The 144,179-nt window shown below is 39.7% G+C and overlaps 2 protein-coding genes and 3 long non-coding RNA genes across 19 annotated transcripts in view; all 5 read right to left on the bottom strand.

Annotated features, from left to right (window-relative positions):
• The window catches only part of LOC135300236 (uncharacterized), a 31,244-nt gene extending 23,853 nt beyond the window's left edge, over positions 1–7,391 (bottom strand). For 4 of the 5 annotated variants that reach the window (XR_010362104.1, XR_010362103.1, XR_010362102.1 and 1 more), the window contains exons 1-3: positions 7,041–7,391; positions 4,744–6,911; positions 3,932–4,038 (exon numbers count right to left, since the gene is read on the bottom strand). This is a non-coding gene — a long non-coding RNA (uncharacterized LOC135300236). The remainder of the gene's footprint in view (positions 1–3,931; positions 4,039–4,743; positions 6,912–7,040) is intronic. The other variant, XR_010362105.1, reaches the window with a different exon arrangement.
• Positions 7,392–14,192: 6,801 nt separating this feature from the next.
• On the bottom strand, positions 14,193–38,157 carry LOC135300235 (uncharacterized). Of its 6 annotated transcripts, XR_010362097.1 has the most exons (8): positions 37,947–38,157; positions 36,023–36,197; positions 30,449–30,557; positions 28,985–29,097; positions 27,666–27,792; positions 22,419–22,609; positions 15,545–16,304; positions 14,193–15,036 (listed from the first exon to the last, which is right to left on the bottom strand). It is a non-coding gene; the product is annotated as an uncharacterized LOC135300235 (long non-coding RNA). The 6 variants fall into 6 exon arrangements; XR_010362096.1 differs by lacking the exons at positions 14,193–15,036; positions 15,545–16,304 and adding an exon at positions 20,992–22,321; XR_010362100.1 differs by lacking the exons at positions 14,193–15,036; positions 15,545–16,304 and having other exon boundaries at positions 20,992–22,609; positions 36,068–36,197.
• Positions 38,158–41,185: 3,028 nt separating this feature from the next.
• LOC135300238 (uncharacterized) lies at positions 41,186–46,216 on the bottom strand. The gene is made up of 4 exons (XR_010362110.1): positions 45,856–46,216; positions 45,073–45,208; positions 41,347–41,545; positions 41,186–41,247 (listed from the first exon to the last, which is right to left on the bottom strand). It is a non-coding gene; the product is annotated as an uncharacterized LOC135300238 (long non-coding RNA).
• A 16,264-nt stretch (positions 46,217–62,480) lies between these two features.
• Positions 62,481–104,174, bottom strand: MYRFL (myelin regulatory factor like). Of its 4 annotated transcripts, none has more exons than XM_064419480.1 (25): positions 101,759–104,174; positions 95,140–95,230; positions 92,123–92,190; positions 91,774–92,032; positions 90,870–90,961; positions 88,904–89,051; positions 85,579–85,774; positions 85,025–85,101; positions 84,290–84,400; positions 83,635–83,725; positions 80,320–80,520; positions 79,848–79,956; positions 79,272–79,381; positions 75,760–75,923; positions 75,099–75,162; positions 74,318–74,394; positions 73,482–73,553; positions 73,313–73,359; positions 73,033–73,197; positions 68,677–68,751; positions 66,360–66,447; positions 66,030–66,104; positions 64,963–65,071; positions 62,844–62,918; positions 62,481–62,750 (listed from the first exon to the last, which is right to left on the bottom strand). In XM_064419480.1, exons 1-25 carry the CDS (start codon positions 101,802–101,804, stop codon positions 62,664–62,666), a joined length of 2,697 nt encoding a protein of 898 aa, XP_064275550.1. In that variant the 5' UTR covers positions 101,805–104,174; the 3' UTR covers positions 62,481–62,663. The 4 variants fall into 4 exon arrangements, with proteins under 4 accessions (XP_064275550.1, XP_064275551.1, XP_064275552.1 ...); XM_064419481.1 differs by lacking the exon at positions 101,759–104,174 and adding an exon at positions 96,233–97,425; XM_064419482.1 differs by lacking the exon at positions 101,759–104,174 and adding an exon at positions 95,648–96,194.
• A 151-nt stretch (positions 104,175–104,325) lies between these two features.
• Positions 104,326–136,780, bottom strand: RAB3IP (RAB3A interacting protein). 3 transcript variants are annotated; one of them, XM_064419484.1, is made up of 11 exons: positions 136,672–136,780; positions 128,291–128,560; positions 127,839–128,100; positions 121,019–121,114; positions 118,489–118,566; positions 117,910–118,113; positions 113,362–113,490; positions 111,027–111,139; positions 107,556–107,655; positions 107,384–107,453; positions 104,326–104,692 (listed from the first exon to the last, which is right to left on the bottom strand). In XM_064419484.1, the coding sequence occupies exons 2-11, from the start codon at positions 128,533–128,535 to the stop codon at positions 104,610–104,612; spliced, it is 1,380 nt and encodes a 459-aa protein (XP_064275554.1). In that variant the 5' UTR covers positions 128,536–128,560; positions 136,672–136,780; the 3' UTR covers positions 104,326–104,609. The 3 variants fall into 3 exon arrangements, with proteins under 3 accessions (XP_064275554.1, XP_064275556.1, XP_064275557.1); XM_064419486.1 differs by lacking the exons at positions 121,019–121,114; positions 136,672–136,780; XM_064419487.1 differs by lacking the exons at positions 127,839–128,100; positions 128,291–128,560; positions 136,672–136,780 and adding an exon at positions 122,015–122,034.
• Between the last annotated feature and the right edge of the window lie 7,399 nt (positions 136,781–144,179).

The following is a 144,179-nucleotide window of genomic DNA, read 5'->3' as shown; positions in this document are numbered from 1 at the left end:
TATGAAGCTCCATCCTTTTAAGGCCATCTTCCCTGCCACTTTTTATTTTGCTTTGGTATTTACATTTTCAGTGCAAGAGCAGGATTTCAACTCTTGTGCTGTGAAAAATAATGCAGTGCTTATTGCATGTAAATAAGTGGCAGGAAGGAATGTGGATTTGAAATCTAAACAGAGTTCAAGCCCTCTTCCTCCAAGATGTTCCTTAACTGCAAGAATTGCCTCCAAAAGGAGAGGGATAATTCAGGCTACACATCCATTTACTACTTAGTCCTATAACTGGGATTACAGACAAGGATGTAGTTCTTGGTCATTTTTGTGATGCATCCAAATGTTCCTGGGGAATTATGCTTCCAGGACCAGAGTCACTTGCAAGCATCAATTAATAAAGACCTGGGTGAATTTCAGTCTACTGCCTGCAGAGAGCTGAATGAGTCTGTAAATATCTGAGATCATCAAGACATCCAGATTATGAGGAACCCTGTTCATATATTAATGAAAAGTTTCCAAGTGCTTAATCTTGTGGAACTTCAACTTTCTTGCTGCTGTACTTTTAATACAAACTATCATTGGTGATCTGTCTCATGGATGCTTCAGGCTCTGATACACCTTTGAGAAGACTCTTCATTTTTCTAAAAGTCAGCTCCTAGTCCTGTAATGGCAATTTCCACTATAGCAGGTGCCACTGGCTGCAGGATAACAATGTTTTTGTAGGATAGATAAATGGTCTGATTTCCTCTAGGATCACCATGCAAATGCTAAGAAGCCTCTGTGGAGTTAGAAGAAAGCTGCAAGTGCAGGACAGCTGCAAGTAAGCACAGAAGCCAAGGCACTGCAGATGAGTAATTTTTAGTGTTAATTGTGACAAATGTGAGCCTGAAAGTTGCCTCCCTGATGCCACACATCATCCAGTAGGCTCAGGTCAGGACCCTGCTGAGGTGGAAGCATGTGTTTCAGAATGGCAGCTTCACTAAATCCCAGTCTCCTTAAAGAGAAGTGATCCTTACAGAGTGAATACTGGTCTTCTCTAGACATTATATTTCTTCTTTTTTTGCCAGCTCTTCCATTTTCCCAGACCTCTCCAATCTGCAGGCTTTCTGCCTGGGGAAATGGAGAGCTTCACAGCATGAGTCAGCCTCAGGGGCAATCTTAGCTTCATGCAGTGACATGAGCAGAGTCCAAACTGAAATATTTGAAAATCACCATAAAGGGCACATGAAGGGATAATCCCTCCTTTTTTTCACATGGTCCTAAGAGACAGTTTGGCAGGGCTCCCACAAGGCTGTGGCAGCAGGCAAGCAGAGTCTGGCCAGCAAACATAACATATTAGGGAAACAATTAATCTTCATTCCAAATTATCTGCCATTACTGACTGCATACATGTGCACAATAATTAATCCCCTCTCTTGCTAAGGAACTGATTCACTGCAGTTTAACTCAAGTTTCTCCAGCCACTTTTGCTGCCCTCAGCAGCTTTGCTGGGGCTTTCTCCTGATCACACTTATCTTTTTCTCCTCCTGATGCAAGGTGCAAATGTGAGAGTGGAGGTTCAAATACTATCCCAGAATAATGCCTTATTGAATAAGGTAAATACATAATCATCCAGCTGAAAAAGATCTGTTTAGAGATGATGTAATTTGTTTCTGTATCTCATGGTATGTTGATACATTAGACAAAAATATGAACAATGCAGACACATCACCAGAGAAGCCTTTAAAAAACCTATAGAGTGATTTTCTCCCTGTTTTCATTCAGATGAGTAAATATTTCTTACATTCAATCACATGTGATGATGGAGGGTGGGTTTGGATGAAACCCTCCTCTTGAATAGCTTAAAATAATCCAGACATAAATTGATGTTGCTTATGTATTGTTGTACTCCAGGTAAGCCATCTACCCCACAGGTGTGAGATGCAAAGAGAACTTTTGCAATATTTGGGGTTCTCTATAATTACAGCTATCCTAGCAATAATGTAGGACTGGAAATTTGTTACCTTGGCATTATTTATTTGGCAGCATTTTTGTAAAATGAGGTCTAAATCTATGAAAAAATGTATTTGGTCCACGTGTTTATTTAATTTTTACTATTTTTAAGTCAAAATTTGAAGACTTGTTTCCACACATTTTAGCAGAAATCATTGTAGAACTAATGTCTGATTAGAGTAAAACATATCTATCAACTAATTATTTTATAATTCAAGGTGTGATTGCCAAAAATGGAGGAGTCTCTTCCAAAATTAGAAAAACTCAGTAATTCCTTTGCACAGAATACAGTTAGCACAAAGTAATTACTAAAATAGTCCTAAAAGTATTACAGCTTAACAGTTGGATGTATCCAGAATGTAGACAAGGATGTCCACACAATTAAAGATTCCAGCTTTTTCCTTTAATACTCTCAGTAGCATTTGCATAATTAAGCAAAGTGGTTGCAATATTAAAGAATGGCACCTGGGGAGGGGTTGCTCTGAAATTGCACTCTCCTGTTTGTGCCACTTGATACTGTTTTACACACAACAGCTTACATGTAGTCAACCCAAATAACAGTTTTGTGCTGATATCCACCACTAATACTTGGTTAATTATGAACCCAAAATAGGGGTATGCAGGTGCTGCCTTGGTGTCTGCAATGTCCTGAGGTGTATTTTTGTCATTCAGCTGTTAAGGGAAGTGCATGCTGAGGTTTTGCATTTCCTAGTCTTTTTTTTCCCAGAACATACTCTTTTTGAAATCTTCTATCTTCTTTTATCTCTAAATACTACCATCTATTTTGGCTAAATAATTATCCTAAATTAGCTGTTGTTAAGCTTTTCAGCCTAACTGTTCTGTTATTACTATGCAAGCATAAAACTAAAACTCAATTTCATCTGTCTTCAAACTGTTTTACCCAAATGCTTTCAGCTTTGTCAGAAAGGAAAAACAGTCTTAAAAACATTTTTAAAATTAACAGGGTTGGGGGGGTTCCTGTGTTTATTTGAATAGTTTTGTCAGAAAACTGAAAAACCTGTCATATCACAGTTGCCTTAAGTCATGAAAGAAGAAATAATTTTAGCTTTTGTTTAGTGCAACTTAAAGGAGGGAAAGCAAAACATCTAAAGAATTGAAAGAAAACCAGTAACCTAATCTTGCCCAACCCTTCTTCTATTTATCTGTATTCAGTCAAGTGGATTATTTGGAATTATGCTGAAGATGTTCAGATAGCTGGGGTTTAGCTGGTATGGGATTTAGCAGGAACATCCATCATGCTTCGTTTCCTGTCTGGGAGAAGCTCACTGTAAACATTCTCAAAGTACGGGTAAAATATAGCTTAGACTAAGCTGCCTTTGTAGAGCAACACAAAGCAACTGCACAAAGAAAGGCATGGTGAGAGCAGCCAAGAGTAAGTCAGCTCCTTGTTTGAAGCTTGCAGATCATGTTGTGCATGACCAAACTAGCCATCCTTGATCTCACACTGGCTTCACTGCCACTAAAAGTCTTTGGTGAAGTTACTATTGTTTGCTTCTGGCTGGAATATGGGAGAAAAACGCTTTAGTGCATGATTAAACTAGCTCCAGACAGCTAAGCTGGACTCTTGGACGAAGGTCCTGTTTGGGTTCTCATCATCTCAAAGCTGAGGTTTCATAGAAGGCTTCTTCTGTTTGGCCTGGGCAGAGCAGGGCTGCACACAGCATTCTCCTTGCTGCTCTCCTCAGCAGCACCTCTCTTTCCTCCCTCTTCTGCACCACAGGATGCTTGTCCTCTCTGGTGCAGCTTCCTAGTGCTTATTCCACTTCCCTAGCTGTACTGTTTCTCACCCCCTGTCAAATTTTCCTTTCCCCTTAGGAATCAGAAGGGGATCCTCTGTTTCCTCTTAACCTTGTCACTGATTTTCAAACCAAGTTCTTTGTGTGTGCTTTCCTGCTTGCAGGATGCTCCCTGTAACCACCCCAGGATGTACCTTGTCATCCTTTTGTGGTCCCTTCCTTCACCCTCTGCCTGGCTTTGATAGCAGTAGCAGACTTGGTGGCAGCCATGTTACAAATGTTCTGTAGCTTTTTTGCCTCTCTGCAGAAAAAAACAGAACAAACGTTCTGCAAATGAAACATTCCTCACAGAGAGGGTTCAGGGAGGGTTCATTTTTTTACCTGGAGCTCCATGGAGATTTATAGCATATTTAATAGCAATGGCTCCATTCAGAGTCAGGAATATCCTGCCTAAAGATATCAGGGGTCAGCTTATTCTCACTTCTTCTGAGGGATGGCCAGGGAATCTTTTTTCTCTCCTCTCCTCTCCTCTCCTCTCCTCTCCTCTCCTCTCCTCTCCTCTCCTCTCCTCTCCTCTCCTCTCCTCTCCTCTCCTCTCCTCTCCTCTCCTCTCCTCTCCTCTCCTCTCCTCTCCTCTCCTCTCCTCTCCTCTCCTCTCCTCTCCTGAGGTCGCTCAGACCTTCAGGAGGCTCCCAGCATATGGGCAGGCTGCCTGGGCATCACATGAGCTCCTTGAAGCAGTCACAGCCCTCTTGGACAATAACTGCCTGTGAATAATGGATCACCCCAGCCGGGCATGCTGGGGATATATTATTCAAATGGCAGCAATGCCCAAAAAAGAAAAAGCCACGCTTGGATTCTGTATAATCACAGGATAGCAATCGACCTCTGAACACATGGGTGGCTGCTTTCCTGGCACCACACGTCTGGTAAAAGAATGCCAGGCTTGCAAGCCTTAATTAGTACTTAATAAACTGAAAAGGTGTAATTTACACTGCTCATTTACCTCTAGAGACTTATTCTTCTTGTTTCCTCTGTGCCTTTCCAGATTTCAGGCCTTCCTCTTTTCCTTCTGCTCTCAACAGCAGTGGAGAGAAAATACAATGGCATCTTTAAGCTGGGCGAGACAGTTTGTTTATTATGGTTGGTGACACTGTTCTTGCAGCTAGCAAGCTAAGCCAAAATCACATGTCTTTTTATATATAACACGCAGCTGAATCGATTCAGGAGCTGTATCTCAGCAAAAGGTGCAATGCTGTGAGGGAAGTATCCTCCAGTGGCACAGACACAGAGTCCTCCCAGCAAAGTGAGTCTCCATTTGTCTGTGTTTAACCCGACGTGAACACGGTCTTTAGATACTTCATGTAATTATTTCAAATTGTTGCATCTATCCAAAGAAATATAGTCCATGGCTATGGGGCAGGTTATATTCTAGTTATTACATAAAGTCTGAGGACTCAGGACTTACAGTCTGACTCTGGCTGGGTCCTTTCCACAGCCTCACCAGAGCTGGCAACTTGTATGTCTGCTCTCCTTAAATGCAGGTTGCACATACAAAAGTAGGTCATATATGCATACACATCTCTGCAGTCCCTCCTGAATGTCAGAAAACTCAGTAATTTCCATCTGCTCTGCAAAGAAAATTCATCCTAGCTCACAATCCTTTTGTATAACAGGACACCAGTCACCAAACAAGGGGCATTGAAAAAACTATTTACTCAGCCACAGACATCAAACTGTGTCCTTATGTCCAGTGAAAGTATGAAGAGCATTGATAGGGTTTATTTTGAATGATACAAAAAAAGAGAAGCTGCTAAATGTAATTGCAAGAAAATTAATGTGGAGAGCAGATTTATAATATAAAATATGTGAAAGCTTAAAAACAACATATGAATTTTCTTTCTGTCCCAGAACAGACATTTTCTGAAAAACTATTATAAAATACAATTATTCTGATACTACAGTAATTCTACCATTTTCAAGAAATTAATTCATCAACTTATATCTCTAAATACTGACTTTTACTCAGCCTTAATAGTGCCCCTAAATTAACTATCATTAAGCTTTTCAGCCTTGTCATTCTTTTCATGTTACCATGTAAGCATAAAACTACCCAGCCCTTTCAGCTGACCTTCAAAAAATGAAGTAGTATTGCAGATAAAGACTTCAAAAATTACAGTCAAAGCTCTTGTTGACTTTAGCAGTGCCAAGGTTTCATGCAGATGTTCTCTAATACAATACCTTTGTGAAGCTATGAAGGCACTTGATGATAGGTAGCAAAGTACATGCTGATGACCTCCAGCTGAGATGCCAATCCTTACACAGTGGATTTCAGCCTGTTGGCAGCAGATTTAGCATTCCATGGTTGTCTTTTAACTCATATGTACCTGTGGACAGAAGACCTGATCCCCACTGGAACAGCACAGACCCATATCTGAACGACAGCTTCAGCAAATGGCAAGAGTTGGTCCTGTGCAGCTACAAGGCTCTGAGGGCAGTCTTTGTACACCACAGAAAGTGATGTGGAACTATCTTTTCCATTAAATTTTATTGCTGTTTCCCAGCATGACTGTGACATCTTCAGAAGCCACAACATGATTTAAGAGTCTAAGTCTCCTTAGGTTTCACTCCTGGAAGTCTTGAAACACCTCCAAGCATTGCGCAGAGGTTTTCCCAATTAGTTGCCAGAATTTAGTGCATCAAAGCAATGTTGAATTAGAGATTATTCACATATTTAAAGGTATCTGAGCTGATATCTGCCTCTCATAGGCTGATGCTGATCCTTTAGCAATGCTTCTGTGATCTGAGTGCTAACTCATGTAGACAGACTTACTTTTCTGACCTATATATATGAAAACACAGATGGTTTTGTATAAAACCATACCAAACGAAAAATTTGCAAGGCTGCCTTTCAAAGTCTTCTGTCATATCCAGATACTGCAGAATCCCTTGTGCATCCCAGTCTGCCCACAGAAACAAGTCAGCAGGGCTCCCAGTGCTCAATGCTGACTGAAGAATGTAGAGGTCTGTGCTGAGTCTTATGCTGGGTCTGGTGATGGGAAAGCTCCTCTGGTCTCCAGTGCTCATGGAGGTGTCGTGGCTAATGCAGCAGAGGAAACAAGTTTGAAAAACACAACCATCAGGTGGCCACGAAGGGAAATCTTGAATAGGGACCTTTGATGGAAGAGAAAGAAAAACTCAGCCCTGAACTTCCAAACTGAACTGAGATAAAAGAGAAAGGACTTCATGGAAGTGGCCATTAATCAATTTTCAATACATTCTATTATTTAAAACATTAATTACCTTTCTGCTAAATTAAGCTGAATCAGTAGCTCTGTTTAAATCTGCCTACTGTAGCAAAATCCATCCTCATTTTCTGATCACCCTGCAAAGGGAACCACTCTGTGAGGCGAACCTTTGATCTAACAAAAAAGTAAGTAAGCATAAATACTTTGGTTATGACCACCTCATTTAGAAACTCAGTACCTTCAGAGAAATAACAGTGTGTTTTGATCCATGATATACTTGAGGAACAGGATGATATATTCATCCTAGTAGCTTGCATCTATCGAATGACTAAGGCACGTTGATTTTTTGGTACAAGACTGTCAGAGCATTGTATTTTTTAGGTAAGTTGACTCTGGAGACATTTTCCTCTTTATTACATCTCAATTGGTTCTTTTTTGTCTCTTTTTTTCTTTATTTCTTCTTTTTTTTTTTAGCAGTAACCTTGCAGGATTTTTTCAACATGTCCTCCAGGGGTTTTTTTTGTTCCAGAGCTGCCTATTAGTTAATGGACAAAGTTTAACAACACTTGTTAACTTCACTTCAGCCCACTAAGCTTTGAAGGTAATAAAATATTAAGTTGTGATATGAATTTAAAAACATCTGAGGATTGTTTGCAGTCAATGCCAAAATATTTATTCTAAATATATGATAAGCTAAATTGATTTATATTTTTTTATGCTTTCTACTTTTTAAAAAGCCAAACAAACATTAAAAAAATCCCACACCTTCCTATTGCTCTAGTTCAGACAAGTAGTTTCTAGTTTAGAATGTAAAAAAGAATCAGTAAAAAGCTAAAAAAAATAATTTCATTAATGGAGAATAACAGAAAATGTTGGTTCTCCTATGACTGTCTTTGGAAATTATATACAAAATTAAATATTCCTAGTTTTGAATATTCATCTGTGTTTGACTGCCAACAGTGCTCACTCCCACCTGGAATATTTCACAGAGCAGCCACTTTGCAGTGTCCTGAGGAGCAGAACTGCCTTTATGGAAAACTGTACAAAACAAACAGATTTCAGCACAGATCAAAACATAGTGATGGGGGGCTCAGGTAGGAAATTATTGCAGTGGTTTTGTTATTTGGGGCAAATCAGCTGTGTTTGTGCAGATGATCCTCTTAACAACCAAGGAAAGTGGAGGTGGTGTTAGGAAGAGACCTGCCCACCTCTTCCCTTGAATCTCAAGGTTTAAAAAACAAAAGAAGTATTTTCTGATGGTTCTGTGAGCTGTAGTTATGAAAAGGCATCCAAAATTTTGTTTCTGTGGACATTTCTCACTTCTTAAGCTAGGTCTGGTGTCTGTACTAGGACAGTACCTGACCATTTTGACATCTTCCAAGACAGAGGATCACAAGGACACTCTGTGGGAGAAGATGCTGACAGGCAAGTGAAATCCATGTGCCACAGTTTTATTCCTCTGCTAATATAGCTCAAACATTTCCCTCATGCTTCAGCCTCCCACTCCTGCTCCCCATCACCTTCTCAGCTGTGCCTCCCCAGCTGGTTTTAGAAGCAATAGAAAGAAGCAAGGCAGCATGAAAAGAGGGAAGGCTTTGTTTTCCACCTAGAGCAGTCCCCTGGTAGCACTCATTGCTCAGCCCCACAAACAGTGGTGGCAGCTTGTCACCAGGACTTGTCAGGGAAAGAGAGCCTGAAGCTGACATTGTGACTGAGGAATGTGAAGGAGGAATCAAACACTGTCCTTGATATTCACATTTCTCAGACTGCACCGAGACTCTCTGGGCTGAAAGTACGATAACTTTACTTTGGTTTGTTGGAAGTCTAGTGAACATTTGTGTACCTCAGCCTGCTGTGGTTTAATGAAGTATTTTACACACTTACCTCTAGTTAATGCTGATTAATTTCCTGAGGACACACCTGTAAATGAAGTTTCTTAGCAAAGGGAACCCCTGAGCACCCCTGTGTGTGCAGTACTGCTCCCAGAGATGCCCCAAAGCCCTGCAGCAGGGCAAGGGCTGCTGGGTGTCCATTCCTCTCCTGCATGGGGTCCATGGGCAGGAGTTAGAAGGGTTCTGGGGACTGGGATTTGCACCTTCTCCACCCAGTTTGTTCTCCCTCTGGTACACCATCAGAGGACAGACTGCTTGGCTGTGACAAAAGAGAAATTCCTGGCCCAGGGACAACTTGGCCTCCTGCAATATATCATGGAGGAAATTACTTTGTTGCAACTTTGTCAGTACCAAACGAATTCACCATAATTATTGCATTCAGCGTGAATCCCAGTGGAAGCAATAATGATTTTCAGTTTATTCAAAAAGGTTGTTATTTTCCCTGACAAAAAAGTTATGACCTAAAAATATCTGATGCATTTCTCATTACTTTAGTGACTGTAATGATATGTTTGGAAGAAACACCAATTTTCCTGTCTACTGCTTTTGACACAACAACAATTAGTCATAAGCAATGAAAAAAATTAGTTAAGAAGTGGTAAGAAATACACAATGTTTCTGTATTCATAGCTATTGGATTATTATTTGGTTACATTAGTCTTACTCATTTTGTAGAATCATGGATTTAGAAAACATGCCCTGTAAAAATTTAAACCTGTTGATTGTAGAGGCAAAAGAATTGTATCTCATCAGTATAATCTTTCCAGAGGAAAAAGGCACTTTGGTAACAGCCAAGTATCACATCATGTAGTGAAAATAGCAATGTAGTTTTTAGAAAACCAAGCTAGGCTTAGGATGGTAGTGTTTGTCTAATTACAGAGAGAGAGAATATAATCATATCATGCTATCTCTGTGCCTTGTCCCTAAGTTTGGCTGCTATATCTCTAGTTATTCAAGTGAATATACAGAAAAATATATTTGTAAATGTTCTCCTTAACAATTTACTTTATCAATGTTTGTTGGCATGTTTCTTGGTCACTTCTTTTATTCATCTATTTGATAGACATAAAAAACTATTATGAAAATGTTCTATTAATATTTCAGAAACTTAAAACCTCTTCACTATGACAACTGTACTGCATCGCTTTTGGCCTCTATTTTCCCTTTTTCACTCTTCCCAAGTCCTTTTGCCTCCAGACACTGCACTTTCAACTATTCCCTTCTCACATGTTACCTTACCCTTGCTTTCCAATGTTGCAGCATTTTCTGTGAATCCGTCTTCATGAACAATGCATGGGGGAAGAACCTCCAACTTCTCTGTCAGTCTTTATCCAGAGGGCAGGTTCATTCTCCAGAGCCAGCAGGGGTGTCAGTGACACACTCACCCTTGTCATACAGACTGGTTCTCTCAGACTGAGCTGCATCTCTCTCAGCTTTTCCTAGCACCGTGTGCTCATGATATAACTATGAATTTACTGCCTGTTAAATATAAATCCAGTGTGGTTTGGAAGTCTAGATTGTCAAGGCTGCCATCTATACCCAACATATGAGGGAAGGTGGCTGAGGTCTGGGGCTCTCTGAAGGTCCAAGATGAAGGTTTTACTGCTTTGTTGGAACTTGGAGCCTTCTCAGGCAATGATGGGACATGGGTTAGGCTACACATGCTCCCTCCCTCACTCTCTCTCTCTCTGTTAAAAGAAATCCCAAATCTGGCTGCTCTCAAACAGGATATTCATCTGGGCATGAGCTACAGCTGCATGGTTAAGAAGACACATTGTCATGGGCTCAGCACAGGCAGCCCTGACAAGAACTGAGGTTTGGCTTTAAAAGTCAAAAGGAAATTTGTCTCTTTCTCAATGCAAAACCAGGTTCTACCACAGCATGAGGCTATTTCTCCATTTGTTTCCTCTTCTTTCAAAGTTAGATAATTTCCTCCCCCACTTCTTCATTTCTCACTATTTCTGGTAGAGTGGGAAATCTCATTTTGGTCATTTTTATATCGTGAACAGAGAAAAAGTTGTTTTTGTTTTGTTACTGCTCACCCTGCAAAAATTTGGTTTCTGCTGTGTTCTTTGCCTGCCAGTTTCCAATTACACAAAAAGATACACTATTAAAACATAGAATAACTTGCACTACTTGCACTTTTCTGAACCTTACTGCTTACAGGAGTGATTTAAACAGCACCTACTGCATCAGCTAAACAACTTGGTCTTATTATTTTCTACAGATAATAGGGATCATTTGTTATTAATGAAGCTTAATTTATTCACCTCACTTTCCTTGCTAAGTTCGCTCAGCAACAGACCCCAAACAACAAGCAAATGAGCATGGAAAGTTTTTTTAAATGACAGCCCAAGCTTTCAAGACAGAGGCTATGCAAACACTGCCATGGTAAGACCAGCTGTCTTTGAGGCCTCTTATTTACAAAAGTCCCTCTGAGAGTGTCTTGCCTCTGATGCAGGGTCCTACCAGAGCTGATGTCCAGCAGTGCTGCAACTTCACCCACTGACTCTCCTCCTCTGCCCCTTCTCAGAGGGTCCTGGGGCAGAGACTAGGTTTTAAATGGCACCAAAATTAGGAAAACTCACTAAAATGGAAAACTGCCCACATCTCTTTGAATTATGCTTTGAAATACTTTTAAAGTGTCACACCCAGTGACTATTAAAGAGGTGATTTATTGTTCAAAACTCATTTTGTTTTACTCACAGAATTGCTAGCTTCTCATATGGAGCAGATACATCTGACTGTAGATCATGAAATTAATGTATATGAAAGTTTCCAGGTGTCCTAAACCCCTCCCTCATTTATAAATTTCTTTGAAGTTAAAACAAAAAAAAAGCCTCTAATTATCTGGAGAAAACCCTGTGAACAAGGAGCCTTACCATCAGAAAGAATTTTTCACCCATCATCTGTTCTATGCTGGTGCAAAATCTTGATCTGCACACTTTCTAAGGCATCTTCTTTCTGCATGACTTCTGGAAGTCTTCAAGTAGAGGAGCCCAGGACAATATGATTTCTCTGAGTCCCTTGGTTTTAATGTGGTCCCTACTGAAAAGCAAAACTGTTGGGATATTCTGTAATAGCAACACCAGTCATGGCATATTTGCTCTAAGGTATGCAATGAGGAAATCTTACATTTATTAAATTCATCAACAGCTCAATTTCACACATGACACCATGGCCCCAAATCTAGATTGTACACTGAGACAGGCAAAATGTGCATTTGAGGGAGAGCTCTCTGCTGGCACTAACTAAATTTAACAAACAGTTTGCAAATCATTTATCAGGTACTAAATAAGTTCCAGCTGCTCAGAGAAACCTCCAGTCAAAGGCAGAAGAGTGATTTCTCTATCTCTGTGGCTAAACAAGTGATCTCACATCCATAAACTGCCACTCCTGTGGATACTAATGTTAATTTTCACTAATTTGGAAAATCAGGTCAGCTGTGTAAATCCTTCGTGATCAGTGAATCCAGGGTCACCAATCATGCTCAAGAAGCCCACCAGCCTTCAAAAGTAAAATAAGCTGCCTTTCTGAAGATGGAGATGGCTTGGTGGATGAGGTGAAGCTGTACCATTCTCTCATTTGTCAGAGCATATTATGGTATTTTTGAAGGTTTACACTGGCTACATCCTCTCCTGATCCTGTGGGCAGCATGACAGACCCCAGGGGCACAGATGGTGAGCGACAGGAGGTGAAGAGGTACATGGCTCCCTGTGCCACTCCCTGCTGCTGCAGAGCAGTGCTGGCCACCTCTCAGCTGCAAATGAGGAAACTTGATGGTTGCCATAAATTACAGTGCCAGCCTTGGGGGCTGTTCCAGCAGTGCTGAGGGCTGCCACCTTGGAGTGAATGCCAAAATGCCAGCCCAGGCAGCGGGGGCAAATGCAGTAGCTGTGTGCCCCCTGGGGGCTTCCTGGTGCTGGACATATCTCCAGAGAGGCAGATGAACCATATTAAGGGCTGATTTGCACGTCAGTCACCCATACCACTACTTCAGACCTAATGATCTCCTTCTTCTTCAAAAATATCAGTTGCTACTGAAGATAATAAATTGAAGTTTATGCATCCCAGACTGATAATGCCCATAAAGAGATCACATAGCATAAAAGGGGTTGCCAAGGAAAGGATGCACCCATTTGAAGCTTTTGGCAACAACCAGACTCCAGACTGATTTGCTTAAAATTAGCCTCAAGGGCAGTTGAGAGCAGTTCCATACATCTCATGTCACATGTCAAAATTTCATTGCCTAAAAAGGAAATGGTTCATAAATCACAAGGCAGTGCAAGAGCATGCCAAGCAGAGAACCATTAACTGCATATTAGAATAAATAATCTTTTTTACAAGCAAGTTTACTGGGGCTACTGTAACCAGAAGGGGAAAAAAGAAATTCTTTGTACTGTCCTTGGAACTATTTGCCTTCATATGTCCTGCCTTCAGAAGCCTCTGAGTTTCCTTCACAGTGCAATATTTCATTCTCCTTAGCAGCTGGAAGGTCAGTGTTTGATTTGTTAATGCACAAGGTACAGAATCAGTGACAGTTGCATCTGTGCCTTACCAAGGGCATGGCATAAGCAGGGATATGCTACACAGAGCATGTTTCACTTGCTAAGGCAACAGCATTTTTGTTGCACTTCAAGCCTTTCACTATTGAGCCTGAAATAACTCTTATCTGTTGGGCTTACTGTACCAAGGATGCATTGAGGATTATGTCATGTGCAGGTCAGATGTCTCTCTAGGAAAATGTGGGTTAGTTATGAATGGTGAAATGCAGTAGATTGTCCACTGCATGTGAATGTATGCTTACCTGTGCCTGTATATCGTGTGCAACACTATAAAACCTGGTTTTGCAGAGAAAGCTGTCAACTCTGAGTACTTGTGCTTCTGCATGGGAGGAGAACTGATGTGACTAACTTATATGTCAAGAAAGAGGCATGTGCACGCTTGTAAACCTGAAATACGGAATAATCATCTACACACACAATCTCAGATAGGACTGAAAGCCTGCAGACATTTCAGGATTGACAGCATGCCAGATTCTCAGGAGAGCTGGTTTGGTGGAGGTTTTGGGTTTTTTTTGAAACTTGTAAAACAAGCATTCCCAGGAGGCAGCCAGTCTGCGGGCAATTAGGAGGAGCCTGCAGTTCCTCTGCTGGGGGCTTCACTTGCACTGAGGCTCTGTACAGCTGAGCAGGCATGGTGGTGTCACACAGGCTGCTGCACATGGCACAGAAGGAGCACACCAAACTGCTGCCTGAGCTTCTTCTGCAGAGCCCACTGGAGGGTTTTCAGCATCATTTTTTTGTGCAGGCCAGCCAAGGGCTGCACACCTCCATACTGTCTGGGAGGAGCATGTTGTTACACTTGGGGAAAAAGAAATCTTTGTCTTCCAGCAGCTTTAAAATTTTCCCCCTGTCATTAAGACCCAATAAAACTGTTAGCACCTCCTCAGATATCCTATTTTCTCATGCAATCTTTCAGGTGTACTCTGTGGGCTTCCCTGTTTAGTACATGCAGGATGCATTTTAAGAGCCTCACAATTATTTTGGGTAAAGCAAAAGGAAGCAAACTCCTGCCTTTGGAGGGAGGTTAATGTGGCAACAGCTCCACAAATGGGTATCCTGGACCTCAGCCCAATTCTCTGTCCTTCTCAGCCTCCTTTCCACTTAGGGATGATTTCCAGGCAGGCAGCTGGAGCACGGGAGACAAGGGACTCGCTGGAGCTGTGTCCAGGGCCAGGGAGGTACCTGGGGTGCCTGAGGTGCCTCCAGTGCAGAGTGCTTGCCTTGAGGCTGGAGGGCATCCCTGGGGCTCCTGTCCTGCTCGGTGCAGAGCTTGGGCTCCATGGAAACACAACATGGAGAGAGCAGAGGCGATGTAGAAACGGGAGCAGGCGATGCTGGAGAAGGCGCAGCATGCCCGGAGAGGAGGGCTCTGTGAACAGCGTTTGAGGAGGCAAAGGGACTCCTGCAGCAGCAATCCCACCGCTTTGTCAGACTGCCTGCTCGTGTCCTTGGGGCTTTGTTTCACTTTTTCAAATTCTGCATTCTCTTTCAAGGTTTATTGCTCCAAAAGGATAAATACTAGAGAGTCAAGATTTTACAAAACTAATTCCAGCCATGTTCCAGTATAAGAACTTTCTCCTTTCTTTCCTTGGCACTGCAAAGACGTGCATAAATTTAATTACATCTATTTATTTTGCATTAGCATATCTCTTCTCCCTTTGTCAAATCACCATGCATTGGATTCTCAGTTTAGGATTTCTTCTATTTCAGAAATTATCACAGAAAGGATTACACTTTCAGGGGGAAAAGGGCACTAGAACTATCATAGTAAAAAAGAGCACAAAAACATTTTTGCAGATAAGTTTATATTTTGGAAATTTTTCTGGTTTTTATCACTTGAAAATTAAATGTTTTTATTAACAAGTAGGATTTGGGTAGGTTTCAGGAAAAAAATAGGGGGAGGTATATATATTTTTTTATTACCTTCTCTCAAACCTGTTAAAAACAATTGACATAATAAGCTACTTAAACATTCAGATTGCATCAATCTCAATAGGAATAAGATATCTAAGAGCTAGACATCTAAATAGCTTAACTAATTGCCTCCTGACAAAGAGACTTTATGGAACAAGCCATTCAACCCACACGGTTGTCTTCCTTACCTTCAGAGCACACCATTACAGCTGTCAAAGGGCTCCTAGACCTGAATTAAGGATTAGTTGAGGATAGAGGGATTGCTAAATATCTTGATTTTTGTCCATAGATCTAATGTGAATCTCTTCTTTCCATAAGCTTTTTTGTACAGAAAATATCAGCCTAAAGATGGAACAGCAGATGCAGTACTCGTATCTTCCACAGCTGTAGCTGTAGCAAAAAGCTTCTCTTTCCTCACTGACAGGATAACACCAGCATGTTAAAACTGCTGCAAACAGCAGCACATCTGCTGGGTATAAATGACCCCTCCCTAATGAGGCTGCCACTCCTCAGCAGCTAGCTCAAGGTGCCAGCAGTTAATCCAGTGGTCATCTTTGGAGGACACTTGGGAGATGAAGGTAGGAGCAGGCAGCGTCTTCCCAGAGACTGCAGAAGTCCTCATTGAAAGCAGGTTCCAGGGGATGGAGAGAGCAAGGTCTGGAGATACCCCATATTTACCACTGCATAAAACCCCTGCATCATCATCTCCAGGGCAGGGGGAGCTGAGAGCTGGCAGGGATCACAGGCTGGGGCTGCCAGATACTGCTGGGGAAACACATACTAGGCTGAGATCCCCAGCCTGCTGGGGAGATAGTGTTCCACCAGGTTGTTTCTGTCCTTGTAGCAAGGCTGGGCTCATGCCTGAGATCTGGAGTACCGTGCTACAGTGGCACAACCAAAACCACTGCAAAAGCTGCGCTGAATCCAGGTCTGGCCAGGAAGTCCAGGCTGGGCATTGGACAAGAGAAACAGCAAGCACACAAGAGCAGAGGACAGGTCAAGAAGATGGCCAGACATTGCAGGTAGAGAGACAAGAAGCTCATGCTGGACCAGGTGCTGGAATAAGTCAGGGGCAGAAGCAAGAACCAGGACAAAATAGGAAGAAATATAACTTCAAGTTTTGCCAGAAAGAGCTGCAGCAATGATATCTTCCAGTGGCTGTGTGGGGCCACAGGTGCATGTGAGGTTTAATTGTGCCCCCAGATAAAGCAGTAAAATGGGGGGCACTGGCAGCCTCTGCAGACAGGGGCTGAGTGGAACTGACACTGACAACTGTCAATTGAAAAAGGAAAAAATAACACCATCCTGCTAAAGGCATATTTAAAAATACAATATGGGCATGAAAACCACAGCTAAATAAAATGTTGTTTTAGTTAATTATATATTAAGAATCTTATTCTCAGAACAAGCAGAGCTTTGTTTAAATTAGCATGTTGCCTGATAATTAAGAAATTTGCTACAATAACAACACCACAACTACCCAAAACCAACATTCTAAAAATAACTTTATGAAAAAGTTTTTACTGTCTCCCAAGGTCATTAATTAGAGCAATTATGTCACAAATATTCAGTTAAGTTAGTGGCAGTGTAAACCAAGACATAGATACTGAAGGTGAGCAGAGACTGTATGTGCTATGAAAGGAGGGCATCTTAATTACAAGTAGACTATGAACACACATCGACATAATAATCAGTGTGTACCTCATGCATTTTCAGTAATCTTAAACTGCTCTGTGTATGATACAGCTAGAACTGCTATTGACTCCAATGTTTCAAATGAAAGGCATCACACAGCTAAATTCTGTATGGGTGTGGAGAGGAGGAATTAACTTTAGGAAAGCTGGTTCTATGACCACAATATTTCCTCTGGCCTCCCATCCTGGAATGTATTTACACTACTTTTTTTCAATCTATTATGCCATGGACATGACAGGCCTTGAAGGCCATTCCAGGATTGGGTTTCTCTCCTCTTTGCTTATTTCTGCATCCATTTTTGGGAGAGTGAGTGTCCCCATGGTGCTGTCTGAGAACATATCACCTGTTCTTTCTGTGTGATGCACATTTTGTTCAAATCCTGCCCTGATGCTTGCTCAGATGACTTCTTCCAGCACTGTCCACTACAGATTTCCTGTGGGAGTCTTTTTATTTCTTACAATTTTGTCATTCTTTCACATAAGCATCATTCTGTTCTTTAATTTAAAAAATACAGTTAAAAGGACTGATCTGTGCTATACTCATCATAATCAACCGAGTTCTCACTGCATTGTCTTTCTCCCCAAGATAACCATTCTCTGGTTTTGTATACTCTTTTTAAAATGTCTCACCAAATCTCTTACTCTGTTATTCTTTCTTGAATCTTTTCTAAGTTATGTGGGGTTTTTTTGAGATCAGAAACAGTATTGAAGAAAGCATTCCAGAGATTTTATAAACACACACACATATTCTGTTTGTACTACTCAGCAGAGTGGTTTCTATCGCTATTTAATGAGCTTTTATGAACATTTAATCAACGTCAATGTGTAATGTTCCCTGCTGCTGTACACGTCACTGATATCCAAAAACGCTTACAGCATTTTCCACAGACCCAGCCCAGAAACCAACAACATATGAATAGATGACTTTTTTTCTAATATTCACACATATTTAATCAGATACAAACCTGACTTCAGTTACATACATATTACCAAATATAAAAATCTGTTTAAACTTTTTTAATGAGTTTTTTAAAATTTGCCCTGCTTTTTACTAATCAAATTATTTAGAATTGAAGTTCCTCACTTCATGTAGCAGGCACAGCAGGAGGGTGTGGATCTAAGATCTGCTCAGCATGGGATTATAAGTTATTATCTGTGTGGTCATGAAGACCAATGTGCAACCATATTTCTAATTTTCTAATGCTGATTTACATCAGTGTTTTAAATGGGAGGATGTGTGAGAAGGAAAGCCTTGCACTTTTGGGAAAAAGTCCTCTCTTTCTGCTGTTTAAGCTGTGTCACCTTATTTCTTTCATGCTTTTTATGTGTGACATTTATGCCAAGTCTTTCAGATTTATCTTCTTTGAGATGGTCTTCGTGGATTTTACTACACACTTGTGGCAAGGGTTATAGGGTTTGAATATATGCACCCAGGAAGCTAATATTAAAAAATAAATTACTTTGTACTATAAGAAGTTCTGCACCTCAGGGTTGTTTGTCAGAATGGATGGAGCAGAGGATTCATTTCAGAAGACAGACATAACCCAGGTCTTTCAATACAATTCCTACAGATGCATCTCTCAAACACACGTTTGCCAAACAAACTTCCTTGGGTAAACACCAACTTCATCCTACTAATTACACTGAAAAATTCATATGCACTTGTTCAATATTTGCAAATTATCTCCTTGCAGCAGAGTCCTTTTCCTGTTTTCTTTTTCTTTCTGAACTGCACACACACGCTTTGTGGCCCATAAGAATGTGTACTCTAAAAAGAAATTTAAACACCAGCTGGCCAGAGCCTACGTACATTAGCAGAGAGCTGCAGTTTACTCAGCTGAATTCATTTCCCAGTAGTACATTTAAGGGTAGAATGCAATTTCAAGGTCTAACAGCTGATAAAGTTAATGTGCACATGGGAGAAACAAAAGGTGCTGTCATTGCTGCAGATGATTCCAGTGCAGATCTATTCCCGTACATTCCTGCCCCAAAATGATTCTCCTCAAAACCATGACATACTCAGCCATGTTCCCCAGGGAGCACAGGGGCTGCAGGGGGAGCCAGGGGGGACAGTGGTGTGTGGGGAGGAAACAAGTGGATGAAGGCACTGGCACTGGAGGGGCAAATGGGAGAAAAGAGCTTTTGGGCAGGGGGTCAGGGCGCAGGGCACCCTTTCGTACACAGCTGGAAGGAGAAAAGAGACACAGAGCAGGATCAGAGGGATGTGAAAAGACAGGGATTAACAGCTGTGTGTAGCCTGTGATCCTGTTCCTGCAGTGAGGACAACCCCCAGACGACAGACAGTTGACTCAGCCTGAAAAGCCACCATCACTTGATGGCCTCACTGCACTAAAACTGTCCTCCCTTCCAGGGGGACCAGCTGGCTTCTCATTGCCAAAACCTCTATGAGAACCGGTTTAAAAATGAAGGTCTGCTCTTTTTTTGTACTTTTCTTTCATGAGAACTCCTGTTCTCACTTTTGATTAAAGCTGGGAGCTGAGCAGATGTCAAGACAAAAGAAAGGCTTTATTAGAAGTATTCTCTTCAACAGAGCTGGAAAAGCACGTTTTGTGCAGTTCTAGCCCAAACAATCCTCATTTTACTGAGCTGAGCTGTGAGAGCTTTCAGACACAATGGCCAAAGCAAATATCTTATCTTTGTTTATTTATCAAGAATGGGAATTTAGATTATAAAGAGTGGTTCAATTTGACCATAGGAAAGAAAATAAGACCAGTACTGAAACACCTCGGAAAGCTGCACTTAAGCCACAGATGTGAAGGGCCAAACCCGTGCTGGGGTGTTGGGACAGATACTAAAGGAGATCCTGGTGCCTGAAGGGGAAAGTGGCACCTTAACCCCAAACCCTGGTCTTCTCAGCTGAACTCCACAGCGCCTTATCTGCTAGCAGAAAGCTCTCCTGCTCCTACCATTTACCCCACTGAAGCTTTTTCCCCCAGTGGAAAAAAAAAAAATGGGAGTTCATGTCCAATGGCACAGCCCATGGACAAAAAAGGCACTGTCTGGATGCCTTCTGCAGCTCAGCCTTCCAATGACCCCAGCAGACATCCCTGTTCCTCCCACAGCCCAGTGCCCACAGTGCCTGGGGGCAGCTGGTAGAGAGGCTCAGCTCCAGTCCCTTTTGGGAGCATGACCAGAGCACTGTGTCATGAGAGTAAATAAAGACGAGAAAGAAAGAAGCACAGCCATCCCTGTGTACAAAGAGGAGCCACCCCAGCGGGAGGGAGCAGCCGCTGCAAAGGCACCCCCACAGAGCCACCCTATGCTGCAAATGCCCAGTGCTGAGCCTGCACAGCCTGCTCCAGGGAGCAGGGACGTGTGAGTGGGTGCTGTGCTGCACATGCTCTGCATGACTCTTCAGGGGAGAAAGCCTCTGAGACCCAAAGGTTGTGTGTAAAGGTTGTGTCGTACGTGCCCCAAGCCAGAGCGCCGCGGCTGTGCAAAGAGCCTGTCAGAGCTGTGAACCATCACATCAAGCAAATGAATGTTAATCTCTGCTCAGGGAGGGTTTCAGATGCTGTTGCACAGGGCTGGAGGTGGCAGGGCTCCTGTTTAACCTGGGCAGAGAGCAGCTGAGGGGGGCTGCTGAGCAGAGGAAGCAGCAGATGCAGATTCAACAGCAGGTAAAATAACCGGACCAGCAAATTCACAGCAAAACCCTGAATGTTTTCTGTGCTGGGCCAGCCACAAAGAAAAGAAGCAAACAAATTAAGACATTATTAAAGAAACAAATCAGACTCAGGAAAGACAAAAAATTAAACCCAGAAAGGCAATGCTGCTGATACATGAGGGAAAGCCAGGGGCTGGAACCGAAATGTTTGCTGCACATTCATCTGAGGACCTCTCAGGTGAGGGGCCTGAGAGGTGGAGGTGAGCAGGAGTGCTGTCAGCAGGTGCCCTGCACCCAGCAGCACAGACAGGGCTGCCCCGGGCCAAATGGCCAGGATAGGGCTGAGAGAGCCCCTTTTCCCTCTCAGGGCTGCATGGGAAGATGCTGTTTCTAAGCATTTGTCTGTCCCACCAACAGCCAGAGCTTCAGCCTGGCTGCTCAACCTCTCAAAGTGTTCCCCTGCAAATCTGGGCTAGCACAGCAAGGCACCAATAGCCTGCAATGTCTGAAAACAGTACCAAAAATGGGACCTGAGGCCTCCCTCTGAGCAGAGGGATTTGGGTGGGACAGATGAAGAAAAACTGGCAAAGATTCACTTTGCACAGAATGTTGTACGTAACATGGATTTAAAACCAGTTCTCCCTCTCTGCAGAAGCATTTGTCATTCATATAAAAAGGGTTGTGATTAAAATCACATTCATAAATGAAAAACTGAACAACTTGCTAATCCTCAATCCTAAAAGGGAGGGAAAGCAATTCTGAAGGGAAAAAAAAAGAAATTAAGCAAGTTATAAAACAAGCTAGTGGCAGCTGGTGGCAGCTTAGGACAGTCTGGCAGTTCATCTGCCCAAATCCCCCTGTGCAATGGAGATGTCTGTCCAGGCACCCTGGCCTTGCTGCTGCCCTCAGAGCCACGGGGTGGGCACCTTTGCTGCCTGCCTGCCCTCATCTGCCAGGCTTCTGTCTGCCACAGAGGTGAAGCCCTCGGCACTGGGCAGAGTGTTGCCTTATTTTTTGAGCTCTCCCTTGCACTCCCTGCCTTTGTCTTCCGAGGGGTTTCTAAGCTCTGCAGCCAGGTAAGGTAAAGCACTTATTCTCTGCTACTGAGATTCACAATTAGGCACTGTAATACTACAAACAGTCGAACAGAGGAGATGTCTTATTATGCCATAAAAAAGGTCATTAAAATGTTGGATTTAAAAGAAAAACCCTTAGCTCTGAAAAAACTCATTAAAAAGTCATTATTAGGTAGAAGCGCCATAGCAGAAGGAGGTGGGTGTTTGGGTAATGGACCTTGCACACACACAGAAGGACCTCCTGGTGATGCCATTATGATGCCAGATTACAGTGGCTAATCAATTTCAGTGCCAATCTATGGAGACCCCATTGAGTTACAGAAATAAAGCAAGGTTCTGCTGTGCAGACGTCCCTTTACTTATTACAAAAGTAAGAAAAGAAATGGATATACATTGCTATGGTTTTATTCTGCACCAGAGGTAGTCTCATAAAGAGAACCTCCCACCTTTTTCATGGTTCCTGTGTGCCAGCTGTCAGAGGGTGCTGCAAAGCAGCATAGGCTATCAGTACAGAGCACACACCAGCAGCACACGCTGGGCAGGATGTCTCAGTAGGGGACAATACACCTAAATACACACAAAGGCATTTTTAGTCTGCCATCAGCAAATGGGTAGGTGCATAGAAAAGAAACATATCATATTTTGCTAATAAAAAAATTCTTACCCCCTTAAGTACTGATCTTAAGTACTGCTTCAGCAGGAGACAAATGTTTTCAGTGTTTGGTGTAGCCTCTACCCTGTCCTCATGAGGAGACAGGTACACCTGTGGACTGCAAGGAGTCTGACTGTATTTTGCTAGAGAGAAAAAACCCTGCATTTCCTTACTGATCACAGTAGCTTCCATCCAGTAGGGACCTGTAGCCAAAGAATGGGATAAAATCTGTTAATTTTTTGTTTTAAACCAAAATGTTTGTTGCCCACAAAGTCACAGTTGTATTTAATGCAAGTTAAGCCTTTTGGTTTCCCAGCTGAACCCCACTCAGCTGTGGAGGCTGATGGAGGGAATGGAGGGCCCTGGAGACCTGCAATTACAAGGTCAGAATCTGAGCCAGTGTGTGATCTCCCAGCTGTGACCCTGCTGTCTGTTCTGAAAGTGCTCTCACATATGTGAAGTAAAACATCTTTGATCAAGGTGTGCAAGTGCCTGGTCTCAAAAATTTCCAAATCAGTAAAAGATAAGGTAACATAGAACCCCTTTCTTTCCTGCCCTGCAACTGAGGTTGCTCTGCTCCATACAGATGTGGCAGCCCTGGCACAGCAGCAGGAAGCCCAGTGTTGCAGGCTGTGTGCACCTGGAATTTTTTTCAGGACAACATCTGTTTCCCATTAGCCTGTAAGAGAGAGTTCACATCTATTTTACAGAAAACCAGTAACCATAGCATCATGGTAGCTGGAATAGAGTCTACTAAAAATATCCACTTTTGGGACAAAAAGACTGAATCTTCTTTTGTTTTCTATTTCCATCCAGCTGCAGTCATCAGGATAAAAACTGTGCAAAAGCTCAGGCAGGTTTACTGTTGTACACAGAAAAACTCGTTAATCCTCCAGTTCACAGGGATATTTTTCTACCCATTTTCAAACCTTCTGGCATATTCACAGGAAAGGTCACCACAAACAGGCTGCTCAGTCACCTGTGTTGCAGTGACCCAAAGCCTTATGCCCACTGGCAGCCACATTGCTGAACTTCTTTAGCAAGAATTTAGGGTAAAGGACCTCACTTCTTGCTGGGTTTCTCTGGGAGAAGCTTCCTCTGGGCTCACAGAAATAAACATTGTCCAAGGTAGGAGCTACCAAACTGGACACAAAGTACAGGCTGTTGTTCTGCTTTTAACATATTTCTAATATTCCAATAACAGTGTAACTAAACATGTAATTAGAGTGGAGCCAAGCTTCTCAGAGCATAACTTTCCAATTTAGCTTTGACCATAGCCCAAAATAGCCACATGCAGGCAAAGGACCATTTGAGGAGAAAACCTCCCATAAGAGCACTTGCCTGAGAACAGCCCCAGCTCAGGTGGCTCAAAGGGAGGGCTGGCCTTTTGCCAGGATTTGTCCTGTTCTTGGATGAATTCCCAGAGTAACTTCAGGAAACTTCCTGGACCTTCTGCATTAAAAAACACCTTTTGCTATGAAAGGTTAAGCCTTAAAATACCACTGGGGAACAGATCTTGGAAGCAATTGGCATTACAGGCCAGTAATTGTTGGCCCAAGGAGGAAGAAGACCGAATGGCCCTAGGACATAACACCTCTCCTTGCATTTCCTTGGGCCCCTTTCTCTTCACTTACAATAAAGGAACTCATAGTGCTAAGTTAAGACAGATCACTTGAGTTTTCTCTGCAATATACAGGCTATTTAGCGAACTGGTGAGCAAAAGTGTGACTTCAGCCACGGTTATCAATGTGGACAAGCTGTGCTTGGATTTGCAGGGAATTCTACTCATCTACCACATCTGCAGTGTGAAGCTGGTTGTGTGGACCTGACTGCTGCGTTCAGGCCAGAAGTACCACCAGCTTAAGCTTTCCACCCTGATTTCTTCAGGGAGGAGAGCATCACTGCAGGAAGACTTGCTAGGTTTGTTGAGACCAATCTGTCCAAGGATTCCTCACCAAAGGGTGTAATAACACAACACCTCAGTTATGGCTTCAGATCCCACTGTAATATTTACCTGCATTAGCTTTGGTTGCTGTTAAATATTAAGAAAAGAATGGAATAAATGGAAACTGCCTTCATGCCCTTAGGGGTGCAGGTGTGGAATGAACATGATTAGCACATAAAGGGGACTCTAGATGCAAATGCAGACCTGTATTTATTTACTATTATTGTGGCACCCTATACGCCATATCTATACTTAAAATTTTAAGAATTTAGAAAATCACCCTAGGCATAAAAATACCAGGACAGTCTGTTAGAATTAATTACATTATTGACCAAACTAATTGGTTACATTCTAGTTTGAAGGTTTTGGTTAATCTCAGCTCAGGCTTTTAGGGCTTTTTGTGCTATCAAGGAAGAAATCTGGATACAGTAATATAAACATAGACCATAGAGCTAGGGCTGAAAGACATGTCAAGGATCATGTAGCTGACCCTTGGCTCTGATGGCTGGATTCTGTGCTCCCTAAATCACTTCTGCCAGATGTTGGCTTGGCCAGTTCTTAAATATCTGCAGACATCTTTGCAGAGATGCCATAATTGCAATTTATTCGCATTTGACAGAAATACTAAGTCTGAATGAAGAATGGATGGGATAGTCCAGGAGAAACAGCAGAAGAATGGCAGGGGTTAGTAGCACCTGTCTTAGCAGGTCATCAGGGTCCCGTGTGCAAGGAGCTTCTCCAGACATCAGGAAGAGGAAGACAAGAAGATCCCTAACATGGGGGACAGCCTATGAGCAGACTCAGAAAAGTCATCCAGAGGTGATCCTCTTAATGCAATCCAGGGTGATGGCTGAAAAGGATGGCTCATGCAGAGACATCCCAGTTACCAGGGAAGAGAAAAAAAACAGATGACACAGTGGGCTAGGCTTGTGTGCTGAGCACCTCCCACCCAGCATCACTCACATGCTCAGGGCAAGATGTGGGGGTTTGTAGTTGTCATCACAGCAGAAAAAAGAAGGCACATTAACATGTATGACAACTAATGACGGCAAATGTATTCACAATAAATTCAGCACTTAAGCCGCTTTCCTGTGTCCACACAATCAGGTCTCTGTGATGCCAAGTAGATATACCTGCTGTGAAATGAAACTCCAGTGACACAGAGCAAATATATTAGTGGCAACTGAATCTCTGGAATGTGAATATTTGCCATCAGACACTACCCAGGAAATGGGCAGTTTAAGCAAGCTTAATTTATAAAAAAAACCATAACCTGAGGACTGATATTTTCTTTATCTACTATTCACATAATAAGATTATATAAGGAATAGGCATGATCTTCATTCACACACATTCTATGACTTTGCAAGCAGGGGCTCCTGCAGCGCTCTCAACCTCCTTCTCTCAACATCTTCCTTTGCAAAGGCACCTTTTCTAGTTTGGAGGAATTTCACTAACCTGAAGTAGAAGATGTAGAAGATGGAACTGTGGTGCTGTAAAATATCCTTGCTCCTTAGCATCAGGCACTGATCCAAAGTGAGTGCCAAAATCACAGTGATGGGCACTTAATTTTCTACTGCTGTGAGTAAATCTAGATGTTCAGAAAAATGTTCTTAATTGCTGATTGGTCTTGCAGGATTTATGGGTTTTGTACCTCTGCTGAAAATTAAAGTCCAGCCTCTCAAATACAGGCAACTCCATTTTCACCCATATCAAGCTTGATGCCTGCAAGTTTACAAACTAGGGTAACAACAGACTGGAGCATAATACCTTACCTCATTTACTATCACTTGGTTCCTTTAGGCCACAAATGCCTCCATTATTAGTCCAACAGTTTTATGGGTTTACGACATCCTTTATGAGCTGCTAATTACTGGATTGTGCTGAGCTGTAATAGGCTGTGATATTTTGTATAACACTGCCTGGCAGTGCATTGCTGTGAGCTTTGCAGCACAGCCCAGCTCCCAGCCCCAGCTTAGCAAAGCTACTTGTCCAGGTGCCTGGAGCACAAGGTCACCCCTGGATGCATCTATCATGGCCAGGGTGGGCAGGAGAAGGGATCCCTGGGGAAAGGTGGGTGGGAGATGCCACAGCCTTCGAGTGAGGCTGTCCAGCCTGCCGCTGTGTACTTGCCCAGCACTGCATTGCTTTGTGAGGTACTTCTTTTTGACAGGTTGCATCAATACTGGCATGAGCCCAAGGCTATTTTGTATGTGTGTAGGGCTGATCACTCCAGAAGGGTTACACACAGAGCCCAACGTGCCAACTCAGCACTGCTTCCATGACTGCCAATACTTTACCTCCACCTGGAGAGGGCAGTGAGCCCTCTGCCCCCCTCTGCCAAGAGCCCAGCCCCTGAAGTGGTATAAAAGCTGCATGGAAAGTTACAATTTTTGAGCATTGTTTGCGTTAACCACAGAGACTACTAATAAATGTTACTAATAAGTGTTAGTGTTATTACCACTTTCTGGGAAGTGGAAGGCACAGGTGTGTTAGACACACTAAACTCAGGATTGCTGCTGTGTTCCAGAGACAGGGATAACACCAAGGAGCTTTGTGCCACCAAGCAAAGCACAGTCAGGGAGACCATCCCATAGGATGTGGAATAGATTGAGTGACAGCCCTGTCACTTGCTGGAAGCTTGCACACAGCCCAATTGCACACAATTATCAGGTGATAATTTTCAACTCTACCCTGCACCATCTTTCTGATGGTGCTCAGCACGAAGAAATAAGGCTTGGCATGGCTCCAGCATCAGCAGACACCTGGAAACTTTGCCTGGCATGGCTTCTAGCAGGGGAGAAACTCCAGCCTCAGGAAGAGTAGCAAGAAGTCACTCCTGCACCCCACAGAGTTGGGACCCTCCTGAGTATGGGAAAACTCCTTAGGAAATCCTAACAAAGAGCCCAGGGAAATTGTTGTGTTTGCTGTTTCTCATTTCCAGCTTGGGTACATCAGAGGCTGTACCAGACTGTACTGAAACAGCATGCTGTTGCAAAAAAAAAAGCATAAAACCACACCAAACATTTCACTCAAAGGCCGTGTCATGGTTTGTCAGCTGCCAACCAAGCATTGCCCAGCCCTCACTCAGTCCTGTCCAGTGGCATGGAGGAGTGAAGAGTAAAAATTAGAAAACTGATTGTTTGAGATAAGAAAGTTTAACAGGACAGAAAAGGAAGAAAATAAGAATAATAATAATAGTAATAAAATAATTGTAATAATAGTAACATTATAAGAGTACATAAAACATTTTCTCATCACCTGCTGACTGATGCCCAGCCAGTCCCCACACAGTAGCCCCTGGCCCACTTTACCTCCAGTTTACATATTAAGCATGATGTCTCATGGTCTGGAATATCCCTTTGGCCAGTGTGGGTCAGCTGTCCTGTGTGTCTCTTCCCACTTTCTTGTGCCTCTCCAGCCTTCTCAGGGCATAAGAACCTGAAAAGTGCTTGTATAAGCACTGCTTGGCAACAACTAGAAGCATCAGTGTGTTATCAACATTATTCTCATATTATATCCTAAACACAGCGCTCTACCAGCTACTGAAGGAAAATTAAGCCTATCCCACCCAAAACCACATCAGGCCTCAGTATTCATAATATTCTCCTGGAGACAGACAGCTGTTTTCTCATTATTTAAATAGGACCTAAACTCTGTAAGAGAAGCTGCAAGTAATGGTCTCCTTATGTCTCTACACAGGAGGCTTCTCCCAGCTCTGGCACTAAACTATCTCTTATTAGACAGCCAAGATATAATTACATCTGGGTCAGAAGGCATAAACTGACAAGTTTTACTTGGAAACAATAATTGGGAAAAGAAGCAATAACTTAGCTGAGATAATAATTTGAGATCCATTTTGCCCTCCTGAGAAGGTTTTTCACAGATTCTTATTACCACAGGAATTAATATAAAACCCACATCACGAAGGGTATGCAAAAGAAATTGTTCAAAGAAAATAGGCATAACCAGAAAAATACGTAATAAATTCTGAATTCTCAGACAAACACACTGGAGTGGGAATGTGAAGCAGTGGTCTAAGGGGTTGCTGTAACATCTGGGGAATTTGGCTATTCTGGTAGGAGAGAAAATGTTCCCTTTTCCAGATCTTTGGGAGACAAGACACCAATTTGATAGTCCTTTTTTTTTTATTGCATTCAATGCTATTTCTGAAGTCTTGCTAATTACATTGGCTAGTTATCATACCCTTAATGAAGCCCATGGTGAAATGCAGCCAGGTGTCTTAGCACTGGCTGTCACACACTAGACCACAGGATACTTGAGGAAGGCAGTTCTTGTTCCATATTTTTGGAATTTCTTGTAGTTCAAGAAGATGCCTAACTGAATTAGATCATCAGTGACTGAGCTGCAGCCGTGACACATTTACAAAAGCAGTGCCAAGAGGCCAGCAAGAGGGAAAGAGGGTCATAATGGGATTACTGACTGTTTGGCCTGACTTCCTGTGTGATGGATACCAGTCAGTCATTCCTGTGTGCAGACCATTTCTGATATTTGTGCTACAAGACATAAATTTGGCCTAATGAGTAACAGACATGGAAATGAGACCTTCCAGGGAAAAGCTTCAGACTGCCAAGCTTTCCACTCATGGCAGCTGTCTGAGCTCTGCACATACCTGCTGCAGACCACGTGCTCCTCTGGGCATTTCAGCACACCTGCCTTGGCTTCAGAGACACCAAGTGGGGAGAGTGGGTGGTCACACCAGGTGTGTGTCACTCTTGTGTGACCCTGTGCAAGGAAATGAGTCCCAAATAAATGGTGCCATCCTGAGGGTGCCACAGAGATCAAGTGCTTCAGTAGACTGTACCGAGGAGAAGCCCTTCGATATTTGATACATGGCAGGAAGCTCATGGTGAGCACATCCCTGGCCCTGGCCTGGGAACAAAGTGGAGAAGTCCTTCAAATTCCAGGCTAAGGAGAGAACACTTAGGGAAAACTATGAGCTCTACCATTTCTGAGACAGGTTATCTTCAGATGTGTTTTCAGAAGTTTCCCTTTATCGAGGGAACTTATAATGCCAGGCATAAGATGCTCTCCCTGCTTTGTTAGGGAGGTAAACAAAACACCAGCAGATCAAGAGCAAGGTGGCTGGTCTGTCTCCTTTTGCTGTGGCTGTGAAACAAGGCAGTACAGGTTGTGTCTGTGAGCTGCAGAGCTGCAGAGAGGGGTAGCAGCTGCTCAGCTGTGGTGGCTCCTGGCCTGGAAATAGGTCAAGCACGACAGGGGATCAGACAGCAAAGAGCAGAGGAGACTCTTTTCCTTCATGCTTTCATAAACCCAAGGATCAGTCTTGGTCTAGGGAAAGGCTGTCTGGGGAAAGAGTAACAGGAGAAGGAGGATGGGGTGAGGGCCAGAGATGAATTTTTCTAGGAATGGGGAAAAAGCCATGGATGTATAAAATGTGGAAGGTCACGAAAAGGAAAGTAGAAAGCAGGAAAAGCCTGGGCATGGGTGGTCCTAGGGAAGTCCAGGGAGAAGGAGCATTTAAGAGCACAAAACAAGTTCTATTCTTAGTACAGTCTATTACAAACATGTACATTCTCTTTAATGGATTTTAGGTTAAGCAAGGTATACCTAAAACATGTTGAGCACATTGCATGAGGTGAGCAAACTCCTTTGATGCTCCACCAAGGATGTAACATCTTTCTAGTATCTGATTTTGTGCCTTTGTCTCCTCATGAGCAGCTCCTTGGACAGGGCAGGACAGGGCAGGAAAAGCTCACATGAGACTGTGACCACTGCACTAACCCTGCTGATGGTCTTGGGATGCAATTGCCTATGAAATGAGGTAAGGATCTGAATACATGCATACCTAACAGCCCAGGTCAAGGCATGTGGTGTCCTGCAAAACTCCTCCCAGGTCGAGAGGACTGTGCTGCAAATCATTCATGTTCACAATAAAAATAAAAGGTGAATTAATCACCAACTTAGTTGGGATTATGAAGCAATCAACAGATAACATTATTTAAGACCACTAAGCTAGGTTTGGCATACTTCTCCCATTTTTAAATAGAGGTTCACAGAGTTCTGTCTTTCTAGCAAAGCTCTGACAGAGGCAAAACACCCAAATATTCCTTACATGAGAAGGAAACTTCTTGTAGTCACTAGCATGAGGTCAGATTCTGGTACAGTGTGGCCTCTTTCACTCTTCCTAATGTTCCTTTCAAAATACTGATACCACTGTGTTCCTAGAAAATATCAAAAGATCAACACATAAATGGCTGCAACAAACAATACTTCTTGTCCTCACAGGGTTACAGATAATTTAATGGGAGAACTGGTTATTTCAAAATGAACTGTTCATTACGGTATTTTTATTGACAGTTCAGTGAAACTGTCAGCTCTTCTTGCTCTAATTGCTTTTGATCAACAAAAGAAAAACATGCACCCTTAAAAGAAAATTATTTTGATGCAGCTGGAACAGCTCCCTCTTTAAAGAGACTGATGTGGCAAAGAGCAAGCAATAGACAATGATGATAAAATAAAGGAGGAAAAAACTGACACATTTTCCCAAACAATCACTTGTTATTTCAGTGTTTCTGCAGTCAAATGCAGTCATTCCAGAGAAAAATATTCCATGTCCTTCAGCAACCTCTTCCAGAAGAAGAATTTATTTGGATTCGTTTCTGCAGGTACTCAAGAAAAAGTCATTTCTCAAGTATTTATAGGGGAGCAAGTGGTTAGCTTGTGTTGCCTGAGTCAGGTTTCTCACTGGTGCCATTCAATCAAGCTACAGAGATTACCTTGGGTATACAGTCTAGTAAAACCTGCCAGAGAATACCCATAATTGAATATAACCTACAACACTAGTCATAGCAGAAGTAGCAGCAATGTAATCTTAAACTCTAGTGGAAAGTATGATCTATCAACACTCAGGGGTTAATGGATTTCTGTAAAACACCTTGTATAAAAAAAACTTGGTTGCTCATTGCCTGCCCTTGGTAACTCATTAAGCGTTACTACATCACACAGAAAACTGACCAAAGCCACAGTCCTTTAAAAACTAAACAGAAATTTGCCTCTATTTGGTTCACTTTCCCAAATACCAAAGTATGTAAGAGAGAAAATAAAATCTTGAATTCCAGTCAGATTTGGGATCAGATTACAAGGAAGGCCTTGCACATTCAGAAAAGGCACAGGAAAACCCCCAAACTCTGAACAACCACAGCTCACACTTTTATGGGACTCTGGGGTGGTCAGAGCACTGTTCCCCCACAGAGTGCTCCCCTACATGAGGCAGGATGGGGATTCAAGGCCAGGTGTCCCCTCCCCTGCTCATCTGTGCCATTCACTGCCCAGACATGGTCAGCCCTTCCTGCCTCCCCTGCTGGTGCTGCACCCCCACTCAGGGCACTGCTGTGGGGGACCCCCCCTCAGCCCTGTCCCCCTCCTGGCTCTGGGCACCAGCTCCCTCTCTGGGGCCAGGGGCACTGTCGGAACCCAGGACACCCCTCTGGGTGCCCTGTGTGGCTTCAGATCCTGGCAGGGGCTCAGAGATCCTGGCAGGAAGCCAAAGACACTTGGGATTTCAATCTTAACCCACGGAGCAAATTACCAACTTTGTATGAAGAATTACAAGTCACAAAAGTTTAACTGGCATAATAGTAGCTGTCACAGGGTGAAAAGTGGAATTTTGGGATTTTTAGAACGGGGGTTTGGAGTCGCAAGATGGAAGAATTTGGGCATTCCCTGTCCTTCTTTCTCCTTCCTAACCTCCATGTTCTGGGTGATGCTGGCACATTCACATTGGTTTAGAGTAGGTGATAGGTGATAGGTATTGGAAAATAACTGTAATAACTGTAAATAAAGCACAGGTAGTTCTTAGTACAAAGAGATAGCACCGCCTCAGGGCAGTGCAGTGTGCCCTTGACAGACCTGCTGATCAGACTTCTGTGGGTCTGAGAGAAAATATTTTAGATAACAGATAATAAACAACCTTGTGAACCAGAGCCAAAGAATCCTGACTCTTTCTTTGGCCGTGGGGCTGGGAAAACGGGACTCTGGGGTCATCCCGACAGCAGGGAACCCGAGAGAGCACCAGGCTTTGTCTCCAGGAAAAGCCCCTGACAGAGACCTGGAGGGAGATTTCCAAGAGGGTGATGCTGATGAGAGTCCCCATTTGATTCCTAGCCAACTTTTCTATTCCTAGAAAAGTTAGATCTGGTGTATGAGTTCAAGAAGAATAAAGCACAAGCCAACTGCTGACCACCTCTGGGACAGGAGTCAGCATGCTCTCTGAGAAGGACCTGGCTGCACACCAGGCAGATAACTCATCCTCGTGCTCCTTTCTTCTAGCAAGGGCCTTGATTTCTAAACATGTAAGATTAGAACTGATTTAGTTTGTTTTAAAAACCTCTGCAGCATATATTCTCTCCTAGCCAAAATGGTCACCCTTGGGATTTCAGCAGCATACGTGCTGAAATCACTCAGCTCTCCCAGGAACTGAATCATTCTTATTTGTGTACCTAATCATGGCTTTAAAAGCTTAACTTGTAACCTGCTGGTTTGAAAAATGCAGTCACCTCCTTCCTGATTGTACACAGCAGACATGGGAAAATGAAAATTATTTTTAAATGTCCCTTAACCTGAAAGAGCTTGTTTTAAAAGCCAAACCAGCACCTCCTGGGAGCACAAGGAGGATACCTGTGTTTAGATGCAAGAGATAACCTGACCAGCTGTGAGACAGGGAGGATGGGAGAGACCTTGATTTATCATGTCAAATCCAAGCTTCATGTGGAATTTCAGTCCCAACATAATCCTCTGTTTTGAATAGCTGAGTCCTCAGGCACACAAAAACTGCAGTTTTGAACAGCAGACTCCAAACTAGCAGAGGGAAAGCAAGAGTACCCATCACCTCCCTGGTAGCCTCTGCCAGCTCCATCTACCCAGTTTTGTGAAACATGTTCACCTTGCACATGCAGTGCAATTTAGAAAATCACAGTGGGCTTCATGTGATCACATTTCCCTCATGACCCTGATGAAGACAAGATGAAAAACCAGGGGTTTCACTATGCCTTTGCAGCCCTGCCCTTGCCCAGCCTGTAATGTTCAAACCAGGGGATATTAGCAAAATATTGGATATTAGATTGGATATTAGCAAAAATCCACTGAAAGGGTTGTCAAGCATTGGAACAGGCTGCCCAGGGCAGTGGTTGACTCCCCATTCCTGGAGGCTTGTAAAGATGTGTGGATGTGGCACTTGGTGACATTGTCTAGTGGTGAACTCAGCAGTTCTGGGTTTATTGTTGGACATTATGACCTTAAAGGTCTTTTCCAGCCTAAATAATTCTGTGATTCTGCAAGAGCAGCACCTGCAGGAGGCTGCAGAGCCCACATACTGTATGTAATCCTGCAACAATATCAAACTTCTTTTGCTTTCTGACATTTTTTTTCCTCCTTGCTCTGTATTTCCCTAGAAACCTCACAGTCAAGTTTATTCTAATTTTGCCCTTTCTTCTGTCAGGTTATTTTTACTCCTGCATCCCTAATGTAGCTTGAAATTAATGCAGCTTTTTATTTATATATCAGCCTCCTCAATGATGTATGCACAGTTTGAGGAGAGATATAATTACAGGCTGCTGTGGAAGAGCACAACAGGCTGGTGTCATTACATCCCAGGCAAACTTCAGCTTTGTTTGGAATTCATGGCATATTGGATTCTTTTGAAAATGTTTGATCTGAATGTCATTCCCCTAGACCTGATAATAATCTAAATCAGATCAGGACACAGGCAGTTTCCCTGTGCAGCATCAGAAATCACAGGAAAAGGGGCTGAGAGAGCACATCCCTGCTGCCTGACTGACAGGGCAGTCCTTCATCCAGGGACTTTTGAGCCCAAATAAGGAATGAGGCAGTTTTGATTAATACTTTAATTAAAGCACTCCAGACAAACACATCTAAAACTAAGAAATGGAGATACAAAATTAATGAGAAAAACCAAAGTCCTCTTTGCAATGACCCCATCCTTGAATTTGCAATGTGTTGTCAAACTGTGGATAAATCACTTCTTACTAAAAAAAAAAAAAAAAAAGGTAAACCTTGCATTGCTATTTGAGAGAAGAGGTTCATCTGTGACCCACTGGGGCCAGCCATGGCTGTGTATTTCTCATGGTGAGGATTGCAAATGAGGAGAAAACCAAGGGACATTTCACCTGGAAACTCTGACCTGAAGCAGCTGCTAAACAGCAATAAGAAGAGGAAAAAAAGAGAAGAAGGATTAAAACTTTCTAATGTCTTTCTAATGGCTTTTGCTGGGGTATCTTGCTGTGGCCTATGAATTTTTAGATAGAAAAAGTAGTAATAAAAATAACATGGTTTTATTTTTTTAAATAAAGCTCACCTCACCTTATCAATTCCCCCAAGGGTGCTGTGATTGAGCTTAACTCTGGCTGGAAAATGGCTTTCTCATGCTAGGAAAACCCCAGAGTTTCTTAATCTCAGGGTCTTTCACCAAAAAAGAGGAGGTGAAGGGGAGCCTACAGAAAGTACCAGAGGACAAGGCAGAAGAGGAAAAAAAAAATCTCAAACTTTTAGAACCTTCTTTATATATTAAATAGAGCCCCATCCATGGATGCTTTATATCTTTACTGTATAGGACGGACTGGGTTTTAAACAACTGAGATTTAGCCTTTGGATCTGTAATTTCTATTGTCGGCTACATTCAATTTCCAGTGAAGATTTCCAGTGAAGAATATTTGTTGAATCTCCTTAATGTTTTCTTTGTATAAATGGCATATATAATAGGGATGAAAGCAGAAAAAAAATCAAACAGTGGCTTATGAAAATGAGACATTTTAATTAAATTTAAACATCATGGTACTTCGTGTTACTTAAGTAAGCCAACACTTTTTGTTTAACATTGCTATGAGATGCTTTTTCCCTTAAATAAATTGTGCATTCCAATCCGGGTATCAAACCAGGATTATTCTGAGTACTCTGAATGAACACTGGCCAGTGGGACATTGCACAACCTCGTGGTCTAAAGACCTTTGTAAGTGTGTCAGTAAGTTGATAAATTGGGATGGCACTTGTTTTACCAAGGTGTAGGCTAGATTGGTCTAATCTAATCATGGAGGCTCCCTCCTCTGGCAAAGAGAGCATCTCCAAAGATCATCTCTTTTAGAGGCAGATCATCTCCTTAAGAGTTTCAGATGTGCAGGTAAAATAGCCTTCTGTGGGTGCCTCTTTGCCTGCTCTGAGCATGGAGCAGGAAATAGAAGAGTGCTTTTGGCATCTGTACTTACTAGTAGATGAATAAAAATAGAGAGATGACCTCATACTTTAGATCAAGCCTTTAATTTTCTAGCTTTGGCACAAACTGTTACACTAATTACTAGGAATTACTCACACATTTCAAGGGGGAAAGCCCAACATAACAAAAATGGAAACAGTAAAATGTGTGGCACTGCAAAAATTCCGGTCCCAGGTAAGCAGTTTTATATAAAATGGAAAATCAGAAACCAAAATGAAAGGGGAGTAGGGGTGAAATTATCTCTGCAGCCTGTACAGTTTCCATCTCATACGAAACAAACTATAGTTGGTTTAGTTCTATTTTGAAAGGTATATAAAAACATCCCAAAGGGAAATCTCATTACACTATGAAAACAATAAAAATACTTTTTAGTTGACCAGTGGAGCAATTCTAGAGACATACCTTTGAAAGTACTGAGCAGAAAAACAAGTGGATGGATTTGCTTACGTTTCTGCAAAAGCCTCACTGGACAGGTTTGGTTGGAAACAGGGGGAGGCTCAGCTCTGCAGACCTCTCCATTTAGCAGGAGGGAGGACCCGTGTCACACTTTGTGCACTCCCACATAGTCATCAGTCACCTAGGGACAAAAAAGAGATTGGAGATGGACTTTGCTGGATGGCACTGGAAACCCCCAAATAACCAAGGGGGGACACTGAAATGCTTGAGACTAAAACCAAGGAGTGAGTGACCTCTGGTTTGATCCATTCTTCTGATGATGTAAGTAAGTGCTCCTCGGGTCTGAAACAAGATTCAGCCTTTCCACATCACTGCAAAGGCCCGAGTGATTTCTCCAGTGAATATCAAGAAGAAGGAGCTTATTGGCTTATTGGCGACAGGCACAAGAGGGCTGTAACCCTGCCCTGCCTTGGCAGATCAGTCATGTACCCCATGGCCCCTCACCAAAGCCCCTTTGTTTCTCGAGGGCTGAGTGTTGGATTTCACCAGCACCTCAACCCAAAACTCAACTCTCTGACATGTTTTATTTCTTTTCTCTTAGAAGGCAGGACAAAAAAATTCAGCAATGTTAGTCTCTCATTAGCTATCAAACAAATGCACAATTACATATTTGAAGTGGAAATGGGGAACATTAAGGCTATTCTAATTATAAAACCACCATACTCTTTACTGAAAACTGCCATCACAAAAAACAAAACAAAACAAAGAGCCATATTTCAATGTGATATTTTGTAAAATGGCAATACTGTGATAGAGATACAATTACTGCAAAGGCTGTATAATTGGATGATTTAGGGTATGCAGGGTTTTTGAAATACATTGGGCTTGTTCCTTTCCCTGACATTGCTAACATTTTCTTTTAAGTCTTTCATTTTACATTAATGAATTCATTTTACAAAATCCCCTCTTATGCTGGTGCTAGAAGGAAAGTCAGTTGGGCCAATTTGCTTTCTGTGTACTGTTTGTTAATGCACATCCTTCCACATGTCCCTGCATTCATCTCCACTCTAGCTGAAAAAATCTATTTTTTCTGTTGTATTTCCTGGGGATCTGTTCCTGCTCTCATTAATTTTTATTGCCTGGTCCAGACCACTCTCTGCTCTGCTAAACAACAGGCAAACAGAACAGAAATCATGTTCCTAGTAGAGTGGACAGCAAATTCCTCGAAAGGAAAAATAATAACCCCATGTAATTTTTTTCCACTCAGTCCCTTACACGGTCTGGCACTTGAGTTGTTTTTTTTTTAAATCCCTAACTACATCAGCTGGGGGTTTTCTGTGTTCTGTCATCAGTCACATCTAGCTTTTCCCCTCCATCCCATCTGCAAATTAATCCAGCATCCCCTGGGGTAAATTCATTGTTCAAACCATTCCTGTCAGCAGCTTGTGAAGGTCTTGGCTGGCTCGCCAGGGCAAACACTGATCCCAGACCTTGTCACCTCAGCTGGGACACAGCTGCTTAGTGCCATGCCAGCCTGAGTCCTGTCCCATGGTGAGGGCCAGGCCACCCATGGCACAAATATACAGCAAATTTTGTCTCTCAGCAAGAGGCAGGGTTAGGGCTTGCTCTCATTCATCATCCAGGAGGGACAGAAATACTTTTTTACTCCACTGCGTGCTGTAACCTGAAAGGGTTGTGCTCCCCCCTAATACACACACAAAAAAAGACCTTAGTTAATTGCTTTTCCCAGTCTTCCTGCTCTAAGGGGACATAGCTGGTGCCAATGAATAATAAATTGAGTATTTGCATATTTTCTTTTTTTTTCTTTTCTAAGTTAAATACTTGGTGCCATTTGCCAACTATAGATCTATTGTCTTATCGCCCCTTTTTGAGGTGATTTATACTCTGAGCAAATAGCTCCATGGCTCACCTACAGAAGGTGGAAGTGCTGGCCTGCTGAACAGTGCCAATTTCCAAACCAATTATTTCCTTTCTCTTTTGATTAGAAGAAAAAGGTGGCAAAACCAGTTTGCTTTGCCTATTGTCTACCTCCTTTCTTTGAGCCAAGTTATTTCCACAATCCATTCCAGGCATCAGAGCTGGTCAGTGTAATGGAAACCCTTCTCTGAGCTCACAGAGAGGACAGCCTCAGCTCCTGAGGAGCTCATCCCCTTGGAGATGTGCAAACAGGGTGACCACTGAGAGACTGGACTCACTTCAAGGCTCCAAGCATTGGCTCTGTGTGACAGAGCCTCAGCAGCCTCATGGGAAAAAAAATCCTGCCCAGCTGGCTGAGGGCAAAGCTGACAGAAAAAACACTCCGATCAATTCTTTGGTTTTAATCTGAATACCACTGAGGTGAAGCTCAACTAAACAACATAGAGCATGGGCCTCAAGTAACTATGTAGAATAAGAAAAATTGTTCTCACTGGAATTTTTAGGTTACAGGAGCTGTTTCAGTGCTTTCACAAGATTGTAAGGATAGTGTTTGAGAGTAATTAATTTTCTAGTTTATCCACAGAATGCTTGAGTAGAGATAATTGCGTTTTACGGTGCTTGAGAGAATCCAGAAAGCAGTTCAATGTCAACTTTTCTGCTGAGGCAATCCAGTCTTGCAGATTAAATACTGATAAACATACCAAAGATACATAGCTCTTGGTAAATGCTAAAGCTCATCATACTGCAAGTGTAATTTTGATGATGACTACTTTGCCACTAATTCAAAACAACACCTGTCATTGTGTTTGAAGCAGGCAAAGTGCTGAAATGACAGTGCTGGAAGCTGTGCTCCGTTATTCAAACACGCCTCACAGAGACACAAGTGCAGCATCAGCTCCTGCAAACCGACTCATCTTCATGTTTCCACATCTTATGGGAAAGGCTGTGACTTTCAGAACATGAAAAAAATCTCTTTGCTCATTCCTGATCTCTCTACCAAAATAGGGAACATCTACAATACCAGCTTTTGCAAGAGGCTTCCTTGGCTCTGTTGAATAACACAGAATAACATCCATGATACCCTGTCCCTTTGTGACAGCTGTGGGGGAAAACTAAGAGGCAGTGACCTTTGCTCCTAACCTATGCAGAGGATGGTTCATTCACTGCCTTTCATGCTCTACCTCTCCAAAATCCTGCTTGCTGGGCATCCCTGTATCACCTGAAACCCTCCTTAATGATACAACTAATTTCTCTGTTCCTGTTTTTAATGTATCAGCCACTATGTTCCTTTCATATTCTTCTTGGTCAATGAAAACCTAAAAGTTAACTTGCCCAAGAAGACCTGTTGAAGGACATGTACCAAGAACCAGTGGGGTACAGCATCCAATTCCACTGCTTTTGCACCCACATTGGATCAGCCATGGGTTTGCCATGCTCCTCAGTGCTGAGCACACCCTGGTCACAGCCCTGGAAGAAGAGCAGGGCACCCTGGCAGGGTGGGCACAGGAGGGCTCCCATCTCACACTCACAGCCCAAGGATCTGCCCCGGGCAGGGCTGGTGGAGCCCTGCACATCCTCTGCCCTCAGCTTGGGGCCGTGTCACTGCTCACACCAGCCAAGAGCTCCAGAGTTTTCATTGTTCACGTGACAAATGCTAATTTACTGCTTTATTACATCTCAGTGAGAAGCTTCTTTCTCCCTACAGAAAATATTATTGACGTCAGATGGGGCTAGCACTGGCAGGGGTGCAGAAATCTATGCTTGAAGTAAGACATTATCAGAGCAGACTGTCTTCCCTTCTTCTATCTAAAATAACATATTGTTATTTAACAAGAATTTAGCAATCACAATACAAGTTTAAATACAAAGCAATTAATTAATTGCTTTGTAGATTAATTAAAAGATGCATGATTAAAACAAATAATTTTGAAGATTGAAAATTTTGCAACTAATTTTATGTTTCATAATTTCTGTTCTCCAATATTGTTTGCAAAAGTCAATGGCAATTAATTAACATTATACCATTCAGTCAAAACTAAAAGAACTTTGGACATTTGATTCTATCTGTTAACAACTCTGTTAAACAAAATAGCCAAAGCCCAAACTACATTTTCATAACAACATTTATTGATGAGTTTCTGTCCCCAGCTTCTTGCAAAATGAGAATGAGTTAGAAGAAGCCAGATTTATCCTCAGGGGCAAAGGAGGCTACCTCTGTCACATCAAACTGCTCCAGGATAGTGTGAAAAGGTGCTGGTCATGTCTACTGGCCTTCACCCAGCCACAGCCTCTCCAGAGGTGAACAATGATCTCCCAGCCTCTGCGGCAGAAAAATAATTCCCAATGGGCCATTATACTCTATACACTGAGGGGCAAAGTCAAAAAGCTCCATTAAAAAAAAATTCTGAAATCAAAGGGAAGAGGAGAAATAAGATGTCATGGCCAGGAAAAGGATATGGCAACTAAAACTGTCATTTACGGGACTTTGAAACAGCAAATTAAAATACTTCTGGAACAGAAGCAGGCAAATGTCATACCAGCTAACAATAAGAAATGCAACACCTGAGCCATAAATCCAACAGTCAAGATCTGGAAACCATCTGACCTCGTACTTACCTTTGCAGCTAAAGCACCTGATGGACAATTAGAGGTGGCTGGGGGGGCTCATGGCTGAGCTGCTGGGCTGGAGATCTCCAGGCTCACCTCACACCCCTCCCATTCACAGGGCTGGAGCTGCAGTCTCACCAGGAGCTCCTGAAGATGAGGGTGCAAAGACTCCCTGCCCACCCAGTCAGAAATTGGAGAGACCCCCCCTGCCCACACGTGAAAATCCCAGTACTGGGAGTACTGGGGACCATGTAGCAGACAATAATCCTAGTAATAGATGCATGCAGGAAAACAACTTTAAAAAGCACTGTAGGATTGAAAGTCTTCCCTAACAAAATGCTGGATGTCAGCCTCAGTTGGTTAGCATTACAACTGAAATGTGCTTATAAATATGTCATATTTTTGTAGCACTCAGAAACCTCAGGAGCATTAGACAGTCCTCAGGACAGTTTCCCTCAAATGCGGCCTACAACAATGTTCTCATTTTCCTCAACACTGGAGAAAAAGATAAAAGGTTTATTGGTAATCAGGTTTATTGGTACACACATAGGCCAAGGGGCACACATAGGCATATGGGCAACATGTTATTACAATGTTTATGGGCATTTTTCCCAGCAACATTGCCCAGTATGGAACATAGGACACTGACCTAGGTGTGGGCCTGGGATTATCCTGGAAGGCAGCTCCTACATCCACAAAACAGTGACAACAACCCATTACTGAGAATCTCTCACAGACATCTGTTAATTATTTTATGACACACAAAGCCAAGAGAGAAAAAATACCAGGGAAAATGCTTCTCCAGTGGCAATTTATGATTCCACCTTGGTACCTGCAGGCAGAGGCAACCTCTTTGCACTGCCAACAGCCAGAACCTCCAGCTAATGAGTCTTCAGAACTGCCGTGAGCTAAGATGTGGTACATCCTCCCTGGTTTCCAAAGGTGGTGGAATCTGGGGTGTCCTTTCTTGGTGCTGCTTTCTGCCTAAGAGGAAAGTGTGGACTTTCAGTGTGGGCTTGGCACCCCAGTCATGCCCATGCCATGTTCCCATAGTCTCTCGCAGGCAGGGCTGGGGGTGCTGCTGCCACACAGGGTGTCAGATCAGCTTATGGGTCTGGCCAGGCATTAGCCTCAGCCCACTCATTTGATGTGTCAGGTCTCAGAGTGTTCTCAGCCTGCACCCAATGTGTCTCTCAGTGCCATAGTGCAGCTACTGACACCCACACAGAGGGGAGTGCCAGGTGGAAAGGGCAGAGCCAGCACTCTAAACTCAGCTTAAGTACATCTAGGTGGACTTGGTGAAGATGAGTATTGGAGAAGGTGGTTATACTGCCCCTTGGGATGTCTCAGTAGCATTCTCTACACTGATCTGAGCAAGCAGTTGAACATGACCTCATTGCTTCTGTGATGGAAATCAACATTTTATGAATTTGAAACAAAAGAAATAGCACTAAATCACTAAGAACAAGCACCACACAAGTGCAGTTGGCTGAAAGTCAGATGCATTGCCTGCCAGTTTAGTTTGTGCCTGTGAATACATATTTTTTGTGCTTTTGTTTATAAAGTATACAAGAATATCTGGAGGCAATATTTTAAGCAGAGGGCACAAGACAAGATCAACAGTCAGACTTGAAAATAGGATTTAATTGTATTTTTTAAGTTATTTGATTATGTCATCATCAAAAGTCAAGGTTGGGATTGTTTCGATTAACTGACCTAAACCATTTCTCTTCCATGTGTATTTTAAGAACATATTAAGGAATAACCATCATTAGCCAAAGCTTGGGCAATACATATGATCTAATTATTAATTGAGTCAAAATACAGATTAAATAACATTGATTAAGACATCTTTTTCAAGCCTTATTTTCTCTCACCCCTGAAGTGAGTATAAACACATAGTTGTCTGTCTTGTCTCTGGAGGGAGATTTAATTTTTTTAATTTAATATTTATCATGTGATTTTACTTTTTGGAAATTGTTTTTGGAAAATGTCTATGTCCCTATTTATTGGAAAATGTCGATGTCCCTATTTATATTATGATTTCTCACCTGATTATTCCTTATTATTTCAGAGTTATCATACTCTTCCTGGATGCATGTTTGATGGTCTCCCTTTTCAAGGGTATACAAATGATTAAAAGTTTATTTTCACAAAGTATGTGGAGTGGTTTTCTCTAGTAAATACCAAAACAATATTCAATTGGGAGAATTAAGCTTGTGAAAGAGATGTTAAGGCAATGTCAAAGATCTTTCAGGAAGACGGAACTTCTATGCAATAACAACATGGTTGGATTAACTTTACAACAAAAGGAAATTAGACTGGATTTCTACAGAGTCAGTTTTGTTATTCTAGCTAACAATATGATTAACATTGAATGAATAGTAAAGGCCTCATTCATGCTTCACTTAGCCCAAATTAATGTGACTGATTACCCAGCCTCTCTGTACTGGCAGAAATTCCTGTGTCTCCTAGGCTCATTTATCTAGGAAGTCTCACTTCTAAGGGAATTGACCCCAGGTAGGAAAAAATAACAACAGCTGAAGCCTTTGAAACTTTTGCACATCATTGCCTTTTCCTCTGGATAACCAACTCCACCTGCATGTGGGGGTAAAAGTCTACAGCCCTAAAGATCCAGCTGGGCTCCCTTGTAGACATGCAGTTTGACAGTAACTTCAGGAACTGTTCCTTTCTCAGGGAGGTAAATTTATTTCTTAAATTATTCCCATGCTCCACATTGCCAATAACCAGACCATCCTAGACAGAGGTTAGTACTAGGCTTGGGATTAGCTGCTTGCCCTTATTGAGGACCATCCCTGACTCCCCAAGGTGTCATGAATTAAAGCTGCTGCTGAATAGCTCCTTTCTCCCAAACACCTGAGGAACCTGAGAGGATCTTATGGGCTCTGAAAATGACAATATGCACATCAAGTGCTGTTTGGTTCACAGTGAAAAAACAAGTCAGCACAGACTGACATCAATGTCAGCATGACAAAGGCTGCAGAAAAAGCTAAGCTGTAGATTTATCCTAAGAGGCAGGAAACCAGGCAGGAGCAGTTAACTCCCATCCCTCCTGCTGCCACTGCCCCATCGCATCAGTAATGCTGGAGCAATCACTGCCTTGGCATAATCAACATGAAGAGCCTTGATTTTGCCTTCTCCTCATCCTCACCTAAGTACAACACGGATGAAAGCTGGAGGCAGTGAAAACAGTACACGTGCATAAGCAGGCAATTGTCTCTTCACAAGCTCACATACTCCTTACATCATCCCTCAAAATACCTTCCACATTCCACCACAGGAGCCTGACTTTCACAAATGCACAGAAGGTACCTGCAAGACTGAGCACCTTTTGTGGTTTCAAGACCTGCTGGTGCTTGAATCCAACATCTACCCCCCACCAAGAAAGCCTTCAGCTGCATTTCTAGAGCTGGACTGAATGGGGAACCGAATCCTGGCTTTATCCTTATGCATTCATGGCTGACTCGAAGGGAATCCACTAAGGATGTAATGGCATTACCAGGGGTCTCACTGGGGTATTGGCACCGACCAGTGGGGATCTTACTGGCCACCCTTCAACTTCTGTCTCTTTAATCACCAGAAAAAGGACCACACTCTCTTAAATGTCACTAATTAATGGCACTGAACAGAGTGCAAGGCAACGCAGTGCTTCATTAGGGGCAGAGCCTGAGTGCAGCCTGGAGGACACAAAAGGGGAGCAAAAACATTGAGCCAAACCAGCTGCAGCTTCCTCGGCTTCTGCTACTGGCAAGGTGCTGGGTGGGCAGCAGGTGGAGATGGCTTTGGGGAGCCAGAAGAAGACAGGGAAACGTGGGAAGAGGAAGACTGAAGAATGCTCTGATGGTCTGTGGGTGGGAGAGGAGGAAAGCAGGTTGCTCAGAGTGAAAATCCAGAGGAAACTCTGACACACCTAGGGGTGTCACAGTATATTGTCACAATACTTCCATTTTTAAAGGCACTCAAAGTTGAATGCCCTACATAGGATAAGGAAGTTTATCCAAGCTAGACAATAGGGTATGGATCCTACCACTGGTGAAGTGAAGACAGCACCTCCTTTTTCAGTGCAACAAGAGTGCCTGAAGGAAACTAATTCTGGTACTAGTCATTCAGTAAATTACTTTGAATGAAATTCTTAACGCTATAAGCTAGGTAAATCTTCATTTCTGTGTTACTTCAGATAGACAAAATACAAACCCAATCTCATACCAAGGCTTGACATTAAACCAATTACTCTGAAACACTTGCACATCTTGAAGTCTTTTGATCTTTCTGAATGGGTGACAGAAACTTCTCCTTGCAACACACTCCATACTGAAATGATCTGGCTGTGATGCCATGATTCTAAGCACTAGCATGTGCTGCAGACAATTTGACTCACAGAAAAAAAGCTTTACCCCTTTACATTGGTCACTGGTTGGAGCAGTGGAAACCAACATTTTGGTCCATTTTCACAAACTCACGTGAGAAGAACAGGAGAAATTACTGAATACCTTCTCTAAATCCCATGCAGTTGTCACTACTGGTAGCTCCTGCATGACAGTGTTTGTGTCTCTTGAACGTCTTTCTGGCATCTGCTATGCACATGTCACTGGCAACCAGAACCAAACCAAATCTTCCTCGAGTCCTCTAAGACGAACAAGAGAAGAATGGGAAAGTATCTCAATATTCTTGCTGGGAAAACTCTACAGAGGCTTAATTTTTATCACCATCATGGAGACTATGTCTGTGAAAGCAAACAAAACAAAGAAAGGGAAACCAAAGGTTTGTCCAAGAATATGCATGTAATTTTCATAGCAGAATAAGTCCTTGAGTCATGCAAAGGACAAAGCTGTGATAAAGCTGGGTGATATAAACCCATTTTTCAGCCCTACATGCTCTAAATATTTCACATCTAGCAACACTTATGTGTACTCCCAAAAGTAAAATGAGTATTATGATACATATACATATTTGTTTGACTCCTGCCTGGACACAAAAAAAAATATTTGTACATTAAATTGGAAAGCCCCATAGTCCAGAATATAGTTCCAGAATGAAAACAATGTAAAGAAAATTGCATTCCAATAGATTGTATTGTCATACTTAGTCCTTAGCTAAAAGCAAATCCATGTTTAATTTTAAAGATTTGTCATTAGGACATATATATGAAGTAGTCTGAGCAAGAGTCAGGAAAGATGATCAGATTGTGTTACTTTTTCTGGTGTTGCTTTTTTCGTTACAGTTAATTCATCTACAAACTTAACTCTTTGTACAAAATATTTTGTAGAACTTACTGACTTCATGCTTTTGAAGATTATCCTGACACAGTAATACAGAGCATTGTTTTGATGATGGCAATGATGTTGAAAACCAGTAAGATAACCATTCCCCTTCCTGAAAGAACACATGGCTTTTATGAGCATTTCTAGAAACAAAATAATAATAGTAATATGGCATTTGAGAAGAATGCAGAATTCTTTCAGAATAACACTAAAGGACATTTAAAGCATGTTGAGATGCTGGAGCATGTCCAAAGGACAACAAGGCTGGTGAAACAAGCCTTGAGGCTCCAAGGCTGGAGCACATGTCCTGTGAGGAGCCTCTGAGGGAGCTGGGGTTGTTTAGCCTGAAGAACAGGAGGGTCAGGGGAGATCTTACCACTCTCTACAACCACCTGACTTGAGGTTGTGTCCAGGTGGGAGTTGGTCTCTTCTCCCAGGCAACCAACAACAGAACAAGAGGACACAGTCTTAAGCCACACCAGAAGAAGTTTAGATTGGACATCAGGAAGAAATTCTTCACAGAAAGGGTGACTGGGCATTGGAATGTGCTGTCCAGGGCGGTGGTGGAGTCATCATGCCTGGAGGTGTTTAAGGGAAGACTGGATGTGGCACTCAGTGCCGTGGTCTGGTTGAGAAGGTGGTTATGTCATAGGTTGGACTTGATGATCTCAAAGGTCTTTTCTAACCTAGTTAATTCTGTGATTCTGTGGATTTGGAGAGAACAAAGAAAGGACTCAAGCCCTGGAAAGACAAATATGATACCAGAATCCGGAGTAGGATACATATGGGATTAATTACACAACAGGACAATATACACAAATACATCTGCACACTGCATTACATACTAACTTTTTCTAAATCTAGCAAGTTTCCCTGCAAGTTTCTGTCACACACGTACAGTTTTCCAGGCTGGCTATTACAGGACAGCAGTAATTTACTCAAGGTAACTCCGCCAGGAAATCCCTAGGGAAGGATGAAAAGCAGGAGCTCTCTCCCCAGGGCCTCCTGCCTGGAGCCCTTTGATGTCAGCCGCATGTCCCCGCTTGGCAGCAGGTGGGTACTGCACACGATGGCCCTGTGCCAGTCACACTGTGCATCCCAGGCTCCTGGCAGAGAAAGCGTGTCATTCCCGGGAAGGAAAACCTCCTCTGGATGCCAGGGGCGCAAAACAAAACAACTCCTGGCAGGATGCAGCACAGGGATTGTTCCAGCACAGCGGATCCAGGTATCAGTTTGCACAGTCAGAGATTGAAAAACTGACACGGCAAATGTGAGTGGGAGGAGGAGGAGGAGGGACAGACAGATACAGAGGGATCTCCCCCCCTTGCAAGCCAAATATACTGCTTTTGGCAAAAACGTGATTAAAATTTAATTAATTACTAGGTAAGAACAATCTTAGAATCCCTAAAGGAAAACACTGAGTTGTTCAGCAGGAATAAACCATCAAATTAGTTTTTGTCAGCACTTGCATAATCCAGGCTAAGGCAGAACTAACATTAGACTTAAAATTCCCTGTACAGCAAATCTCTGCCTTATCCTGGATGGGATTAAATATCCATGAACATGCTCAGTTGTGGTATCACAAACAAATAGGTTTTCTGGTAAAATAAACATATAGAATAGGTTTTATTGAACTTATTTTATAAACCAGAATAGGCAAAAAGCTCAGAAAGGCTGCCACTGAATACAGCCTTGCAGCTTTACTCTGAGATGGACAGGGAGACACACTGAATGACAAGTGAGAATATCTGGCTTCCAGGATCAGCAAACTCTTTTCCCCACAGCGTCAATTTCTTCTCCAGAAAGACTCAAGGTACTGTGCTTTCCATGTTTGCAGAGGAGACAGAACAACAGAGTAAGGCAAGTCTCAGCTAAACATCTGCTTGGCTAGAGTCATATAACATTCAAACCAAAAACTTTCAACATTCTTAAGAGACAGAGGGACTCCCTATTGAGCTGCATGTGCCTTCCAAACTTGGGCAACAGAGACTGTTCTAGTTTCATCACCCTTATCATAAAGACCTTCTTCAGGTTAAAAGCATTACATCTTGTCTTACAGGTCCTACCAAACAGTTTGTCCCCATCCTGCTTATAAGCCCTCTATAGGTATTGCAGAGCTGCAGTAAGGTCTCCCTGGACTTTGAAGGCTTCTTTTGTCCCAGATGAACAACTCCAGCTCTCTCAGCTGTTCCTCATAGCAGAGCTGCTCAGGCTCTCTGATGATTTTCATGTCTGTAATCTGGACTTCCTCTAACAGGTCCATGTATTTTCTGTGCTGGGGACCCCAGAGCTGGATGCAGTGTTCCAGGTGGGGTGTCACCAGAGCAGAGGGGCAGAATCCCCTCCCTGGCTCTGCTGGCTATGCTGCCTTGGATGTATTTGCCTTTTGGGGCTTCAGGCACACGCTGTTGGCACATACCCTGCCTCTCATGAACAGCCCCCATAAGCCCTTCTCCACAGGGCTGCTCTCAATCCCTTCATCCATCAGCTTCTGTTGGTACCAGGGTAATCATGGCAGTCAAATAAATACAAGCAGCAAAGGGTAAAGAAGTTTTACAAGAAGCTGCACACACATGTAAGCAGTAAAGGACCGTGAAACCTGGGACACCTCATACTACAAACTTGTAAATACTTCACCCGATGATGCAAGTGAAGCTGTTTTGGCTTGCAAAAGAGCAAAACTGGCTGCCACTGCTTCAGGCATGACATAGTGCTTGTGGATCCAAGCCCGTGTCTGTCAGATCAGTTGATACAGCTGGAAAACACAGACAATACCTGCTCTGACCCCCAAGCCTCACCTTGCTCACATTCACTGTGGCGAAGCTCAGTGAAATTCCAAGAACCAGGCACATAGTCCTGCCAGGGAAGCCATGGGACCCTGGCAATTCTAGTGCCCCACAGTCCTGTGTCGCAGATGACACCCCTCTCCGGAGACAAAATAGCCCTGCCAGCCTCAGGCCTGCTCTGGCCCAAAGCACTGCTGGTATTTGTGAGGACCAGGCTTGGACAGAGATGTTGACATTCCCTCCCCAGGGACACACCAGGCTGCTCAGCAGCAGCTTGTCTAGCTCAAGCCTGCCATCTGCACCCTGTGTGTGTAAATATGCCCTTTGCAGCTGTGCAGCCCCCCTGGAAGTTTCACTGACCTATATTCCCATGTGTGCAGCTCACAGAGCAGCACCAGTGCTCTGCCACCGACATTTCTTCCACACATCACAGCAGCTTCACTCTGTGCCCACCCATCACCTCAAACACTGCAAAAGGACCGCTTCCAGCACCACCTCAAGCCTCAGACAAAAGCACAGCTCTTTGGCTGAGAACTTAGGCATCACCTCAGCTCTGACACACTCACTAAAGGGGTTCGAGAGATGAAGCAGCACAGCTGAGTTCACCAGATGTACAACTGTGTCTGAACAGCAGTGGGCCAGTATGTCAGGCACTGCAGGAGCTCACTAAACAGGCCCATTAGCCAGAAAAATAGGGCACTCTGCCAATTAAATTATTAACCTCCGGGCGTATTTGCATGCATTGAACATACTCAGCCTTTCCAGTTTTACTCCTTTTCCTACACTCAGTGACCCATGCATGTCACAGCACTCTATGTGGCTACGAAAACATTTTTATAACGCTTTGTAAGTGAAGAATAGCAGGGACGAAGTCCTGCAGAATATCTTATGGCAAGTCAAGGGAAGAGCCTGGAGAAATGCCTCCTGACTCACCATACAGTGCTTTGTTCATCACGTCACATCACATCACAATTCAGTGTAGGGACATTGCTGTGTCTGCCACATGCTGATAAAGTTGTACAACTACAAAAAAATGTAGTAAGTATGAAATCTTAAATCACATGGGATTTTTACCTAAGTGAATGGTTTCTTTGTTTTCTGTTCAGCTTCTTACATGGATGAAGTTATATGCACCTTAAACCCTTCATAGACTGTGCTTTAAAAGGTGCAAAGATCTTGTACTTCAAAATCTGTAAAATAATAATAATAATAATAACAACAAAAAATATATATAATTGTTCAACTTGCATGGTACTTTTTCCCTCTCCTTTCTGCTCTGAAGCAAATGCATGCTTCCAATCAATGGCACTCTGGGCTCTGTTGCATGGGGTAAATAACCCTGAAGTGCTATCAAAATGCACAGCAGCAGCACAGGCCCCAGAGGCATTATTAGATCCTCTGACTACATTTATGGTCACAAATTTTTGACTGTAGTTACAGCTGAAAGAGTGACATTCTTTCATTCCTCAGGTCAAACTAATTCATATTGTGAGCATGTCAAAACTTCTAAAAATCACTTATTCATTTAAATCACAGCCATGGGGTTTTTTTCCCCTGAGTTTGAGCAGGGGAAGTACAGGCATAAGCATGCGGGTGAAGCACTGCAGCATAGGAAACTCCTAAGTACAGCTCCCAGTGGTTTTCAATGGGAATTATGCCCTTCAGTCCCACAAATGCTCTTGAACACTTACTCCACAATGCACATCTTTCTTTGTAAGCTCCATGCCGAGCAGCACTGCCCTTTGGCAGAATGTCTGACTGCTCTCCTAATGTAATGCAAAGAGAGAAGTGAAAGAGAGAGACAAAACCAACCTTAATTCAAATCACAGAGAAGGGTTGTCTGTATTAATCAGTTCAAAATAAGAATATCAAAGAGTGTTTTCCATAAGTTAATATATTTGACAGGGCATTTTGAGAGGCTCAGGGATGCAGAAACAACTTTTGTATAGTCAGAACAAAAACAGCAGACAAAACCAGGTGTTAAAAAGCCTTTAACACTGCAGAGATTCCCTTAGTAAAGTCTGTTTTGATTATCATATTTTAATTTCACACAGCCGTTAGATGAAGAGCATCTTAGCCATATGCTCTAGCACCATCTAGCTTGTGCCTAAGGTACTTCCTCCTCAAGTAGGAAAGTGGTTAATTTGTCATAAATGTGTCATTTCCTTCAAGTATGACTGTCTGTGCTTCAGGTATTTTAGTTATTTTGACATTATAATCCAAATGAAAGCAAAGGTAGTGAGTACAAAGCAGCCTCACATGTTAAAAGAGGCCCCTTCATGGATAAATTCCCTCAGCTGTACCCTTTTCCATCTGCCAGTTTAGCTGTTCCCTCTTTTCTGTGCTTCAATCCTGCCAAAAATACATGTGTGTTAGATATTTCTAAAGTTTACACTTCAAATTTTGTTTGCTTAAACAAGGTTCTTTAGGGGAGCTCATTAAGAAAAGCAACAAAGAATGGGCCAAAATAACACCAATTCTAATTAACAAAGAAAAAAGCACCAAAAATATGGAAAGCAGAGAAGGCTGCTGTTCCTTGCAGGCGAGGCTAATGGTCAGTATTGGGAATGGCTTTTCTCATGGAGGATTGAGGTGGCTCCCAGGGGCCCTTGTGCCCCACAGAAGTCACCTTGATGCACTCTCTGGCTCAGAGCTCAGATGCAGGCAATGCAAGTGAGAAGAAAACTTCCAGTGAACCACTCAGTGGTGTGGGAACTGATGTTTGACTTGGTTCACCCAGGAAATGATGCATGATTCCATTCAATACTTGGGCTGACATGAGCTGCCCTGCCCAGATTCCCAAAAGTGAAGTTCATACTAATGGAAACTGTGATAAGGACCACCATTAACCTGCAGCAGACATCAGAAGACCTCTCCTAAGGAGCCAAGAGGGCTGTTCTTCTTTCCCTAATCCTTGATGGAAATGTTAGGAGAGTTTTTACACGTTGTGAGGGCTCACTAGTTACACTGCTGCAGATCTCATCAGCAATATTTGTAGAGACCTCACTAATATTTTTGGAGAGGCTTCTAGCCTGCTTGCCCACTTACTTCTGCCTGGAAAGCACCTCGTAGCTGAACACTCATCCTTACGGCACAGGTTTACACTGCAGCAGAGTGTACCAGAGGATGAGGCTTGCAGACAACTGTGTGCAATGCCATTGGGGAGGTCACATTGAACTGGCGCTCATGCTATTTCCCTCCTGAAGGAGAGCAGACAGGTCCTAATGCACGGTGTCTGCTCTGGCAGCCCCAGAGAGCAGTCGCAGCTCCTCCACTGCAAAGGAATCATTAGGCAAAAAGCAGCTGGGGCAGGCATTGATTTGGGTATTGTTTCCATTTTTGCTGAGCCAAAGCTTTAGGGAGGAACTCAGCTGGTTTGTTTTCCTGTCAGCAGCTTCATGACTAAATCAGCTAGTGAGTTACAAAGTGGTGATGCCAAAAGTGCAGCAATGCAGGGAGCCTGGTCACAAGCAGGTGTATCTGGAGACCAAACAAAACCCTGCTCTTCTGCCAAAGCTGCACATAGCTTTATGTGTTTATGTGAAAAGCCCTTAAGGCTGTCACTCAGCTTTCAACTTCATTTTGCAGACATGATAAGCCTCCAAGACTTGAGACTTTCTAATACAAGGCAATGCAAAAAACACAGGGACCAGGCTCAGCAGGGACATTGCCCTTCAGAGGGATTTAGAGACTCCCAGCTCAGCACTACGCCAGGACAAACCATTTTCAAGCACCGCATTTTCCTGCCTGCAGGTTACAATATGCTCACAGAGGCAGAAAGCTCATTACCGGCCCTAATCTAAAGGCCATCTCCCTGGCTCGGTGTCCCCACGCCACGCCCGTGTCCCAGTGTCCCTGCAGGCGGGCAGGGTGCAGGCACTGGCGCAGCGCCGCGCGTCTCGCCGCGGCCTTTGGCAGCACGCAGCGATGGCACAGAGGATGCTCCATCTGTCACCGTGCTCTGCAGCAGAGCTTGACCTCGCTAGCACTAAGGAAGCCCCAGCAGATTAACATTTAATGATGTTTTCAGTTTCAGCCCGTGTAGTTTTTCATCTCTCAGAGGGCAGACATGGAAGAGAAAGAAAATCGTATACTATGTACAGCATATGGGTCTTCTTTCAGCCATCTGCTTTAATATGCTTGACTTTGACAGATTCTGATTTTTTTTAATTATTTCTACTTTGAAAAAAAATTCTACATATATCTTACTCCAGAAACAGAACATTATTGCTTCTTCTATACCCGGACCATTTTTGTTTAAATTTGTGTAACCATCATACCTAATTCAGTTTAAATAAGTAAACACAGGGGATGTGGTTCTTGGTAGCTGTCTGAACAGAAGCAAGGAAACTAAACCTTGCCAAGACAGATGGGTTAAATGAGATCCTTCATGTCACTCTTTGTTGTCTTGAAAAACACACATAACCACATGACTTAATGCAAAAATAAATCCTTAAGGGACAGTAAAGTGAACCAGAAACACAGATTTTCCATTCCTTTTGTTAAACACTTCTATTTTTTTTTTCTTGTATTTTCTGCTTGTGAAGCATCCAGTTTGTGCTCTGTGCCCAGGATCAGGTGCAGATAAAGCACCTGGAGGTCTGCTCTATATTCCCAGAGGCCCATCAGCACTGCCTGGAGCACCTGCTGAAGTCAGTAAGATCACCACAAGCACAGATGTCAAAAACCCAAAACTGTGGTATGAAAGTTCACAAAGTATATATTTGGTGGCATGGCTGAGCATTTGATGACTTAAGTTAGTATTTGTAGGAAACAATGACCTGAATGAGGGATTTACCTGAGAAAGTATGGGGACAAAACTGATGGCACAGAAGGAAGGAGAAACACAAAACCCAGCAGAGAGATCCCAAGCCCACTGAACATTTCTGGAAGTTAAAGGTAAGAATTTTAATTTTGGGACTATAGTTACCAAGAGACAAGGCAATAGTCAGATCCTTAAAGCAAGTAGATCACCTAGAAAAGTGATAAAACAACTGGCAAGAGGATAATTGGTACTGCTTCAGCCATGATACTGTAGGGGGGAAGCTAGATGGGAACACAGGAGCCTACAGGGGGAGAGAAGGAACTGAATATCACTACAGTCACTTCAGCAGCCAGAGCCCAGCTGTTATGTGCACTGCAGTAAGAGATGGCAAAAGTCCAGTGAAAGTAAGAGCTGTGCAGTCATGAGGGTAAAAACAGGGCAATTAACCTGTCCCACACAGTAACTTTCATAGTTTGTTTTTTAAGTAGTGCCCATGAGCCTTCAGCAGCCAGCCAAGCAATGCTCACCAGCACCCTCCCAGCAATGAGGTTACCTCAACAAGTCGCTAGTGCAAGTTTTCTTTTGCCTGAAGAAATCAGAAGGCTATTATCAGTTCCTAAAATACTGACCAAAGTAAATTGGGAAGACAGGAAGTCACTTTTTTGCAGCCAAGACCCTCCAAAGGAAGAAAAAGAAATTGCTTCTTAAAGTTTAAAATTGCAAAATCACAAGGTTGCAGCAGACTCCCAAGCAGCCTAGAAACTGAGAATCATTAGTTTGTAGAAAGGGTGCCCAATAAAACCTTACAACACCTACAGTAATTTAGAGAACAACTCCATTCATAGATAGAGCTTGTGATCAGCTGCCCAAGTCACAGCAGATCTGGCTCAGAGGAAACTTCATTCTCTTTGGTATCATGACAGGCCATGGGTTTAATGGTGCAGGTATTTCATGTCTTCCTGGCCCATCTCTGTCCTACTCTGCTATAGAATAGATACCCCTGCCCTGGTAAGAGACATGCTGAGCTGAAGCATATCATTCCTCAGAGGGAAAGAAAACCTTCTGGAAAAATCTGGGGCCTTGACTCTTCACCTGCACATCTCACATCCCCTTGCTAAAGCTCAAAGCAGATAGCAATGGTATGAAATCCAAAAGGAAATTTACTCTGAGTAGTAAAAATGGGTGTTTGCAGTTAAATTTAACACAAAACTGAACTCCCTGCAGCAAAACCCTGAGGTATTAGTAGGCATTGTTTATGAGCATCCTCATAGTGTGTTCCTTCTGCCCCAAAGGTATGCACTGACACAGTTCCCAACAGCAACAGAGCAGGGAAGAGAAGAGTGCAGCAAAGCCCTGAAAGCAGATCTGCCTCCCTGTGCAACATTTTCAGGGTATCACCCTTAAGTGTAGGGTCTTGATCCACGTATGGGTGGCATAACTACAGGACGTAACCATTATAACCACCACTAGATGTAAAGACATCCAAACACATCAGCAAGAATATTCACAGTCTCTAATTAACAGAGTGAGAAGTCAGAAAATATAGATCATGCTTAGCTACTGCCTCATTTTGTTAACAAGGGATAATTGAAAAAATACATGCTAAAGTGATTGCCTAATCATCACATCAAATTTGTTAAAAATTCAATTTGCCGTGATCAAACAGTTATTTACAAAAAAGCAACAACACAAAGCACGTTACTCGTCTGGGGTCTATCTCACCAAGCCTGAACAAACAGCCTTTGTGCGAGGAATTTTACAGAGGAAGGAAGATCAAAACTGTGTCCCAGCAGCTTTTGGGCTAATTTTGGGACTCAGAGTATCCTTCCTGCTGCTCCATCACCTCCAGTCTGAGAGTTATTCATGTCCCTTTGCTGTGCATCCTGAGGAACCTCTGATATTCCCCCTTGCATCACTACCCTGACCCAAACCATTCTCCCTCTATCATCAAGGTAAAGGTCATGAGAGTCCACAGGAAGAACTTGCATGACTCTGTGCCTCCAAAATGCAGGATTAGGCCTACTGACAACTAAAGTCCTCTGTCACCTTCACTCTCTAATGATATTCTCTTAATCAAGGTTTTCTGTGAAAAAATGTGTCATCCAAATGCATAACAAATTATTTGTAAGTAATTTACCAAAGAGGTTTGTTCCAAATTCATGTCAAGCTCTGCAGATATAACAAAGCAGTCAGGACATAACTTATTTTAGGATTCAGCAATATGCTTTAGGCAGAAATCTCAACTTGTAAATATTGCTTTCTGGCCCAGCAGATTTCCTTTGTGACAGACCATGACCACTTCATAATTCTCGGGCAGAACCATGAAGATTAATAAAAAGCAGAAAAAGGATTTTAATCAACACAGCCAGCTGGTCTGTGGTTTGGATTAGGTTGTGGAAGGCAAAGTGTAACCTTAATATTGAATGAAAAATGCAGAGCGCTGATCACCCTGCAGACTATGTACCAGCTAAATTAACATTAAACTCTCATTTGCAAATCCTCTGCTTATATCACTGCACATAGACAATTGTGATACATTTAACATCAACCAGAAATTTTTAAATCTGCCTTTAAAATAATGAGTTTTGTTTCAAATCCTGTTCATAGAAGTCACTTTCCACTGGTTACTAAGAAGATGACCTATTTTAGATCTCATCCTTTACAAGTATTGTGATGAGTTCCTTTTCTGGAGGGAGAAAAGCAGGACACAGGATGCCTGGAAAGCAACAAGTGAGGGATGAGGACAGGGAGCCTGCTCAAAACCCAGGAGCAGGAAGATGAAGGCTTATCCAAGAGAGGGACATGCAGCCAAAGGATGGGACTTCTGGTCTGCAGAGGAACAGCTTTGGCTGCCTGGGAGAAGGTTCCTCCTCCAGGACACAGAGCAAGAGAGGCATCAGAGCTGCAGCCTGACCACTGCTCCTGATCAGCAGATGCAGGCTGCTGCCAGCTGCTGTGGGGTGGAGGGAGAAGGGGGGAAACAATCTGGCTGGACCCTGGCCAAGGAGCAACAAAAGGCTTGTGTGCCATCCCCACATCGTGCTGCCCGCCAGCCACCCAGCCCACAGAGCACCATAGCAACCAGAGCTAAAATGGGTCAGGATTGCCAGGGCAAAACTGTTATTTTGAATTTAGGGTTTGCACTGAAAATGTTCATTCATGTGCTGTTTTGACAGAAAACACACTATTTGGTGAAGCTGAAGAGGGGAGAGGAAACTATGCTTATGAGGAAATCTGTGCCCAAAGTGCTGTGAGTGCATGGATTTTTCTTTTTTTACTTGCACTGTACCCAGTCAAGACACTCTAGCACTAACTGAAGTGCCATGACACACCTTGAATTTCACTGAGGTTCCAGGCAATACCCACAGTGCCCTGGGTGCATCAGCCAGGCTGCTCCTGACCACCTGCCAGCATGGCCCAGAGATAAGCAGGAGGGGAAGCAAGTCTCTGGACAAATATATATGATTTAGGACTGAGACATGCTTATGCCTTGGCCTTTCCTTAGAAAACACAGCTCTTTCAGCTAAATGCATGACTCATAGCCAGCCACTGCCACTCCAGGTATTATGTGATGGTTTGCAGATGTTAATTAAAATTATTCTGTCCATATTAGAAGAATTTCACAAATACTATGCATGCATAAGTGCAGGGGAGGGGGTGTGGAAGTGTACCAGTAAAAACAGTTTATTTCAATTAACTTGATCCCCACTGTACAGAAAAAAAACCATTCATGCTTTTTCTGGAGAAATATTTCTGAAGCTTAAGAAACATACTGAGTTAACATGCCAGAATCAAAGCATTCAAGCTGAAAAGCTAAACCTAGACCTAGTACACTCCTCATTGGGACTGATTTTTCTAAAGTGCTGAGCACATGGTTTTACTAAAACAGGACGTACTTGATTAGTACAGGACATACATAATCCTGACACATCTGAGCATCTCAGTGTGCCTGATTCATTTACCCTTACAACACTGACACACTTCCAAATCCTCTTCCCCTTCATGAAGTAAAAACACAATTAGCAAAGTTTTACCACTGATGGAGGCATGAAGGCTCCATCAGTGGTCTCAGGTCTATGGAGGAGCAGGACTGCATCCCAGCCTCCTTGTGCCACAGATGTTATCCAAAGCTTTGGAGCTACAAACTAAAACTTCCCAAATATCCTGTTTTAAAAAGAAGCATCTCCCTTAAGAAACCTGAGAGACATTACTCAAGATTCTTTTGTCTGGAATGAACTAAATCCTGGCTTTTAACCCAACTTTTAACCTAAGTAACCAAATTTACAAGCTGATATGATCAGCTTCACTATTCTGCTTACTAATAATTTTTAGGTACTGAGCAATTACAATCAAATTTGATGGAGGCTCAGCCAAATTATGTTTCTTTAAGATGCAAGAAAATCTGAAGCCAGGAAGTTGAAAAATACAAACTTGTATTTTTCTTGTGCCCACAGAAAGAAACAGATAGGAACAATTTAATATTTCCAAAGGCAAGTAAGAAATCCCTGTATGAGGGAGCATCCAGTTATACCATATCAGTATGAGAAAAGCTCAAATCAAAGCCAGTCCTGCCTTTTGCCTTGTCCAACATGTAGAGAACATGGGAGGAAGCAAACATCTTGAGGAGGAGCAACCCACAAAAGCCAGCAGAGCAGCTGTGATGTTGGCAGTGACAGACTATCAGTGATACAGGACACAAATGTGAAGTTGTTTCTCTGTAGCACCATTTATCTGGGACATTAATAGAATTATTCTAAGATGAAGGCAAGATCAGTAAATGATTCCTTATCCTGAGTTTCCATCAGTTGTTCAAAGCTTCCAAGGTTACTATAATGTCACATATAAAAGCCATTTCTTCATATAAAAGCCTTTTCTTCATATAAAGCTACATATCATAAAAAAGTGTTACAGCACTGCAACTGAAAAATAGTTCTTCATTTTCTGTGTATTTTGAAAGTAGTTTCTGCACCTAAAATGAGCTGGCTTGTTCAAAACACACTGTAGCACTCATATCAACAGAAAGAGTAAACCTGATATAAATCAGGTTTGCATTTTGCAAATGGATTGGCTCAGTGAGGAACTTCTTGTACTGTGAGTAGAATTTAACTCAACAGCAAATCTTAAAGTATTTTTCTGATTTTATAAAGCAAGCTAAAATCCTAGAAAAATGTAGATAATCAGGACTTAATAAAAAGCTCACCCCCAGGTCTCCCTTCAAACCTGTGCTGGGCAGGACTGCAAACCCAGTTTTGGGATTGGTAACTTCTCATGGTGGGCTCACATCATGTCACCAGGCAGCCTCCTCAGTACCTACCAGGCATCTTCTGAACAAAAGAGTCACTTGAACTGAGCTGTGGTAAGAGACCACAATTCCTCTTTGCTCACAGCTGTCCACAGATGTGCCAAAGGCCATCAGCAATTCCAGCTGCAGACTCACACCTCAGAACTGCTCATTCTGCTCTTCTGCCTTGTCCTTGGTTTCCATGAAGGATTTTCTCCCTTTAAAGCCTCTTGGCTCAACGCACTGGGCTTTGAAGTGATCTCTGGCTCTTACTTCAAATGCTGCTGCCACTGCTAGATCAAACACAGAGAAAGCAGAGCAAAGTAATTTGTGTTACAGTCAAGTGAAAACATGAATTGCCACATCATGTTCTTGGTATGCACAGCATGGTTTGAAACCCAGATCAGATGGCACAAGATCTCCCCATTCTAGCCCTGCACTTGCCTTCTGCAACTTACAGCTGTGACTTTCACACAGCCTGGCAGTCTGCCTTGCCTCAGCTCCCTCTTAAATTAGGCAGACATATTCCAGTGATGGATGTCTGAAGGTCTCTTACAATCACATTGTGGTAAAAATAGATAAGGGAAAGAGAATTTCCTGTTCCAAGTAGAATTTATGTAAATCATTAATAATTCATTATTCAGTATTCACAAAAATTCTTCCAACTTAGAATGACCACTATTAAGAAATGTTGTAACTTCGGACATGGAAATGAAAAAAAAAAAAACCAAACCAAAAAAACTAACAGACATGCTTAAACTTGTTAAAACCTATTCATTTGGAAAGGTCAAACCATACTTCCTGTGGGTGTACAGGATGGAAAATGCTGCTGGCATATTTTCCCTGCGGTATTCTTTTCTCTGGTAGTTCTAGTTCAATACCATACAAGGGAGAAGGACAGCGGGAGGCCAAGAATGTCACCAGTCCAGTGCTGTCAAGATGAGTTCCACTGCTCCAAACACAGTAAAGTGAAGGCTTGGCAGTTCAGGGAGTGAGAATCATTCCTAGAGCTTCTATATTTCCAGTCCAAAATGAGTCAAAATCTGGTCACGTAGGTCAGTCACTCACTGGGCTTCTGGTGGGGCTGTGTCACAGTCTAACCCCATAAGCAGCTAAACAGCACCCAGCTACAGTTCTTTAAACACCAAGTGTTTATTTCTGCTAGGTCTTCCCTAGCTTTTGCCAAGATTGATATTTGTTATCTCAAACATGTTAGAACACAGCCTTCATACAGCCACATGTCACCTAAACCTGAATGAAATCTTCTACAGTAGCTTACTACAAACATATGACAGGACTAGAGAACCAGTTGCAAATTCTTAAATGGGCAAACTGATCTATAAGTAAATCACCAAAGCCTTTTAAGAAAAAAATAGTTGCTATCCCACATGCACCTCATGCTAGACTCTAATTACAGAAACCCTTTTAAAGACAGGAAACACTTAAAGTTTACATTCTCCTGCAGGGCTCTGTGCTACTGGGAAAGGAATTACAATCCAGAATAGTGTGATGAAAACCAGGTGGGCCTGAAAAGGTAGAATTTTTGTTCAAAATGCACATGCATTATCATCTGTGACTGGTTGACTCTATCCTCAAGTATGGACTGCAAAAAATTAAAGGCACAAATTTCTGATTATTTTGTATCCACAGTTCCAACATCAGTTAGTCTCCAGAATATTACAGAACAGTAGTTTGCACCACAAATACTTCCCAGGAAAAAAAAGTCCACACCACAAAAATCCCCTTACGCATATAAGGTCAAACAAATGAGTCATTTAAGGGAAAGAAGCCAGACATTGCAATTGACCCCAACTAAGCATATGTATCTAAAAAAAAAAGTCAGTGAAAAGGAGATCTTAAAGGAAATCCCAAAATAGCGACAAAAGAAATGCCAAATCAAGACACTGAAACAAATTAAACTCTCCCATCACGTTGTCAGGTAATAAATATATAATTAAGGCACACTGGTGTTTACAAAGACTGTGGCAAGGTCTTTTTTAGACATTAATTTTTCTTCCTAATGTTTCCCTTTCACTGCTAAATAATTTCATTCAGAGGACAGTTTTTCAAACATAGCTTTCATATCATAAATCTTTAAAAGCCTATAGTCAGTCTATTATATTTACTTTCTCTTCTCTACACAAAAAAGGATTGATCTAAACATACTCTACAACACTATTTACACCTTAGTTGATTATTATATCTGATTTCTTTCCGAGAAACTAATGTAAAACTTCATTTGAATAGCTCTTCCTTAAAAATGTATTTCCTAAATATAAATAGAAAGAATTTTCCCATACAGGTGTGTATCCATATGCAACTTAGAAAGCCATGAAGGCAAGACATTGTTCTTTTCTATTCTTTTATCATACTAACACAAATCACAAACAACAAGAAAAAATGTGACCTGAATTTAAGAGTAAATAGTTCATTCCTGTTTCAGAGGGGGAAAAGGTAGCTAAAACACAACTCATTGAAATAGCAGCAGCGTTGTTAAATCACACAGCTGTGGCGGTAATGATGGAACTGCTTTCTGAAATGAAACACTTAGACAATTGAATTGACCTGCTGTTCCCTGACTTACACTTATTTTAGAAGGCATTAACAGAGTGCTACATTTCTCTTTTAGAGTTTTGGTTGGTTTTGGTTCTGATAACAAAGAAATAAATGTATTTATATCTTAAAAAGGGCAGCAGACACTAAAAGAAGGTGTATGCCTATAGGACAGAAGCAGGTTATTCCTTATTGCAAAGGAATAATAATAAATAAATAAATAAATTATATTTAATCATTTTCCCATTTTCTGAAAACTCAAGGGTATCCCAGCTCAGCAGTGTTCCTACCCATTTGCTCTTGTCTGCTGTACATACAATATCATATAAGTTCACTATGATCCTTACTATCATTTTATTCACACATCTGTAGCAGGATGCTCTGTCTAGGATGCAGTAAAGACTTGAACAATGCAAATTTTTCAAAGCTACCATTGGGAACTGAGAGGAGGTGTCATGCTGCTTTTGGTGCTGAATTACACAAAACCAAATCTGACTCATAACTCCAAAGTTAAACATGCTGATAGTGAGGTGAAGGTGTGGCAGATATTGTAAAGTATCCTTATCTAAAGACGCTGAGCTGACACAGCTGACTTCTCCATAACCATATGGAGACAGACGACTGACAGTAAACCACTTTATATTATAAGAGTACCATTTTTATATATACACTATAAAAGTGGAGATGGCAGGGATTTCCAGCACACTCCTTCTTGGAGCACCCTTGGGTGGGGATGCCTCTTAAGGTGAGCAAAAGATGTTTGCCCACAATCATTGGTATGGGTGAGTAACATTGATCTCTACTCAATAATTGTTTCTTTTTTGATAGCTTTAATATCATTGCTTTAATACAGTACATTATTATATACTATATTAGCAGTGTTAGATTCTATACCATGTAGTAAGTAATTCTGGTTAAGATCTTTTTGTCTAATCATTTATCGTAATAAAGCATTCATTTTTATACATCTGGCTTGCCATCGTTAATTCTGCATGACAAAATTGTACAAAGGTTCAATCAATGTGTATAATTCCTTAGACTTATACCGTTGACCAAGTCTGGGGCTAAGATTGGATCCAACCACTCCCAGACTCCTCTCTGAGGAGTTAAGAAAGCCAGAGGTCATTCTGCACCTTGTGACTCTGTGGGAAGGCTTCTCTAATAACTTTTGAAGCTCCCACTCCACCCACAACAGCATCATATATTCCATTACCTTGTGTCTTTTTAGAAACAGTTTCTGGAAATGCAGAGCTATGGTTGTTGTTAAACACTTTATTTTTCTACTTTTTTTTAATTTAAAAGTGAAAAAAAACCAAGAAAGTCCCATACAACCCAGAAAGAGGTTTAAAAAATATCCAGGATTATTTTGAAGTCTCTTTTTCATATGAAGTGTTTCCTCATCTTTTCCCCAAAGAACAGAATACTTTGCAACATTTTAATTACACTGCCGATAAAAGTAGAAGTAGTAATCAGTAAAAAACATTCCAGCAAAGTAACGGTCTGTTGAGCAGCTAGCAAAACCCTGCAAAAGAAGAATAAAGGAGGTTCATACAGGAACTTCTCTCAGCTCAAAAGCTATCTGTCTTTTGCTCTGCTGCCCTTTGGAAAGGCTTACCGGCACAGCTACGCGGAAGGAGTAGGCGCTGTCATACAGCTTGGATACAGGGAGAGCCCACACGTGCTGGCGTCCCTAGGTGACAAATGAGAGACAGATTAGATAACCTCATTCCACGGGAAACTGGAGAGAAGGACAGACTCTGGAAATATTTCATTGACAAATGCAGTGCAAGATAATTATGATACCGAGACTTGATAACTACAGGCAAAGTATTTAAAGATCAAGTGCTGACTTTAAACCCTGCAAATGTGGGTTTACTCTGATCAGCTCCACATGCAGGAGAACTGGCAGGCATCTGACTCCCAGTGACACTCAGCTGCCTCTGAATACCTGGATTCCCTCACTCGTTTTCTAAGCAATTTCCCCCCAAAATAGGGATTGTTCCTGATATGCCAGGTGGCCTGAGAGCTTTAATTTGTAATACTAGCAAATGGTGGTTCTGCTGATTTTGGGACAGCAAAGTTAACAGTGCTCAGAAGACAGATTTCCTCCATATATTCTAAAGATACGGGTAGAGTCTTCACTCACTATTTCAAAACCAGATACCTGCAAGCTTTCATGCTATTTTTTATTACAGTGTTCTGCCATGCAAAAGTGAAACAACATATTTTGTACCTGAAATATTTATGCTACAATGAATAAAACAAAATTCAATCCTCACCTCTCTATTACCTAATGATCCACAGTAACTTGCATTTCTAGTGTCTCAACTCCTTTATCTTTCTCTCCTCACTTCACTTTCTGACACATCCTCTCTGCTGGAGACAATATGTTCACATGCCAAAACCTACATGGGACTGGTGAGTCCAAATGATTGCTGTTCTGCCTTTTGGTAGGGAATAAGCCTTCCCATCCCTTGAAAAATCCTCTTAAAAGAAACCTCTTCAACTAGGCAGCATTTCTATTCTGAGTCACATCAAATCTGAAAGCTTGCTGCTGCTGGAGGCTAGTTAGCTTTCATCTTTTGATGTGGATTTCAGGTTGACACAGGAAATCTCTTTGACCAGTTTTGTCAGTAAGCTTCAAGGACATTTCTGCATTGTGGAGCTCTCTATGTCTGACTTATGTCTGACTTAATTTCAGTTCTGTTGAAATTACAGCAGACAGGTCAAAACTTGGAAAATCTGGGCTTTTGGATGACTATGACACTGTTATAGAGAAGCCTGAAACTTTTTGCAAGACATTTGAAAAGTTGAGCAAAAAGTCAGCTGGAGGTATCTCACGTGCTGTAATCTGACTAAGCACAAAAAAACAAAACCCAAACAACAACAAAAACAAATTAAAAACATGTTAGGTATGGGATCATAGATCAGAATTCTGAAGACTCTTCTCCAGAAGAAATTGGAAATTACTTCCAAATTCAGAGATGTTTCTCCTACAATGTGTTCAGAAATGCTATTATCATTGTTTCTGCTTTTCCTACTGTTTTAGCCAGAATAAACATTTCTGAACAAACATTGACAAATAGGGGCCCTGAAGGAGGCCTTCAGGTGCATGAAGAAAGTTTAAAGCCTTCATCAATTTTCTGGAGATGCTTCAAGATTTGCAAAACCTGGTCACTAAATATTTTTTATTGGGAAAATCTGACCTGTTTTACCAGCTTTTATCCCTGTTGAGGCAATCCAGAGAATGACATATAAACAATTTTGCTTTTAAAATTAAGAATTTTCTCTAGAGGGATTTATTGGTAAACTCCTGTTCACACACAAATAAAGCAGAACGCTACCATTGTTACAGGAAATTCTAGACTTTAAAACTGGAATTAATTACCCATAAGATAATAATGGAAGGAGTTTGGAGTATTCTCCTAAAGTTCTGAGTGATAAGTTATTCCCATTTCTTAAATATCTCTAAAGTTATAATAAGTTGTAGTGGTGGCTTAGACTGCAGCAGAATCAAAACTGTCCTTTCAGAGAGTTATTGGAGAGATTTTTATAAAACTGACTCCAACAAAAAGACTGCATCCCATTATATCCATGCCAAAGCCAGCCATGACTGATAGACTCAAAGTACCAGCATTTGGATTTCTAGTACTTCAACAAATATTGGAATTTTGCAACCATTACTTTCATAAAAAGGATTCCCAAAACCCAGAGTATTGCTGTAAAAATCTTACCTGTGTGGTTTCTTGAAAATTCTTCCTAGTGTTTTGGCTTGAAGAATAATGAGAGCAATAATTTCCAAATGTGACTTTGCAGAGAAATATAATTAATGGTTCTGTGGTGCTTCAAGAAACAGAGAAAAATAAGGATAAATGGCTTTATTAAAAATAAAATCAGTTGCCCCCAAATCACAAACCAATATTCAAAATACACTCGTACTCAGTGAAACTCTGGATATGATGTATTAATCCCTACATGGGAGGGCTATACTATTGGGTTATAATGGCATACATTTAAAAGACAAATTTTCAGTGGCTGTAGAAAACAAGCAGTACTTCAGGAGTACTGTTATATTTCATCTTATCTGAAAAATGCAGAAGTTTACAGGGATAACACTGAAGATCAAAAGACTGGACAAGTCCTTTGTTTCAGAGACAGAAGTCATGAACTGTTGTCAAGCAGATTGTTTGGCAGCTGTTCTGGCTATTGCTGGCCTTTCTCAGAATAAAACTCCAAAATAAATAACTTGTTCCCTCTGGGAGAACACAGTGGAGGTCGGCTTTTGAGGAGAAAATACCTGCTGAAAGGAATATGTCTGCTGCTTTTCCCTGCTGTAAGCCACAATTTTATGCAACATCAGAAGTTCCTACAGAAGGATCCCCTTTTACAGGGCTTGGCACAACAGGCCCAAAGAAGTACTCTCTGGAGTTACTCATGTTATGTTCCTAATAATGTTTCTCTGCAGCAAAAGAAAAATCAGATCCCTAGGCCAGAGACCACAATCCTGCTAATGCACACATACATGTCTGCTCGAATGCTTATTAGGATTGAAGCTTAAGACTTCTGGATTTCAATACCTGCAACATCGGGTGAAATCTTCCTTGAGCTGAGAATGGTATTGGGCCTATGCAACAGCAAGAAATCTACTCAAAAGGTCTACATTAACAATTTAGTTGTGCATAGATTTTTCACACTCCTCTGAATAGGACAAATTTGTATAACAATAGACATCAGACAAGAATTCCTATCAAATGAAGAACCACTGTTGTCTTTTGCACATATTCCTTTTAATTGTACTTACTTTATTTCCAGTGAGATTTCTACATCCATGGGTGTGTATTTGTTAATAGGAATAACATAGCTGTAGTTTCCAGAGCTGAAAAAGGTTGTATTAATACACATGGAATTTTGAGATAGACAGTATCTTCACCAAAACATGGAAATTGCACTTAAATTTAAACAGAAAAAAACATAAAAAGGTATCAAAGACTACCATACGCAAGAGGAAACAACTGTGACCAGAAGCAGCCAGGCCACAATAATGGTGTTTCATTCTACTATAGCATAATAAAACAGTTGTTTTTATTATTTTATTAAATAATAAAATAATAATTATTAAAAATTCACCTACCTGCATTGCAGATTTTTACTACAATAGCGATTGTCAATGCTTTGCTGAGTTTCCAAAATCTGTATGGAACTGATTGTTGTATCAATCCCTAAAAATATTAAGAACAATAGTTTTTTCTTTATTATTATAGAAATCTTAGATAAGAGCATAATACAACTGCAGTTAGTCTACTGCCTTGATTGCCACCACAGGACTTGCTGCAGGTCTAAATTAGCACTCAGTTAAAAGCCCCTGGTTGATTACCAACATTCTGCCACTGGAGATAAGAACCTTGTTCAGTTTGCAAGGACAAATATCCTGGGAACCTAACATTGCACCATTTTCTTTTGGTCTTAAACATCAACAGATGTTGAAGGCTACTTTGATGGCAGCCCAAGTAAAACTCAAATATGCCAATACTCATGTTAATGTACTAATAGCCATACTCATTCAAGTAACCACTCACTTAAAAAACCTCATCTTTGTTGAGAGGAATAATATGGAATACAACAAAACTTGCTTCTAATTCTCTGTGGAAGAAAACTATGCAACTTAAACGAAAATTATTATTTCTTCATATAATATTGCCTTGGACTTGCAAGAACTTTTGTTTCTGCAAGAATTTTGTAATATTCTACAGATAGATGATGAGTTTATACTCATATTCTAATGATGTTTATACATGTTTATAATGAGTTTATACTCATCATCTATCTGCAGAATATTACAAAATTATAACATTGTTTTTCCCTTAGGCAGACACCGTGTGTCTGAGAGTGCTGTCCAAATCCTTCCTGAACTCTGGCAGCCTTGGTGGCATGACCACTTCTCTGGGGAGTTTGTTTCAGTGCCTGACCAAACTCAGGGTGAAGAATCTTTTCCTAATATCCAGTCTAAACCTCCCCTGACACAACTTCCTGCTGTTCCCTCGGGTCCTGTCACTGGTCACCAGAGCAAAGAGATCAGTGCCTGCCCCTTCTCCTCCCCTCCTGAGGAAGTTGTGGGCCACCAGGAGGTGTCCCCTCAGTATCCTCTTCTCTAGGCTGAACAAACCAGGGGATCTCAGCTGCTGCTCATACAGCTTCCTCTGCAGACCCTCCTGGGGTTACGAGGTGGTGCAGAAAGCACAAGGAGGACTTGGCTCAGCAGGCCCATGCCCTTCACATCAGGCTCTGCACACTGGGGTTGTGTTTCTGCTCCTCTGTTCCACAGCAACCATTCGCTGTTTTGCAGAGAAACTTGATGAGTATGGGGTGACCTGTTCTCTGATTATAAAATCTCTGTGTGGTAGTAAATGTTTAATTTTCAGCATACAAATATCTGCAAGTGTCAAAGGGAGATTGAGCATGTTCATCTCAGAGAAGTAGCACAGGGAACATCTCCCTGTGACATAGCAACTCATTACTCATGAGAGGATCTCATCTGAGGTGTGTGTACCCGTGCAAAAAAATCAGAAGGGGAATTATTTTTCCCAGATCATCCCACTGGGGGACATCCAAGCAGCAAGCAGAACCGTATTCTATTCCTCATCTGCTTTAAATGCATGGTCTAGATGTCTAAGTCTAGATGTTTTATCATCCAAACATTGCCTATTCTTTAATCAAATATTTATTTAAAAAAAAAAAAACAAGCCTTAAAACAGAGGATTCACATAAACCAAAAAGACACAAGGCATAATCCTGCTCATAGTGAATGAGTGCCAGAGCATGCTGTTATAACATATGTAGTCAGCAGATACTCATCTTTGCATAAAAGAATCAATATTTTCAGCCCAGGCTGACTCTGACAGCAGTGCAGAGTCACTAAAAGGGAAACCTGAAATCAAGCCAAGCTTCCTGTGTCAAGGAACTTAATTTCATCTCCTCTGAAGGCAGTGTCAGGATCTGAAGGTAGGGATGGCCCCTTTGAGCAGCTGACATTTTAATCCCTTAGGTGAGATGAGGTAAACCCCAAACACTTCCTTCACACTGCATCATGAGTTTCCTGCACATGAATATCACACTCCTATCCTTAAGCAGAGGCTTTTAGCCCCTGCCAAGGAAAATGCCACTTGTCATTTTATCGTATCTGAAACAAAGCCTAAGAACTCTCTAGAAAGGGCAGTCAGAATGTCTATAAAAATCTAATTAATATGTAAGAATAAACTAAAAATTACATGAATCACAGGTTTCCTGTTGTTCATAGGAACTAAACTCACAAGTGCTAATTCTCTATAATGATGAATTATAACTGAAACTTCCTTAAAGTCCAGAAGCAGAATTCAAAGCCTAAAAGTAGATCTTGAAAGTTATACAAGTAAATATTTTAATTTTTTTTTTCATTTAAATATAGGACTTACAGTCATTTCCAAGATCAGGTCTTCCACCAGGTTTTTTGACAGGATCTCCTTTGGGTAACATGTCACTTTTGTTCCCTGTAAAAGGATGAATGTACAAACATTCCCCAAATTAGTCTTGCACAATTGTAACAGCAATGTATGACTACAAAACCAGAAGATATTTTGTTAATTATCTCTTGAATAAAGGTATGCATAATCATGAGAGAGATCATTAAATTACAAAGCACCTCCATTCAGAAGAAGATATACACAGTCAAAATAAGTTTGCAGATAACAAGTTTTTGAAATCTACAGAATATCAAAACATTTCTAAAACATAGCCTAATAGAAAAGACTTCATCACAAAGAGAACACCACCAATTTCTATAACAGAGAGCCAAGCTGATAGTCAATATGCAGCTAGGCACTTCAGCATAAAACAGAACATAAAGCCACACCTTTCTTATTAGTGAGAAAATGGCATTAGGAATTACAGGCATCTGGTGTGCAAATACAGGCTGCAGGAACAACCCAAATTTTTGAATGTGAGACGTTAAGATACTGAGGAGTGAGCCAGTACTTCAGAGAGAGGATGCCTAACCAAATAAAAAAAGCTAACACACGTCTCTAATAAATGATCACCGTGTTCCCTGATGTCACCTCTGTACCTTCACACATGGAACTAGGCTGTGTAACATAAGCTGACAACTTCTTTTCTTTAATTGTGATTCTATTCATTTTCTCAACACTTGCCTAGAAAAGTGATCTTTAAAGGTATTTTGAATAATCATCATATAGTACAACCAGGGAAGGCAAATGGCCCTTCAAGCCCTTGGGAAATGCTATTCCTGTGCTTCTACACAGATTGCCAGCTAAGAATCTGTTCAGAGGCAGGCAACTGGCACTCAGAAATGCTGATTTTGCCTAAACTAACATGTTTCACTGAATATCACTTCTAGAATACCAAAATACTCCATTACTAGGTTTTCCAAAGGAAACTTTCTGATTTCAGAATGACTGTTTCATTATAGGAAGCAGGGATCAAAATGCGTTATTACTGAGACTGAAGCAAGACAGCTGGATTGACCTTATTGTTTTCTTATTCATTCCAGATTTGGATTTCATTTCAGTATTGGGAAATAAGAAAATCCAGACTTTTCTCATGCTAGTAGGTGACCAAGAGCATGGAGCAACATTAACAAATGGAATCCAAAGGTCCAGAAGCAATGAAATACAAAATCATCTTTGGGATTTTAATCTGCCTTATGTTTTTTATAAAACTCTCATACTGCTGCCAGCTATTCCTTGAATTCATTTCCTATTTACTAACTCATGATACAGATCTACAGGTTCTGCCAGATTTGGTGGTAACTGCTGCATTCAGTAGTCATCTGCTGTCCCATTTCATTAAACAGTTCTGCACACCTAGGAAAATGGTTACTGAACACATGCAGTCACTTATACATACACACTCATCTTGGGGCAGATCTAATTAAAGCCTGTTCATTCTCTCATTCCTCCTTTAATTCACAAACTAATTGTCACACATTCATTTTCTCCTGACTTCTCTTAATAGTCCAGATGTGCTAGCAATGCATTAAACACTGTAATTTTGCATTTTCATTAACAAAGAGCTATTCTGTAGAAAACCTATATCCCCTAGTGGAGGTAAAAGATTGCTCTATGCAGATAAAATAGTTCAGCCCATGCAAGTGTTGGAATGGGAATATTTACTAAAAACTTGGAATTAGTAAACACTTAAAATTTGGTGGAAGAAAGCATTAAGCAGTATCAGAATTTTGTACAAAAACCAGGAAAAAGACAGATTTCCTTCACTAAGACTTCCACTATTTACACTAAGTCAGTAACCAGCATAGAACTTTAGTTTCACTTGGGTTTTTACTCATCATAGAATTATAATTTCATTGTCCTTTCAGATATTGCAATCTAAATTTTGAATACAAGGTGCCAATTGAGAAGACCAAGAACTACCACAAAGCACCACAGCAACCTTTAATAAATTGTAAATAAAATTCCACTCTCTCACATATAGTAACACTGAGGGTTTTCTCAAAGCCCCACATGGGGTGTGAAGATCCAATTCAATAACAAATAACAAGCATGACAAGAATGTAATAAGGAAAACCATCATCTTCAGATAAGATTAAGAAAAACTCATCCAATAAACGTAGTATTTTTTTCCCCTCAAATACTCTATGGTTTTAATTCAAGTGAGTTGCAATATTCTGTAGGCAGCATGGGAAAAATCAGCTGATGATTTCTCATCGTGGTGGTACTTTACTATGAATCTGTTAACTGCCCTCTGAAGGCAATAAATGGGAATGCCTGAGGCTGACCAAAATCCAGCAGGAGCTCTCAGCAACCTTTTATTGTGAGGGAAGAGACACTGGGGAGAAACAACAAGTAAGGATAGCTCCTGGTTATTGGTGGCGCTTAACACTAAGGGGAGAGCAGTGAGCACTAATGGCATGGAAGCAGAGAGCAGGAAAAACCCAAATGTTGGAGGGTATTCACATTCCTCAATTCCAGTGAAATCAATGGAAGTTCAAAAGCCTAAATCCTCCAGAGAAATCAGTTAAAAGAAAATATGAGGGGAAAAAAGGACACATGAAACTAGGTGACATAAAGCTGTGCTGAGGTTTTGCTTAATAATTTTTCTCTTGCTTATGAATGCTTTTGCTTCTACTTGAACTTTCTGAGCAGCCTTTTCATCAACAGCTCCGGGATGCAAAGGATTAGGAGCTACAATGTATGCAGTAGTCTGCACCCACAGAATTCAAGTATTGCATTTGGAGCAGCAAAAGGTCTGTAATAACTCCTGAATTAGTATTTAATTTAGTTACAATTTCAAACAGCTCTACCTTTCCATGAATCGGACTGATCAGCTGATTCTAAAGCATCCAGTTTTTATCATGATTATTCCCCATATTTAATGCTTAGCCTTTTTTTCTGAAAACATTTTCCTTTTCATTTATCTTGGCTACAGCTACATTAAACAGCTTGTTGGTTTTCCTTCTGTTTGGATTTCATGTTGACATTGTTACCTTCCATCTGGGGATATATTCAGGTTCATTAAACTTGTGCAGAACTGAAATCTTTCAGTGGCTTGTGTACTGTGCTGATTTTTCACTCTTGGATCCACTCTTAATGCTATTTGGAGCATAAAACCTTGAGAAGGTAATGCTTTGTGTTTATTCTTATCTTCTCTTTCCACCTAATATCAGAGGCAGCCAGCTGAGGATAGAAGGTTTTCATATTTCATTTTTATCTATCTATAATTAATTTATAAATGAGATTAATATCTTCTTAATTAATCAACACTCTTTCAGGTTTCAGAGCAATACAAGTCACTCAGGTATGACCTCTTGAAAGCTGTATTGAGCTCTATCTGCCACAGGGCTTACTGCAGCACTGATCACAAGAATCTCAAGGAGCACTCACATGCAGCTTGCCTGCAGAGCAAAGAATGGCCAGTGGGTGAGCCCCACTGAAACTGCTCATGCTGAGAGAGCCACAGCCATTGGTGATGCCTGCCCTGGCAGACATTTGTACTTCAGAATCCCCAGTTTCACTTCACTTTGTCAACTGTGCTGCATGGATTGTTCCCAAGGCCAAGATAGGAAGAGTATGAATGCTGCTTTAGTAATAGTGACACTTGCTTCCACACACTGGGTATGTTAAGGACTCTGAGAGAGGAATACACATTCCCACAAGTTATGCATATCTTTATGCATTAACCCTTTCTTCTAAATATTATAAAAGTTGTAAACAACACATCTTCTCATGCACTACACATATAATATCTGGCAGACAGTATCACTAAAATAATTAATTCCAGTAAAAGTATTTTATTTTACAGAGTTCTGGCTTCAAATATTACTGTTCAAAACCCCTGCCTTAACAATCAGAGTTTTAAGTGTAAGTTTTATGTTTTCAGGAAGTTGGCATTCTGTCTCTGCCCATAGAAAAGATGTAGTACCAACACATTGTGACATAATTCAGTTTTTTGGAGTTTTTTGCACCTGTTAATTAATGCTCTGCAATCCTAATCAACTACATTCAAGGGATTAGTGACTTTCCAGTTCACATTAAATAATTTACCAAGAATGGCCAGGAAAAACAGTGACACCAGACAAGACATCTTAGGGCCCCAAATTCTTAAGGGTAACCAGACCAGATTTTTCAAAAACATATTGACTGCAGTGATGATTAGTTATATCAAGATTTTTTTAATCCTCTGGACTAAGCTCTTTTGTAGAAAGCTAACTACCTTTAAAGATTCTGGCCCTTTCCCCACACTTTCCGTTCAGCATTCAGCCTCTGCTCAAATTATAAAGAATTACATTTTCAACTTACGTTTTTCCTTTGCGTTATTTTTTCCATAACTTATAAATTTGACTTTTGGTTGATGAATTGGACAACAATAGACCTTGTCACAAGGTAAAATGTCACAGAAATTCACTTCAGGGATCCTGCTGATGGGCTGTGTGGTCTGAGAAACTGTGCTTTCACTCTGCAATGCTAAAAAAAAAAGCAAGAAACAACAACAAAACCAAAATATAATTCCCACAAATGCTGTGCACTGGCATTTTATAATAGCCAATTATGTGTATGCAGACCAGCAGAGACACAGTACCTGCTGTGGTAGTAGAGGGAGAGACTGGAACAGAACTTGAGGTAGTGCTGATGAAGAAAAACAATTAATTAAGAAACGGACATTAGAGTTGAGGACCAAAATAAATTGATCCACAGTCTATTAGTGATTCTACTAATTTGAATTCACTAATGGTGATTTAACTACTTGCCTGTAAACTGGATGTTTTTCAAAACGGCTGTCATGAAGGCTAAGTAAATACAGGCTCCATATTGTCAAAGCACTGTAGAAAGAGAATTGTTCTGTAGATTTACATCCATCTTTTATGCAACACAATAGGAATAATACCTTGACAGCATTGTGCCACAACGCAGTCATGCAAGTGTTAACTATCTGATCACTTTAGTGGGAAAAAATTCAGCTGAATTTAATGGGGTTTAGATCAAATACTTGTATACAGTATTGTGTTCATGTACTTGTATTCAACACAAAATACAGCCACTTTCCAACCTAAATAGAATCACACCACCAGTTCAAAGTACTCAGGTCACAAAAAGATTGATTGTAACCCACAGGGTTTTGGACTGGCAATCTCAGAAGTCCAGAGCATACTTTCCTTTCCGCAAGTCCAATGTCACAAGTTAAACTTCCAGTCACATAATTGCACACCACAGTGGGAACGAGTTCAGCTTCATTTCACACAACAGAATCACTCTGTACATCAGAAATTGTACTTAGGCACAGAATGACTGGATAAAGCATGCAGAGTCCAGGTTTGCACCTGTAGTACAAGCCACTGAGGTAGACTCAAGGTGCACCATTCATTGTGAAGTGGAGAGAGATCAGTTATGTGTCCATTCCATGAGTACCTTACTTTTATACAATGGTTTCAACTTTACAATATTACCAGGGATATTAATTGTTAATTTAAATACATTGTGTTCTTCAAGTAGGAAGGGAAAAGATGAAGAAAAAGTGCTATATTCTTTCAGATAAGTAGAAAAGGGAATGGAGAAACAAGCCAAATTGTTGTTAATTAATTGTTACCATAGTGCCATAATAGCAATCAAAGCTATTATAGTCACCCGGAAAATCTTCACAGATTTGGTCTTTGATAAGCAAACCTAGGGTAAAAAAAAGTTTGGTTAATTTAAGTGGCACATATCTAAGCAACTACTAGTAGATTAAGAAATACTACACTGGGTTGATTTTACATCACCTTTGGTTTTTTCCTGATCACCCTTATATAGGGGTCAACATCTACAGAGAAAAACTTCAGTAATTAAAAGGTCCCCAAGACTTTCAGTGCATTGTTGATAGTTTGGGGGCACAAACATTGTAGAAGAAAGGATACATAAAAATAACAGCTCCTTGTCCTTTCTTCCTGCCATTTTTTATTCTTTTGAAGTATTTAAAAATCAAATAAAGAACTCAGTAAGTGTCCAGAACTAAAAGCTCAGCAGCTCTCATTATGTGCTCAGACCGTGTAAAAGCAGGACTGGTACAAATACAGAAGAAGGGCACATTCCAAACAAGTAGGATAATCTTAGATGATGGAGCATTTGACTGTCATTATGGTACAAAGCATATTTGACCTGTTATTTTCTCCTGCTCTTTGGCACTGGCACAAGCAAAGTAGGCAAATGAGCATTGGTTCATATTAAAGAACAGGACTTGGCAGCCTAGGAAGACGGTCTTGAAAAAGGTCAATAGATGTATTTCCTCACTTATATGATCTCTTTGAAAAGGGGTATCAACTTCCTATACTATGATACAGGCAAGAGAAAGTGAAAGAAAGTCACTCAAACACACATTTCATTTCACTCACCTTCCTGGATTTTGGTGGGACTGATTTTACTGATGGCAAGAGACTATTAGCTCGACTATACCTGCTGTAAGAGACAAGATCTCTTTAACATTCAAATGCTTCAGCAAGTAATGAATGAAGAAAAGACATTTTTAATGTGTTAATGTCACTTGCTTTTGCAATTTTAACATTTACAAAGGGAAAGGCAAAAGTGTCAGCAGATTCATTTTCAAGGATAAAGGTTTCCAGTTAATTCACTCAGGTGAATGCTCTTAAATGCTACATTTGATTTCAAAGAAAACTTGGGGAAATGGCTTAGAAACAGGAAACACTCATCACTTCCACTGAAGCACCAGTGAAGATTCTTTCTTGCAGAAGCAGCTTTGCAGATTTGCTTTAGAAACAATTTCCAAGTCCCAGAGCTGTAACTGGCCATAATCTACTCTTTACTTTATGCAGCAGAAGCAATTACAAAAATTACTGCAATTTAACAGCCATTTCAAACATTAATTTCATCAGTGACTAAAAAAATTTGAGAAACTTGGGGTCTTTTGCACAACTTAAATGCTGGAAAATAGCTGAACTCTACTGTCAAGTAAAATCGGTTTTCACTTCTATTACTTTAGAGATCACCTTAACAACTTGTGTGACAGCTATTAGAGAACATCCCAGCCAGAGGTACCTGACTTTGCTCTCTTCACTGACTGTTGACTTTAAACTGTTGAGCCGTTTCAGCCTGGCCAGTTTCCTATTCCACTGTTCCAATTCTTCTATTCTGACTTCAAGATTGTTTGTTAGTTTACAAAGCTGCTTTACAGCACCAACATTCTCCATAAAGATCTGATCCTGAGAAGAAAACAGTGACAAAAGTAGACACACAGTAGATACATAGTATATTCATCAATCAGAAGTAACAAGCAGAAATTAGTGCAGAATTCACCTATATAAACACAAGTTATCTCACTGTAGATGGGATGCACGTATGACCATAAAACCCTTTTGCTAGGCATTTAATTTGCAGTAAATTGTAAATGAGAACATGCAGAAAAATTTGAAGCTAAAGGGCTTTTTACATCAGGAATTTAAACTGTATTTTACCTTCATACCATGTTGAAACCTTAACACTGTTCCAACAGGCATCTATTACTTGATTTTCAGTGCTTTAGCTGAACACAGATTTTAGAATCCCTTAGCAAAATGTATATCCAACCATGTCCCTACAGGCATTAGGTAGGCTCAGACAAACCATTTTGTACACATAATATTAATCACACAGAGATACTTGAGACAGATTAAAAACCAAACCAGATGTCAAGCTGTGATTATATAATATTTTGCTCTCCCCTTCAGCCTCTCAAGTCTCTTACAGGAATCTTGTAAGTTCTAATAACATAATCATCTCTGCAACTAAAACAGTTTAGACACCCTCCATTTACTCCTTCTGGATATTTTACTCAGGAAAAGCCTCCTATTCTCCTACCCCTGCTTATCATCTAGGTATCAACCTGCACTGGAGATGCCCTCAGTATAATCATCCAGGCAGTATTTTATCCATTTCTGAGTCAAAAATGGTTATTGATCCACTGCAGGAGCACAGTAGAATACTTTGTTTGTTGTGTGTGAAAGAATGGCTTTCTCATAATAATGTCCAACCAGACTGCTGTCATTGGATGAAGCAATTACTGCAATTAATGTTGTTGTGTTCCAGTCTAGTCAAGTTATACAGAAAATAAAAGCAGTTTTGCCTTTCACATTGTTAAAGCCATGCACACCTTCTTTTAAAGGTGACTGCATTCCACAAAACCAGTCAGCATTTCATGCTATCAGAATCAGAGCACATTATCAGCTGCAAGTCACAAGCTTCCCTACTGCCAGAATACCAAGAACCCATTTAAATAAAAAGTGACTTCAAAATAATCTCTTGTACCTAGAACTGTGAAATCACATATATGGACACATGCCCTCGTATCAATGATACATAGCAGCTGCCCTTTCCATTGTCTTCAAATCAAGCATGAATTGTTTCTAGGTGGCTTCAACTAGCTGAGAAAATTGCTCACAAAATGAAGGAACATTCTATTTGAGAGGAAAAAAACTGATCAGAGTTTTACTGCCCCTCTAGTGACAAAGTACTGAGCACAGTGTGAATGAGAAGAAAAGATTCTGTTTCAAAAAACCAAATTGCATATAGTTGAGACATTTCTCTACAAAGCAGCAGACCCTGGTTCAAATGTAATGTAATCAATTAGTTTTACAGAGTTCAACTGCTCCAAACTGATAAAGAGACAAAACAACAGCCAATACCCTACTTATCTGGATATAAACTTAGAATATGAGATAATAAAAGTTCAGGGTCTCATCACCTGCCAAACTGAAAGAAGAGAAATTTAGTAGTAGTAGTAGTAGTAGTAGTAGTAGTAGTAGCAGTAGTAGTAATTCAAGCTGCTAAGCTATTCTGGAGCTGGCAGCTCCAGAAATTTAAATCAGATGTTCCACCTGAACAAGACATGTTCCAAATCTCTGAATTCAATATACATCTTAAACCCCAAAGGTCATGGAATTGACATTCATGTGCTCTGCCACAAGTGTTAGGAGAAAAAGGAGAAAGCACAGAATTATCTGATCATATTAAAACACCAAAGTGCCCATGAAGTAATCCCAGATCCAGATCTAGACAAGTAGTCAAGAAAATGCTAAGCAGCAAATAAGCTATTGCTGTAACAATCCACTCCTGCTTGGACACAGGAGGACCATACCCTACAGGCATGAATAGAAAGTAAGCATTCTCCATTTGTAGGTCACATCCCTGGGAGACATCCTGGCAAGCACCCTCCAGAGAGCCAAGGTACAGAGAAGAAAGGGAACATGATGGGCCCAAGCAGCAGTGCTGTGAGGCACTGAGATGGTATTTTGTGCGATACTTTTTCAGCAAGGAAGAAATATGAATCAAAAGCTCAATTTTCCAACCTAAACTTCTGCCAGATGAAAAACCAGACTACCTCAAAGAAATTTTGGAGGCATTCAAAAATGCAAATGATGGTACAGGTGTCATAGCATATAACTGGAAGGCCTAAAGGGCAAAATTAACTTGGAGTCACCTACCATTGCTCTTCTGCTAGCATCTAGAAATCAGCTACAGGCTGGAACCCTGACCAAACAGAGCAAATTTTCTAAAAATCTCCTTTCCAACAGTATCTCCAGAAGTGCTCTTTCCACAGCTTTATTCAAGGTATCTAATTCATACTTCTTTTATATGGAATACCAACCAGAATATTTAATTTAAATTATCTATAGCCTATCAAAAGATGGCAAGTGAAATATTTTTGTTTTCTCCAAGTTTGCTGGTGTAAACCTCTATAGAATAATGAAAGAATGCATTATGATAATGAATGCAGGATTGTGTTCATGATATCATCCAGATAAGGTCACCTTTCTCTAAAACCTCCCTCTTCTCATGATCAGCCGCAAGTGGGAAAAAGCTGGGAAGTGGTCATTGGCATGCAGTGAACCAGCACTCAGCAGAGGGGCTGCCTTGAGCCAAGTGCTGTCTGCAGCCTTGTGTGACCGGACTCTGTGACTGACAGTCCCTTGCAGCTGTGTTTCCACTGGAAAAGGAGGAGAAGAGAGCACAGGACAATACCTCAGCAGTGTTTCCAGCCTATCAGCATGGTAACTATTTTGTGTGCCATTTCATAGCATATGATTTTAAATCTATAAAAAGCAATTCAAATTGCGAAAAAAAGCCCCTACACACAGAGCTAGCACTTGGATTTGGTATGTAGAGGTTATACCAGGATTAGAGTAAGGAAGTTTTTATTTAACAAACTGAATGCCATCATTGCTTAATTAACTGAAACACTTAAGAACAAAATAATGTTTTGGAGTACCAATTTTTGAACCAATGCTATGAAATCACTATCCACTTCCATTCAGAAAAGTTAGGGCTTTTTCCTTTTAACTGTATGTGTATATAGAATTGTAACCAGTTTTTCATATAGATACTTCTTGTCATTAAAAGATTCAGCCCTTTACTAGCAGCTGGTGGTTCAGTTTTTCTCCATGATTAGCCAAACACCGTTTCTGTAACACATGTGGGGGGCTACAGCTTTTTATGGGGCACAGCATGTATTCACAGCTCCCCACATAAAAGAACAGTCTAAATGCACATCCCCACTTTCTCCCTCAAGACCATACCTTGTCAACCATGAGGAAGTTTTCTATTTTTTCTCCATCATTACAAGCAACATCTCCAACTTCTCTAACAGCTTCAGGTAAAAGCCTCTTCACTTCCTGGGCTATTATTCCTGTTCAGGAGGTTACAAAAACCAATGTCAAGAAACACACTGGCATATCCATTGACCATTCTAAAAACTACAGCCAAAGCAAAAAAATTATCTAGAATTTCTCTGTGGTAGGAAGATCCAAGATTTCAGGGATTTTTCTCCATTCCACAAGAAAAAAAACAAAACCAAGAAACCTTTAGGATTCTCATTTTTCTGCAGAAAGAACAAAATAGTTTGTATGCACATACTTCATTCTCATTAAACTTCTGGAAAATAAACTTCCCATCTTTAAGAATTGAAATAGAAGTTGTAAAAGTACAAGCAATACCTAATTTTGGCATTTTTATACAACAAGAGATACACAGCAAAGTGTGAAATTGCAGCAACTTAAAAAATGAGGATGAAACAGCAGGATATTAAAAGACACTATGGCACAATAAATATCAGTAGATGTTAATGAAAAATGGGAACAGAGCTGACTTTATACCTGTTTCATGGGTATCTTTTATTCCCATAACAGATGCAAATTCAGGCTTGTAGTCATATTCCACCAGCCTCATTTGTGTTATTCTTTTTAACTGCTCATTTGTGTCGACCTAGTTGGAAAAATACCAAGATTTACATATTGAAACATTAAGCATGGCATCTAGGACACCACTGAGAGAGCAACTAGCCTGACACAGCCATTTGGCCAATCATCACATAGAAAGGCACAGACAACTTTCCCATTCCCTACTACCAGAGTGCTATTTGTATTTGTACTGCCAGTTCCCCTTGTGTTTGACAACTCCCAGCTTCCACAGAGAGCCTTCTCCAAAGTCTGTAGGTGGTGGTTCTCAGAGCACAGTGGCACATCTGCCCTCTTTAAACCAGCCTTTCAGCACAGCCAGGATACAGGAGCTGCGATCCCCGCGTGCTGCAGCGCGACCAGAAGCGCCCTGGGGCTGCACGGGGCTCACCTCGCGGATGTTCTGCTTTGCTCGGCTGTCTGAGGGGTGCATGACTCTGCCCATCACCTTGGCGTTCCCACAGACCACCAGCGCTTCGTCCGGCGCGTCCGTGTTGATGCCCACGCGACCATGGTAGGCTATGGTCTCTGGAGCCTGCCCTCGCTGCCACAGCACATCGCTGTCGCTCTCAAACTGCCCTGGGTTAGATGCCTGGAAGGAAATTGTTCGCTTTAAGATACAGTATAGATGCACTAATGTTTATTGTTGCGGTGTGATGTCATGGTTTGCCTCAGATACCTCGGGTTTCTCCCTGAAGACTCCTTCCCCAGGTGTGTCAATCACCCCTCCTTTCCCCACCCTGACTCCTGAGTACTGCTTGTCAGTCCTGGAATTCCAGAAGGCTGTCGAGTGATTGGGCAGATTCAAAAGATGCCCTCCACCCCTGGGGGACATCGGCCCATCCAGGTGTCCTTTGTCTCTTGAGACCTCCTCTCCCATACCTGGTTGGTGGTCCCCGCATTCCTTCCCTCCCCTCTCCCCTGGGTAAAAGGGCAAGCAGACCACGCGTTTCGGAGTTCTGTTGGAGCTGTTGCTACATTCAGAGGCCCATGGGCCAGAATAAAAACCCCGGATTGAAACCTTCCATCAGAACCCACTCCTTCCTTCACCATCGCCTTAAAGCTTCTCCGGCACAGGGAAGTCTGCGGAGCGACCCTCTACGAGAGGAAGCTCATCCCACCTCCACTGGAGCTCCCACACGCCTGGGCTTGGCCCAACATGCCCAGCTGCAGCTCACAGCCAGCCAAAGGTGTCTCTGGGGTGAAACACCACAGTTGCCACCATTTGGTTCAGCAGCAGGGGCCAGACAAGCCAAGGCTCGTCCCATTCAGCAATATTGGTAACTCCAATAGTTTATTCTATTATTATATTATTCTATTAGAAATACAGAGAAAATGAAAAGCCAGATCTTAAATATTGAAATTGTATCCAAGAACTTTTTAACACACTAACAGAAAAAAACAGAGTGGCATTATTTCTAAGGGTTTCTGCTCACACTGCACTGGCCTCGTGCTTTTTTCCCTTGAATTCTACTTTATTAGCACCTCAAACTAAATTGGCAGTGCCCAAAGCTTTCCAAATTTTAACTTTGACATTACACCATATAACCATTCTTTATCTACCACTAAATTTTAGCTGAGATTGGAAATCAGAAAATAGAAAGCAAAGCAGAGTTTGAACACGTGATTCATAAAATCCTCTGTAATGTTTTAAATTAACTCATCTTGAAAATGTCATGTCAAGGAAACAGGGTCTTTTAAAGAACACCAATAAAACCAAGAATGTGTGTAACAAGAAAAGGATTTTATTCCAATAGTTCATTTTGGGTTGTTTGTTGTTTTGGGGTTTTTTTTAAACTTTGTATTCGGGCCAAAGCACAATCATGATAAAAACAAGCCAGGCTTTCACAAGGCTTTGCCAGCTACAAGGCCTGGCACTGTGTACTCACCACTGTTTGTCACAATTAGAGCATGATCTGATAAGCCTGACAAGCCCCACTCAGCTGGTAGCTTTGTTGTGTTGGAGTGCATAAAGGGCCAGAAGATGAGCTGCTTTTCCTCACAGTGCATTTGCATGGCTTTGCCACTTTAAGGTAGCCAGTGGCTGGCTGGCTTTACCCTGCCACTGAAGCCCTGTTAGACAGGTAGACAATTTCCTTTTTTTCCCTTCTATCTTTCCTGTTGATATTTTCACCATTTCAGACCAGAGCTTCTTGATCTGACTTTTTTTTCCTCTGTCTGAAATAGTGGCCAGGTTTGAAAAATATCACTCCATGAATTCCTGTTCAAAAACTGCCTAACATGAATTGAAGGAGCCCTCTTCATTGAAATTTCAAAATAATCTAATATTAAAAATAGTTGGAAATGTAAATTTCTCAATCTTACATAAAAATATATATCTTGTAAAGTAACAAGAATGAGACAATTGTGAAAATTCAACAGCTTCCCCAAATTATTAATGATGTGATATCTGTAACAATGTCATATCCAGAAAAAGAAATTCCGATGAAAACAGGATTGTGGAAATTAATGGACAAATAAGGAAAAATAATTATATATGCAGGAATAATGCAAACACACTGCTTCAGCATCCAGCTGAAGCAAAAAACCCACAGCAGCAGCCAGGATGATAAAACTTCTCAGCCATGCAGCAGACTGCTGAACTCCACACACTGCTTTTCAAGGTCTCATCACAGCTCCACCCAGAAAGGAGCTCCAGGCCATGATGCCCCCCAAAAACCTAACTATCACTGCAGAAAGAGGGTTTATGGTGCAAGGGGATGCTCAGATGAAAAAGGAGCCAGGACTGACAGTATCTGAAGCCCCCAACTTCCTTTGGAAACCCCTCAGCAACACCCCACATGTTGGACATTTGCCCTCTCCATCTTTTGCAGTCCTACCACATGGCAACTTTCATATTTCCCATCTTTCTAAGCCATAAACTTAATATTTACCCTAGAAATAACTATAACTCCAGAGTATGCCCAGCTCAAACATTAGCCACCACCTACGGATCACAAGAAAAAGGGGCCAGGACTGAAAGCTTTCAGCAGCCCCCACCTTCCCTTGGCAGTCCCCTTGCAATCCCACTCCTGGGACTCTGTGTTTTCCCTCTCTCCTAACCTCAATTCTCCATAGCTCACGTTACACTACAGATCTGGGTTTTTTCTCTTTTCTGAGTTAACAGTAGGCTAAAGCTGAGTACTGAAAGAAAAGCCTTCTGCAAACCAGGCAACTGAAAATAACAGTTAAGAGAAAAAGAGATTATTCTTCCTTTTGTTGATATGAAACCTATATTATTGCCATCAAAATGAGAGGTGGGACACTCTGGAAACACACTGGAAAAGCAAAGTTATAAGCCTTAAACTTCCTAGAGCTGCTTGACCTTCTTTCATTGTTTTTTTTTTCCTTCTCATCCTCCTTGGAAACTGAAGACTCTAGCTAATGAAAGATTTTACAAAATTCCTGGCAAGTGAAGTAAATTGTTTCACTGCAAATGAAAAAAAGTCCGGAAAAATCAATATGTTTTGTACTGGAACTCATAACAAGCTTTCTTTTAAAATCCTTCTATAGCTCTACTTATAACATTTTAAATTTCTGATAATTAAAAGATAACATACTCATACAATATGCAACTGTAGGCTTTTTCCTCAATCATTTTTACTCCGTGGTAACTTTTATCTCCAAGAATCATGATCTCTCAATCTCCTGTGAATATCAAAACAGTAAATACTTTTACATGAAAGTAATACAAACTTATACCTACCCTCACAATGATCTTTTCAGAGACATTTGCAGATAGTAAGTAGAACTGGTCCTGAGAGACAGCATACAGTCCAACCACCAGCATGAAGTATCTAATTTAAAATTGATTTAATAAAGACAATAATTGAAGTAATTCTTTCTCACAGAAAAGAAGTTTTATATATAGCTGTTATTATTGATATATAAAAAGACAGATGATGTTTTTTTAAATGTATTTTTTAAAATACAAAAGAAATAGTATTTCTTTCACTCTTAAGAAATATGCTTTTACAAGCTCCACAATCACTGCTAACTAGCAAAGAATATAATAATTTTTAGAAATTCAAGTAATGAAGCTTGAAAGATGAAAAGCTTTCCTTCCTCTGAAGAATATGGTCATTATTTGGGTTTTTTTGCTTCCTGATTTTGTCAGCCATTATTCTGGCTATGATTTCTTGAAACTACCTCTAACCATGAGGATGAAGTTTGGGTGTTTTATTCTCATATCATTCTGTGACTGCAGAGAAAGAGGCTTTTAAGAACATACCAAATATTACAGAATTTAGAAAAAAAACACAGATTTGATAGCAGCAATTTTTCACAAACACTGGCTCCATTCTACAGCAGACCTTCTCTTTTCTACTTCTAATACACAGGCCAACTAGCTATGGCAATACCTCTGATCAGGATTAGGTTTCCCCTTTTTTCTCATATTATTTGCTGTTGTTTCACTGAAATGCAGCCGTCCCAGTGTTACTTTAGTTGTCTGGTCCCCTGGCAGATCAACTCTAAAACAGAAAAGAAAACAAGATCAGGGAAGTTAATATTTGGAGATCAGAAGAACAAACATTGATTCTGCCAGTGAGTTAAAAGCTCAAGAATGGCAGAGCTCCAGAGAGATGCTGCATGCGTGTTTCTAGCAGAGGCACTCCCCCTTAAAAAGCACTGTAAATGTATCTCGTGCTCATATAGGGCAGGAACATTCTGACATTTTTTAAGATTGGAAATACATCTGTCATACAGCTCTAAGCAGAGTAAAAGAGTGTTTCCAACTGAACATAAATATTTTGGATAGCCACACTTAACATGTGTAAACCTGTTGAAAATTTCTCTTAATGAAATGTGACCAGGTATATATATATATATATATACACACACACACACACATATATATATTATATATATATATTATATATATATTATATATAATGAATTTGGTTTTTATATATTTTATATTTTTACATATATATATATTACTACTGTGATTCTCTGTGTGCAACCACAATGAGATCTGGATAAAAATCAGAAAACTGGCTTAGAGCTACTGTAAGGTTTCAAGAAACAGCTACTTCTTATTTCAAAACAATCATACATATTGAAACAAAATGGAATAATTTTCTCAGAAATCTTACTTTACAGGATGAAAAGTTTTTTTGCTTCGATCTGATTGAGACTGTTCAATAGCAATTGTTTCATTTGGATCTTCCATCTATAAAACAAAAACAATTTTCAAAAATGACAAGAATATAAAAATTTTAAACACATAAAAATTGAAATAGACATTATTACATAAATTGTGCCTAAAACAGTGAAAATGCACCCATTTCTAATGGAATGACATAGAAATTAATAGAGGAACTGACTGCTGGATCAATTGATAATTAGTATCTAATCTGAAGGCCCAAGTCTTTCTGGAGATGTAATATGAAAGAGAAAAAAAGTCCAAAACAAAAAGAAAAATGCATTAATTTACAAAAGAAAAATGCTTTCTTACAAAAGAAAAAGTGCAGACTGTTATTAGCTCATTCCATGCTCAAGCATATGTGCAGATATTCAATGTGAGAGCAGAACCTACGTAAGGTAGTTACATGTTCTTGGTCAAAAAATTAATAAGAAAAAAGTTCAATTATTTACCTCATTACATAGATAATTAAAATTAATAATCTCAAAGAGGAGACACACTTGCCTTAATTCCATAAGCTTTCAAGTAAAACTTTTCTATTGGTTTCCTCCCCTGCTGAGTTTTGACATATTTTGGATGTCCAGTGATTCTAATATGAACTGTGATTTGGAAATGATTCTTCTTTTGGCACACAAAGGCATCATCTGCTGTTGAAAAATTAAATCCTTTATCTGTGACAATGTGATATCCTACAGCAGGTCTACAAAAACAAGGAGAAGGAATGGCAACTTTAAGTACTGACATACTAAGTGATATCTTGAGCTCCTTTTTTTTTTTAATGTGTTGCAAAAATCCACCTGATTTTTAGTGACAAACCTGGACTAAAAATACATCATTACAATCACCAGTTCTACAGTATTTTCTTCTTAGACTTCCAAAGGTGTAAAAATGAAAACACGTATAAAATGTCCTCTAATTCTAGTCTGAAAACAAAATGTTTGGAAACCAGAGGTTGAGAGGCTTGCATAATCCTCACTTACAAATCTGATATAAAGGAGCTCTGTGCACCTAAAGGCACAAACCAACCTTTTAGTGTATTCAATCATTCATTACAACAGTGCTACAAACCACAGTCTGCAGCCAGTGCTCCAGACAACAATGAGCTAATGAGCCAGCAAGACTCCCCACTTTGTTCACAAATTCCCACAGCAAGTGCTTCTGCAGAAGCAGTGGGATTCCAGTAAGGCTTTACTTAAGCTAAAAAAAAAAGCTATCAGTACCATCCCTCCAGCCTGACTTTAAGTTGTCCATCCTACTCTGAGCAAACTCTAAAGTAACTCTATTTTATTTCTTCAAAGGACAATTGGTCACCAAAGAGAAAGAGTATTGTGTGTCTATGATTCACAGGAAACAAGGAAAGGTATGAAAAGGTCTTTCTATTAGAGACAGTGAACTCACCATCCCAACAATGTTCCCAGTCCTCTGAGTTAAGGATGGATAATTCTGAAATAACTACATGGCAAGGTTCTCTTATATAGACATTGGCTTTTCTTGTTAATGAAAGTTTGATAATGATAATCTTGTATAATGCTACTAAGAACCTCTCATTAATACAATTACTGAAGATGGATTTCCATTACTCTTCCATTATTATTTGGAAATATCAAAATGTACAGACTTCATAGGAAATATACAGGCCTTATTATTGTTTTATAAATTATGAACAGAAGTCCCCTTTCAAACAACTATTGATTACCTGGGACAGGGAATAAAGAGAAAACTACCTACTTCAAAATGACTAACTCATGTGTTGCTTCATATTTAAAATGATAATGAAGATTCTACCATCTCTTCAAACCATCATTATTAAAGAAGTAAAACTTAATTAGTTTTTTCCTACAAGGGGTATATTTTTATATATATAGTAAATTAGTATATTTCATAGGGAAAGGAGTAGTTTTTCATATTTAGGCATCAGCAAGGTCATTAGCTGATATTGTTAATGCAATTTCAGACTATTTTCCTAAACACAGGCAAGCAGCTTGAGAAGCAAAATTACGAATGTCCACATCTCCAAGCTGCAGTGTTTGGAACAATAGCTCCCAAAGAGCAATATCATATTATAACATTCTGAGTATGTAATTTATAGTAAATAAGAGCAAACATATATTTTTTTCTTAGTCCACAAAGAATGACGAGGCATACCAAGCAGTACAGCAAAATTTGGAATAACTTTTAGGTTGTTATAGATATCCCTGTCACACCAGGATCCCTACTAGAAATACACTTCAAATTCCTCTTTCTATTCAGAATTTAAGTCTTCAGAGATCTTTAGGACAGAGCACCACCAATACCAGACAAAGGCCAAGAATGTGCCAAGCAGACACAATGAATGGCAGAATAAACACTAGAGTAATGTTTTCTAATGAATCTACCTCAACTAACAGCATTTTTGCTGTGAAAACGAAACAACTAAGACATTAAGTACTGTATGAATAAAATGGAAAATAATAATTAACCTGAGAAATACCCCTCAAATGGGTGCAGCAATTTGAAGGCATGGGATCAATCCATCTACACTAAGCAATGAGAAGCATGTGAGTGTTCTGAGGCCAACAGAATACAGGATCCCTACTCAGAAAATCTGTGCAATATGCTGTATTTACAGTGCATCATGGAACAACAGCACTGCCATTGACCTCACTTAAAAATAATACTGACTTCCTCTGCAAACAACACCTCAGTCCCCTCACATAGTAATGGCAACAGAGCATGTATTAGGATACTTTATTGCTACGCATCACAGTCTTTGTTCACAAAGAATTATGTCTGGAACCTTAATTTTAGGTGTATGGGAAGCAACAAGTAGCTCCCACCATCAGCACACAGTCCTCATGTAGTCATTCACTGAAAGAGCAATCAGGAGTTGGAAGCCTTCTTTTAGAGTGAATACTCATATCACAAATTCAGCTGGAGGTTTCTGGGTCCATGCAGCTCCCAAGGAGTGTAAAGGTCTGCTCTCTTGTCATGTCAATCAATATCTGAGGAGAAGGGTTGTGTGGGGCACAGTAAGATGTGCAATGCCCTTATCTCCTGTGTGCAAACAGGGAACATCAGTGTCCAGCAATGACACTTATATGCACCCAGATCCCATAAGACATTTTGGCAGGTTGGGTGACAGGAGCATTAAAATTTACTGTGCTATGTAAGTCCCGAGTAGACAGTGACAAATTTATTGTACCAATCCTGAACAATTAACCAGATGCTGTAGAAAAGGGTTCATTTGTTAAAAGGGTTCGTGTGCTAAATATTAGAATGATTAGATTAAAATCAGGGACATAAAGTGAATTTGGAAGGATCTTTTCCAGATCATGTGCCAAAAAAAAGTATTTACAGTTTGATTAACACAGCAAAAATCTAAATCTTTGACTGAACAGCTGCATGTCACCCGCATATCTATAATTATTAAGACTTAAGTTGTATAAGCCCAGAAGTAATACTGGTAACTTCTAATATTTTCCTTTAATATTTTAGACCACCAGAGGAAATAGTGCTGCATGCTTCATAATTACTTGCCCCAATGCATTTGACAGAATAAACAAAGGTTACCAGGTATCTTTACTCCCTTTTCTTTTGCCCCTAAATCCCTGAAGGGAAATCAGGAAACCTGGCATTAATTTCAACCAGTGTTTCAAGTTCAATTTATTTGATGAACCTGCAAGTTCATATTTCATCATACCTGTTATATTTCCTTCTCTGTTCTTATTTCCAATAAGAACAAGGGATGCTAAATGTATCATTTATTCCTACAAAACTACAACCGATAAAAAAAGAAAAAAAACAAAACAGAAGAAACCATTTTTTTTCAAGTGCAAACATAAGTGCTTACAGTTTTTCATAATTAGAGTCAAATAAGCTGTTCCACTGAGAAGTTTGATATGGCTGCCATGTAAGACCATGACAGCATTTTTCCAAAGCTGCATTCTGTCCATCACTGTCATATTCTTGCACTTCAGCAGCACAGTCCTTTACAATTGCTGTAGAGAGATAGTGACAATTCAGTTATTTCTTTGGGACTAACAAAAAATCCTGCATAGACACTTTTACAAATATATTTACATAAATGCACATACATATAAATCATAAATGCATTGCACATATATTTAAATGTGATTAACCTTTGCAGTTATTCCACAAGATTGTGTTATATTCTCTTGCTCTAGAAAATAAATTTTTCAGCTTCCCTGATTTGCAAAACAAATGTTTGATTGACATGACAAGTAGTACTTTCTATTTTTTATTCTCTCTCTCAAAAGGATGAATAGTTTCCTTCGGGGGAGAGGGGAAGAGAAGGAAAGCTAAGAATTCTACTGTACATCTGCAACATTGCAAGAAGCAGTTAAGCAAAATAATTGCATTTGTTTCCCATTCCCTTTACCACAAGTTTGAATTGAAGAATACACTACGGGAGGCACAGTTTTCCAATAGCCCTTTCACCACTACATCTGGTCGATCTCCTTCTGCTTTCTGCCTATACATTAGAGAATTCTTTGACAGACAGGGTCAACCCCAATTCTCTGAGATATTATACATTTTATGAAGACAGAGGAGAATATGATAAGAGAGACAGATAAATAGAGTGCAGTAAGGATAGAAGAAAATCTGTCATTGAGCATATAACTAAGATCCATCCACAGCCAGTGACAGCACAGTAAAACAACCTCCAGAGTCACGTCAGGCCCAAGCTTCATTTGCAAGCACCCACTTCTGACATACAGCAGAGGATAGATAGATAGATAGATAGATAGATAGATAGATAGATAGATAGATAGATAGATAGATAGATAGAAAAACACCACAGTGAAGAAATTCACACATCACTTCTAAATTATCCCCGTGCCATTTTCACCCGTCTCTTTTTCCAATGCATGTGTCAATGAGATTTTATTAAGAATGACACCCAAAGAAAGCTTGTTTCAAAGCTATATCTTTCAGTATTAAAAACAGCAAGAGCAATTTCAGATATAGAAATGTCTGCTTGTCTTCTCTTTTCAGCAGGGGTTGACTTAGAGGACTAGTCACAACCAAGAAACACTGAATAAACAAAAGATATCAAAGAAAAAGCAACTTATTTAATTCAGTTGATATTCATTAAACATGTTCTAAAAGATTGATTTAATCCTGACAAATAACTTCTTCTGAAGAAATAACAAGCCACTCAGATTTTTCACTAACAGATATGGGTAAAATTCCTCAGATAAACCAGCCATTACAAACTGTTCATTCAGAGTGAGCCTCACACTTCACAGAAGCTGATTCATTTCTGTACATGCCTGATAAGGTCTTTTGTATCAATTGGTATGAGGGTTTTTTTTATCTTGATAAAACAATGAACCAAAGCAATATGAGGAAGGTGGGAAAGAACATACAGCTTTTACCAAGCTTCCTTATGCATACACTTTGTAGAAAACAAAACATGGAGTGGAGGAGATCATGGGAAGTGGTAATCCCTTTATTCATCCACACAACTAATTCCCTGTTCAGCTGACCCAAAATTGTTTCTTTGCCCAATCAAGTTAGTGCCAAGCAAAGTAAGCAAAATATATTACCATTTCTGTAGAGGAGGTTCACATATGGAAAAGGGCAGAATATTCTATCAAGAAAAGCCTCAGGAAACATGAACCTCTAATGCTCCTTTCTCTTTGTCAAATAGAAATAAATCCTGGTTTTCCAAAAAGGTAAAGTGGGTAGTGGAGTAATGACCACTAATACCTTGTCTGAGCCAGCTGTGCTCCTTAAGTATTCAATTGTCTGTGGCATAAAACACTAAATTTCCTCTTGACACATTTGCTCACCTTGTCTGGAATCCTGAGACTGCACTGGAGAATCAATCCCATCTCCTAGTAATTGGGACAGCTTTCTTTTTTTGCTTGATGCTGCAGAAATACTTTTGTAAAAATACACGTTGCATTACTCCTTTAAAAGTTTAAACATAGATATTACAGAATCATAGCAATGGAACACCCAGGTATCTCTTATCTCATTTTAACTGTACTGCCATCCAAATTCAGATTGGCTGAGGGAGGAGACTGTAGGCGAGTTTTTAAAACTGAATTATCTGATTTTCTCCTTCCAAAACTTCTCTTTTTTTTTTTAATTTCACATGAACAAAGAAGTTGATTCCATTAAAAAATTTATACAGTGCATAAGTGGCAGGGGTTTAGTTTCCTGACATTTGCATTAAAATCACAGCTTTTATCTTGAATAATTTTACTTTTTACCAGTTAATGTTAAAATACCAGAACATTTTAAATAATTGAGCATCCAGAACACATTGGTGGGTTGTATACAATTACTGTCATTGATGGGTTTATATGGCAAATAGTATACAATTACTGCTTCACTTGCTTACATAGGTATGATAATTCCTTTTCTCTTACGGTATTTGCTAGAACACTTACAAGATCCTCATGCACAAATCTCTACAACAGGTATTGCAAAACACCTCAATATTTTTATAATCCAGTTATGAAAACCTGTTGATTTCTCATTAGCCTTCTATTGTTTTAAAAATTGAAATGCACAATCTAAACCTCGATCAAGGTATTTTAAAGACTACTCAACCACAAGTGTCTCAAAAATGTCTAAACACTGCCATCCTGTGGAAAATCCTACACCCACAGGGATTTACAACCAGTCTTGAACCAGTTCTACTGGCTTTGCATGTCTCACCCTTTACATAAAAGCTTTATCATTTACCTGGAAATCTGAGATGCATTAGGCTGGAAGTATGAATAATTAAAACCCAAACAGCTGGAGGGTGTCGAATGATTCCATGGATTCACAGCATTTTCTGTCTTCAGGCAGCAGCCCTGGGAGGTGGTGCAAGGATACCCTGTGGCACTGGGGTCAGGGTAGGTCTCCATGAACCTGCAGGGAAGCTTGCTTGGTGCCCCGACTGATGGGCACGGGAGCGGAGGCTGCAGCCCACCGGGCCACACAGCACCACACCATGGGGCTGAGAGAAATAAGCAGAGAAGAACGTAAGAATAAGAGGAGCTGGAGATCTTCCTACAGGCTTGGGAGAGGCCAAATTCATGTCACCTACTTTGTAGCTGTGGTGGGGAACACGGTTCTGAGCCAGAGTCTGGTGGGGAGTCTGGCAACTGGCTTTGCCTGGGGATGAGAAAGAGATTTTAATTTCTTCTGGAACAAGACATGGAGGACAACAACAACGAATGCTGACAGCAACTGGAGGGGGATCACCAGGCTACTGACAAGGATCTTCAGGAAGCATTGCTCACTATGTTTGCTGCCCCTTCTCACAGGAGCAATGTCACCTACACTTCATCAGACCATCTCCTGCCTCTCTGCCATGAAGGAAGACCCAATCCCCATCCCTTCTCACCCAAATCCCCCTTCACAACCTGCTCACTTCAATCCTCCTTCCCAGGAGTGGTTCTTCAGTTATCTCCAGGCACACCAGTGACTCTCAACACATGGTGCTCACAAGGGATTTAAGCCCCATTCTCTCTAAACTAATGGTTAAAAATCTGTGGCATCTTCATCTCTCTTAAGGAAGAGAAAATGCTATGCCATCTTGCTGCCATTCAAAGGAGCTACAGAGGCTTCCTCTGTTACATTAGGAATAGATGGAGGTTCAAGAAATGGATTCTCAGTCCTTTCCTATGAATTGTCAGCTCAAACACTGCTCTGAAGCCTGATCTGAAACACAAGTCTTAAGGCTTGTGTTAGGCTCAATTAGGCTAAAATGCTGCAGCATTTTAGAAGGATGCAGAGGAAGGATGACAGAAATCTAATGAGACACACCTCCTGTACCAAAGCTGAGTGTTCTCTCAGAAGCTGAATAAAGAGACATCCTCGTATGTATAAAAGGCATGTTCACACACACAGAGCAAATATTTTCAAGCATCAATGGAAAATTTTCACTGTGTTGTTTCCATTGCAGGTTTTATATTTCTGAGTTTGGATAGCATTAAAGAGAGCAGTTTCATTTTGGTTACTGCCTGTTGCTTTTGACATGTGCTTGTGTATTTCTTAAGGTATTGCTACTGGTCTTCTAACGTGTTACCTTCACAACCCTGCATTTTGGGTTAGCTTTAACCACATGGCTCCTCTTTAAAAATCAATTTTAAAATTACACACTAGAATATTCTTTCGTTTCCTTCAAAATAGATTCTCTGATGCTTTTAAATACCATAACTACAACACTCTAAACCTTGTTTTCAACTTTGAATACTTAGTAAATTTTTCATTTTCTTTTTTTTTCCTGTGAGATATTTGACCAATGTATACTAAATTCCAATTGTGCTTTGTAAAATTTTAAAAGATACATCCATAAAAGTCTAAAACTTCCCTTCTGCACATTCAGTTCATATTCTCACTTCAAATGTTGCCTTGGTACTTGATTTCTGCTTTAATGTAGATTATTTCACTAAAATAGAAAGACAATTTCTAGGAGAAAGTATTTATGATGTAAAGAGGTAGTAGGGATATATGTCCAAGTTAGAATTTCGCTGAAACTGATACTGTGCTTTTTGAAGGAAAACAAAATAATCTGTAGTTTAAATGATTCTACATTACAAAGAGTATATCAATGAAATCCCTACTCAGCAAAGGACATGGCAATCCTTTTTCTCCTCTCACTGATAACGTGGAAGGTATTACTGTGGAAAATGATGAGGAAATCACATGGTGCTTCACATGTAATGCAAGAGAAGAATAAATGTAATGCTGATGACCTTTCTGATGCAACATGATCTTTAATGGAAATTTCAAGGTACACCCAAGACCTTGGTGGTAATAGCACCCTTTTCATTGCACATGATATTATGGAGTTCTGCATTTTGTATGTATATGTGGAGGCTTTGACTATTTTTCTCCTTTGAAGTATTTTGACACGTTCCTTTATGAGATTCTATTCTGTTTACACATAAATTTTCTGCACTACAGACAAATGCTTAATAATTTGACCTGTACAGATCTAATGATTCAGCAAATGTTAATGCCATAAATAACAAAATAGAACTCTAATATTACTGTAAAATCCTGTTCAGCCTCCAAAACATAATAGTTTTGGTTTTCTTGCATGTAAGTACTTTGTAGCACTATAACATCTAATTTACTTAAGCTACATAATAGCATACATATACCTGTTTACATTTTGGCTATACTTTATGTATAAAAGAAAAATAATAATATGTTTAAGTTGTCATACAGGAGTTCAATAATCTCATCAACCTAAAATGCGTTTAGTCATTCTAAAAATAAAGTTTATGGATATTTACATACAACTTTATCTTCATTCTTCTTTACTTTTGTAATGTGGGCATGAATAATAATTAATTATTCATGATTTAGAACAGTTAGGAGCCTATTTGGCCCACTTTAAGTAAACACGTGTTGCTGGATCTGTCTAGAACGAAAACTTCCATGCTTAATTATTTTTAAAACATCCCTTCTTGCTCTGCTTCTTGGCAAGTGTGAATATCACACTATTAATAGTATTTTGCCTTGAACAACAATTATCTGACACTTGTCTAGATTAAATATTTGGTGTTTAAGTCTTTGATAGATCTATACTGTATCATTTTCCACCTCTGACCATAAGCCTTTGCACTATGTATCCTTTGATAGTTTTTAAGTTAGTCTCAAAAGACACTGATGGACAGTTTCTGTTCTAAGTATTAGGGTGAAAACAGTAGCTCTGCTTCCTTCAAACTGGAGGACTTCTGTTATTCTCTCATTATACAGTAGTCTCACTTTTATCACTTATTCTGTACATAAACAGTAAATTTGCACTTACAGGAATGCTAAAGTAACAGCTCTGCATTTAATGTCACAATTAGCTCGACAGTTGTGAATCAACTCAAACTTTATTATCACTCATTCCATTGAATAAGAAGACCACCATATTTCCATTACTGGCTGTAGTTAATTTTTTCTAAGTCCTCCTATGCAGTTTCAAGAAACAATGCCAAGAGAGCCACAATCCTCTTGAAACTCAGATTTTATCATGGCATAGATAAATTCTTTTTATTTACTAATAAAACAATTCAAGAGCTGCAGCTAAGGAGAGGAAGTAAATGTTGCGATAATACTTACAAAGTTCCAAACTCTATGTCACTACTAATGAATTCTTCCAACAGGCTTGTATCCACCATGGGATTTTCCAAGGCTCCATGGACATCTTGCCCTAAAGTTAAAAGTAAAAAATACAGAAATTCACAGGGAATTGTCAGTGTCTCAGAATAAGTGATGCTGCTAATGGTCCTACACAAAGGAAAACCAAATCTGCCGTCTCATGTGTAACAAAAGGTTTATGCTTCTGGTTTAGTCACTCTGGGAAAAAGGATGATGAGAAAGGCAGAGTAATTAACAATGTGCAGGGGCACTGCAGAGGACAGTGCAGCACTGGACAAACACCCCTGAATGCATGGCATTAAGGCTTTGGGGAATTACTACAGCAGGATGATAAAGGACCACAGTCTGCAACTGAGAAAAAGGGTTCTGAAGATAGTTTCCAACTCCTTTACATTGAGGTCTTAACAGTTTTTTGGGTTGAAGCTCAGATATTGTCTTACACAGATCCACTTGGTGCATTAGTACTCACAAGTACTGCAATGAATTTCTGATCTAAAACTCCCTTTAAAAATCCACCATATGAGTTTAAATAAAGCCCAAATAAAGCCTTAAAAATGTTTGATTGGTGGCTTCCTCTTATTCTGCCTAAAAAAACCAGCCCACTAACATGTTAAATGTATTAGCAAATAGAAAAGTTCAGTACTTTGTCCTGTGTTGCTTAGTAACTGAAGGCTATAAACAGGTTTTATGATTATAAAGTTTCCGGAATTCATGACAACTTTTGTAGAAAGTCAACTGGCACTCATTAAAAAACCCAGCCATGCAGCCTTACTCTGCAGCAAGCCTTCCATAAACACAGGTGTGGCCAGTCAGAATGCAAACAAGATAAGGACCTTGACGTTCCTGTTTGAGCTGCAAGTGCTTCTTGTGAAGTCCCACTTCACACATGACAAAATGGACCAGCCCACACAGCCAGAGATATGAGGCTCAGCCCTAGAGTCTGACCCCAGCTTGGCAGCAGCAGAAAACACAAAAGGTTAATCTCTGCCTCTGAGCCAAGGAGTAGTCACTGCTTTCAGTGCACTTGCTGTCTTATCACTGTCTTATCACTTACCCTAATATATCTTCAGTTCCTTCTCTGATGTCTTTGTCTGATACTGTTCCTTCTTGATCCAGTGCTCAGAAAGGACATTCATGCAAGCAGAACCTAAAATCCACAACCTTGCACAGGATTCCCTCAATACATAAATCCACATTGCTAATAAACATTTCCCAAATTGGTTTGTGGTCATAGATTAATCTAGGTATTGTTTACTTGTTGGTGCTGTAGGCTTAATTTTGACTGCCTTTCACTGAGGGATAGCAACTTGGAGGTGTTCTTCTGATGGATCCTCACATCTCAATTTATTGATGTTGTAAACAAAACTGTCCCATGCACACCAGAGAACAGATTCAATAGGTGCAGCCCACCAGCTTATCTCAGCAAAACTGGAACACACAAATTCTCGAAGCAGTAGCAGATTGCTTTGCAAAACCAGTTAGAGAGTGCAAAAGAGCCTGAGTTTCCTTGGCAGCCTTCCTCAAACCTGTTGGAGTCTCATAATTTCATTCTTCATGTCTGAATGTAAGATCCCCCTACCTTGAATTAGAAACCTTTCTCCTTTTTACTAATGTAGTCCACAGGAAAATTATTCTCTTCTCTACTTCTTGTTTTATCCCACCTGTTCTTCCTGTTCAAACCACCAAACCCTCATGAAGAATTATATACTTTCATTACTAACTTGAGGCCAGAGGTCAAACACAAAATGTTTTTCCTGTACCACACAACCAAGAATCCATTATTTTGACCAAGATCAGAGACAGGCTCTTTTGAATGAAATACAGCTCTAAATCAAACATGGACAAGGCCTTTCAAGTGGACATCCCACAGTTCAGATATTAGCTCTGTTGCTAAGTGATGATAACAGAAGTGTCTATCATTTCTGCTTAATCTCTCCACTTTGCATGAACAGCTAAATGGGGAGGAGGAGAATGAAAGAATAAGCAGTGCTGGGAGAGGAAGGAAGTACACCAGGAAGACAGGCCACCACTAATGAATATTTGTGACGCAGGTACACGAAAAATGGGCACATTTTGCTGCCCTGCAGATGTCTGTAAATGTAATTTCCAGGTCAGTGGCATCACATGCTGGTACTAGCATCTGTTTCAGCAGAGGATGACCTGTTGGATCATATACAAATTTATTTTAAATGGTGGCATCCATTTCACAGGCATTTGATCACAGTAAGTACTTAACTTATCTTAAGTAAGTTATTGTGAACTTACTTAAGATATGGGCACCAAGCAAGACAGTTGCTCATCTGGGCGTTACATGCTTGTGAGAGCAGAGAACTAACTGTGTGTATGTGGCAGGACAAGCCCTGCAGTGAGGCCTCTGTGAAGCACAGAACCATGTGCCTGGCTAAGAGCTGCTGGAGGATATGTGGAGTCAGCAGCCTCAGTCACCAGCTTGGCTCTGCTTGCATTTCACAGTTTATGGTGCAATGTGCCCAGACATCTCTGGAAGAGTCTGCACTGAGTGCCACATTCAACTTTGGTGTCACTGTGCAGAGGACAACCAGCTACCCAACAAACAGATGAAGATCAAAGGACAAGCCAGTGCCATGACAGGGGTTCACACACAAATGTTTGCAGAACACACACTGCAGTCACAGGTTGCATATAGTTATATATTTTTCTCATTTCTTCTTAAGCTTGATACTTCTGTTGTTTTGTCCCCAAGTCTAAAACCTGTCAGTACTACCACTGTCTTCTGTTTCCTGTCCATTCTCAACTAGCTTGTCACTAATACCCAGCCACAGGCCCCCAAGGAGAAGTATGAACTCCAGCCTATTTGGCAATTACTCTTTGGCAGACATCCCCTTCTTTCCTCTAGGCATGAGGCTCTCATCACCTGGCTCCTCAGCTCTACTCTATGGCCCTGTGACCAAGTCTCAATCCCTAAAAAAACCTACCTTGATCAATTCTCTGAACACTTTCATGTAGCCTTATATATAACTGCATTTAAATCAGCTGCCTCTTTTTCAGTGGTATCTAAATGGAAAGTGAAGGATGGGGGACAGAGAAACAGTATTGACTAAAAATCAATACTAAACTAATAATTTCCTGACATTAGAAGAGGATGCCAGGAAACTCCCAGCCAAGTCCAGTTATCTGTAGTAAGATCAGTGTTAAAATATCAGCTACTTTACACAGGAAACAATCCTTATATACAGCTCAAGGTTTAAAAACAGCACAGAGAACATGGTCAGTGTTCAGTAATACTTTCTTGCTGAACAGACAAATTCATGTTTACTACAAAGCCTTGCAACTTGAGATGTTTCTGCTTGAGAAGTAATAACTGATTTCCACCTAAAGACACTTTACCATGAAAATAAGCATTTTTTTACAAAAAGAGGCTTCAGCACTTTATGAGCTCCACTATACAGGCTCAATGACCCAGCTGAACCTCACTGACTTACACTAAGGTAAGTATTACTTATGGGGCTTATAGGCCCTTCTTTCATGGTAATGGACTCCAAGACTGGATGCCATTTGAATTGTGTATAAAAGTTCAGCTCATTCCAATTTGGACAGACCTGCAGGAACAGACCTGCTGTCATTGACACAAGCTGCAGAGTACAGGGTTATAAGTACAAAGCAGCTGCAGCCAGCTAGGAGGTATCTCAACCTAGGTTATTCAACTACAGGAAGACCTGTTACTACAAATTGTAAGGAGCGAATTTGTGTTAAGATAGACTTTTTCCTCCCAAAGTAACATTTTCTATAGAAACAAATCTTATCATCAATATTTTATATTTTCCATTTCATCTTTTATTCCTGTTTCAAACTCTCATCCTTAAAATGCTATGTGGCACCTCTGAGGTTTAAGTGTCTTGTATTTTAAGGGCATGTCTCTTCGGTGGCTTCATTATTTCCCACAAACTCTACTCTATGCTCCATGTTACCCATGCAGAAGTATGAGTATACAGAGAGGTGATTATTCCACTAAGGAAGAGATTTCTTTAGATTACAGACAGCACAGACAAAACACATTTCAGACATCTCAAAGTACCTTACAGCAGAAAAGACCAAGTTCAACAGTGCAACTAGGATGACCTTCTGTCCGATCTCTCTCACTGATAACATCAGCAAGAACAGATTGTTCTGCCACACACAGGTGGAAGAGCTAATCAGGAGCTCTGACCTTCCCTTGACAAATAGGAACTTACAGACTCTAAAATTCAGAATGTTTTAATTATAAATACTCACTTCAACAAGAATAATAGGAAAAAAATCTGCATCAAAGATGAAATCTCTAATATGCAAGTGAAATGAAACAGAAAAAAATTAGAACTTCCCAGCAACACTAGACAAAAGCCATTTACTTGAAGGAGAAAGAGCCATGGTCAAATCCCAGAGTCGTATCTAATCTAAAAGGTCTGTCAACTATTCAAAGTGATTGCCAGGAAAACAAACATTATCTCACTTTCCTTGAGAAAATAATCCTGTTTCAGATTGTTCCCTCTCAATGCTGCAGATGCCATTTCGTCTTACCAGTGAGCGTCAAAACAAATATGGACTATAAAGAGCTAAAGCACAACGCAGAGGGACTCTTTTTGTTCATGAATGTCAAATAATTTTACCAAGCAGATCTATAGATTCATTAACTGCCAGCTGATGTGTTTGTAAGCCAAAACTGAACCACTGAGGGACCACTCAGTAGCACCATTCTCCACTTGATATCACAAGATCCAGTTTTTCATAGCCTTGAAAAACAGTATTTTAAGTAATGTCATTGCTATGACTAATCACAGACCACCAAATCAACCCTAGCAATTTATGACTCTTGCTTCATGAGGTTTTGCCTCATTGAGGTGTTACAAAGCCAGCCTACAAGCTGTAGTGCTATGCTGTACAGATGCCACTACTTAGAACTGGCTTTGTGCTCACAACCTCTGCTTGAAAAGAGGGCTAACCACCTCTTTACTTCAGCTTGATCCCTTTTCAGACTTATCTATGGTTTATAAAAGCAAGAAAGCCTACTCCATGCTGAATGAATTATTAGCTCTTGCAGCCTTGACACATATCTGTGTCCAGATAATGAAATTCAGCCATCAAACAGCATCACTGCATGCTGCATGGCCTGAGCAGACCTTTGTCACGTTCTAATGGAACACAGCAGAACCACACATTATGGAAGGGACATGACATCCCAAGATGTTTCGTTTGTCCTGTAATTAAAAGGAATCAACAGGGCTTCTCTATCCTCACGCTGGTACACACTACCAAAAGACCTTCCAGAAAGAATTGAAGTAATTATATAATTAAAAATAGCAATTCTCATTAAAGAGCTCATACAGCTAAAATCCCTGCCACACCTTCTACCATCAAAGTATTGTCACAGAAGTCAACAGAACCTAACCTATACTCCCCTAGAAAGTCATGTTTTCCAAGAGGATTCCTAAAAAATTTGCTTTTTTGTAATATTTGTATTCAATACTATTTTGATATTTATCAGCTGTGCAATGCAGATGTTGGAAAAAAAAAAAGAAGCCTGAAAAAAGGCTTATGTTGCTGAAAGCAAAGCCAAAAAAGTCTGTTAGCCTTTCAACTCTATGACATAAACTGAACTTAAAGAACATGGTATGAATTTCCTACCATCTATAAACAATACATTTGCTTGCTAGCAGCCCTAGATTGTAACTCAATTAAAATTTCTTGGCTTAAATATATTTCCTTTATTAATGTTTTAATGTCTTAGCTTGAAATTAAAATTTAAAAGTTACAGTTGCCACCTCTCACCCAGGCCAACAGAGGGGCAGGGAAAAGAATAACACAGAAGTACAACAAAATCAGCTTAGAACAGAACAGTTTACATATTAAAAACAAAAAGCAAAGTGCAAACTGGAGGAAGGGAGAGAAAAAAATACAAAAAGAATACAAAAGTAAAAAGCCTTTGAACACATTACCAGAAAGTCTAAAAACGCGATTTTATTATAGAATCTATTCGGAAGTAAATTGTGTAGTAAGAGAAAATGATGAAACTAATTGGACCAGCTTAAATAGAAAATGTCGCGGAGAAAAAGGCAGGACAGATGACCCCAACCAAAAGACAAAAATATGCAAGTTTAACTCCTCAGAAGGGTCCTGAGGATACTGACACAATTAACATTTTACCAGTTACAATCAGGCCATTTCAGGTAGTGGAAAGAAAACCCTCTTTACCTGACACACTAAAACTGAGAAGTGAGATCTCTAACCACATGAAAATCACTAAGATTTCAGAAGTGTTATATTGCAATGAGTCCTCAGTCACTTCCCAGTTTTTCTTCAAGGCAATTACCTTGCTCATACTGCAGGCTTTGCTGGGTGTGCCTTCCCTTTGGTACTCTGGCCAGAGCACAAAGAAAAAGGCACTGCAGCACATCTGTACTATTTGTAACCATTCTGGTACTGATTTCCACAATAACTTAGTGTAAACACAGCTTTGAGCTTCAGAGCATTTTTTCTTCCTCCTTTCTTCCTCAGTTACCCCCAAACAATTACTGCTTTTGCTGACACTAAAAATCGTTAAGGCTTCTCTTGAAACTAGTCTTACCTTCAAAGAACTGCTGCAAGGCCTCATTTTCTCCCACCACATCCATGAAAAGCCAGCAGAAGTGTTTTGCTTTCCTACTACTTGAAGAGCTCCAGCTGGGACAAATGCAGTCTCCTCCAGATGACTATGATCATGTCAAGGAATACATCATGATTTTGTCAGAGATTTCAATGACTTTGTCCCAGCTGATTTTATTCCTCTGTAGCTAGTGTCAGGCTTATACTTAGGCTTTATGTAAAGGACTTCACCTACACATAAAGGAGAATCTAACAAGGCTTTGGAGGCAAGAGATGTGGGTTCTAACCAGTCACTAAGTCTAATGTTCTCGTTTTAAGGACCTTTGGTCCCAGTACTAATTACACATGCGCAAAAAATGCAGCAATAAAAATTACTTATCTTGTCTTTGTACTTTCACACAGGTCATGTAATTAGTACTGCCAATGAAAGCAATAGTAATCAAAAATGCAAGAGCAAAGCCATCACTGATAGACAGGGAAGTAGAACTTCTATGTTGTTACTATTGTTAACACAACTAAATCATACATAAGCCTGTTTGTCTAAAGTAACAATGGAAAACACATGGGAAAGCAGAACATGGAACAAAGCTCTTTTAAGGGTAGCAGCGAACTCTTTCTCTTAGTTCATCTTTAAACACTGAAAACTGCCCATTCTGTCACCACTAAGCAAACAGGAGAGAAATATCAAGTGTTTGAGTAGACATCACAAAAATGCTTTTGGTTATGAACAAAAGTTCCAATGAAGTCTGACATTAAGACATTTTTGGAAGTAATTATATTCACTAGACAAGTAGTTGTTGTCCAATTTTTACAAGCCCCAGGCACTCACAGTGACAAGGGTTTCTCACAATAAACAGCTCACATGAAAAATGCAGAAAAGAATTTTGGATTAGGGACATGAAAACAGAAGTCAGCATTTACAAGATGTTGATGTAATTGAGTCAGTCATTACTACTGAGACGAACTAGAAGGGGTAGACCTTTGCACAAAAAAATCACCTCAGCATAATAAATTTTAGATACTACCATGTATAGAAAGAACACTTTGCTCTGCTTAAATGAGTGACAGGGTTTTGTTTTAAAGGATATTAAATCAGAACAGCACCAGCTACTGGCTAACATTTGTCTACTGTTTGCTAATCATGGAAACAGTTCTATCTCATTATCTAAACTCAGGATTAACAAGCATTTAGGAAGCATTTATGAGCCTAACATAAAACACCAATACCAATAAACACAGCTTGTTTTCTAAGACTGAGTAAAGCCAGATTTCCTTAGCATTATTGAATGGATAAACAATCCTTCAATGACTGCAGGTAGAACTATTCCAGGTTTCTACAACAGCAAGTAGTACCCAGTGACAGGAGTATTCCATCAGTACTAAAATTGCCCAGGTTGGACCTACATACTCCATTACTAATAATATCTAGGTTCTGCTGTTTGTTTTTACCTTAGCATTGATATGTCTGGTTAAAGCCAACACTTTCAAAGTGTTTTCACATATATAAAAGCAACACAAGCATGGTATTAAATTTCACTGTCCATGCTATTGACTCTTACGAAAACGGAGAACATTGCAGCAAGACAATGACAAATAGTGTTGGTTTTGTTCAGCATCAAAGAGATCCACTAAGATGCTTCTTGTTAGAAAAAAAAACTATATAAGCTCACCTTCTAGTCAGTTTACCTGTCAATGTTTTAATCCTGTGTGCAACTGATAAATAGTAGTCAGGACTGAAATCCAATGTTTTTCCAAAAAGGCAAGTCTAGTTCAAACCCACAACCACGTTCCTTGTAACATCATCAATTGTCTGCTTTCAGCTCAGACAATGCTCAGGGCAAAAAAATGACCACTTGAACTTCAAGTGCCAAAGAAACACTCCCAACAGAAAAAGCATCTCTTAAGAGGCCAGGATCCTTTTTGGGGGTTCTCTGACACCATTTTTTTCATACACACAAATTGTAAGATCATACAGAAATTATCATCAGCATGTTAAAGAAAACACATAATGGAAATTTCTGAGTTTCAAGGACAACTGTGGAGGAAATTATGTATAAGACATTGAAAACTGGAAATCCCAGAAGACTGAGGGAAAGAAACTAATTTAAAGGAATGGAAAAATTCTAGTGAAAGAAAATTAGAGGGAAACAAAGTTTTTAGCAGTCATATATGGGTAAAAATAGATTTCTAACCAAAAATCAAACAAAATAATTTTCTTGTTCCTTCATATTTGAGAAGCACGCTTCCTTAAAGAGAAGATACTCAGGTTTATTGTGCTGTGACTCTTCACCGTATGTGTTTCTCTTCCTACGTACATATTTTTTAAAATTACAAGTATAGAAAAGCAGCACATCAAACAATTCCAAGTTCTCCCAGCTGTCTGTTAACTGTACTGGCATACAAGCATAGAGAGCTACATAAGTGTAACTAAATACTGCAATGAAGAAAATACCAGGCATTTATTTGCTCTTCATAAAATCAGTTTTATATTTTGGAGTGTCCTTCTGGGGAGGTTCACATTCTACATCACAAAGAACAGAAGACAGAGACTGTTTCAGATTAACACTTTAATCAGAAGGTTTGTTTTTAAATGTAAATTACAATCACTAATACACCTGCAAGTGCTTACCACATTTGTTCAACTAAGTATTGTATGTACGCATATACAGCATAGGTCAGTTTAAAACAATCACAGTACTTCTTAGTGCCATCTGCAAATGGAGAAAGATCTTGGACCCACTTTGTGGAAATAAATATCAAGTGACAAAAAGAGGTTCAGCAATTTTAGTTATGTATATTCAATGAAGTTCATGCACGCGCAAGAGTAAAAAGTTTTAGAGCTCTTCCTTGTAATAGCCAAGTTTTGCTAGTGACATCTCTCGTCTCAGCTGCATAACTTCCCAGAACATCTGATCCACTAAAAAAGACAGAAATATCATTACATATACCAAATTCACACTTTATTTCAAGTGATGTATTCAGGCTGCCTTACTCTATATGAGCCTAGGGGAACTTCAAACAATATCTGGTAAAACCAGCATTAGTATGTGTAAGGGTTAATTGTACTCGGTTATGACAAAATTTGTTCAAGCACATATTCTAAACATTGTAAATGAGGGTCCTATTTAAAAAATCCTCAGATTTTAGATACCTTTAAAATGGAGAACAGAACTATATCAGTATTCTTGTCAGCTTCAATTAATTGTAGTTTCTTATTTAAGCTTTCCTGCCCCTTGACTCATTTTCTGTGAAACTAAATGACTACAAAAAAAAAAAAAAGTAGAGCTCATTGAATAAGAATTGTTTCACCAAAGAATCTGCAATTTTGCCTTTTATAATCCTTCTCGCTCCCTTTTTTCCTACAGTAATCTACTAGCAACAATAAATTGGGTATGAAAGGCCTTTTTTTCTTATTTCATCTGTATCTTTCTGAATGTGATAAGCCTAATGCATAGCTTAAGCTTCTAGAGTCACAGCAATACAAATCAAAATCAGGGAGTATATAATTATTCAAGACAATCCTGATGTAGAATGTCTACAAATATCATTAACCTGAACAACAACCACGAGGTCTTCCCTACCATAGTTCAAAACCACTTTGGTATAAGTGACCTCTCTCTCAAAAATTATATGGTGCCTTAGCAGAAATGCATGCACCACATTATACAGACAATTATGACGAGTGCCTACATTCTTGTCAATGTATTGTTGAAATCCTTACATAAAGCTAGAAATGTAAATTCTATGTTCTTATGGTAAAGATGATAACTGAGCTGAAACACCAGACTGTTTTTTTCAAAAAAAAAACTTCTTGGGAAGAATAAATTAATCTGATAATGTTGAAAATATTTCATTATATGATGTAAAAAAAAAAACATTAAGTTTTTTTTAACTCAAGAGCAAAGTAAACAATTTTTAGTTGAAACTTCATAGGTCCTTTTGGTCAAAGTAAAAGCTTTCTGACTGCAAACTATATTAAAACTTAAATATAACACATTTTCAAGATCTTCAGCGATGCTAGTAAATCAGTAAAAATTTCCACCATCTGAAGTTTTTATTAAACATAATTAAGTATAGGAAATAGCTGAATTTCTGGTGAATTCCATGACCCTTTAACATTGAAAATTAACAGCATTATTCTTTGTAACTAAGTGTATCTATCACCTCAGCAGTACTTCAGGTTAGAAATATTTGGGTGTAGCTAAAAATCCTGAGCTCTTGAAATTTGGAAACATCAGGAAGAGATCACTACAGGTGAGGTAGCAAAGCAGGGATAATTCTAGCCAAATTCTTGAAGCAAATCCACAGAGACTTGAAAACTGGAATAATGAAATGCACAGACATCCATAAATATTACAATGTTAACTGGTTTACTTTACTTTCTACTTTACTTTCAAAAATGCAACTGAACTTTAAAAAATTTACATTTTCACAGTGAAAGCAAATATTTTAATTTTTTATTGACATGGAGCTAATGGCACTTCTTCCACTATCCGTGCTCAGTGTTTCTGGAAGTCTGGGTGGTATGACCTGTTTCAAAAAATTTAGACTGAAAGCTGTTTGGCAATACTCTTTGACCCAGACAGGAAATACAATTAAATCAACTGTGTGCAGTTTAAACACAGCGAAATAATCTTTTCTTTTTGTAGTGATAAACAGAAAAAATGGTCTTGAAAATGAAGACAAAGCTATGCCTCCAACATGCAATATATTTTTTAATTCCAGAATCAAGTAACTAGGTGTACCATGAATATGTTTTTACAAACATCTTCTTTTATATGGACACATTAGAACCACATAGCCCAGCTAAGAAAATGTCTGAATTACTGTGCAGAAACAGTTTCAACAGGCAGTTGTTGGATATGATATTCTGACATGACCAAAGGTACTGGGTAAGAAAGGTAGGGAAACCTCCAAGGCACAGTGGCAGCAAAAACCACATTTCTCTTTTGGGGTGGAGGGTGATCAAGCCTTACATTTATAACCAGAGCCCTAAACAAGAATTGGCCATGCCACTGCAATGATCTCATTTCTCAGCTGCACTCGGATGAATGATTACAGGTGTTCTGTACATATAAAAGGCTACCTGTTTACATTTTGCAATGTAACCCAAAATATTGTCTTTCTTGCCAGTTCTCCCTGAAGAAAAAAAAAGTCTGAAGTCTGACAAGAACAGCTGTCTCAACTACCATTGCACAAAACCAGAAGACATACCAAAACACCAAGGTAAAGAAAAAATGGCCCAGATCACCTTAACTGAAATTTTTTGCATCCAAAATATCTCCACATTCTGTGAGAGAGATTTGATTTTTGACACTGTGTAGAAAAACTGTGACTAACTCCCCTAGTTAGATTGTTTTAACATTTCATATTGTATAAGGGGTTTTTTAATGGACTGAAAATCAATGCATTATAATTAATTGTTTTAAAAAGTACTTTATTGGAGAGTGAAATATTAATATATTCTCAAAATTACAACAACGACTAACTACTAACCTGTAATATTAGGTCACAGACAGCAACTTTGTTGCACAGAGAGCAACTGTTAGGAACAGGCATTATGTAAATGTCTCTTTATGTAGGTCAAATACAATTTTTTTATACTCACCATCTTGCTGCTTCAACAGTCCTTGCTGGATGTATCGAATATATGTAAAGAAGTTACACACAGAAGTGATCTAAACTCATAAAAATAATGGTGGTTAATGTAATTTTGTATAGAGGTATGGAAAAAATAGTTAGATTACTACACAAAATTAAATAATAGTAAATCTACTTACCCTGTAACGACAGAAAGGAGAAATGTAGTAATAACTGCTTGAATCTCCTAATTTGATTCTATGCTTGCATGACTTACTTTGTCCACTGAGAGCACATTTCCTACAAATAGAAAGGTCACATGATTCAATAAACCAATCTGGCATTAATATCTAAACATGCACACGTATTTATGGTGTTAATGTAATTGTTTCATATTGGCACAGATAGATGAGTCTCTACTTCATTTTACAAGCTGCAATTATTACATTATGCTGTCAATTATTTTAGTTCCACAAGGCCTAATTTCATTTCAATACTGGAGCGTTATGATGCTTTTTTTGAATTCTAAAACTTTCTTCAGCTCTGGGAATGCACTTCCATATTCACTAATTTAAACTGGCTTGAGAACTCTGGCACAGTGGGATTTCTTTAATTAACTCTCAATATGTCAAATAAACATTTTTAAAATTATCAGTTGATGCCAACATTTGAACAGATTTTTTTTAAAGTTACGCTTGATATTGTATTTCATCCTAAAAAAAAATCAGCCTCACAGAAGAGCAATCAATTCTCTGAGATGCATTTTAAACCCAGTTTTGCATTTATGCCCAAATTGAAATAATATTTTACATTCAGAGTACAAAATCTTCTGGGATGAAGGAAAATGGGCTGTCTGGCAGTAATTCTTTCTGTTACCATTACAAAAGGTGAGAGTAAAATAATCAAATTTACTTCTGGAGTATTGCAACTACGCAGTATTCAGGAAAAGTCATTAGTCACCACAAACTGTTCCCAAAAAAAAAAAAAACAAGTTAGGAAACCAATGAATTTTTAAAGATGAGAAGAATTAGATTTATTCGGAATGTCTGTATTACAGCATCTCAGATGAATTGGGTTGTCATGGCAACCACTGTTTCATTAATTTTAAAAGCTGCTGGCTCTTGTTTTTCCCATTTCTACCTTGTGAAATTGGGGAATCTAAGAACAGGCTGCCTTTCAAAAGTGAAACAAAAATTACTGAGTTTCTGTGGTTCTGAACAGTGGCTCATAGGCCCTTTTAAATTGCCAGCAGCTGGTCCACAGAACCATGTAAAACAGGAGAAAATGAAGTGTGTATACGATTTTCTATAGCAATTTATGAGGACTGACAGCAGTTCATTGATACAAGAAATCCTAAAGCAGCTGAAGCAAGCTGGATCACAATTTCAGTCTAGCTTTTGTCAGAAGGCAAACTTTCAATGCTAGGAAAATAAAACCCTTTTTTTCTTCTGTTTACATAATTGCCTTTTCTGTGCTGTCTGCCAGCAGTTAAAGCTGAGGGCTCCTGCTGGTGACTCAGTTCTGTGCTGTACAGCACACACAGCTCAGTGCTTTGTTCCCCTTGGGAACAATTATGTGAATCTCCTGGGGAAACCCAGCTGCCTTTTGTTGAGGCAGCACTCCCTACACACCACCACAGTCACCATTCAGTAACTTCTGTATATTCAGAACCTTTCTGCACTACTATCACAGCTTTCTGCCCTCCACCCCTCACTAGGCTATTTGGGCTGTTACCCACTATTTTATGCATCTTTTTACCCCCACATGAATGTACAACAAAATGACTTCTTTAAAAATTTACTCTAGCTTTTGTTATTGTTTATTTTCAGTTTGTCTATATTAAGAGACCCATTTAAGAAGATAGTTTCAATAAAAAAAGCATTTTGCATCGTATAAAAATAAAAACATTAAACTGCTATGCTGATTCCATGAAAACTGCAACACCTGTTTCCCATTCAGTGCCAGTAATAATATATAAAGCAAAGCACAACTGCTGTCAAATTACACTTAATAACTGCAGATTCCTTACCTATTAGTTATCTACAAGCAACAATACAGAAGTCTCTGTCAGTACAGAAGAGTTGGAAAAGGGAGAAAAGATTTGCCTGACCTTTTGGTATATATCTAAAATAACTAAATTACAACTTGTGCATTGTCATCTCAAAACATGAATCTATCTTGCCAAATATTTAAGGATTTTCTAAGTTCTGATTTAAAAGTTATCCTGTACTGGAGAAAACAGCTTAAAAAATCTCCAGAAATTTCTGAATGATGCAGTTGAATCTCCTGTCTGGGTTAAGTATTTAATCACATCAAGATGTAGCAAAGTTGCCTGAAGCACAATGACTTCAAATTCATTTGTCAGTTGTTTGTTGATGATACATGATTTGTTTCAGTGGTTTCTGACTGTCTAGATTATCTACTGCTTTCATGGAACACAGACTACAGTGGCAGATCTTGGACAGGAATTCCCTACTCCTTGAGTAGCTCCACTACTGGTGTGGGCCCTTCTGATGAGAGACTGCTACAGCTCAAAGAGCGTGTTCTAGTGACAGGAGGAAGCTGAAAAAAATTTGAATGCTTGAACTTTGCGGGCTAGAAAGGATCAAAGACTAAGTCATAAAACACACAAAACAAATTTTCATTTTATACAGCTTTTTTTAAGAGAAAATAAAGAATTTTCAGAAGCATCGGCTGTAGTTTCTCTTCTACTCAGAGAAAAAACAAATAAAAACCAACGGCAATAAGAAAGAAAAAAATCTTAGAGTCAGATGAAAACATTTTTATGAAAGTTTTCTACTGTCAAATTGAACTCTGTCAAATCAAATATTACAGAGTAAATTGCCAACTTGTCCAAAATACTTCCAACAGAAAGCTCAAGTCTTTTTCAAAATTTGGATGGCTTCAGATTAATATCCAGATTGACCTTGCTTTCTTACTCCAATATCCACTAAGGCATCCTATAATCCTCCACATAATCAAAGCCTCAGTGCCTAAGGCAAGTCCCTCCTACCAACTTCAATGTTTGTATCAGTACCTGACAAGTCTTTCTTCACATTTCTCTAGGATGATTCCAGAATTTCTAAAATAATCTTCCTTCCTATCATTCAAGCATAATTCCCACTTTAGGTTCCAACTCTCATTCATCTTCATTCCCCCTTACATTCCTCCTGCTCAAATTCAGAGGATTAACTCTCTCTATATTTCTCAAATATTTCAGCCACCTTTGTCAGTGTCCTACGTATGTGCTGAATTTTTTATGCCACAAGTACTCCAGATGTCATAAACCCAGCCTGTACTATTTCAATACCTATTTCTTTCATGTGCTTTCTAGCTGAGAGCCCCCAGTTCAAAACCATCTGGTTTAAGTGTCAGAATGCTCTTCTCCAAAGAGGTGAATGTTACTTTCAGGGTCAATGCATCAAAACACGAAAAGTCAAGTTCTCCCCAAATGATAAGGTTTGTTCTATATTAGGGGTTTTTTTTAAGTTTCATTTATTAGTTGCTTACTTTCCCACAAAATTTGTAACAACAATTTTGAAGTCCTAGATTTTAAGGAAATTAAATTTAAGATACACAAATTTGACTGAGGTAATCAGTTGATAGAGGTTTTCTCAAGCCAAGAGAACTCAAATGAGTCAAGAGTATCTCCCTGTGGCAGCTCAACATACTTTGGTCCCCCACATTCAACTGCAGAAGCTTTCACAAATCGAACAGGTTGCAAGCCAACAGGTTCAATGCTCAGAGTGTTGTTTTCAACAGCTTCCAGAACAGCTGAAGCCAACTGCAAGAGAAATTTAGAAAGCAGTTAAAAACAGCTCTGCTTCATCCAGTGCATAAAAGCAATGGCATATTTCTTCTTCTGGAAAGTTAAGAACATGGGGCGGGGGAGGCAGAAATCAACCCTCCAAACAAAAATTCTATTACAAATAAGATTTCACTTTTATCACGAGCAAGAGGTCCCATTTCCAGGCTCCAGTTTAAATTCTGCCCTACAAATAACCCTGCCTTCCCTGAGGCAATCTAACTTCCTTTACAGCCAGGAATGTAGTGAAGCATGTTTAAAACACTTACTGTATTTTCAGCCTTTCCTCATATACCCAAATAGCACACATATTTATATATGCTATGCTCTTGTCAGGGACTGAATACTGCACAAACTTTATTTTTTAAAAAATTGGTCTGATTTTATTGTGTTCCATGAAAAATACAAAATTATGTTCCATACATCTTTATCTTAAATAAAACAAGTAAATGTTATGTCACTGTTCTCAGCTAAAGACAGCTCTAGCAAGGTGTTCAAACAAGTGAGACTGAACAACATATGGAAAAGCCAGTTGCAGCTTTCAAACACTAGCCTACTTAAAGTGCAACTTTGCTCAGGTTTTATATGTTCACTCCTTATAAACAATCATAAGACACTGGAAATGTGACCATTTTCCTTGATTGGACTGAACATTTGTCCAAGACCACTGTTTCAAGTAATAACCATTACTTGACTTAAAAAAAGGTGCAACTTACATTACTAATGAAATCATTTTGTGCTAAGGTTCTTTCCTACTAAGTAATAACAGTATTTTTTTATTGTACTTTAATTCTTTTAAGACCAGAATGTTACTATTAAGGTAGTCCATATGAAATACTCTCTCTGCCAAAAGCAGAGCACTACACAAAAACACAAGAGGCTACTGAGAGTTAATGTCATACTTCACCATTCACATAACTGCACTTTCAATTATTCAAAAACACAGTATGTGTGTAATTTATTGTTTGGTTTAACTGCACACTACCATCAATAGCCAAGTAAAATAGAAGTTGGTCACTAAACACCGCATTTGGAAACCATAAATGGTGTAACTGACAAGTGCTAGAAGCCTCATTCTTCCCTTAAAAGGCAATACAAATCTACAGTAATTATACTACCAATGAAGAAGAAATTCCAAAATTAAGTTGCTGCAAAAGACAACAGGATGGCCTACTTACATATACTGCAGAAGCAATTTAATTCCCATAGTAACCAAGTAATTTTTTTAGTGGGAGAGGTTCATATGATGCTCACCAACCATAACAAACTGGTATGCAATTGACTAAAACACTGCGTGTGCTTATGGCCAGCAAGTAACAGTAGATGAAAAGCATGGGAAAATAACATAACACCTCCTGAAAACAACACATGAACATTATGAAGTAACTGTTGGTTTCTATGTGAGGTGTCTAATTTTATTGGAAAAGACTATTAATACTCAGGACTTTAAAATTTCTTGTTCTGATTTTAATAAAGATCTGAGAATATGCTCCCTTTTCCCTACTGCCTAATGCTACAAGTACAGTCTATAAATGGTGCATAAGAACAAAAACTAAGTAAAGCAGTTGGATCTGCAATCAGTTCCATGTTATTCCCAGGAGAGGTGAAACTCCCGTCTTTCCTTTTTATGGGAGAATGCGCAGGAATAAAACAAGGAAAAAAAGTCTCCTAATTTGATTTCTCTAAAACTATATTTATCAACTGCCCTTGTTGAATCTTAAATCCCAAAGGCTAATTCTTGTCACTCAAACCTTTCTTCAAGAAAAGGCCCAGACTACACTTGCAGTCTGCTTTGACTCATTAGAGAGAAAATCAGTCCACAAAATTAAATATATTGGTCTCTACTGCCCCCTATATAAACAAGACAGAGAATACTATTTTTACACTGTGTTTGAAGTATCAGGAAGAAAACTTCCATCCATTCCAACAAAGACCAGATTCTAACAAACAGGAGTAACATTTGAAGAAGCAGACATAAAAAGGCCATATCTGGAAGAGCACAAATGGAATAGAATAGTGAAGAAAAAAATGGTCATTTCAATAGTCCAGACCAAACTTTAGGACTTCACTGTAAATTGTCAAACACTAATGAAACAAAAATGGTTAAACTTCATATTGAAAACAATACAGTAGTCTTTTCGCTCCATGTAACATATTTAAGGGGAAGATATCAGTGAGCACATTTAGATAATTTCCATTACCTCACTTTTGGAGAAAGTTAAACATGGAAAAATATCTTCCCGATAAATTTTGTCCAAGAAAGGACATGTTCTGTCCATAGTAGGTTCATCCTTCCAAGACCTGAAGTCATTGTAGAGAGACAGGTCAGCCTACAACACACAAAAATTCACATATTTTAGTAATGTAATTATCACACTAGTGTCTATCATCTGCAAATATCCGCAAGTAAATAATAAGCATTAAAATGCTTTATATTGTAATGTAAAAATTGAAAGAATGTAATGTGTAAATTGAAAGATTGCTATCATGGTTCAGCTACAAATATCTTCTTAAATCCACTTTTCTAAGCCTGCAAATTCAAGCAAATCAAAACATACAACTTTCAATACACAGAGATAATGCATCTACTGGTTACCACTGCACACTACCACTACAAGCTAATGACCTTTCTCCCATTTCCTAAGCTTACAGATAGCTTTGAAATACTTAGAAAGATCCACAAAACAGTTTCCACCTTCATGCACCTTCCTTAAAGTATTTGTTCACTTCCATTTATGCAAGTTAAGAAAAGCAGAGAAATTCAAAGAAAACAACTGCAATCCCAGACATCTTACATGTTCATGCTGCATCCGACTCCAGTATGCTGCTATCCAAACACTAAAAGAAAACAGACTAACACACTGAATATCCTAAGAAAAGAAAACGCAAAGTCAATGTACACCTCAGTTAAAAGTACACCATTATTCTTCACTTCTCCTCCTTATGCCAAAACTCTCTCCTACACCTCCCTACAACAGAAAGGCAACGATGGTCACTGGGAATGATTTATGAGTCTGCTCCCCCGGCAGCTCCTCTAGACAAAGAGGAAATGCTAAAACTACCTATTAAATCATGCTCAGAAGAACTGTATTCTGTGTTAGGAAAAGATAATTGCACCTGCTTTGAAAACACCTTGTTTGGTCATCTCCAGGCTGAGTTCAGTTAGCAGCAGGATGGCACCTACCCCGTGTGGTGGTCCAGAGATGGGTACTAGGTTATCATTAAAAATCTGTTTGCATTATGGGGCAGTCTGTCCCACTGGCTTGCTACCCACTAACAGCTGGAGCACACTGGGGTGCTCCCAGAGCACATTGTCTGCTTTAGCACATCATCGGCTCCAAGCAGAGTGGGGGTGAGAGCTTCTGACACGTGCTCCCAATCCAACACACAAAACTAACTCCAGTCCCAAAGGGACATGCAGCACCATTCCCAGACTGTTTCTGACATTCACCTTCAGCACTTTCAGTCTGCTGAACTACAGCAGGCCTATGCTCCTGAAACTAAAACTATTGAAAGGATGTACACCGCAGGAGAAAGATAAGCCAGGATGTGAATCTAAAATTTTGTACAGTTAAAGAAAAAACAGATAAGATAATGAAATGGGGAAATAGCATATACTAAAAGTTGATTTTTAATCTTATTTAAAATCTTATGCTGCTTTGAACCAACCTCAGTCTCTTTTTCATTCCCCATGCATCACCCCTTCTGAGTTCTCAGCACTGTGCCATTATTTTACATATATGCCTGGGGAGTTCTTTTCATCATTTTCAGGGGGTTCTGGTTAAACTTTTTTCTTTTTCTTTTCTTTCCTTGAAAAATAACTTACAAAAATTAAGTCTGGAAATTTTGTTTTTCACTAGAAACACTTGCATTATGCTCAGGTACAATCAGGAACAACTATCTTAATTAAGCTAATCCATAAGTGTTCTGGTTGCTAAGCTACCAACTTCATTGTACAAGTGCAATTCAATAGGTGTAACTTGCTCCCTAAAGGAACATTTCCCATAACTTAAACCCATCTCAGGTCTGCCTTTAAAATTAATACAATCAAGAGATACCAGCTGAAATACATCAATTTATTTGTACTCTAGAATTCTAGAAATTAAGATGCATTTCTTATTAACTTGGTTATTTTCTATATTTACTCCATTTTAGCTAAACCTACAGTTTATAAAGAAGATTCCTTGAGAAAAATTGTTCAGTGACCATAGCTTGATGATCTTCATTTTCAATCTACAACGTATGATACGTGTGTATCTTCTCCCTGCCTTTACATATGCTTTCACTAGATCCCAGTTCTGATTACCTGAAATTAAATATACAGTCAAATATAATAACAATTCCAGTTAAATTTTTTATGCTTTCATTACAGTAAATATGACATTAGCAAAATATCTCAGGTCTTTGAACAACACTAATGCATTTATCAATATTTCTGGTGAGGCAATGATACCTGTCTGCTTGAGATCTGGGCAGCTTATTTCAACATTTTTAATATCGAAATTCATTAGACATGTCTATTTATCCTAGAGGTTACTACCACATACTAGGAAAGATTTCTCTGGGATGTTGGCAGCTTTCTAGCTCCACTGCAATTTAGGGTGGACAGCCAAACACTCATGACTCTGTCTACATTCCACAAAGAAATCTGAGAGCTGACCATATTTACACCCAGCTCCATCCCACAACACAAAGCTCTAGTGACAGACTCTGCAAAAGGCTCCAAATCTACTGGCTCAGGGCCAATACACAGCCCTGAGTGAGAGTACTTTTGACCCCCCTTAGAAGTCAAGTCACTCAAAATCAGAAGAATAAGATCCAAAAAGTAACAACTTAGTGGCATGAGCTAGCAAGAAGGGGACTGAACTAGGGCTTCAGACTCAAGCTCTGAGAAATGCAAAAAAATTTACCTTACAGCAGCTACAAATAAAGCCAGTAAACAAAATGACAAAGCACTAGATATAACAGGAACAGCTGGGAAGGCATGTATCCTCTGCTTAAAACTATGTCCTAGCACACACACCAAAGGTATTCTTGCTTTTTTCACCCCATTCTACATTCCATTAAATACTCCCACTCAGAGGAGAAATAAAAATACTTAAGTCCCAGTGGGTGGAAAACCCATGTGTTTCTTAGTGATTCCCTGGGCTGCCACTGGAAGAAAAAGTCACCAGTTTGAGCAGCCTTAGGCAGACTTGAAGTGTCTCCTTATGCAGCCAACAAAAAGGTGAATTAACTGAAGAAAAGCGTCAGGCAGACTGGTTCTTCTGCAGCATGCCCTCCACAATCACCACCTTCTCTCCATGAGAAACTGAGGCATAACAGATTTCTCTGGTCTCCCACTCTTACCCAACACTTAAACATTTCATTGAGTCATGACCTTGGTGTGATGCTTACAAGTAACTGGATTCCATTCCAGTTCTCCCTCTCTCTGAAGGGCAACAAAGATCCAGTTTTAGTAAGGAAAAATCCTGGATACCATTGAAACTGGGCAAATAGGTTGTAAATAATCTGATTTTCTTTTGAGTATGTAACACCAACTGGAAGATGCCATAATTTTCTAGGTTTACAGTAAAATGTCTAGTACAAATGCAATTAATGATGACTGGTAAAATGAAGTATAAAGATCCAGTCACATATTACCCCTCTGACAACAGCCAGCAGCCACAGAGCTGGCTGAAGACACATCTGAGGGGAAGGACAGTGATGCATATTCTTTCACAGCCTCAAAACTTCTAGTAGCCTGTAACTAAAGAAGCTTTCTAAGCCAAATGACATATCTATCTTCTATATATCTGGAGAGGCTTTTTTTTTTTCACTTTCCATGACTTTATTTTGAACATATTTTTAATCTTGCTTCCTCGTGACAATGTTTCATTATGTACTGACTACAAATTATTTTCCTTTTAGCTTCCAGAGATTTCATTAATTCATTAATAATTGTTTATCATTCATCTTCCCCATGTCACCTGAGATTGCAGAGATTTTTCTTCTACCTCAAGTATCTCTACACAAAAATCTTCCATTAGGTTTGACCATCTATGTTACACTTCCTGCTATTTTCAGTGTTCTTTCTGGGATGAATATATCATAGCTACATGTACAGATACACTCTCACTACATGTTTATAGAGCAGTACAATACTACTTCTTTTGTTATTTGTTCTTTTCCTAAGAACTCCTAAGTCTCCGTAGGTCTTTGACCATCATTGAACACTGAGATGGAGTTTTCAGACAATGATCAACAAGAACACTATGGTTTTTTTCCAGTATAATATAGCTCTTTCCAAGTAACTCAGCACCTGTTCTCTAAGAAATTATTTATTTAATCTTTTCCCTGCCCTCCTTCAGCCACTACTAATCTATAAAATGACTCTTCTTCTTTTCTATGACAGTTTATACAATGCTTATGAAAGTTTATGAACTTTCAGTGATGTACTTCATAAAAAGGCCACCAGGACCTATCATTTAGTTATACTGTTTGGTATGTTGTTTATAGGGTTTTTTAATCACTACATGCAATTTCAGTATTTGAAATCTTATCTCATCTTCCCTTAATAATTTAAAAGTAATTAAGACTTGGAAAAATCACCACCTATTGGTATGTAAGGAAAGTTATTTCATTAATGAAAAATATCTCTAAGGTAGTAAGCATTAAATGAAGATTTAAGATATACTCTATTTATTGTGAGTAAAACAAAACAATAAAGCCAGTTTATCAGCAAAAAGAAAACAATCCTTGCACATTACCTCTTTACAGTCTTTTACAATTGGCTGCATCATAGTAAGGTCCTGATGACTGCCACCCATAGCACTGCTTGTACTCTTGTTTCTTGCATGGCCTTTCTTAAAAGGAGTTCTTCCACCAGACTGGAATTCCTTAGTTGGAGATGTTGGTGAAGTAGACAGTACTAGTGTTTTCAATGCTGCTACTTCAGCCTGGAGGACATCAATCTTCACAGGGCAGGAGGGGATAGGGTCATTAACAAACAAAAAATAAATTAGTTTATAAGTATGTTAAATCAATTAAAAATATATTCAGCTGTCTCTTGCAAATCAAAACTTCATCTTCCAAGAGTACCAACACACAGATGCCCAGGCAGTTGCATATGGTAGCAGCACTGGCTTCCTATGCACCTTGCTGGCTGACATGACACTGAAACACCCCGTCCATGGGTGTTTGCTAAGAATATGTCAAGCAACACAATACAACTGAGTATATATTCTAAAAATGTATACAGGTAATCCTCTACCTATATCTTAATGATTCACACTTCAGATTTAAAACCATGTGAAAATACAAAGCAATCAAGTTGGGAAAAAACTCACCTTTCCTTGTGCTTCTTTTAACTGTTTTTCTGCTGCAGCTTGTTTGACATTTGCTTCTTTAACCATTTTGTGTGCTTCCTATAAAAGATGTTTAGCTAGTGTAAATGCTTCACACAAATTTATGAAAAATCCAACAACTAATGACATACTTTTGCTTCATGAAGACTACTTGTGACTATTAAGATGTGCAATAGTCTGAAATGAAATAGCTACGTTAAAGAAAAAAATCCCTACAAAACTATGATTTTGATTCATCATTGGCCAACTAAGGTTCTCCTTGGTCCTGAGCCCATATTCAGAAATTCGGCAACTCCACCTACCCCACTCCAGCAGGAACAATACCTGTCATGGCTCCAGTCACGCTTCGGTGGCTGACAAGTTCCTTGACCCCAAGGGAAAGACTCAAGCAGTAGCAACAAAAGCAACATAGGCACAGTAGCACATTCAAAAGAACGGTCTCCCTTGTTGTAGCCAGAATAACCAGTTTCAGACAACTGTAAATTTCGGCATGAAGGAACCAGTCAAACAACTATGAAGTCTAAATTCTTGCCATGAATAAAACAGACAAAACAACTGCATAAAAAACACTTCGTTATTTAATAAATATTTTTTATGTAGAATGGAAAAAGCACTAATAAAACAATCCAGGTAAAGAAAAAAGGCTAAGCCAATAAAGAAGGAAGCATAAAAGGACTGAGGGTTTTTCCAATGTCCTTTTACTTCATAACTCTAAGCCTTTTGTCTGTATAATGTATTTGTTTAGGCTCTGATCCAGCAATTTGTGCCTATTCTCAAATTACTGTTCTCACATGGTACTCACTGTAGGCAACAAAAATCGAAATATCAGAGCCAACAACCAAATTACTTGGGATAGGATCCTTTTCATATCTGTAAAGCGCCTAGCACATCTGGACACTATATAAATAAAACAAAAATTCATACATTGTCATACCAAAAGATCTGGCTCCCACTAGCATACAACACAGCTGTATAGTATGGGTTTGTAAAATTCTCATAAATAACAAGACACATGCAAGAATGGGAACATACACATTTATACAATGTGTACAATACATTTAACATTGACCATGCAGTTTCTGCTTAGTGATGCATCTTTGAAAGCAAAGCATGTTACTGTGCTATTACAGAGTAATCATGTAATATATGCACCCAACTGTGCAAAACAAGTCTCAATCCTCCACTGGGATGCAACAACATAAGCCCTAGAATATCCATTTATATAGCTGCTGAAATTAGTGGGATTCAAAATTAAAAATTAATTCAAGGGCAGATCCCAGTGCAAAAAATTCAATAAACCTCACCACTGTGTCTTGTTAGAACCTCTAAGTGAAATCAAATCATAAAAGAAAACTTAGGGAAACATGCCTATAACAGTCTGGACAATTCAAACTCAAACTATCATTACTAATAAACTGTATTTCAAACATTTTTTAACAAACTGACACACTGTTCTAAGCAATGCAATGTCATAAATAAAAATTTTCACTGATAATTTTCCTTTTATTGCTCCACAATTAAAATACCAGCCCGACATTTTCCTCCCCGCAGCACACAGAAGTATTTATACTATAAAATACCCTTCCACTCTTCTATTTATTTTTTTACAAAAAGGAACTGCTTAATATCTTAAGTAACCTTGCTCTACCAGGATGTACTTTGTAATTAGATTTTCAAATGTTTAATAGCACTTTTATACAACATCATAGGCTTAAACACTGCTTCTAAAACATACCTAATGTTGTATCTTTATGTACATGCTGAAAGCCTATATTTACCATTTAGTAAATGTATAAATCAACCATGGATTATGAAATTTATTCTGACGGTTAACACAATTTAGGCCCAAAGCATTCCTATATATATTCCTAAGATAAAATGAGAACTGATCCTACTTCAAGTTATGGATTTAGCATTTTATTTCTGTGTAATACCATCTCACAATCTTTGCTGGTACTACTGCCTTTTCCTCAAATGCTAAGGTCCCACTGAAAGTTCAGGCTTCTCACTTGATAACCAGGTTTCACCCTGGTGCATCACTCAGCACTAATGCTTCTTTTGAAGCCTGTGGGTGTAGCTTGCTGCCAGAGCCAAAATTCAGAAGCTGAAAGCATGGTTAAGTTATACACTTGCTACCTCCATTCATCTGGAACTACGTTATTTTTTTATTTAGTCACCATGGCAACCACAAATTTAGCTCTTATCTAGATAGCCTTGTTGTCAGACAGAGAAGCTGTCTCAAAATAGTTATGCCAAAAAATAAGCTGATTTATTTCCCTTATTTTCTTCATTTTGTGTCTGGGCAGATTGACAAGCTCAATACGGTGTCTCGCATCTAAGTGAAAAGTCTGCTGCTTTCTCTTAAGCCTCTAATTCAACACACCCAAGTCTTCAGGACACAAATCCTTTTATGTGCTTATTGCAAAAAAATTCAGCATACAATACACTGGTTCTACATAAAACATCTGGCTCAGCTTCCCTTAAGTATATCACATCGAAGACTCCAACAAACCTCAAACAGACTAGCTGTAAGTTCTTCCAATTCCTGTCCAAGTTGATCTCGCACTTTAGAAAGCCTTTCACATTCTTCATCTTTTAACTTCAGCTCCTATGGAAAATTGAAAGTTATTTATTCTGACTTAGAGTAGTAATTTGGCCTTTTAAAGCTAATACCACAAGAGAGGGGAGGACAAAAAAAATTAAAGCAAATAATCAGAGGAGCACAAAACCTTTGCTAAACAAAGCCTTTCAAAATACATCGTAACACTAAAAGCAATTCAATGAATGCTATGCATGTATAGCTGTTTCTTCCTGCTGTACAGAATTATACCAGGGCAATCTAATGTATACCTAAGCTAAACAGCAACACTTCCAACACACTCTGAAGCAAAAAAAACCTTTTCTTATCCTCGAAGTATAAAAGGCTGTATTCACATAAAATATAGATCAAATTAATTATTGGGGCTGACAGAACACCAGTTCATATACCCAATCCTTAAAATATATTTAAAGTAATCTTTTTTTAAAAAAAATTAAAATTTATTGAAAAAATAAAAAAGCACTGGCTCAGGGCAATCTGCAATTCTAAACAAATCTTAAAACATATTTTACTATAATACTGTCTTCCAAATATCTCTTTACAATGTTTCTAAAATCGTACTTTAATTATACCCTTGCCCTTATTTATGCATATTTATAAATAAAATTAAAGTAACTTAATGAAATTAAAAATGTTAGTGTTCACCCCACTAAAATTTGAGTGAATATCTGACCATACCCATTCTTACAGTAAGATTTTAACACAGATTTGGCACCATAATGGTGACATATACCAAATCTTATCCATACTGAGAATAAAGTGGGGTACTTTGCAGAGAAGTAGAAAAAGGCTGACAAAAAATTTGAAAGAAAGTCTTTCTCCCCTTCTGTATCCATTAAAGCCTGGAATCTTGCAGAAAGAAAAAGATGTAGAGATAGTGTAAAAGAAAGAACAGTAGCCAATTCTGACCTTTCAAACTCTTTTTGGCCCTAGCTCCCTTCTCATCCCCATCCATCTCCTCTCTTTCCACTTCTCCCTGTCATGAAAGGTATTACACTGCCATCGTTCCTGAAATGCAAGACCAAAGACTGTCACTAGTAGGTTAAAGATTTCAAATACAATCTAGCAATGATTTGTTCTGAAAACCACCACAAGCCAGTAAAAAATAGCTGCCTTCAGAAAACTGTGGGAGGCCAGTCACAAGAGAGTCATAAAAAAAGGCCCAAATGGCAGCTTCTTTTGTGTTTTGGAAGGTGGTTAGTACTTCCTCCAAAGTCTTCATGACTGAAGTGATGTTGCATACAACTATGTGGAAAACTGCATTTTGCCTTCTAGCATGCTGGTATTAGGTCTTGCTCTCAATTTTGGCAGTCAAATTGGCAACAGATTTTAATGTAAGGTGAAGGGTCCTGTTTGACTTCAGATCCTAGACTGGACAAGAGTTTAGAGACTCTTCTAGAATCATTTAGTATCAAAGGCATTATTCTATCCTTTTATTTGGTTTTAACTTTGAACATTTTGATTGATTTTTAGCCTAGTTTGTTCATCATTTGGATTTTTTTACTTCAACATGCAACTATTTTGAGAGGCACCACTTAAATGATGAGGATTTCCCCAAACTTCGTATTTCTCAAATTCTATTCAGAACTTACTTGCTAGCTACTCCTCTGCACACAGTGACCTCTTTCTCAAAAAAAACCCCAAGAAGTAGCAGAAAAATAGCTACAGATGAGACATGAGAAGGAGAAATGAATACAAAAAACCAAACACAAAAAAAGGAAAAAGAAAGAGGTTAAAAAAAAAGGGGGGGGATTTAATTAAAGAATTTCCCATATAAAGTATGGTTCTTAATCAGGAAAAGGAAGAATCTGATGCAAAATGCTTAAAGCTCAAAAAAGAGTTGAAACTTTTCATATATATGCAGAGGAAACACCAGCATTTCCTTTGGCTTACTTCCCTGATTTATAAGGACAATGCTACATACATCTTAAAAGCAGATTGTATCAATATTCAGGTCAACAGTTGTCAAACTAACAACACAAGTAAAACAACCCCAGGTTCACCCAGCACTACTGATACTCTGCTTACTTTAAACAGTTACATTTTGTCTGCAACTGGAAAGATTAGGAGAGATTAGATTAAAATTTAGGCAGATGAGTAAAGTTCCCTAACAAAAAGACAACATCAGGCAGTCTACTGTACATGACTGCTTAGCCAGATTTATCAAACACTACACAAGTTTCCATGATTCAGGAGAAGCATAAGACATTTTTGCAAGCAAATTAAAGTTCAGGTTTTCTAGGCAGGGCAGAAATGAAGAGTGCTCAAAGCAAAAAGCTTAGTAGTTACCAGAAACATTACTACTGCCTGTGACTTAAAGGCATTACTGGAGACTTCCCAGCCATACCAAATAAAGAAGCAGAAAAGACAACTCTGTCTGCTAGACTAACCACTCATGCTGCAGTCCTTTACACATTACTGTTCTGAAAAAGTAACTACATGAAGATGAGGAACTATTATAAAGCACACTACAAACACACAGAAGGCAAGAAAAAATTCTTTGCATGAAAAAAAAACCAGTCCAAAAAAAGTCTGTTTCAAAGGGTCATATTGTTGTTTATTTCTCTTTGATCTTCTCAGACTACCCAGTGGGTATTTAAAAAGAACCATGATATAAGAATTGCAAATTACTGCTTCAAAACCATCCACACTTTACATTCTAGGAAGAAAATCATCCTACATCTAACTCAGCAATTTAACCAACTCAGAATTAGATGCATAATACCAAGGCAAGAACATTTTCTACAGATATCACCTAAATTCTGAACTGTGGGATACTGCTGAACTCTGAAGTTGTCAAAGAAGTATTTATATTAAATGCACTCCTATTTGACTGGTCTTCACTCAGCACACAAGTGTAAACAGCTACATAAAAATCAGTCCTTTGCAACCAGATTCACAAGGGAGTGATCTGATGTGACAGAAGATCCAGAATCTCCTTTCAAACTTAACATAATTTCACAAACTATTGAATTATTTTATGGTGTGGGTGAAGATATTTCTATTTTGCTTTCATGTAGTATTCTTTCTACTTGCCTGAAAAAATTTCTCTGCCTACAATGCACTGCAATGGCATAAGAGGTGTGGAAACTTTCATCAAAGACAGCCAGGAACTGCTAGAACACCTTCAGAGAACCAATACCTCTTTAACCTTCACAAGCCTGTGGCCTTACAATTCAACTGGAAACTGATTTTAGAAAAGATTGAAAGCATGCATTTCAGTACAGTTCTAAGGCACCCTCGTTTTTATTGTTAACTTACAAGAAAACAGCAGAAATTTTAAAATGCTGAATAGTACTGTATAGTACCACTGGAATTCTTGGGTAATTATTGTGAAACTGTTTATTATTAATCCATGCAGAGTTTTAAAACATCATGTTTTACTGCAGATCTGAGGACATGAGCTCAAACTGTAGCAACTCCATTTGTTTCTGAGACTAAAAACGTATACAGAACTTGAAGACTTTGAAAGAAAATTCTAAATCTAGAATCAGGCTCTCAAACTATGTTGAAATCAACAGTACATTCTATACTATCACCTCTTTCACAAGAATTACTGTATCGTGGGAAAACAATTTTACTAGGAAAATAAAATTCATTCACATTTTACTACAGAAAGTCAAACATGGTTTTACTTGTTACTAATCGTACAGATCTTACTCTAAAATGACCATGGGAATCATGGAAACCAAACACGTTTTACCATCACCTCTGGCAGACTGCTCTTCCCTCATAAAAGAGGGCTAAAACGTCAGTTTCTTTGACAAGGAAATAGTTTTGGGTCAAATCACACAAAAATTCAAGAAAAGCATGACTATGAAATGCTAAAGCTCAGAAACTACAGGTAAGCTGACCAAAACACATGCAGTATGGTGGTTAACTCTGAGGAAAAGTAAAAGGTATTCCCTCACAAGGACTCCACTAAATTTGTGTATGAAGAAATACCATGTATCAAATGTACACAGTGATGTATCAAAACACCAGCACTATTTTCTGGGAGGCTATCTACATGTGGTTCACCTACGGTCAATAACCACAGCGGCAGAGCTCAATGCAAACACGGCAGAGAAAATACAAATGCACAGAGACATGAGGACATAAGGTCCCAGGCATTACAACCACTTTTAACACCTTCTCAATTTCCCTGATGCTGCTTTAGAAGATTAGTGAAACAAGAAGCGTTCAGATGATCTACTCATCTCCACCTTTAGAATATAGACAGAAATTATGACTCCAGTGAAAAAATAAGCAAAAAATTATCTGAATGGACTCAGAGATTGAAAAACAAAATTTGTCATTTTAATTAAGGGAGCATTTTAAGGCAAACATAAGATCGCAAATGCCCCATTAGTACAGAATTCAGCACTGCTGTTGACCTCTGACCCAGCCTTCCTCCAAATCTTACAACATGATTTGATGCTGCAACTGATCTAGATTGAAGCAGAAAGTGTATTTCTCTCTCATCAAAACACAAACTTTTGAAAGACTTTTTTTAACAATCTTGCCAGCAATGCCTTTCATTTTAACAAGTCTATAGTCCTAAGAAATCCAAGGCACACACAAAGCAGGAAAAAAATAACACTTATTCTATTACTGAATAATTTATTCAGGAACCATATTGAAATGTCTAACAAATACATGGCACACATGCCTTATCTAATATAAAAAAATCTGACAGCACTTTAAAAAAAGCTGCACTCCAAGCAAAGTCAAAAAATCAGTGGATCCTTAAACTTTAAAGTTTCATTTTCCTTTCTAGTTCCCTTTCTGATCACAACTGCAACAAATTCAAAACAACCTTTAATGTATAGTACAATAGCACACAGTTTGAGCAGGAAATTTGGAACAAATGAAAAATGCAAAATAGCAAATTTGCATTTGCTTTGTTCACTCTCTGTAGCCTGTAAAGCTTCCAGGCTCAATAAGCTTCAAGTGCAAATCATAATTCTCATTTTTCTAACTAGTAAACAGCACAGAGAATTACAGAGAATTTAAAGCCATTACACAAAAGACAACCAGTTATACAAAGACACTACCTACTCATTACATCCCTGGAGGGTTTGAACTGAGCACTCATCAACAGAAGTGAGTGTGCTTGGAAACAGAAGTTTAAAGATTGCATGACATAAGACTATCACAGAGAGGATACAGCACTATGTGAACAGCCATGAGTTTTGGAGGAAAGATACCAGAGATGAGTTAGGGATAGGAAAACGTAGTCCTCATGCAGGAAGAGGAAGAAAGTGGGTATAATGGAAGGCATAGGTTTATGGTTGTACAGTCTGTACAGACCCCTGCCATGACTAAGCAATTCTGAAACAGTGCAAGTTCAGAAAGACAAGCAAAGCAAGTTACCTCTGCAGTATAACACTGGTAAGAATCACATGAAGAGTTGGGAATTAGCAAGAACTCTGACACCAACACTCTCAAGTTAGTGCTGAATTGCTTCTATTAAGACCACACAAAGAGCTTGAAAACATAAAACATGCAGTTAAGTATGTCCTAGCAGCCTTCATTCCAATTCCTTAAGAACAGCCTTAACGAATTTTAGAGTGAAATAGGAAACATTTCCATCTTTAAGAGACAAAGTGGTATACATTGGAATAAGATTTTTAGATCATTCCAAACCATCAGTAGCAGATCCAAGTTGTGGTTTTCAAGTACATAAGCTGTAATTTCATATACTGTAAAGAAGAGCTTTTCTAAAGTTTGGATGTTAATTTGTTCTTATTTTCTAGGGTTCCAAGTTTAACTGCTAGGATTATATATTCACATGCAAGGTCCTCAAGTTTATCTCGGGTTAATGTTTTCTTTCAGTGGTCAAAAGCTAAGCAAACACACACATTAGCAAAGGAATCCACTACTCAGCAATACAACAACAGAAAAAGCAATGTCTGAATTCATAGTTAAGGTTCACTATGACAGTAATGATGACTGCATCCAACAAGATAAGGTAACAAACAGAGGGTAGCAAGATCAAACACAAGATGAGCTTAAACCTAAACAAGAATGGAGTCACCTAGAGGAGAAGAAAGGGCACAGATACAAATAGCACAAGATCTACTCAAAAACTTAAGCACAGAGAAATGTTAAAATGATAAATAATGGTTTTGCATTTATATAGCACCATCCATCCAAACAAGACAAAGCGCTTTACAAATATTAATGAATTGAGACACAGGGTCTTCAAAGGTATCCATATTCAATTTGAAGTGTAGTGTAACAGTACTCTAAAGAACATCAGAGGCGTTTTTACTGCTTCTTTCCTATGCAAGCATTCCCCTATGAAGCACTTCTGTTTCTAAAGCATTTATAAATTCCATTACACATGCTACACCTTTAAACTCTAGAGGAAAGAAGACTAGAAAAGTATATAATCAGTGTCTATAAATACTTATTCAGTAACAAGAGAATGACAGAAAATTACTCCTATTCTCAAATATCAGAATGAAGGAAAGCCTACATTTCAAGAATAGCGTTTAACCAGATATTGCAGCAAAAACTTCCATGGTTAAGTAGCAGCAGCACTAGAAAAAAAAAAAACATTATCAAAGAATAATTCTAAGACATCAGCACTGCACTTAGAAAATTTTACATAAAACAATTACATCATAATAAATCCATACAAAATGAGCAGACTTCAAATGCACCTTCTGGCCTATCTATCATTCTGCAATATTAGAAACACTTTGAAGAGAGAAAAAGAGGGAGGAAACAAGACAACGAACCTTACCCTCTGAGCTTTTGCAAGTTCTTCTTTCAATCGCTCATAGCCCTTTTCTCTTACTTCCAGTACAGATGGGCTCCGTAAGTGAGATAAACTGTCTGTACTCAACCCAAAAATATCTTCATTTCCTTCAGCAACATCTGCTACTGTAGTACCCTGCAAAAGCTCTCTCTCCACGTTATTGCTCTCCTTCCTGGCATTACTGTGATTGAATGCCCCACTCTGGGGTCCAGAGGTAGAACCAAGTACTGTGTCGGTAACATTGATGCTGTAAAGAAAGCAATATAATTTTTTTTAATATAATGCATTAAGAATAAGTATTTTAGAAATGGCAGTAGTGATGTTGAATATGTAATTATGGACACAATTTAATATTGCAACTTTGTATCTTTAATGAAGCAAATTGTTTACTTGCAACAAACATCAACAATGCAAATAAAAAGACACTTGGCATTTACCTGATGCCTGATACTTCACAATTCAGTTGTCTGGGAGATGAATAAACAGGTTGTGTAGGAAGGTCAGAAACATTTAATGCATTGGGCTGGATTGGTGTGGACACAACAGAAGGGTGTGGTCGGTAGATTACACTGGGTGAGGTAGTTTGTTCCTGAGTCCCTGGCTCATTTACTCCAAGAAGATCTGGTGTAGTAGGCGAAGCGAGGTTCACTTCATGAAAGCCTTCCAAGGGGTCACTGGCCATAATAAAAGCCTCATTATATGAATCCCTAAATGAAATAATCACATTATCAGAAAGCAAACAGGAAATACTTACATATAGCTGACAGCTATTTGAATTTTAAAACCACTCAAATATGTTCAGCACACTTTGTGATAGAATAGAACCTGTGGACTAGTCCAGCAAAAGTATGAACTTCAACCACCAAAAATGTTTTTTCCCACCCATTGTACTGCTGAGTCCAGAAGATCTAACAGCAGACTCTGCATCTAAATGGGATGATGAAATCAAGAACATACTCTACATCATAAAACAATGTTATTCTTAATATAATCTGTTTCATATCAAAACAAATATATTTCATTCATGAAAGAGGGGTAGACCTGGGAATCAGTGAAGAAAAAAAAAAAATTTCTAAACCTAAAACTTCCACTTTTCATCTCAATGAAGCAAATAATCTAGGACAGAAATCAGTGAACCTTTAAATAAATTACAGTCCATAGTGGTTTTGGCTCAATTACTCATCTGATCTTTTAACAGTTAACTGAAATTACAGACTTTGCTAGTAAGATTTTTCATGAAGTATGATGGTATGTATTTAATACATCACATGATTAAGTGAACATGACAATTGTGCACAAGTATACCAAGAATATATTATAGGTAAAAAGTATTATGAATTGGCAATTTCACCGACAATCTTTCATTTTTTTTAATTACATATGCTTTTCATAAAATCAACGGAAAACATGTACAACACATGATTTTTACAAGTCCTACTTTCCAACAATTTCTCAGAGATGACAAAAATCTTTGCATAATTCAAAACTGTATGTTGGAAGGAGTATGAAGAAATTTGTGAAGGAATTACTTAGCACTGATTATTCACTGCAAAAAAAAAAAACCCACCTTTTCCACATTACATAAATACAGAAGAGAGAAAGTGCTCCAAAAGTTACCTAATGTATATAAAAAAAAATCTAAACAAAATAATACATTGTATTTTACAGAGAAAGTTGCTTGGATCCTACACTTGAAAAGACAAGGCAGGAAGAAGATACAGAAAGATGATGGTCATAACCATGAAGAGAGGATGCCATCAACTTACATGTACATCCACTTCACTAGATACTTCACAAAACACACAGGAAGACATCAAGAACAGAATCCCAAAATTACATATGAAGTAATGTTTTAGTTAAATTAAGACTTTCTGGTCACCATAAACTCAAACATTACCCAAAACTGTTCTGCATCTCAAGGATTGTGGTGTGTATACAGCAGCGTGAAACACAGAGTATTCTCTTTGCCACATCAGCAGGTACACATGGGAGAAATTCAACCATTCTGACAGCAAGACTATATTAATTGCTCCAAAAAAAGAAAAAAGGAAAGGAAAGAAAATAAAAAACTGACCCCCTCTAAGAAACTTAAGGGACAAAAAGGACCTTAAATGAACAAAAAGGAATGGTTTTTTTTCGAGTTCCTTTTCTGCAGAAAATTTTATGCATTGTTTTATTTTGAACTATCAAGAGCAGTTGCACAAATATGATTTACACAGAAAAACACTCTGGGCTTTGAAGCTTTTCTATAACAGCGATGAAAAGCTTATTTTTGAGTTTAAGTAACTTTGCAAATATTGCTGTTTGTTTTCCCTACAATTCTTAACTATTAGAAGCCTTATAATAACATGCTCTACATGATGATAAAGCCTCTTAAGTAGACAAATTAAAATGAAGGAACTGACACAGCTACAGGACATTTCTTCAAAGTTCAATTTCAAGAATGTTTTCAGCTCTACAATGCAATTATTACATAATTGTTTTACATTTAATAAGCTAAAAGACTGTCATCTTTATAGTTCATTGCACCAGTGGAAAAATATCCATGTCACAATCTCAAAGTCAGGGTCACATCTACACAAACAGTTTCCCTTTCTTTGTTCCCACCACTCTCCTCTTCAGTGGCCACCAAGCCAGCCATACCCAGCACCACTACACTGGCAATAATACCAACCCACCACTTAAAATTCCCAATTCTTTGGATTCCAGTCTTCACAACTAACAAAAGACACAGGCTCTGAACATGGATGCAGAAGGGCTGCCTGGATGCCTTATCTTTTCTACAGCACCTAGGAAAGTGCACCAAATCCACACAACAGAAGCAGAAACAGAGACCCACCTGAGACCAAAACAGGAACACACTTCTGCCACACACTCCCTGCTGTTGACTGGTTTCTATTTCAAGTCTGAAAGATGCTAGTCATTGCTAGTTACTCTTAAAACTCACAGTCTGCCTTGATATTCAGTAGAGATATAATGGAACTTCATATCACCAGCACCACTGGCTGAACTTTGCTATGCAAGGTTTTTTTTTCCAAAAACTGTTTTTTAAGAAAATACTACTTAGCCTTTTTACAAGAATAAAAGAAAAGGCTCAAGAAAAGCTTATTTATTGGTTTTTTTTCATTTATTTTACTATTTCTGTACAAATATTAGGGCTGTCTGTTTGGAGCAAATATTTTAAGAACACAGAGTAAGCAACAAGTTAAAAGATGTTCCATTCCATGTATCTGTGATAACAGACACAAATTCCTCTACATTCTGAAGCTCAGAAGGCCATGCTGGCTCACACAGAGAAAAAACAATTCAAAGCCTACTTATTATCTTTCAATATTCAAATGCACTTGTAGCTGTCCCTCTGGACCATCACATCAATTTACCCTGGCAAAATAATACGGTTCAGGGGATGGATGGGAGGAATCTATCCTACCTACATGGTCCCACTCAACTCTTTTATACAGCTTTTCCACCTAATCTGCCTATATCCTGCCGTATTTTTAACAAAAAAAAAAAAAAAGAAGAGAGAAAAAGCCCAAACCAAAAAGATTAGACAAGACTCACTCGGCTTATACATTAAATATTGGCCTCAGCTTAAACAGTAAATAAATCCATGCATAACTTCTCAGCTATCAAAAAACAAGCTCTTTCTGATACAGGAAGTTAAAAAGTTTAAAAAGTTATACAAGTTATTCCTGGAAGAGCTGAAAATAAAGTCCCTCAGCTATATATTTCCCATAGCCTGTCAAATGGGCACTCATAAGCAAACCATCTGCGTAAAACACTTTCCAGTCACAACTTTTTTCTTTCCTAAGATTACTTCTCACCAGGCAGTGAGCAGCAGAAGCTGGGTACACCACCCAGACAAGAGAAAGGAGCCCATATTAAGTATCTCAGTTTCAAGACTCACCAACACCATTACAAAGACACATTAGACATCAATGAAACCAAACATACGTCCAAAAAGCCGGGTGATTGTAAAATTATAAGCTTTCTCGGGAAAGAATTCTTCAAAGCAGCAGTAACCAAAAGGAGAAGGATTAAAAATTCACATTAAATTTCAGGGTCATTAAAGATTAGAGGCTTCCTTAAGGCTGCAGGAAGGATTCATATTATTGACGAAGGCAGCAATGAACAGCCTTGCTCGGAGGGAACATGAAGCAAATGTAAGCTGAGAGCTTCACCAGGAGCCAAGCTGCCTGTGTGCAAAAAAACCACACACTGTTGACACAGCACTCTTTAGTAGTAATTCTGCTACTGTGAAAAAAAGCTGATATTCTGACATTTCAGGGCAGTACACATGTTAAATAAAATAATTAATTTTCTTAGTATTTCTTCTACCACATTAATATATGGTGAAGGTTTGGAATCACATTAGTGCCTACTAAATGTGATTATTTTTTTCTTAGTTGATACTATGCAATTAGCATCACACCAAAAATGTCAAGTACTTCAATAAATCAGGATGAAACAACAAAACAATTCATTTCCCTATGCTTTCATCTAGAAATAATGCAAATTTGGAGGGAGCTGACAAATGTCACTTTTTATTACCTCTTCGCTGCCACACCTGCACTGCTGACTAACCACAACTTCATGAGGAAACTGTGCTCAAATCTGTTATTTTGTCTAATGGTAAACTAAAATGTACTGCAAAGAAACCAGTTTAACAACAGTTGGTTTAACACTTCCTAAAGCTTCTAACAGAAATTGAGAACCACAAACATTTTTAACAGCAGTCAAATCAAAATGCTTAACTAATTTTTCTGTCATAACTCTAAGAGAGGCTTAACTACTTGTTGAAATCAAAGCACTCAATAAGTAAATATTAAAAAGCTCCCTAAAGGCAGTAATTTATTAAGGTTTGTTTCCTGAAAAAAAAAATTGTTGAAAACCACCTACTACAAACTCTGGAGTCTGTCTTTTGCAGATTGCTTTTGAATACCAGACACTCCGAAGATAACTCTGAACAACCTCCTGACTGCTACAGTCCATTTAAAAGCAATGCCAACACCAAACATTTCACACATCAGTCATCTCATTTTCAGCTTTAACAGTAAAGGAGTACAATCATAACAGAATGGCTACCTGCTCGAGTATGAAAAAAAAAAAATCCCTTAAGGAAGAAAGTTAACACCTCTAAACATTTTCACCAGAGCAAATTCTAGTTAGTATTTATCAAAAGAATGTGCCCATTAGCCACTGTGGTTTAACCTCCAAGCAGCAGCCCTTTAATATGTAACTGAGTCTCAAAGACTTCAACAGAGCCCAACATCTGATCAGCTGATTTGGGAGGGCTCTGGAAAGCAGATTTTTCCTCAAAACGACTGCCATTAGCCCACCACTGGGCCTGCATTCTTCTCAGTCGGTTCAGGGGAAAAAAAATTGAAATATGTTGCATTAGAGAGCCTGGAATGTATTATGTTTTAAACTCTACTCGGTAGGGAATTAACAATAGTGGATTAATGAACACCTTTTACAGAAGCAGTTCAGTTAAGTAGGTGGTTTAAAATTTAAATAATAAATAGGTGGTTTAAAATTTAAATTGTTGTAAGGGATATATGGGCAATAATTTCAAGTTCAAAACTAATTCAATTACATCTACCTAGTATAAGGTATTGAAGAGATGTAGACACAGGTAAAGTGTGGTAGATTTTCTTCCTAAATTGTTTTTATATTTAAGCTTAGCCAGAGATTTCAAGCAAGTTTAAATACCATTGTCATTGCCAGTTGATTGCATGAACACAAGTCAATATTTGGCATAGGAATTCCTTTAAGGTTTGCAAAAAATATTTCCCAGTCCTAAAACCTTGCAATTGTGATAGAAATTTCTTCTCCAGAAACCCAAAACAAAGCATGGGGGTTTTTTTTTGTTTGTTTTGGTTTTTTTTTTTTTTTTTTTTTGAGCTAGTAAGATATGAGAGAAAAGAAAGCACTCCTGTCTTTACATATTCTACTTTTATTTTCTTTTGACCTCACACAATGTATTTACCAGCAAATGATAAATTAGGCAAGACAGTAAATGGAAAGTAAGGTGTAAGTTCAGCAAGTTTACAGAATTTAACAGCTAGCACAAACACTCTTGGCTTAATGTGAGAATATTTTTCTACTGCATTCCCTCTAGTGTTGTCATATAATACTATGATGTGGGTCTATTTTTACTCTCACTTTATGCTTTGAAAACACTATTTTGCACTGTTTTAAAAGAAACAGTCTACTTGATAGCAGGATTTTATGAAGTAACAAAACTTCATAAAGTTTTGCTGAACTGATGATAAAAAAAACTCTTTCAAAACCTTTCTTTTAGGTATATCTTTGACTAGAAAAATATACATACAGACTGCAAGTGTCTCTCTTACAGAAACAAGCAGCACACAAGATTCAATGACCTATATTTATGAAGTGCTTGTGAAACTTATAAATAAACATGGTTTAGAGTCTGCTAGATAGTACACCTCTTACTAGTGAAAAGTCAGTGCTTTGCAAAGGCAACGAATACCACAAACTTTCATTGTAAACAAACATTTAAAGAATGCTGTTCTGTTAAAAAAGACTCTCAGACCAAGTTAATTAAGATGAAAATATGATTCTCTTTGCAGTTCATGTTCTTCTTAAAGCAGAGTATTGTTCTGCCATATCTTGGAAACTATTTCACAAGCCCATCTCAGGTTTAAACCTGATCACAATGACTGTAGTGTCCTTCTTGCCAAGACTTGGACCCAAAGACCCTCTCTAACACTGAAAATATTCAGTAAGTAAACTTAAACTTCAGTAAAATGACCATGAATTTCCTGACATTGTACCTGCAAATGCATTTAAAGAAATATTTTCTTAATTTATTAAAAAATGGTTAGTGTATTAGTGCTAATAAAGTCTCTAATACAAGTCTTGACAGGTTACAGTAAGACAATATTTTACATGCCATATTAAAAAGGGTCTTAAAAATAAAAATCCAAAGTACGCATCTCCTTTCTGAGAAAATCCATAAACCTAAGTGGAACAGTGAGTGACCATCTCATTTGGTATTTGACATGAATTTTTAAACCAAATCAATAACAGCTATGAAGAAAGCTGCAGTCTATAATCAAAATGCTTCTTGTGACCGTTCTCTTCTCCTATAGATAAAAAAAATCCTCTTTTAAATATAGCATAACAATACGGATATTCCAGTCGCAGCTGTGAGGTGCCCTCCCATTTGTTATTTATTAAAAGCATAATGAGAACAGTAAATTATTTATCCTTCTTTGCTCACTAGGTAACATTAACCAAGCACAACGGATGAATGACTGCCAAGAGACAAATACAGAAGGCCAAACTTTAACCCTTCCAAAAACTCATTAAACAGTTCTATAATAGAAACAACAATAAAAATATTAAAGCAACAAGATTTCAGGTTTTGCCCTACAGTGAGGAATACAAATATTTGAACAGATGGTAGCTGCCAATACATACTTCTAGTCTGAATAACCTTACATCTGCTTTGAAAGAGAAGCTGATAATTCCAGTTACACCAAGTCTATACAATATTAATTATTTTATCTATTTAGAAAACTGTGTTTGAGACTTCCTAAGAATATGCTTAAAAAGGAATGCAGCAAACAAAGCACGCAACATAAAATTTAGTATATCATCTGTGAACAAAACAGACAACACTTTCAAACTCATGAAAACACTGTAGCTTTTTGTCAGCAAGACAAACTCTGAGGGCGTCACCAAGGCTTTGGTCATTCTGTTCTCCCACTTCCAAAGCCCTGCCAGCCTCGGGGAATTACTGGAGCATCAGCACTCTAGCAGCACAAATTTCTGTATAGCTCACCGCTTAAAATCAACTTGTACCAAAATTTACTTTCTGAGCCTTACTGTCCAACATAACTACATTAGAAATTAAGGCAAAGCCAAATATGCTACTTAACTACTTCAGCTTACAAGACCACTTACCGGCGACTAAGTACGGCCCTCAATATTGCTCGACAGACCACAAAGCAACCACAAAAGCTACAGGCGCGGGCAGCCCCACTGTCCCACAGCGCAGAACGCCACTCCTGTCCCTGCCCACGCTGCTCTGCACCCCTCGAGGGCGGCGAAATCTGCGACCCCACAAGGGGCCCTGCCCGGCCCGGCCCCCGCTCCTCTCTCTGCCCCTTTGGCGCTCTCCCCTGACCCGCACTGCCGCCCCGCCGGCCGAGAGCTCCGTGCGCGGAGGCGAAGCGTCCAGCACCAGCTCGGCTCCTTCCCGCTGCGTCCCTCCTCTCCCGGTCTCGGTCACCGCCGCCGGGCCGCCCTTCCCCTCGGCCCCGCTCAGCCGCTGCCTGGGGGCAGGCAGCTCCGACCCGCCGGCCCCGGGGATGCCATGGCTCTTTGTCCACCCCCAGGGCAGGTGCTCCCGGCACTGCCCGGGGTGATCCCTGAGAACTACTTTTGCCCAGTTTTGCCTTCGACGCGGCTGGACTCGGACACAGGGCATCCCTGCCGCCGACTGCCCCTTCTGTGCCCACGCAAGCCCCGACGGACCCGAGGACGCCCTCCCGCCGCAGGCGGGCAGGGCGGCACGGCCCGGGCCGTCACCTGTCCCCACGTTCTTCCGGGCACAGTCCCGCAGCCGCCACAGCCAGCCCGCGCCCGCTCACGGCGCCCCGGCTCGGGGCAGCGCTCCCCGGCGGCGCCTGCTCCGCCCGCCTGGCCACAGGCTCCCGGAGACGCGTCGGCGAGCAGGTGCAGCAGCACTAGCGGGGAGCCACAGCCCGAGCAGCCACCCGCGCTCCCACTGGCGGGGCCGGGGCCGGGGCTGGGGCCGGGGCCGCGCAGCCCCCGCCGCACGTACCTGCCGAGCCTCGAGAGAGGAGCGGCCGCCGCCGCCGCCGCGTCCCCTCAGCCGACCTGCGGGGCCGGGCCGCGCATGCGCGGCGCGGCGCAGCGCCCGCAGCGGGCGGGGGGGCAGGTGTGCGCGGGCCCGCTGTCGCCCCCTAGCGGCGGGGCGGGGGTGAGCTCCGTGAGGGGAGCGGGGAAGGACGGGCCCGGCCCGCGGGGCCTGAGCCCGACACCGGACACAGAGCCCGACACCGGGCACAGAGCCCGACACCGAGCGCTGCTCCTCTTCAGGGACCGGCGAGCACAGCGCTGCTACACTCTGAGTGGTCTGCTGCCCCGAAAAACACAAGGAAGTTAATAACTCTGTGTTTAGTGGTATGCGGTAACAGAGGCACGGGATTGCGCAATTGACAATGAGAACATGAAAAATATGCCAGGTGGTTATCCAGCAATTTTCATTCATGGGGCATGCACTGCTCCAAATCAGTTTCCAAGCCTCCCTAATGTATTTATAATTTCATAATTAAAGACTGAACTGTACACACAAAATTTCTGAAATGAGGCCACATATAAAAGGCCTCACTTGCTAAGGAGAGGTGTTTTTCCAGCTCCAGTAGTTTGATTAAGAGCAATTACTACCATGTCTCACCTGGGCTTGCCCCAAGCCGTCCCCCCTGCCACCCTGACACAAGCATGGTACTTGGTGCACTTGCAGTCCCGGTCTGTACTGCTCTGAGTGTCCTGTGTCTTAAAGGTGATAGGCTAAATGTTATAAAGCTGCTATAAATAAGACTCCATGTCACCACTGGTCTGATTACAGTGCCAAAAAATATGCTTCAAATGACGGCAGTATTAGCTGGACCATGTACTTTCCTTGCTGTTAGTGCAGCTGAACTGAATCGTGTGTTGCATGGTGAGGAACTTGAGCAAAAAACTAAGGTAAACAAGACCTTGTCCCATTCATCAGTTAAGGAATCTAGGCCGCATTCCAGTCAATGATTGAAACTTTAATTATCTTTCAAATGTGAAAGAATCCTGTTTGGCCAGTCCTGCAGGACATAGCCACAGACAAACAATGTTCTCTGTGGCACATTCCCCATGGCATCCACCAAGTAAAAAGTTCATTGATAGCAAAGGAATATGACAAAGATGATGTCCAAAGGTAAATGTATCAATGCCATTCCTCACAAAGTAAAAATACAGTACCTATAAATACTAATATCTTCTAAATTATTTTCCAGTATGTAAATCTGCATTGACTACAGTGGGGCTTAGGCACAAAAATGGCTACAGAAAGCTTTTCTGGAAGCAATCTGAAAACCAAGAAACCAAAGTGCCAGAGGTGGAATATTCAAACAGCAGTATAACTTGAAGTTTGTTATAAAACCCCAAAAGAGCAGAGAGTTTCAGTATAAGGACCTTGAACTTTAAATTATTTAATTTGCTAATATTGACATGAGATAGAATCCAGGCAGTACTATCAGAATACAAGTTAGACAAATTAGAAGATGCATCACAAATTTATTAAAAACAAGATTGCAAAAGAGATGACAAGGGGAATCATAGGATGAAAACAACCTATTAAGACATAGTAAACCAACAAGAGTCTATAATTAGGATTTGTAATCCTATAGTTCTTAATCCTGTACAATGACTGTGCTTGGCATGACATTCTGTCTTAACCAGATTAGACATCTTGCATTTCAAGAAATAAAAACAATACAGTTCCAAAGACATTTGACTGCTAAAATTAATCACCAACAGATTTATTTTGCCAAAGTACTCCTGTATTTTGCTGTGTGTAATACTTTAAAGACTCAGGCAGCAACAAACCACAGAAAGTATAATTTACATGGTTAAAATTAAAAGCTAAAATAATTTGAATAAATAAATTGAATTAAATCTGGAGTCGTAAATAAGAGAAGTCTTTTGCGTGAGGCTGGGGCAAAAGAAAAATATATTTGAAAAGAGTATTTTTATCCAGCCCTTGGCTCCTTCCTGAGCTGCACATCAGTGTCAGGGCAGAGCTACTCCTCCAGGCATCGTGAACTGAGAGCCAAGGTCACCAACGAGGGCACAGCCCAGAGCAGAGCCAGTGGCGACAGCAACAAGCTTTGCCATGCACTGGTGACCATCACCCAAGGTGAGATGTCAAGTCAAGCCAGGATCCCTTCAGGAAGTCTTGTCAGGAGGAGCAGGAGGCAGCACTGGAGAGGTGTGACAGTACTGGAGACATGTGTGACCTGTGTGCAGACCTACACCTGGAATGTGGGTCCGGGCTCATCCAAGGAAGGATCATCCAAGACAGACTCACACAAGACAGTACAGCTTAGTTTTTTGTTTTGAGCTCTGTAGCGTGGTCAAATGCCCCAGATCAGAAATTCCCATTCTCCAGCTAGACAGAGCACTGAATGGGTATCTTGGCACAGACCTGGCTGGAGCAATCTGTATACTAAAAACTGAGTCTTGACTTGTGTAGCTTCTCTCCAGTCATACTGATGGAAGGTGTGATAAAAATCACTGCAAACAGTTCCTGCACTACACAGGGTCCCCCTGAGCTGCAGCTCTGTCTGTCAATGTCTTCTGTCACATTTGAACCATCTGTCTGAGAGACTGTGTCTTCAAACGTGCTTGTTTCCTTCCCTAATAGTTACAGTCCACTCGACCTAAGAAACCGGTTTCAGGGAGGAGAAAACTGTAGGGACAAAGGGCTTCTGTTTTGCAGAAGATAGTCCTGCAGCAATCATAGCAGGGCTCTCTGTTGAAGGCAAGGATTGCTGCAGGACTTTAGAGAAAACAAGTGTGGCATTTTTCTTTGATCTGAATTTAGTTAAAGTTTCTCATCTCCACACAGAAGCGCAAATGCCAGCTTGGGAGGAGTTAAAGAAAGAGATGGTTGTTCTCTTTGTAGAAGATATTTAAGTGTTTAGTAGGGGAGGATGTCCCAGCAATGTCATGGATAAATAAAGCAAATAAAATTTGAAATACCACTTTCTACTTGCCTATGGTACTTCTTACTTGTTTATTTTATTATTTTTTAATATTGAATGAACTGCACTTATTACCTCCCTTTTTGTCAAGATGTTACAGAACAATAAACTCAAGAAAGCCAAAGGATAAGTCTATTAATAGCAGTCACACATGTATTTAAACCCCAGAGTACAGTGAAAAAAACCCCAAAGAATGATCCACTATATACAAAAAAAGATACAGAGACTTTAAGTCTTATTTATTTTAGAAATTCCACTCACACCCCCCTTTCTACTAGCTAAGCTGAACCAGTGCTAGCAGTACTGGGAAATGTAGTTCCCCACTCAGGCATAATTCTTCAGTGTTTAGCTAACCATTTTGGAAGCAAATCCAATTGGTACATTGGCATAAATAAGCTTCCAGCTGATTGGAGCACTAAAACTTCTCTCTATGCTGCCCTCCCTGTCCAACTAATAGAATGTTAAAACTGGTGAGATCTGTGTTATTTTTCAAATCTACCCACAATAAAAAGGCCCAGAATAACAGAAAATAAGCAGGATTTATATTAACTGCTCTTTCTCAAAACTTCCAAGGGTGAAAGACAGAACAGCCTCCCTAAGCAGTACATTCCAGTGCTGAACTAACCTTGGAGTTACAAATATCTTCCGAAGTCTAACCTCATCTCCTGTGCTGCAGTGTAGAAGAGGTAACGAGCTTATCTCAGTGAATACAGGAAGGAGAATTCAGGGCATTTGATAGCACCATCTATATCCTCAATTTCATCAAAGAATCAAAGAATAAACAATTCTTTTAATCTTTCCTCAAAGGTGATGTTTTTTAGACCTCCAATAGTTTTTATTGTTCTCGCTGGGTTTCTTCCTGTGGGTCTTTATCATAACAGTGCTCAATTCCAGGCACAGCACTCCAGCTGGGGTCTGATGAGCACTGGCTTTAAAATATCACACATCTGCTTTTACATCCCACCAAAGATCCTTTGCTTTTTCTCTTATGGCAGCAGAACACTGCTTAACCAGTCCTTCTCCAGTTTGTGTATAACCTCACTTGTGAATTTTCTTCTATGTCCATTGATTTTTACTGAATTCTAATCTTGTTCTGAAGAAAAAATGTTTAAGACCCTTCACATCTTGCAGATTTGAAAAGTGCACTGTCTATTCCATCAGCCAAGTCATTAATTAAAATACTGCATGTTATCAGATCCAGAATGATCCTCTGAGCTGAGATGTTCCTCTTGAAAAATTGACCTTCTAAAAATATGGTTAGAGTGGGGTTTTTGTACCCATCTTGTATTGTTTCTACAGTAGTTTATGCTGGACAGCATGCCCCTCCCTTTCTCATGAGATGTCACAGGAGGGAATTTCAAAAGCCTTAACAAACTCTATCTGTATCACATATATTGATTCTTTCCTATTTGTCTTGAAATTATGTGCTCAAATCATGCAACAAATATGATGCAGCATCAAAATCTCAAACAGCTTTATAGTCCTCACCTCTGTCACCAATGTTATCACCTCCATTGTCCATGCACTAAATTAATGTCAGAAACAAAAGCTTAAAATTATGTCTAAAAAGGAAATACTCATTAAATCCCTGTATTCATTAATTGGAAGTCAAGGCTTGAATACTAAAAAATATAAATTTGATAAATAAATACATTCTTTTATACACAGCAGATATCTATACACAACTGGCAGAACTCACTGACACAATATTAAAACAATGGCACATTCTTTACTGATTAAAAAAAAAAAAAACAACACTCTTAAGGGAATACACACAACATAGCCTAACCAAGGAATGTACAAATGAATAAAAATATAAATTCTTCATTAACTGTTAAGATGACAAGGATTAAAAAGAAATTTCCCCTTCAAGCACGTTAGATTACAATTGCCCACTTTCACCGTAAGACTGATTCTGCAAACAAGCTGCCCAACTAGACAGATTCTGCTGTTGCATATGAAATAATAATGCCTCTGCATTTTTTTGAAGGTGCTTATAAACGCAGCGATACTAAATAGAAGAAACATAACAACTGAAATGGGCTTACCAACTTATGTAAGGACTGACAAGTGGCTTCGTTTATCTTTAGAAGCAAGCCAGGGACGGATTCAGAGTGTGATTAAAAATAGCACAATGTGTTCATCCCTAGCTGGAAGACAGCAGAGATACCAAACCTGAACTCAGAAACTAGAAGATAAACATTTCACATTAAAGTTACCTTTCCAAAAATCCAAACAAACTCTGTAGCCCCAACAAACCTGTTGTTAAAACTGAAGGATTCTTTTACTTGATGAGACTCCAAAAACAGCTCCACCAGTACTGAAAATAAAACCAGTGAAAGGCACCAGGGGAGAATTCAGGAATCCTGTGTTTTATTCACAAGCCTGCTTTGGACCTTGGTACCTTCCCTGTACCTTAATTTTTCCATCTCTAAATGAAATTCATGAAACTACTTCCTCCTTCTCCATAATACATACATACGTGATAACATTTAAATAATTTTTCAAAGGTCTTAATTCTTTCAGATTGAAGTTGCTATGAAAATGGAATATGTGGCTTTAACGGGCTGTTTTTTCTTTATTTTTGCTCAACAACACAGAGATTCAAAATCAGACTTCAGTCAAGCCTGCCAGTTATTGCTGAGTTTTGCTCTATGAGGTGAAGCTGATCTTATGGAGAAGTTTCTACAGGTACCAACCATTTCCCTGTGTGACAGAAGTACTGTTTTATTCACCTTCTGTTTAGACTGGGCATAGGAATGTGTCCCAGTTTAGAGTGGCCTTTTCTTCTCCTTGTCTTCTGTCTTCTCAAGCTCAGCACACCCATGATGCCAAGGCTGTGCAAGATCAGTGCAGCAGAGAGGCATTTCTGAAAAGTAATCTGACTTCTTTACTCAGTAGATGGTAAAAAATGCTTAAGCAGTATTGAAACCAGAGCAGTTTCAGTTGCACAAAAGAAAGGGATTACTGTTACACTTCCCAAAGTGACCTTAAAAGTGCTAGGCCTCCCAGGAGTCTAGTCTCCAGTATCATATACATCTCTGTTACCTTGATTGGAAATGTTCTCTCACACTCACCATGGTAGGAAACATTTTCTGTCACCTCATTAAAATAGTCAAAGCATGGATTTACCCAGAGGAGAGTGAAGGATAAATTCCCCTGCTAGCACCATTCAATGCCCGTGCATGTTCTGGGCCAGGCACTGGCTCAGCAGCAGCACAGCAAGCAGATGGCTTGTTTCATCTGCTCTTGGCAAACTGATTGAACCCCATGTCTGGGGGAACAACGAGGCTTTAGGTGCTGTTCAGGCAGTTTTTCTAAGTGAAAAGTTGCAGAGAGCAGAGAAGGAGAGGATTTGTTGAAATTCAGGTGGAAATTATCAGACTTGCTGTCCATAGAAAAAGGTTAGTTTTTTATCTCTGTTGGTTCACTAAACATGCTATTCTTTTTCCTCCATGCTACTTGATCTTTTTACACTCTTTCTGGTTTTTACCTCTTAGGCATATCTAAAAAGTGAACAAATGAAGTTCTGAGGGAAATGTGTGGCATTGAACTGTGCGAGAGAGGAAAGCCAGAGTTCACTTTAACTCAGGACTAGCAGGACCACCTGGCCGATGAAGTAAAGTTCTCAGTTTTATCCTTTTCATGTATGTATTACTGCTGCTTTGAACACCAGAATGTATTATTAGAGTTCTTTGAAGTAAAACTAGTTAAATAAGATAAAACTCATGTGAGTTGTTCCCATTACAAAAAGAAATTTATGATGGTTAGCCATCTCACAAACATCAATAATCCTATTCTCACAAATACAGCAACAACAATTCCAGATTCTTTCCAGACAATAAGTAACACAAAAGAACTCACCTTTTCTAGACACATTTCCCTGGAAATGCTTTTCTCAGTTGCTTTCTTGTTCTTGGAATCTTTTCTGTCTTATCTTTCCCTTTGTCTCTCATACAAGCAGATATTCCAACAAATCTCTCTGCCCAAGAGACAGCTCAAGAAAATCCTCCATCCTTACAAGTCCCATTTGCATTTGCAGGTACTATGACTCTAAATTTTGGGTTGAGGTCCCCTTTAATTTGAATAGAGGAAATGAAGGGTGTACTTTCTCCAACCAGCTGCCACGCAGTTTAATCAGACCTCTAGCAGTGTTATATAGGGTGAATTGATCCACAGTTTTCTATCAGTCATCACTGCACAGTGTTATTATCTTAAATAGTGCACTAATCTGGATCATCATTCTTGGTGGATTTTCATAAACACAAACCAAATTATAATCCTATGAAGAATTTCTCCAAATAAGCAAAGCTGTCCTTGTAAAATGAGAGAAACAGCATGGCTCAGTTATAGTGTTATGTATATTGTCTATTTTTACATACTATTTTTATTATTATTGTTGTTGTTTTAATTATTATATTTCCATGCAGGGCAATGGGTCATCATTTACTATTCTGAGACGTAACATCCCTCACTGAAAACCTAGGCCATTGAGCCATAAAGAGCATGAGTTTATCCAGCTTATCCAGTG

The sequence above is a fragment of the Passer domesticus genome, chromosome 5 (genome assembly GCF_036417665.1).
Source record: "Passer domesticus isolate bPasDom1 chromosome 5, bPasDom1.hap1, whole genome shotgun sequence".
Taxonomy (NCBI): Eukaryota; Metazoa; Chordata; class Aves; order Passeriformes; family Passeridae; genus Passer; species Passer domesticus.
This window is presented reverse-complemented; position numbering and strand designations above follow the sequence as displayed.

Bases quoted from the DNA above. Each gene is read 5' to 3' on its own strand.
- RAB3IP (XM_064419484.1), bottom strand. From the start codon at position 128,535: ATGGCCAGTGACCCCTTGGAAGGCTTTCATGAAGTGAACCTCGCTTCG. The intron at 111,140-113,361 runs GTAATGGAAATT...TTTCTCTTGCAG, and splicing joins TAACTTTCTCCAAAAGTGAG to TTGGCTTCAGCTGTTCTGGA. The intron at 107,454-107,555 runs GTAAGTAGATTT...TTATGAGTTTAG, and splicing joins CTCCTTTCTGTCGTTACAGG to ATCACTTCTGTGTGTAACTT.
- MYRFL (XM_064419480.1), bottom strand. From the start codon at position 101,804: ATGGATGTGGTGGGAGAAAATGAGGCCTTGCAGCAGTTCTTTGAAG. The intron at 74,395-75,098 runs GTGAGTGAAATG...TTTTTACCCTAG, and splicing joins TCCCACCAAAATCCAGGAAG to GTTTGCTTATCAAAGACCAA. The intron at 62,751-62,843 runs GTAAGCCTTTCC...CTTCTTTTGCAG, and splicing joins CCTTCCGCGTAGCTGTGCCG to GGTTTTGCTAGCTGCTCAAC.